The sequence below is a fragment of the Rana temporaria genome, chromosome 10, assembly GCF_905171775.1.
Source record: "Rana temporaria chromosome 10, aRanTem1.1, whole genome shotgun sequence".
Lineage (NCBI taxonomy): Eukaryota > Metazoa > Chordata > Amphibia > Anura > Ranidae > Rana > Rana temporaria.
In genome coordinates, this window is record NC_053498.1 from 20550174 (window position 1) to 20694352 (window position 144179).

General features: G+C 47.0%; 4 protein-coding genes across 4 annotated transcripts; 2 read left to right on the plus strand and 2 right to left on the minus strand.

Annotated features, from left to right (window-relative positions):
* Window positions 1–3321: 3321 nt before the first annotated feature.
* Window positions 3322–35944, minus strand: LOC120916395 (oocyte zinc finger protein XlCOF26-like). The gene is made up of 3 exons (XM_040327350.1): window positions 35801–35944; window positions 11812–11917; window positions 3322–5009 (listed from the first exon to the last, which is right to left on the minus strand). Exons 2-3 carry the CDS (start codon window positions 11885–11887, stop codon window positions 4024–4026), a joined length of 1062 nt encoding a protein of 353 aa, XP_040183284.1. The 5' UTR covers window positions 11888–11917; window positions 35801–35944; the 3' UTR covers window positions 3322–4023.
* Window positions 35945–52053: 16109 nt separating this feature from the next.
* On the minus strand, window positions 52054–70624 carry LOC120916397. Its single transcript, XM_040327352.1, has 3 exons — window positions 70434–70624; window positions 58522–59174; window positions 52054–53849 (listed from the first exon to the last, which is right to left on the minus strand). Exons 2-3 carry the CDS (start codon window positions 59160–59162, stop codon window positions 52802–52804), a joined length of 1689 nt encoding a protein of 562 aa, XP_040183286.1. The 5' UTR covers window positions 59163–59174; window positions 70434–70624; the 3' UTR covers window positions 52054–52801.
* Window positions 70566–89147, plus strand: IRGQ (immunity related GTPase Q). Its single transcript, XM_040327351.1, has 3 exons — window positions 70566–70685; window positions 85847–86502; window positions 87808–89147. Exons 2-3 carry the CDS (start codon window positions 85850–85852, stop codon window positions 88919–88921), a joined length of 1767 nt encoding a protein of 588 aa, XP_040183285.1. The 5' UTR covers window positions 70566–70685; window positions 85847–85849; the 3' UTR covers window positions 88922–89147.
* A 22804-nt stretch (window positions 89148–111951) lies between these two features.
* On the plus strand, window positions 111952–140413 carry LOC120916398 (urokinase plasminogen activator surface receptor-like). Its single transcript, XM_040327353.1, has 7 exons — window positions 111952–112078; window positions 119361–119480; window positions 122415–122561; window positions 124227–124370; window positions 132852–132998; window positions 135764–135874; window positions 140038–140413. Exons 1-7 carry the CDS (start codon window positions 112018–112020, stop codon window positions 140202–140204), a joined length of 897 nt encoding a protein of 298 aa, XP_040183287.1. The 5' UTR covers window positions 111952–112017; the 3' UTR covers window positions 140205–140413.
* The last annotated feature ends 3766 nt before the right edge of the window (window positions 140414–144179 follow it).

Genomic DNA, 144179 nt, shown 5'->3' on the forward strand with positions numbered 1-144179 from the left:
GGGAAGGAGAAACAGCAGGACACTGGTCTTTACAGTGAATGGCTCTGCGGGGAGGGGTGCGTCAGGACAAGTCTGATCATTGGAGGAGAGCAGGTAGCACAGCCAGAAAACTGACGACGCTGTACTCTCATGCTTAGTGTGGTCAGTTTTTTTAAAATAGGAAAGCAGAGGGACTGGCAGGGATTTCACACAAAGGAAGCAATACAAAGAGACTTTCTCATACAAGTACATGGTACAGCAGTCACATATTAGGAATATGAAACATTGGGTTATAGTATCCTTTGAACCAAGCTTTTCAATAATATCAGCTTATGACAAGGTGCAGGAAATTACTACATATAAGGATTACATATATAAAAATGAGTAACTCAAATAGCTGATTCTTGACTTTATTTCTTACACATTACATTTATTTTGTGTCAATTTTTCAATTGGCATAGAAATACAGTAAACCGTACAGACAACAGCAGTGCAAATCTCACCGGACACAGTGTGCTTCTATGCATCTTCTTTACAATGAGGGGGTGCAGGACGGGCAGGGGTGGTAGTGCCATTTTAGCTGGTCAGTCCACCCAAATGTGATATTTCAGTCTTTGGTCGATAACTGGAGCAACAAATCCCTTACAGCTTCTTATAATACTCTGCCATCATAAGAGGGTCCCCTCCCTGTTCTACTGCCTATTTACTTAACCACTTCAGCCCCGGAAGAATTTACCCCCTTCCTGACCAGAGCGTTTTTTTGCGATTCGGCACTGCGTCGCTTTAATTGACAAATGCGCGGTCGTGCGACGTGGCACCCAAACAAAATTAACGTCCTCTTTTCCCCACAAATAGAGCTTTCTTTTGGTGGTATTTGATCACCTCTGCAGTTTTTATTTTTTGCGCTATAAACAAAAAAAAGAGCGACAATTTTGAAAAAAAAAAATATATAAACAATTTTTTTCCTTAGTTGAGGCCAATATGTATTCCTCTACATATTTTTGGTAGAAAAAAACAAAAAAACGCAATAAGCGTATATTGATTGGTTTGCGCAAAAGTTATAGCGTCTACAAAATAGGGGGTCGTTTTATGGCTTTTTTTAACCACTTAAGACCCGGACCTTTAGGCAGCTAAAGGACCCGGACAGTTTTTGCGATTCGGCACTGCGTCGCTTTAACCGACAATTGCGCGGTCGTGCGACCTGGCTCCCAAACAAAATTGGCGTCCTTTTTTTCCCACAAATAGAGCTTTCTTTTGGTGGTATTTGATCACCTCTGCGGTTTTTATTTTTTGCGCTATAAATAAAAATAGAGTGACAATTTTGAAAAAATGCATTATTTTTTCCTTTTTGCTATAATAAATATCCCCCAAAAATATATATATATATATAAAAAAAAAAATTTCCCTCAGTTTAGGCCAATACGTATTCTTCTACCTATTTTTGGTAAAAAAAAAAAAAATCGCAATAAGCGTTTATCGATTGGTTTGCACAAAATGTATAGTGTTTACAAAATAGGGGATATTTTTATTAATAATTTTGTTTTTACTACTATTGGTGGCGATTAGCGATTTTTTTTTCGTGACTGCGACATTATGGCGGACATATCGGACAATTTTGACACATTTTTGGGACAATTGTCATTTTCACAGCAAAAAATGCTATAAAAATGCACTGTTTACTGTGAAAATGCCAATTGCAGTTTGGGAGTTAAACACTAGGGGACGCTGAAGGGGTTAAGTGTGACCTCATATGTGTTTCTAACTGTAGGGGGGCAGGGCTGGACGTGTGACATCATTGATCGTGTTTCCCTATATTAGGGAACACACGATCAATGACAGGGCCACAGTGAAGAATGGGGAAGCTGTGTTTACACACGGCTCTCCCCGTTCTTCAGCTCCGGGGACCGATCGCGGGACTCCAGCGGCGATCAGGTCCGCGGGTCCCACAGTCTAGAGCACAAATGTCAAACACAAGGCCCGCGGGCCGAATCCGGCCCTCCAGGCCATTTCATGTGGCCCTAGCACCTCTCCTGCAGCTGCTCCTCCTTCAGACCTTGTATTTTCTGCTTTCAAGCAATGCATCCATCTTTTTCCCCCAGCAACAGCATAAGGAAAGGGGGGTGCACTGTGATGTAAGGGAGGATGGGGGACTCAACATCTGATGGTGGGGTGGCTCTTGACATTTAATATAAGGGGAGGGGATGCGCTGGACATCTAATCTTACAGATACAACCGACCCTTTTGAGGGCAATCATAATGCTGATGCGGCCCACGATGAAATTGAGTTTGACACCCCTGGCCTAGAGTGATCATGTACGATCATGTGGCTTTGACCTCGTTTGCTACAACTCGCCTGTTCATACGGCCAGCCACCATGTTTGGAGGCTGCTCATAACCTTTGAGGCTTATTGGCATCTGTCTAATAGGTAGATTTTGAATAATCTACCTATTAAAAACTTTTTTCTGAATGGAATGAGTAATCATGAATATGGGTGGTTGGCAAGCAGCCAAACCCTCCATCATATAAGTGTTTGGAAACCACCCAAACCTTCCATTCTGAATATGGGTGGTTGGCAGCTATCCAAATCCCCTGCCATGAATATGGGTGTTTGGTTTTCCATGCTGAATGTGGTTGAGCGGTTGCCAACCAGATCTTCCTCATTGAATTTTTGTGGGTTGGCACCAACCTTCCACCCTGAATATAGGTAGTTGGCAACCACCCACACCCGTCACCCTGAACATAAGTTGTTGGCAACCACCCACACTTTCTATACTGAATATGGTTGGGTGGCTACTAGAGCTGCAGGATTCTGGTCAAAATGAGAATCACGATTCTTTTGCTTAGACTAAAGATCACGATTCTCTCACGACTCTCAAAAACTGAATGCCAGAACTGCCCCCCCCCCCCCAAATAAATATTTAAACCTGTGATTTATCTGAATATATAAAAAAGAGACCAGTGATAGGTCTATAATGTTAAACACCATATAACTCCTATGAAAAAAGCAGAATCAAACTTTGATTCTGCTTTTTTCATAGGAGTTATATGGTCTTTAACATTATAGACACATCACTGGTCTCTTTTTTTATACATCAGAAGCAGTACCGCCAGCAACCATGGGTGGCGCATGGCTACACACAGTTGTACAGAACTGTGAGAAAGATAAATACATCAGAAGCAGTACCGCCGGCAACCACTGGGTGGCGCATGGATACACACTACAGTTGTACAGATCTGCAAGAGAAGCCCAGGCATCCATCCAGCGGCGCAGGCTGCTGACATCGGTTCCGATATCGGCGTTATTTGCGTTCCACGCTGGTTACGTGGAACCGGCCGTGAAACAGAAGAATCGCGGGTCATCCCGCAGGCAGGGAGAATCGAGATTCTCTCCGCGATTAATCGTGCAGCTCTAGTGGCTACTACTCAGGCCGTCCACCCTGAATATGAGTGGTTGGCAACCACTCAGACCATCCATGCTGAATATTATGCTTGGCAACCATCCAGACCTTCCATCCTGAATACGAGTGCTTGGCAACTACATAGACCTTCCACCCTGAACAAGAGTGGCTGGCAACCACCCAGACTTTCCATCCTGAATATGGTTTGGTGATTGACACACAGATTTTAGTATGCAACCACCAAGACTTTCTATACTGAATATGGTTGGGTAGCCACCCTGAATATGAGTGGTTGGCAACCACCCAGACCTTCCATCCTGAATATAAGTGGCTGGCAACCACCCAAACCTTTGATCCTAAATATGGTTGGGTGGCCACTACTCAGACCTTCTACCCTGAATATGGGTGGTTGGCAAGCACCTGGACCTTCTTACCTGTCTTATAGTTAAAATCTGTTTTGGATCGGTTTGTTTGTGGCAGCTCTGACCATCTGTCTGAGGACTTCTACTGCTCTAGCACCTGTCTGTTAATTTGTCTCTTGTGACCCTGTAGGTCTTTTGAAGTCCATGGCACCAGACCTGAAATATCCTTCTGGGTGGTACAGAACATTAAATAGGGTGTACAGGAAGCGGGAAAGACAACGACTCAGTGCACTGGTCTCACCTCCCCTCTGGCATGTTGTATGTAGTGCTCATGCAGCCCACCTTCATGCTGGAAGTGAACCCCACACTCAATACATTTAAAGTCCCCCTTTTCCTCCCACCTATCCGGTTCCTTGCGGTGAGTTCTCAGATGCCGCCGGTAATTTGATGCCTGGCTGAAACTCTTTTCGCACAAGTCACATGGAAATGGCCTCTTGCCTACATGAATAGCCCAGTGCCGCTGATAATTAGACCGTTGGTTAAAGCGCTTTCCACACTGCTGGCACTGAAAGGGTTTTTCCCCTGTATGAACACGCAAGTGGCGCTTATAGCGAGAGGAGAAGAAAAAGGTTTTGCCGCACACGGGACAAGTGTGCGGTTTCCGTGAAATGTGTAACTTTCTGTGCTTCTCGAAAGTGCATTGAGCCCGAAACCTTCGCCCGCAGTCCTTGCACTGGTAGGGTTTGGGATCCTCGTGAGTCCACTGGTGGACACGGAGGGTCTCAAGCTGCGTAAACGCCTGAGGGCAGTCTGGACACTGATAGGGTCGTTCCCCTGTGTGAATACGCATATGCCTTGTTAGTTTTGCCGAGCAGTTGAAAGCTTTGCCACAGAAGATGCATGTCCTGTCTTTGCGGTGAGATTGCTGGTGTCTACGGAATGCTGGCTGGCTGGACAGCTGCTTGCCACACTGCGAACATTGGTAGCCTCGCTGTCCCGTATGTTGCTGTTCGTGATGGCTGTGTAGGGCTAGTAACCAGCAGAAACGGCGTCCACAATGAGAGCAGGCATAGGGCTTTTCGCTGCCTTCTGTAGCACCGGCCCGAGCTGTGTCGCAGACTTTGCAGGTGTAGGAGAGGTCGGCAGTGTGGTTGCGCCGATGAAGGTTGTGGGCCCGAAGGGTTTGGAACGTCCGACCGCAGTCAGGGCAAGGAGGAGTCGGGGAGTCTTCTGGTGCCAAATGGCCATCTGGATGGTCCATTAATCGTTCTGCAACAAAAGAAATGGACAGCCAAATGACAACTAAGGCCAAAACAAAAAAAATAAGGTGTAAAATAAAAATATGTATGGTGTAAGAGTCAAAAGTCAACTTTTCCTAGCAGAGGTTAAAGCTAAACTGGCCTTTATCACGTTCCCTCTTACTCAACCCTTCTCCTGCCTTTGTGGTCCCTGTTCACCATAGTTTTTATGCTATTTTTGTTTTTATACTTACCTTTATACTTACCTTTTCTGAAGTGTTCAGGCCTGTCAAGTGACACTGAAAGGTCCTCTTCATCTTTAAGGGGAACCCCATGCCTAAAAAAAACGGTGTGACCCCTATCCGAGCATGCAGCATAAAGCAAAGCACCTTGTTCACATGTTGATGGGGACAAGGAGGCCTTTCCCCACAACCCTGGCCAGTGGTTGTGAGGGTCTGCTGGCGGGTGGCTTATTGGATCCTTCCCCCCGCGTGAATGAGCATGGCCTACTCATTCGCCCAAAAAAAAAAAAAACTGTCAAAATAATTACAAAAAACACAGACAATTTCCGACAAGACATGTTCTCAGTGTAGATCCAGCATCAATCACGCTGAACGCTGCAGCCGAGACCAGAAAAAAAGCCTCTGTACCAATTACTTGCTCCTGCTGTCTGACAGTTCTTATATAACTAAGGGGCAGGGCCACAGAAACATCACCAGATGGCCCCACCCCTTGTGTGACGTCATTGACAGATGCATACTGGGTGGATGATGTCGCAAGGGTAAGTAATGTACCCCATTTTCATTCACATAAGAGGGCCGGGATCTGGAGATTTCAATAAGCTCCCCGCCTGCAGACCCCCACAGCCATCGACAAGGGTTGTCGGGAAGAGGCCCTTGTCCCCATCAACATGGGGACAAGGGCCCGGATTCTCAAAGACTTACGACGGCGTATCAGTAGATACGCCGTCGTAAGTCCGAATGCGGCGCCGTCGTATCTATAAGCGCATTCTCAATCTGAGATACGCTTATCTGTTGCTAAGATACAACCGGCGTAAGTCTCCTATGCCGTCGTATCTTAGCTGCATATTTATGCTGGCCGCTAGGGGCGTGTACGTTGATTTACGCCTAGAATATGCAAATGCCGTAGATACGTTGATTCACGAACGTACGTACGCCCATCGCAATTAGTTACGCCGTTTACGTAAGACATACGCCGGCGTAAAGATAAAGCTGCTCTCTAGGTGGCGCAGCCCATGCAAGGTATGGACGTCGGAACAAGCGTATCTTTTTACGTCGTTTATGTAAGTCGTACGTGAATGGGGCTGTGCGTAGGTTACATTCACGTCACAGGCATTGAGCCGGCGTATCTTAGGGCGTAAATTTCCTTTGGTTCCTTCGGCCATGCATCTACATGGGGTCACGCTTAATTTAAATACAACACGCCCACGACCTGCCTACTTTGAAATACGCGTGTTTACGCTGGCCCATTTACGCTACGCCGCCGTAACTTAAGACGCAAGTGCTTTGTGAATACTGCACTTGCCTCTCTAAGTTGCGGTGGCGTAGCGTAAATAAGATACGCTATGCCCACACAAAGTTACGCCGCCCTACGTGAATCTGGGCCAAGGTGTTTTTGGGGGAGGCAGTATGGTTCAGGAGAAGAGGAGGGGGTATTTGCTTGCCCCCCCTTTTCTGGCCTGCCAGGCTGCATGCTCAGATGAGGGTCTGGTATGGATTTTGGGGGGATCCCCCACGCAATTAAAAAAAAATATTTGGTATGGTGTTCCCCTTAAAATCCATACTAGGTCTAAATCAGATCCAAGTCCAAATCAGATACGGTTCAAAAGGCATCCAATTCGCATATACAGTGTGTGAACGGAGCCTAACTCAGTTACAGGCTGGGGGGGACGAACCAGTGGGACTCCATTTCTTGAATGAGGTTCCACTTTAGGTGCTTGCTGCACCTGAAGCACCTTTTCAAAAATTTAAGTTTAGCCTGGAACTGAGCTTCAATTTCCAAGAATCAGCCCGCTCATCCCTAGCCATGTGCATGGACACATACTTAGTAAGGGTGTCAGATCTGCTCATTAGCTGTCCCGGCATTGCAAGGGAAAGCAGACAAAACCATTCGTTTCTGCTATTTTAGCAATCCAGGCTCCCTCCATAATAAAACAATCTCCTGCTGCGTACTGCAATTAGAGCAGAGTTTCCTAACCTGAGCGCCGTGACTTCATATTTCAGGTGGCGATTAACAATGTGTCCCGTGACATCGCTACCCAGGATAAACTTTATAAACAAAGACATCAATTATTTAAAACGACTTCTTTGTTTAAATGTCACTCGGTGGAATTAACAAGGCCCTCCGTCGAGATCTGCAGTCAAGCAGAATTTAGCAGTGGATAATAAGAACAGATTGCAATTATGCTCATCAGAATGTGGAATGCTGCGAGAAACTGAATTCATTAATGCTAATTAGAAGTTTTCTTTACTGTAAATCAGACACAGGGAACCTGCAGGCTGCCTAGTACAGGAGGAACTACAATGATCAGCAAGCTTCCCTACAGAGTGCCTGTATAATAATGGAGCCTTTTTATATTCGTGATAATCTTAGCCCCACCCCCTTTTCCCTGTCTGGGTTTGCTTATCTCATATTTGGCCATATATACATTTTATATACCGGCAACACATTATGGCTGGAAGAGTGAGGGGCAGTACTAGGAGCCAATCAGGTATGCTGTATGCAAATGTGCCAATAAGAAACCTGCTTACAGGAGAGACCACAGGGCTGATCTCACTGTCCAATCACAGGCTGAGGGCAGGGAGGTGATCAAGTTGTGTTGCTTAACCACTTCAATACTGGAGCACTTTTACCCCCTTCCTGCCCAGACCAATTTACAGTTTTCAGCACTGTCACACTTTGAATGACAATTGCAGGTTCATGTAGGGATGCACCGATATATCGGTGCCGATACATATCGGCCAAAAATGGCTGTTTTGGCGTCATGGCCAAAAATGGCCAATAATGGGCATCGGGAACCCGTAAAAAAGATGTCCGCTGGGCTGTCACGGCTCCGTCCTCTGCAGGAGCCAATGAATGTCACTGCCAAAGTGTCCCTGAGTTCTCCTGACTCGATCTGCTATTCAAAAATGGCGCCATTACGTAACTGCGCATTCGCCGCCCGGCCGAGCGGATACAAGCTTTCCCGAGCCCGGCTTTGGGAAGAACTCAGGGACACTGTATATGCGAATTGGATGCGTTTTGAACCGTATCTGATTTGGACCTGGATCTGATTTGGAACTAGTATGGATTTTAAGGGGAACACCATACCAAATAATTTTTTTAATCAGTCAGGAGGACTCAGGAGTGACACTTTGGCAGTGACACTCGTTGGCTCGTGCAGTGCACTCGCCATAGGTAGAGGACGGAGCCGTGACAGCCCAGTCCTGTACAGCACAGCACAGCCCTGAGCCCAGCACAGACATGTCCAGCTTTAAGGTAATAAAGAAGCTGGTGGTGGCAGTAGGTGATGGCGGCAGGAGGTGGTGGGGGCATGAGGTGATGGTGGAAGGTTATGCTGGCACTGTGGCAGGAGGTGGGTGAGGTGATGGTGGCAGAAGGTAATGCTGGCAGGAGGTGGTGGGGGCATGAGGTGATGGTGGAAAAGGTAATGGTGGCACCATGGCAGGGGGTGGGTAAGGTGATGGTGGCAGGAGGTGGTGGGAGCGGGAGGTGATGGCGGCAAGAGTTGGCAGGAGGTGATGGTGGCAAGAGCTGGCAGGAGGTGATGGTGGCAAGAGGTGATGGCGGCAAGAGCTGGCAGGAGGTGATGGTGGCAGGGAATGGTGGGGGCAGGAGGTGATTGTGGGGGAGGTGTTTTAACATACAATTATAAAAAATAAAAAAAAATAAAAGTCATTTTCGGTCTTGGTTTCGGTCTGACATTTTTTTTTATTTCGGTTTCGTTTCGGTTCTGAAATTTCCATTTCGGTGCACCTCTAGGTTCATGCAACACTGTACTCATATGAAAGGTTTATCAATTTTGTGAGACAGATCTTTCTTTTTTCTTAGTTTCTGTTATAAAAGTTTGCAAATAAGTTCACTGATGAGGAGGCACTGATGGGCAATGATGAGGAGGCAATGATATGCTGCACTGATGAGAAGGCACTGATGAGGAGGCACTGATATGCTGCACTGATGGGCACTGATGAGAAGGCACTGATATGCTGCACTGAATAGGAGGCAATGATATGCTGCACTGATGAGGAGGCACGGATGAGGAGGCACTGATATGCTGCACTGATGAGGAGGCACTGATATGCTGCACTGATGAGGAGGCACTGATATGCTGCACTGATGAGGAGGCACTGATATGCTGCACTGATGAGGAGGCACTGATATGCTGCACTGATGAGGAGGCACTGATGAGTAGGAACTTATACCCGGCACTGATGGACACTGTTGGGGGTGCACTGATCATCAGGACACTGATGATCAATGCCCTGATTATCAGTGTAAATGTTTTGTCACGCTTGCCGGTTAGCGCGTGAGGAAAGAAATTACGATAAACGGAAAGCTTGTTTACATGTGATCAGCTGTGACTGGACACATGGGGGCAGTTTGGCATGTTCGCCCTGGGCTCTGGATCACCATGTCCCGGCACTAGTTCTGACACCTTCCTATCAGAACCAGCATTTTTCAGCAATCTGAGCTCTAGTAGCTCTTCCATTGGATAGGACTACAAGGGCCACCCTTCCCTCCCCATGAGCCTTGGCCGCCCATGACCCTGTCACCAGTTTTCCTTCTTTGAACCACTCTTGGTCGGTCCTGACCACTGCCGACTGGGAACATCCCACAAGAACTGCAGTATTGGAGTTGATCTGACCCATCATCTAGCCGTTACAATTTGGCCCTTATCAAAGTCACTCCAATCCTTATGCTTGCCTATTGTTTCTGCTTTCGGCATATCAACTTCAGAGACAACATGTTCATTAGCTGCTGAAAATATCCCACCCACTTTCCATGTGTCATTGGAACAAGAAATTCAATGTTATTCACTTTACCCGTCAGTGGTCATAATGTTATGGCTGATTGGTTTCATCGGTTCCCGACCGGCTCACGCAGATTTACTGCGGCAGAATGGCTCTCCTGGGCGAAATCCGGTACATATACGGCTTCGCCCAGGAGAGCCACCAGAGTGTGTGCGCGCCCGCTGCACAGCGGGGAACCCGATGCGGCCGGCGGGGGGCAATGGCCGCCAGCCACGAGCAATCACGTGCACGACCGGCAGCACAGGGGTTTGTGTGTGTGTAAAACACACAAATCCCCGTACTATCAGAGGAGAGAAGGCAGATCGTGTGTTTCTACAAAGTAGAAACACATGATCTGTCATCTCTCCTAGTCAGTCCACCTCCCCCCCACAGTTAGAACACACAATAGGGAACACAGTTAACCGCTTGATCGCCCCCTAGTGTTAACCCCTTCCCTGCCAGTGACATTTACATAGTAATCGGTGCATTTTTATAGTACTGATTGCTCTGTAAGTGTCAATGGTTACAAAAATTTGTCAAATGTGTCCGACCTGTCCGCCTAAAAAAAAATATATAATCGCAGATCGCCGCCATTACTAATAAAAAAAATAAAACGCCATTTAAATGCCATAAATCTTTCCCATAGTTTGTAGACACTATTAGGTAGATTCACGTAGATGCCTAAACTTGCGGCGGCGTAGCTTAGCGTGTTTAGGCTATGCCGCCGTAAGTTAGCGAGGTAAGTACATGATTCACAATGTACTTGCCTGCTATGTTACGGCGGCGTAGCCTAAAGCGGGCGGGAGTAAGGGGCGCCAAATTCAAATGTGTGTACGGGGGGTGTGTTTTATGTTAATAAGGCTTGACCTTAAGTTTTTGACGCTTTTCTTTTACTGCGCATGCGCCGGGCGCCTACATTTCCCAGTGTGCATTGCGGCTAAGTATGCCGCACGGGCCTATTGATTTTGACGTGGATGTAAACAACGTAAATCCCGATTCACGGACGACTTACGCAAGCGGCGTAAAAATTTCGACGCGGGAACAGCGGCCATACTTAACATTACTATTCCATGTAGGGCTAAGCTCTAACTTTAGGCGGCCTATCTCTAACGTAAACGGCGTAAAAGTACTGCGTCGGCCGGGCGTACGTTCGTGAATCGGCGTATCAACTTATTTACATATTCTACGCCGACCGCAATGGAAGCGCCACCTAGCAGCCATCCGAAATATTGCAATCTAAGATAGGACGGCGCAAGCTTAATTGAAGAAGCTGAAGTTACAAGCTAATCGGCTACCATGCACAGCTGCACCAGATTTTGCACTCTCCAGTTTTAGTAAATCAAATCCAATATTGTGCAGAGTGCCGACTAAGCCCTGTGGATGGGACGAAATGCGTTGAAGGGGCTTTTACCCATATGATACCTGGGCTCTAGTAGGTGTGTGGCATTTGGGCTTTTCTTTCCGTTCAATGTATCCAGTGTGGTTTAGCTGAAAGTCCCCTGTATGGCTCTATCTCACTCATTTATGAAGGACACCCCCTAGAGGCGGGGTCTCAAACTGGTGGCCCCCCCCCAGCTGTGGCAAAACTAAAAGTCTTATGTCTTTGGGAGTCATACTTGTAACTGTCAGCCTTGCAATGCCTGATGGGACTTGTAGTTTTGCAACAGCTGGAGGGCCGCCAGCTTGAGACCCCTGCTCTAGAGGAAGATATCCCCCCAAAACGAGGATACCCCCAATCATGCACCCTACAAGTATCAATTCCACTGACACCAAAGATCTATCTGTACCAGAGTGTCCGTTCACCTGGTGTGGTGTCTCTCTGTCCATCTGATTTCTCTTCCCAGCAAGATTCCGAAGCATCCTCCAATGACAAGGACATTCCTGTGGACTCCCAGCGCCGGGGACAGGCCTAATAATAAAAAAAAAAAAGGTTTAAGAGCGTAAATTAAAATTCCAGACAAGCCGCTAAATACATATGAAGAAGCTGGTGACTTGCCAAATGAGTTGTAGTTATGTCCATCCAGCCCCTGAGATTTACACAGCTCTGCCACACAGCAAAGCCCTATCTGGCAGGACAGAGGACATGCGGCTCTTGTCCCTCCCCCAGCCTGTGACTGGACAGTGAAAGAAGAAGCAGCAGACTGTCCTCATCTCTATATCACTCTGCTCTCTCCTCCTATCAACACAATCCTAACATTGCAGCAAAACTACATGGCTAGCTGTGCTGCTTCTCCCACCCAAGTCTGAGCTCTGCTGTACAGGGACTTTAAGAGGCTGATACTAAGTCAAAGCAAAGTACAGTGGTTACGCTGCCTGCATGAGAAAAAAACTACCTGAGGGCCACTGGACAGGTTATCATAGCCCATGAAGGGTCGCATGCAAACTTTCAAACTTCAAAAACAACATTAAACTATATACAGCGGTAGTTACTGCAGCCTCACCAGTGCCCATCAAATGCAGCCTTATCAGTGCCCACCAAATGAAACCTCACCAGTGCCTACCAAATGCAGCCTTATCAGTGCCCACCAAATGCAGCCTTATCAATGCCCATCAAATGCAGCCTTATCAGTGCCCACCAAATGCATCTTCACCAGTGCCCACCAAATGCATCCTCACCAGTGCCCACCAAATGCATCCTCATGAGTGCCCATCAAATGCAGCCTCACCAGTACCCACCAAATGCAGCCTTATCAGTGCCCACCAAATGCATATCTGGCAGGTTTACGGCTCTACATAGTTACATAGTAGGTGAGGTTGAAAAAAGACACAAGTCCAACCTATGTGTGTGATTCTATGTCAGTATTACATTGTATATCTCTGTATGTTGTGGTCGTTCAGGTGCTTATCTAATAGTTTCTTGAAACTATTGATGCTCCCCGCTAAGACCACCACCTATGGAAGGGAATTCCACATCCTTGCCGCTCTTACAGTCAAGAACCCTTTACGTAGTTTAAGGTTAAACCTCTTTTATTCTAATTTTAATGAGTGACCACGTGTCTTAAATACACTGACACAGAGCAGCTCTGCCCACCCCTTCCCTCTGCTGCCCATTCAGAGAAGCCTTTGTATTTTGTGAATGAGTTCACATAATACAAAGGCTTCTGTGATTGGGCAGGAGGAGGGAAGGTTGGCCATAGCAGCTGCACCAACTCGAATGTTGAAGATGCTTAGACCTGAAGCATCAGCATTGGGCTCCTGGAAATGCACAGATAGCCTTCTTTCAGGGAGTGCAATAAAACTGTCAGATCTAAATAATAGAGATAAGCCCAGGAGAGGCCATGCACCTTCTTAGACTTAACTCATCGGGCCAGATTCACAAAAGAGATACGACAGCGTATCTCCTGATACGCCGTCGTATCTCTGTGATCCGCCCGTCGTATCTATGCGCCTGATTCATAGAATCAGTTACGCATAGATAGCCCTAATATCCGACAGGTGTAATTGACTTACACCGTCGGATCTTAGGATGCAATTCTAGGCCGGCCGCTAGGTGGCGATTCCATTGCGGTCGGCGTAGAATATGCAAATGACTAGTTACGGCGATTCACGAACGTACGCTTTACCCGTCGCTCTAAATTTACATCGTTTCCGTCGAGATACGCCGCATAAAACTAAGGCTGCCCTCTAGGTGGCCTAGCCAATGTTAAGTATGGCCGTCGTTCCCGCGTCGAAATTTTAAAATTCACGTCGTTTGCGTAAGTCGTCCGTGAATGGCGCTGGACGCCATTTACGTTAACGTCGAAACCAATGACGTCCTTGCGACGTCATTTAGCGCAATGCACGTCGGGTAATTTGACGGACGGAGCATGCGCAGTACGTTCGGCGCGGGAACGCGCCTAATTTAAATGGTGCCCGCCCCATTTGAATTAGGCGGGCTTGCGCCGAGCGGATTTACGTTACACCGCCGCAAGTTTACAGGTAAGAGCTTTGTGAATCAGGCACTTACGCTGTAAACCTGCGGCGGTGTAACGTAAATGGGATACGTTACGCCGTCGCAGCGTAACGTATTTGTACCTGAATCTGGCCCATCGTGTGCCTTCATTTTCATTCCTGGAATACAGCTTTAACTTATCACAGCAGCTGGAGGAGGTTGTACACATGCCACGGCTGTAATACTTGCCCCCCCATCGAATTTGCCGTGCCACAACCACCCTGCAACCGTATGCAATGCACGCGGTTACAACATGGTAGTGCAGGCTTACCAAACAGGCAAACCGCGGCTCAACCACAAGATTTTACCGCCTTACAATTGCTGTGATTGAACGTGCCCTTAGAAGCCTTGTTGGTCGCAGGGATGGCACGTGCGTCATGCTGCGGGCTACGTGCCCAAAACTGGCTTTTCTACCATGGCTCCGGCTCTAACAGATAACAACCATACTTCTCACCTCTCACCGTTCCAGTAAGAAGAATCCTCCTACGGATCCCTCGCTCGTCTTTCCTGCCATAAAACCAGAGAAATTACTTTATTGAATTTCAATAAAAACGTAACGGAGAAATCAAAAAGAGGAGGGGCCGAAGAAAATAAAAGAACCGTTGAAGAATATTAGAATTGAACAAATGTCCACCATCAGGAAGAGAAAGGGGGAGGCTTGCCTGGCTTAGATTTACTTTCAGCGATTCAATAACCGGATTATAATTCACGTTGTGTACATTTTATACCAAGGACCCCAGAGACTCGTGAATCTGATTTTTTGAACAATCGCAAAGACAGAAACGTCGCTGTGAATTATTCAAGCCAAATGTGGACTTTTCCTTATTAGTTCAATTACCGTATTTATCGGCGTATACCGCGCACTATTTTGCCCTGAAAATCAGGGCAAAATCGTGGGTGCGCGGTATACGCCGATACCCGCTTTCCCGCGCCGAGTTTGAATACTGCGCCGGCATATACCGAGCGCAGTACACTTGTGTATCTTCGGGCAGTCTCGGCGCCTCTCGCGCTGACGTCCTGAGCGTACAGGACGTCAGCGCGAGAGTTGCCGAGCCTGCCCGACGATACACGAGTGTACTGCGCTCGGTATATGTCGGCGCAGTATTCAAACTCGGCGCGGGAAACGAGCGGGGAGGACGCCGCAGAAGGACGCCGGACCCAACGAAGAGGACACCCGAAGCCGCAGACGGACGCCGGACCCGACGAGGCCGCCGATGGACGCCGCGCAAGACACCAAAACTGTAAGTACAAAAAAACTTTTTTCCACAGGAATTCGGGCAACTTTAGGGGTGCGCGCTATACCCCGATAAATACGGTAAATTTTAACCGGTTCCCAACCTGCTCACGCAGATAGACTGTGGCCCGAATGGCTCCCCTGGGCGAAATCCCATACGGGTACAACCTTCCCTTTTTCGGCCACCAGAGGGCACCCGCTGCTCGGCAGGGGACCCGATGCGCGTGGCCGGCGGGCGCGATCGCGTGCACGAGCGCCAACGCGAGGATTTGTGTGTGTAAACTGTGCTGTCAGGGAAGAGGATCCATATTGCTTGTTTGTAGGAAAAGCGATATGTCTCCTCTCCTAGTCAAGCCTGTCCCCATACAGTTAGAACACACTGAGGGAACACACAATTAACCCCTTGATCGCCCCCTAGTGTTAAGCCCTTCCCTGCCAGTGACATTTACATAGAAATCAGTGCGTATTTATAGCAGTTAGAACACACAATAGGGAACACAGTTAACCCCTTGATCGCCCCCTAGTGTTAACCCCCTCCCTGCCAGTGACATTTACACAGTAATCAGTGCATTTTTATAGCAGTGATCACTTTATAAATGCCAATAGTCTAAAAAAAAAAAAGTGTCAAAAGTCTGTCTGTCGCAATACCGCAAAAAATCGCAGATCACCACCATTACTAGTAAAACAATTCAATGCTGCCAGGCTCTGCCTACCAGTCCACTGGAGGTCCAAGTCGCCCCCTTCCACCAAAGAATGGGTGTTGCGGGTTAACCAGATAGCAACAATGGAGGAGTTGATTTGTACCGCCCAAGACAGAATAGAGCATTTTTCGGTAACATGGGCACCTTGGCTAGAATACCGAAACTCACAGCGGTTTCAAGACCTTTTCCGAGACAATCCTTGAAAGGCGTACTAGGGGTCACTAAACCTCTCACATCACTGGGGGTTTACTGGGGTGGGCAGTTGGTCGCGATTCCACCCCCCTCCTCACATATTCCCCCTGTAGTGCCCTTTGAAAATGTAATTTCTGACAAAACTGGTCAGGAGAATGCTTGTAATCCAAAGCACTCGCATAGCAAAGCGAGTTTCCCCATAGAAGTCAAAGGAAACAAAAATAATTTGTTTCTGCATAGACTTCAATGGCATGCAATACCTCATGTGGCCAGAGGTGTGAGTGGGGGCACCGGAGAGCCTCAGAAATGCTTAGGGGCAGCTGGGCTGACCATGGACACCCTCAGAAAGGCTCAGAAACACCCAAGAATGTTTATTTCCGTGTACTTCCAAACGTCTCTGAATGCGGTACTGCACACCCCATTAGCTTGAATTCTGCTTGTGTTGCGAGACAACACACGCAAACCGAGTCAGAATAAAATAAAAAAGTTATAGCGTCTACAATATAGGGAATCATTTTATAGCATTTTTATTAATATTTTTTTTTTTTTTTTTTACTAGTAATGGTGGCGATCTGCGATTTTTATCGTGACTGCGACATTATGGCGGACACTTTTGACACATTTTTGTAACTATTGTAATTTTTACAGTGATCAGTGCTATAAAAATGCTCTGGTTACTGTGAAAATGACACTGGCAGTGAAGGGGATAACCACTAGGTGGCGCTGTAGGGGTTTAAGTGTTTCCTAAGGAGTGATTCTTACTGTAGGGGGGGCGTGGCTTGCTGTGACACGTCACTGACCATGTTCCCGATGACAGGGAACACGATCAGTGACAGTGTCAGTAGGCAGAACGGGGAGATGTTGTGTTTACACTTCTCTCCATGAGACGATCGCCGGTATGCCCGCGGCGATCGAGTCCGCAGGAGACGAGGGCGCGCTCATGGAGATCACGCTCACACCCGCAAAAACATCCGCTTTCTAACCACTTAAGACCCGGACCTTTAGGCATCTAAAGGACCTGGCCAGTTTTTGCGATTCGGCACTGCGTCGATTTAACTGACAATTGCGCGGTCGTGCGACGTGGCTACGAAACAAAATTGGCGTCCTTTTTTTCCCCACAAATAGAGCTTTCTTCTGGTGGTATTTGATCACCTCTGCGGTTTTTATTTTTTGCGCTTTTAACAAAAAAATAGAGCGACAATTTTGAAAAAAATTCTATATTTTTTCATTTTTGCTATAATAAATATCCCCCAAAAAATATAAAAAAAACGTTTTTTTTTCCTCAGTTTAGGCCGATACGTATTCTTCTACCTATTTTTGGTAAAAAAAAAAAAAAAAAAATCACAAAGTGTTTATCGATTGGTTTGCGCTAAATTTATAGCGTTTACAAAATAGGGGATAGTTTTATTGCATTTTTATTAATTATTTTTTTTTTTACTACTAATGGCGGTGATCAGCGATTTTTTTTCGTGACTGCGACATTCTGGCGGACACTTCGGACAATTTTGACACATTTTTGGGACCATTGTCATTTTCACAGCAAAAAATGCTATAAAAATGCATTGTTTACTGTAAAAATGACAGTTGCAGTTTGGGAGTTAACCACAGGGGGCGCTGTAGGAGTTAGGGTTCACCTAGTGTGTGTTTACAACAGTAGGGGGGTGTGGCTGTAGGTCTGACATCATCGATCGAGTCTCCCTAATAAAAGGGATCACTCGATCGATACGCCGCCACAGTGAAGAACGGGGAAGCCGTGTTTACATACGGCTCTCCCCGTTCTTCAGCTCAGGGGAGCGATCGCGACGGAGCTGCTATAAACGAATAGCCACGCCGTTGTCCCGGAACGCTCCCCGCGGGAATCCAACCGTCGCATGTAGCGGGCGGGGTCTCGATCGGACCCCCCACCCGCTAGAAGTCAAGGACGTACCTGTACGCCCATTTGCCTGTACGTGCCATTCTGTGGACGTACATATACATGCGGCGGTCGGGAAGTGGTTAACCACTTAAGCCAGGGCTCGACAAATCCCGGTCGCCAGGTCGCCATGGCGACTAGAAATAGGGTCCTGGCGACTTGGCCGCGACCCACGGCTGGGCACTTAAAGAGGATGTATATGTGCAGGAGGCGGTCCTTAAGTGGTTAAAGGGGACGTACAGGTACGCCCTTTTGCCTGCCCGTGCCATGCTGCAGACGTATATCTGAGGGTGGCAAGCAGTTAAAGAGTATGATGAATGCACCAAAAACAAGCCAACACGTGTAAATGGGGCGCATACTAGCCAGTCATTTTTTTTTAACTGTACAGCCAAATAAAAATAAAAAAAGAAAAAAGAAAGACCTGAATATTTTATAAAGCGATTAGTTACCAAACAGATCGGCTCCTACGAGGCATTCCGGCCAATTAGCCTTTTCTTCGTTATCATTAAAACCCATGATCACTTCTATATGAGGCGGCGCCGTTCAGCTGCGCTCGGCTTATAAGGGAATTTTGATGAGTGGTAGAGCCATTCATTTCCCAGCACAGTGCTGTCTCACCCTGGACCTAATGAAGACCACATTCACACACAAGGCTATTGATTTGCAGGTCTATAATGGAGTCATCACGCTGTGAGTGACAGCGCCCGGGCTCTAGTACAGTAGTCACTGGCCGGCGGTGTATAATCGCGGTGGGCTGACGCGCTATTGTGACACATGTATTTGTGATTTATGCAGATTTGGGTTCTGCCTGACAAGCAATGGAGAATGGGCTTTGAATGGTTGCCCAAAAACGGGATGGAAAGGAATTACTGTGCATTTTCTGTTAAAGCTGAACTCCGAGCGCAAATATTTTCATTTAATTATATTCTTCAATAGCCACAAAGGATATAAATCAGCTTTGTGTGTACCCAATGCAAAAAAAAACAGATATTACCGTTTAAAAGAGCTGTGACATCATCACTGTGTAGTACATAACCAGTGCAGTGAGCAGAGCTGTGGGAGGGGCCCAACTCCTAAAAAAGTTAGGAGCCAGAAAACGCGCCCCGTCCCGACAAGATTGCGCGCAGCAGCGAACGCATACGTGAGCCGCGCCCGCATATGTAAACGGTGTTCAAACCACACATGTGAGGAATCGCCGCGATTGGTAGAGCGAGAGCAATAATTCTAGCCCTAGACCTCCTCTGTAACTCAAAGCATGCAACCTGTAGATTTTTTTAAACGTCGCCTATGAAGATTTTAAAGGGTAAAAGTTTGTCGGCATTCCACGAGCGGACGCAATTTTGAAGCGTGACATGTTGGGTATGAATTTACTCGGCGTAACATTATCTTTCATAATATTAAAAAAAATGGGGATAACTTTACTGTTGTCTTATTTTTTAATTAAAAAAAGTGTAATTTTTTCCCAAAAAAAGTGTGCTTGTAAGACCGCTGCGCAAATACGGCATGACAGAAAGTATTGCAACGATCGCCATTTTATTCTCTAGGGTGTTAGGATAAAAAATATATATAATGTTTGGGGGTTCTAATTAGAGGGAAGAAGATGGCAGTGAAAATAGTGAAAAATTACATTAGAATTGTTGTTTAACTTGTAATGCTTAACTTGTAATACCAACGGCTCACCACCAGATGGCGCCCCTTCCAAGCCAAGTCGCCAGAACCCTTTTTCTAGTCGCCATGGCGACCTGGCGCCTGGGATTTGTCGAGCCCTGGACTACCTGTAGAAAACTACAGGAGGGGGCGGAGACCAGACTAGTCACCCTGCACAAGGAGAGAGCAGAGCTGTGGGAGGGGCCAGCAGGCTCCACCCACTACAGGCTGCCTGTAGAAAACGGCAGGAGGGAGTGGAGACAAGACCCAATAGGGGCCCAACAGGCTCTACCAACTACAGGCTGCCTGTAGAAAACGGCAGGAGGGGCGAAGACAAGACCAGTCACCCGGCACAATGAAAATAGAGCAGAGCTGTGGGGGGAGGGGGGTGCAGCAGGCTCTACCTTTTAAAAGAGCTGTGACATCATCACTGTGTAGTACATAACCAGTGCAGTGAGCAGAGCTGTGGGAGTGGCCCAGCAGGCCCCATCCACTACAGAAAACTACAGGAGGGGGCGGAGACAAGACCAGTCACTCTGCACAAGAAGAGAAAGCAGAGCTGTGGGAGGGGCCCAACAGGCTCTACCTACTACAGGCTGCCTGTAGAAAACGGCAGCAGGGGGCGGAGACAAGAACAGTCTCCCTGCACAATGAGAGACAGCAAAGCTGTGGGAGGGGCCCAGCAGGCCCCACCCACTACAGGCTGCCTGTAGAAAACTACATGAAGGGGGCGGAGACAAGACCAGTCACCCTGCACAAGAAGAGAGAGCAGCAGTGAGCGGTCTTTATTACAGGAAGCAAAACTCTCACTCTGGATGACTGCACAGATCTGCACAATGGCCTAACTTTAGGTCGGCCTAGCCTAGCCTTTTTAGGCTACACCGCCGTAAATTAGTTAGGCTAGTAGTGATTCTCAAACCACTTACCTGCTAATTTTCGGCGGCGTAGCCTAAAACGAGCGGGCGTAAGGGCGCCTAATTCAAATGACTTGGAGGGGGGGCGTGTTGTATGGAAATGAGGCTTGACCTCACGTTTTTTGACACTGCGCATGCGCCGGGCGACTACATTTCCCAGTGCGCATTGCGGCTAAGTAGGCCGTATGGGCCTATTGATTTCGACGTGTACGTAAACGACGTAAATCCCGATTCGCGGACGACTTGCGCAAACAACGTAAAAAATTCGAACCTTGCGGCGGGAACGGCGGCCATACTTAACATTGTTATTCCACCTCATAGGTGGAATAACTTTAGGCGGCCTATCCCTTACGGAAACGACGTAATGTGACGGTGTAGGCCTGGCGTACGTTCGTGAAACGGCGTATCCCCTCATTTACATAATCTACGCCGGCCACAATGGAAGCGCCATCTAGTGGACAACAGAAACATTGCAAGCTAAGATAGAACGGTGCAAGCCGGCCTATCTTAGCTTTGTTTAAGTGTATCTCTGTTTGAGAATACACTTAAACAAACGCCGGCGTAGATTCAGGCCGCATACACACGAGAGGATTTATCCGCAGATACGGTCCAGCGGACCGTATCCGCGGATAAATCCTCTCGAGGATTTCAGAAGATTTCTATGCGATGGCGTGTACACACCATCGCATTGAAATCCGCGCTGAAATCCTCTGCCGATGACGTGTCGCGCCGTCGCCGCTATTATGACGCGGCGACGGGCGCGACGCTGTCATATAAGGAATTCCACGCATGCGTCAAATCATTACGACGCGTGCGGGGAATCCCTTTGGAAGGATGGATCCGGTAAGTCTGTACAGACGAGCGGATCCATCCGTTGGAATGGATTCCAGCAGATGGATTTGTTGAGCATGTCAGCAAATATCCATCTGCTGGAAATCCATCCCAGGGGAGATTTATCCGCGGATAAATATCCGACGGAGTGTACACACCATAGGATCTATCCGCAGAAACCCATTTGATGGGATTTATCTGCGGATAGATTCTATGGTGTGTATGGGGCCTCAGAGTTAGGTCGGCTTATCTTCTGATAAGCCGGCCTAACTCTTTGTGAATCTACCTATCTCTTCCTGGAAGTCTTGGATGGGGAGTGATAATTGGACAGCGCACTGCATCCTGGGAAATGATGACACACATTTCCCAGGAGCATTAGAGGGAGATGATGTCAGAATCCTAGGTAGTTTCAAAGGCAGATTTCGTGGGACCGCATAGAAACAGGCATTTCCAAATGAGTAAAAAAAAAAATGTTCTTTTTTTTTTCTTTTTTAGTCGTAAGCTACAGTTTAAAGCAAAATAGTTTTTTTGATGGAACCTCCACTTTAAGCAACAGAAATGTTCCAAACGCGGCACACCAACATACCCGACAGTCACCTTAGTAAAGCAGCCCGAGCCCTGCTCAGTCCAGGTAACGCAATGCGTTTCACCCACCTACAGGGCTTACTCGTGACCTCCATGACTAATAGACCCCATACACACTATTAGATTTTCTGCACATTTTTGTCTTCAGATTTACCAAAACCATATAATATGAGGTCAAACCTTAAGAGTTTCAATTTGTATGCAATCAGGCAGGCCCTTGCACTACATGGTTTTGGTAAATCTGAAGACAAAAATCTTCAGAAAATCTAATAATGTGTATGGGGCTTAAGCCCTGTGGTCAGGACGAAACACGTTGGCAGAGTAGGTTGAACAGAGCTGGGCTGAGGCTGCTTTACTAAGGTGACTGTTGGGCATGTTGGTGTGTGGCATTTGGATAATTTCTCTTGCTAGATTTAGTACACAGAGCCGGTGTTTTGTCGAGATGGTTCGCCTATCGGATAGGGTCCAGCCTCGACTGCAAAGGTGTGGCGCATGCGCAGAGGGCACGGAAATCGCAGAGCCTTAACAGCTGTTTGTCAGCTGTAGATGGAGCATCCGCAATGAACACGGCGCTCGCTTCCGATGTTCGGGGCTGGTTTTACACGCCGCTCTTCACTCGCTCTATACAGCGAGGGGCGGATACTTTTCTCAAAGGGGCGGACATGGTTATAAATGCTCGGATCTCAATACAGCAAGGGGCGGATATGGTTATAAGATGCCGCATGATGGCCAGTGCTTTATGATGGGCAGTGCTTTTCTCAAAGGGGCGGATGTGATCTTCAGCAGCCCCTTTCAAAAAAACACTGCCTATCTTAAAGCACTGACCACCATGCCTCTTCTAACCATATCCGGCCCTTTCACAAAACCATCCGCCCCTTTCTGTATAGAGCAAGCGGAGCATCGGGAGCGAGCGCCGTGTACAGCTGACGAACAGCTGTTCAGCCTCGTAGATTTCCGTCGGCTCGTATTGCACCTGCGCACTCCAGCCAGTTATTGCGCCTGCGCACTCCAGCCAGTAAACAGCCAGTAAACAGGGGGCCAGTAAACTGGCCCCCTGTTTAGAAAGTTTGGAGACCCCTGCGATAGAGGAACCATATCGTTAAAACACCGGGATGGGCTCTCCCCAGCCAGCACCCACAGTGTAAGCCACCAGATAGGGATAAAGGAAACTGGAGCTGCACCTCCAGTTTTCTGAAGGCACATCCAGGTATTGATTATCACACAGAGATCAATACACCTGACTATACGTTCATCTCTATTTGTAGAGTGTCAGATATTTTTTTTTTTTTAAATCAGAATCAGAAATAGTGGCCCAGATTCAACAAGCAATAGTTACGCAGCGCAATTGCTTACTTGCGCCGGCGTCTCGAATGCTCCTGATTCAGGAACCTTGATACGCCGACTGCAGCCTAAGATATGACTAGCATAAGGCTCTTATGCCAGTCATATCGTAGGCTGCATTCTTACGATGGCCGCTAGGTGGCGTTCCCGTAGTGGTCAGCGTAGAGTATGCAAATTGCATACTAACGCCGATTCACAACCCTACGCGAGCCCTGCGTACGCAGTTTACGTCGTTTCCGTTCGTCGGGTTCCGCGTAAGGCTGCTCATGCTATTAGCAGGGGCAGCCAATGCTACGTATACCTGTCGTTCCCGCGTCGCGAACTAAAAATTTAACGTCGTTTGCGTAAGTGAATCGTGAATGGCGCTGGACACCATTTACGTTCACTTTGAAGCAAATGACGTCCTTGCGACGTCATTTGCCGCAATGCACGTCGGGAAAGTTTCCCGACGGAGCATGCGCACTACGTTCGGCGCGGGAACGCGCCTAATTTAAATGATCCACGCCCCCTATGGGATCATTTAAATTACGCGCGCTTACGCCGGGCATTTTTCAGGAGCGCCCACGCAAATTACGGAGCTCCGTGAATCAAGTGTAGCGCAGGAAATTTACGGAGGCGCAGTGTTAAAACGGTACACTGCGCCTCCGTAAGAAATGGGCAAGTCGTACCTGAATCTGGGCCAGTGAGTCTCACTTTCTGGGCAAAGCTCAGAAAAAGCGAACACCAACCGAACAATACAATAGACATTACGATGGTCATTACAACTACTGAACAATCGTCCTATCTCCGACTTTCCCTTTAATCCCCGCTCTGCAGCACTGCCGAAAAAGGTGCAGATCATTTTATTTTCAATAACATTTTTTTTTCCCCCATCACGTACATTCCAATTATAGAAGATGTTTGTGCGCGCAGGAAGCGAGCCGGTAATGATGCCGCCTCCCATTTAGTAAAATAACATTTGCTTAGTGGAGGCTGTGTGATCTGGATATTGACAAGCGGCAGACAGCTGTGAAAATTTCCCCGAGAATGTTAATGTAGCAGCAAAAATTCCTCACCGTCTCCCATTCGCTGTAATTAGACTTCACTCCGAGCGCTGGCGGCCCGGTGCCGCGGCTTCCGAGAACCTGTTTGATGTGAGGACATAAGGCGTGTAAGTATCCGCATAAATCTTTTATACAATCGCCAGCAGAACCGCTTGAAATCAGCATTCTGCTTATAGAAAGAGCCGCTATTGGGAATTGTATGGATATTTAAGAGCCGCTATAAACGCAAGCTTGTTGCATTTAGGGGGATATTTTTAATTTGATGTTTTACGGAAAAGCAAAAAAATGCACCAACTCATAACATTACAATAGTCTGGGCGCTCTGCCGAAAAAGCTATGTTGCAGTCTGTGTTGGGAGGACCATGTACTGCAGACCTGATTCTATAAAGGCCCCCTTCATACCAGCCCTGTCCGCTGCGGTGGGTTAAACGCATGCTCGTTGTGTTGGGGCAATCTGATAATTTAAATGGGCTACCCAACGCGCCAATATTTATGCAAACGGCATTTTGAACAGCACAGATTAGTGCGCACGTGCTGTATCGTATGTTCGTTGGCATGGTGCACCAAGGTGCCACTGTGACACATTCCATTTGTTGGCGCAGTGCCATTTAGTCACTACTGTTTTCTGTAATGGGTGGAGGTCAGAAGGAGATACTGATGAGAGCTACGAGGTGTTATAGTGCCCCATCCAAGGTGTGGAGTCTCATTACCTGTTGGTCGTCACCATAGCTCTTGATGGGGGAGGCTGGAAACCCTAGAGGACCCCGGTTTTCTTTGATGGAAAAGGGCAGCAGGTCGTGGCCCCCAGGATAACCCCACCAAGGGGTTTCTGGAACAGAAGGGCTACGGTGTAGAGACTTTTTATGAGGTGGTAGACAAGAGAGTAGTTGGGTTCAGGCAGAGATTGTGGCAGGCAGCAGGCAAGTCAGTAGTCAAGTCCACACAAAGGTCTTGGTAGGCAGCATGCAATTGAGCAGTCAGGTCCAAGGAGAGGTCACTATCAGGCAAGCGAGTCTGAGTAGTCAGGTCCAGGCAGATGTCTTGGCAAGAAGCAGACAAGAGAATAGTCAGGTCCAGGCAGAGGTCATGGCAGGCGGCAAACAAGAAAGTAATCAGGCAGCAAGCAAGAAAGTAGTCAAATCCAGTCAGAGGTCATGGCAGAAAGTGGTCAGGTCTAGGCAGAGACCATGGTAGGCAGCATATAAAAAGGTAGTCAGGTCCAGATAGAGGTCATGGCAGACAAAAGAATAGTCAGGTCCAGGCAGAGGTCATGGCAGGCACCTAGAGAGCAGTCAGGTCCAGGCAAGAGAGTAGTCAGGTCCAGGCAGTAGACAAGAGAGTAGTCAGGTCCAGGCACAGGCAGTGGCAGGCAAGAAAGTAATCAGGTCCAGTTAGAGGTCATGGCAGGCCTTACAGAAGAGAGAAGTCAGGAGGTAGACAAGAGAGTAATCGGGGTCCAGACAGAAATTGTGTCAGGCAGCAGGCAAGTCAGAAGTCAAGTCCAGACAGAGGTCGTGGTAGGCAGCATGCCATTAAGTAGTCAGGTCCAGGCAGAGGTCACCACCAGGAAGGTGAGTAGTCAGGGCCAGGCAGAAGTCTTGGCAGGCAGCAGGCAAAAGAGTAGTCAGGTCCAGGAGGAGGTAGTGGAAGATGTCAGACAAGAGAGTAGAAAAGTATTGAAGTATTATGGGATTTTTAAAAGGTGCATATACTAGTAGATAGATCCAAAGAGATACATTTGAAAGAGAAGCACTCTATTTAAAAAATGTTTAAAAACTGTTTTACAGCAAGTACATGGCACGTGGTACAGTCCATATGGATACAGCAAAGTTGATGTGGTTCCCAATGTGTTTCGCCCTTAACCTGGGCTTCTTCAGGGGATGCTGTCCACAAAAGCCTTCCCAGGATCTAAGATAAATATATCAAAATGCAATCAATGGAGATTTAGGAATTCTAAAAACACCACAGCAAACCCAGGACTGCAGGTGACCATAGGAGGCATTTAAGGACCAAAAAATATGGTTTCCAAAAACACGAAACATCCAGGAACTGGACAATCATATGGAACTGAAGTCAAGCGTTTCCCTGTGGTTCGAGGCTGGATTGTTTTAACCAATGTTAAAATAAAGTGTTATTCTTTAAATGTATCTCTTTGGATTTATCTACTAGTATATACACCTTAAAAATCCCATAATACTTTTCTATCTCGGGGATGTGGTGCTAAATTCTGTTTTGTCCAAGGTTAAGAAAATTTCAGACAAGAGAGTAGTTAAGTTCAGACAGAAGTTGCGGCAGGCATCAGAAAACAGTAGTCCGGTCCAGGCAAAGCTCACAGCAGGCAGCAAACAAAGTAGTCAGAACCATGCAGAGGTCATGGCAAAGGGTGGACAGGTCCAGGCAGCGGACAATAGTATTCAGGTCCAGACAGAGGTTGTGGCAGGCAAAGGAGTAGTCACGTTCAGGCAGAGGTTGTGGCAGACAGCAGAAAAGACCATAGTCTACTTCAGACAGAAGTCGTAATAGGCAAAAGGTAATAGAGCAGTCAGGTCCAGGCAGAGGTCACTATCATGCAAGTGAGTAGTAGTCAAGTCCAGGCAGAGGTTGTGGCAGGCATCAGACAAGAGATTAGTTAGTTACAGGCAGAGGTCATGGCAGGCAGCAAACAAGGTAGTCAGATCCAGAGATATCATGGCAAAGAGTGGTCATGGTAAAGGCAGAGGTCATTTAAGGCAGCAGAAAAGAGTAGCCAGGTCCAGACAGGAGTCGTGGCAAGCAAAAGAGTAGTCAGGTCCAGACAGAGGTTGTGGCAGATGGCAGACAAGAGCTTATTCAGGTTCAGGGAGAGGTTGTGTCAGGCAGCAGGCAAGAGTGAAGTCAGGTTCAGGCACAGGCAGCAGACAAGAGAGTAGTCAGGTCCAGTTAGAAGTCATGGCAGACCTCACAGAACACAGTAGTCAGGTACAGGCAAAGATTATGGCAGGTGGCAGACAAAAGAGTTATTTGGTTCAGGCAAAGATTGTGGCAGGCGACAGACAAGAGAGTAGTCAGGTCCAGACAAATGCTGTTGCAGGCAGCAGGCAGGAGAGTAGCCAAGTCAGAGCAGAGGTCTAGGGCAGCAGCGAGTGAGAGTAAACTAGTCAGGTCCCACAGCTGGCAAGCAAGGGTTGGCAACAAACAGGCAGGTAAGTATTAGAATGTTTTTGCTCGGAAGACCTGGCAGGAATCCAGTATTGTAACAGGTGGGCACTGGAGAGCGACACTCCTGGAAATGTTGGGACCTGATCTTTCTCTGCCATTTCATTTTTAATTACATGTCCCCTTCCAACCCTTTTACTGGACAATAAAGGGAGAAGCAACAAACCGATGGGCTCATCTCTCTGTTACTCTGCTCAATCCACCTATCAGCATGTTCCTTGTACAGCAATGCACCTTGTGCTGCTTCTTCTTCCCCCAGTGTGAGCTCTGTGGTACTGACTGTGCAGGTATAAAAGTTTTTTTTAACGGATACAGCGTCGCGCCAACTCATGTAACGCATCACGGGCCAAAAGTAATGCGTGTGGTATTTTCAACAGGGTACTGTCTGCAACACAAGGCATGTTAGAGCGCTGCTACATGTTGTGTTTGCGGCAAAGCACGTCCATTGGCAAGGTGCGTTGGGGTGCCTTTCAGAATGGATTTGTTTGAATTGGATGTGAGAGTGTGAATGGGCCCTTAATGCATGTTGCCGACTCTAACGGTCAGGGGTTAACACCGCTCACGATCTTCCATTCCTCCAACCCAAGACAGCTTCCGACACTCCAACCATCCAACAGACCCGATCCATTCCATAAGAATTCCCCCAGAATTACGAGACATACGCTCTGTGTTCTGAGTCAAGTGAATGAACTTTAATGGTTCCTTCTCAGCTTTGTATGCAGTTACAAGCATGTTACAGTAATCAAAGGAACAATGAAACTCTCCACCCCCAGCATCACACAATGGGGCTTCAATACACCTTCAGATGGGCTAATTACTAAACATTATCCAGACAGCATGGCTCCGCCAAGCTGTTCTCACCTACTTCATAATACACAGTCCTTAAGTCAGACGTCTGACCTTTAGACTGCTAACTCACAACACATATCTATCATTAATAGCATCTTTACACAATGAAAGGTCCTAGGAGCAGACGTACTTAGTTAGCTACTCAACAGCCTAGGTTAAGCATTGAAGTATTATTGACCGGTTGGGGGTCAGCATGAAATCAAACTGTAATATTCCAAGATCCTGCAATATGAATTATCAGTTATCAGTCACCCTATGCCCAAAAAGGGACTCCCGTTACACCGACCTATCAAGATAATCCAGTGGTGTCAATACTTTGAGTCAATGACCTATAACAATCATGCAACTAGTGAAGTCAGATCCCTGGATATATATCTGGTGCAGGTCAGTGACTAAGGAGCCAGTTTATAACGTAAAGCATATATCGCCATCAGCTTTTAGTTATACTCTGCAGTCCTATCCCTCAGACAAAGTCAACCAATGACGAAACGCGTCAGAGCGTGACTCCTATCGCACAACCAGAAGCATTGTGAGCGCTTCAGGGACCAGGAACAAGGAAGTCTGCAGACGTACTGGCAACAATGCAGCTTTATTGTCATGGTGACCGGAGCCAACACAGGCACAAGTAACACACATTATGCTTGAGTTCTTTTTTTCTTGTGGTACGCATATTTGTATAAAAGGGTTACCGGGTTTTTTTTTTTTAATAAACTTTTTAAACGGTACTACACTATATGAATTTTATTTCCTTATATAGGATTGCGGTTTGACTCAACAAGTGAAAGCAAGTGGTGGAGAGTGTAACATTCATGACAGTTGTAGATGATGATTCCATGCTGATTTTATTTCACATTTTGGTGAGTGCACCCCCAAAAGGGGAGAATATCCCCCCACGTGGTGACTACCCCCTGGTGAAAGGAGCACATATTAAGGAATAATATGATCAACTACATCTCGTTTACCTGCACTATTATTGTTTCCTATAGGCACTACCGTATATGCCGGTGCATAAGACGACCTTTTGAATGCAAAAAAATGCATCCAAAGTCGGGGGTCGTCTCGTCTTATACGCCATATCTGTCTCCGTCAGGCTGCGGACATCCATGTTTCAGGCTGCGGGCATACCTGATTCAAAAGCCGTGCCTCCTCCTCAGACTGTTCCGTGATAGGCGGAACACTCATTTTCCCAGCAGGGCCTCTGTTTAGTGTTCCGCCTATCACGGATGCCTTCTCATCCTCGGACGAGAGGACGTCCGTGATAGGCGGAACACTGAACAGAGGCCCCGCTGGGAAAATTAGTGTTCCGCCTATCACGGAACAGTCTGAGGAGCAGGCGCGGCTTTTGAATCATGTATGCCCGCAGCCTGAAACATGGATGTCCGCAGCAAAAAAATAAGGTAGGGAGATCGTCTTGGCCGGCACAGTGGAGGCATGTGATGGACAGTGGGGGCATGGAATGGCACAGTGGGGGCATGGAATGGCACGGCACAGTGGGGCATGGAATGGCACGGCACAGTGGGGCATGGAATGGCACAGCACAGTGGGGCATGTAATGAAATGTAATGGCACAGTGAGATTTGAAAAATGCCTGTTTCTGTCAGCGGTTGTTCTGGCTACCCCTCAGCTTCCAGACAGACTAGAAGGAAGGGGGTATATGGCGAGTATATCCCAAAACCAACATTTTTCCTGGAAAAATAGGGGGTCGTCTTATACGCCGGCAAATACGGTACATATAGAGGTCTTTCAAATGGTGGTTTGAGAGTAGCGCTGCTATAGTATTATACTGAACTCTGGGACTGTTAAGAGTTTTTTTATTACTGTTTGTGTGAAGTCCTATCCTGCAGCCTGCATTTTGCAGCCCATTTATAAAATGCAGGTGGCAGTAGTGAGCCTGTAGTACTTCACAGAGATCTCTCTACTTAACACAGGTCATGTGACTGGGCTCTCCCACTGTTCTTTATTAATGGGCGGACTCAGTAGGGATATGCCACTGTTTTTCCAAGAGCTCATTCAGACAGGCCTATGTATTTACCCTGGCAGCAAGATCCTGCGTAAAATATTCTCAGTATGCTGTATATATGTAATGCTTTTGCAATATTTACATGTCCATAGTATAACCAAACTCAAAGTACACAAAGACCTGCACTGGCAGCATGGTCCACTCACTTCCATAGCATCCATGGACATTAGGCCTGCATCCTAGCAACCAAGGACGCTAGGCAGCAGGGTCTGCATCCTTCCTTAGCAACCTGGAACATTCAGCCTGTATCCTTGCAACCAAGGATGCTAGGCAGCAGGGTTTGCCTCCTTCCTTAGAAACCTTGGGCATTAGGCCTGCATACTAGCAACCAAGGACGCTAGGCAACAGGGTCCACCTCCTTCCCTAACAACCGGGGAAATTTGGCCTGCATCCTAGCAACCAATGATGCTAGGCAGCAGGGTCTACCTCCTTCCCTCGAAACCTTGGACATTAGGCCTGCATCCTAGTAACCAAGGACTCTAGGTAAAAGGGTCTGCCTCCTTCCTTAGCAACCTGGGACTTTCAGCCTACATCCTAGCAACCAAGGACGCTAAGCAGCAGGGTCTACCTCCTTCCTTAGAAACTTGGGACATTAGGCCTGCATCCTAGTAACCAAGGACATTAGGCAGCAGGGTCTCCCTTTTTCCCTAGCAACCTGGGGCATTAGGCCTGCATCCTAGCAACCAAGGACATTAGGCAGCAGGGTCTCCCTTTTTCCCTAGCAACCTGGGGCATTAGGCCTGCATCCTAGCAACCAAAGATGCTAGGCAGCAGGGTCTGCTTCCTTCTTTAGCAACCTGGGACATTAGGCCTGCATGCCAGCAACCAGAGACAATAGACAGCAGGGTCTGCTTCCTTCTCTATAAAATTGGGACATTAGGCCTACACCCTGTCAACCAAAAACAGTAGGCAGCAGGGTTTGCCCCCTTCCTTAGCAACCTGAGACATATGGCCTGCATCCTAGTAACCAAGGATGCTAGATAGCAGAGCTGCATTTACATGTGATTTAATGTGTGGGCAACCAGTATTAAGGAGCCTTGGTCAATGGCCATTTTTAAAACACTTCCTGCAAGTGCAGGATGTCATAGACCCACAGGGAGGAGCACAAGCATAAAACTCTTTACTCACAGTACACAGAGAACTGCGCTGGCAGCATAGTCCGCTCCATTTCCTAGCAACCAGGGACATTGGGCCTGCATCCTAGCAACCAAGGACCCCAAGCAGCAGGGTCCACCTCCTTCTGTAGAAACCTGAGGCATTAGACCTGCATCCAAGTATTAAGGACGCTAAGCAGCAGGGTCCGCCACCTTCCCTAGCAACCTTGGACATTAGTCCTGCATCCTAGCAACCAAAGACGCTAGGCAGCAGGGTCCGCCTCCTTTCCCAGCAACCTGACACATTAGGCCTGCACGCTAGCAACCAAGGATAGGTAATAATTTCCCTTCAGGATTAATAAAGTAGCCTGAATCTGAATAACCAAGGACACTAGGCAGTATTTACGTGCTTTTTGATGTATTGGCAGGTATTAACAAGCCTTGGTGAATGGCCATTTTTATTTCTACTAGCTGTGAGTGCAGGGTGTCGTAACCCGCCCCCGGGGGAGGGGCATCAGCACAGAACCCTTCCCTCACAATACACAGAGAACTGCGCTGACATCATCACGCCATAAACATGCGTCGTTAAATGCCATATAATATACAAACTGCTGGTGATCAGTATGTAAGAGACTCTGCAAAGGCTTCATCTTCCTGTGTACCAGCAATAAACCACCAGAAGCAGCCCATCTGCTGGGGAACTACAGGTCCCAGCATGCACTGCAAGGCCACCAATGGTCACCTGACAGGGAAACAGTCCTGGGTACCTCCCTCTACAGGATCAAGCATCATATATACAGGGTAAGTGGGGTGATGATGTCATCATACAGTCTTGTAGACTTGTCACATAGTATTATATGATGTCATACCATATTTTATGATGTCATACAGTAGCATATAATGTCATGTAGTATTGTAGGATGTTATGGCATATTGTAAAATGTAATCCAGTATTGTATGGTGCCATAAAATATTATATGTCATGCAATATTCTATGATGTCATGGCGTATTGCAGAATGTTGTGTAATATATTCTATGATGTCATGGCGTATTGCGGAATGCCTTGCAATATTCTATGATGTCATGGCGTATTGCGGAATGCCTTGCAATATTCTATGATGTCATGGCGTATTGCAGAATGTCATGCAATATTCTATGATGTCATGGTGTATTGCGGAATTTCATGCAATATTCTATGATGTCACAGCGTATTGCGGAATGTCATGTAATATTCTATGCTGTCATGGCGTATCGCAGAATTTCATGCAATATTCTATGATGTCATGGCGTATTGCGGAATGTCATGCAATATTCTATGATGTCACAACGTATTGAAATATTCTATGATGTCATGGCGTATTGCGGAATATCATGCAATATTCTATGATGTCATGGCCTATTGCAGAATGTCATACAATATTCTATGATGTCATGGCGTATTGCAGAATGTCATACAATATTCTATGATGTCACGGCGTATTGCGGAATGTCATGGTGTATTGCAGAATGTCATGCAATATTCTATGATGTCATGGCGTATTGTCGAATGTCATGCAATATTCTATGATGTCATGGTGTATTGCAGAATGTCATGCAATATTCTATGATGTCACAGAGTATTGCGGAATGTCATGTAATATTCTATGATGTCATGGCGTATCGCAGAATTTCATGGCATATCGCAGAATGTCATGCAGTATTCTATGATGTCATGGTGTATTGCAGAACGTCATGCAATATTCTATGATGTCATGGCGTATTGCAGAATGTCATACAATATTCTATGATGTCACAACGTATTGCAGAATGTCATACAATATTCTATGATGTCATGGCGTATTGCAGAATGTCATGTAATATTCTATGATGTCATGGCGTATTGCGGAATGTCATGCAATATTCTATGATGTCATGGCGTATTGCGGAATGTCATGCAATATTCTATGATGTCATGGCGTATTGCAGAATGTCATGTAATATTCTATGATGTCATGGCGTATTGCGGAATGTCATGCAATATTCTATGATGTCATGGCGTATTGCAGAATGTCATACAATATTCTATGATGTCATGGCGTATTGCGGAATGTCATGGCGTATTGCAGAATGTCATGTAATATTCTATGATGTCATGGCGTATTGCGGAATGTCATGCAATATTCTATGATGTCACGGTGTATTGCAGAATGCCATGCAATATTCTATGATGTCATGGCGTATTGCAGAATGCCATGCAATATTCTATGATGTCATGGCGTATTGCAGAATGCCATGCAATATTCTATGATGTCATGGCGGATTGCGGAATGTCATGGCGTATTGCAGAATGTCATGGCGTATTGCAGAATGTCATGCAATATTCTATGATGTCACGGCCTATTGCAGAACTTCATGTAATATTCTATGATGTCATGGCGTATTGCCGAATGCCATGCAATATTCTATGATGTCACGGCGTATTGCAGAATGTCATGGCGTATTGCCATGCAATATTCTATGATGTCACGGCGTATTGCGGAATGTCATGCAATATTCTATGATGTCACAGCGTATTGCAGAATGTCATGTAATATTCTATGATGTCATGGCGTATTGCGGAATGCCATGCAATATTCTATGATGTCACGGCGTATTGCGGAATGTCATGCAATATTCTATGATGTCAAGCGTATTGCAGAATGTCATGTAATATTCTATGATGTCACAGCGTATTGCGGAATGTCATGTAATATTCTATGATGTCACAACGTATTTCGTAATGTCATGCAATATTCTATGATGTCAATGGCGTATTGCGGAATGTCATGCAATATTCTATGATGTCACAGCGTATTGCGGAATGTCATGTAATATTCTATGATGTCACAACGTATTTCGTAATGTCATGCAATATTCTATGATGTCAATGGCGTATTGCAGAATGTCATACAATATTCTATGATGTCATGGCGTATTGCGGAATGTCATGCAATATTCTATGATGTCATGGCGTATTGCGGAATGTCATGGCGTATTGCAGAATGTCATGTAATATTCTATGATGTCATGGCGTATTGCGGAATGTCATGCAATATTCTATGATGTCACGGTGTATTGCAGAATGCCATGCAATATTCTATGATGTCACGGCGTATTGCAGAATGTCATGGCGTATTGCCATGCAATATTCTATGATGTCATGGCGTATTGCGGAATGTCATGCAATATTCTATGATGTCACGGCGTATTGCAGAATGTCATGTAATATTCTATGATGTCATGGCGGATTGCGGAATGTCATGGCGTATTGCAGAATGTCATGGCGTATTGCAGAATGTCATGCAATATTCTATGATGTCACGGCCTATTGCAGAACGTCATGTAATATTCTATGATGTCATGGCGTATTGCCGAATGCCATGCAATATTCTATGATGTCACGGCGTATTGCAGAATGTCATGGCGTATTGCCATGCAATATTCTATGATGTCACGGCGTATTGCGGAATGTCATGCAATATTCTATGATGTCACGGCGTATTGCAGAATGTCATGTAATATTCTATGATGTCATGGCGTATTGCGGAATGCCATGCAATATTCTATGATGTCACGGCGTATTGCGGAATGTCATGCAATATTCTATGATGTCAAGCGTATTGCAGAATGTCATGCAATATTCTATGATGTCACAGCATATTGCGGAATGTCATGTAATATTCTATGATGTCACAACGTATTTCGGAATGTCATGTAATATCCTATGATGTCATGGCGTATCGCAGAATGCCATGGCATATCGCAGAATGTCATGCAATATTCTATGATGTCACAACGTATTGCAATATTCTATGATGTCACAGCGTATTGCGGAATGTCATGTAATATTCTATGATGTCATGGCGTATTGCGGAATGTCATGCAATATTCTATGATGTCACAACGTATTGCAATATTCTATGATGTCACAGCGTATTGCGGAATGTCATGTACTATTCTATGATGTCATGGCGTATTGCAGAACGTCATGGCATATCGCAGAATGTCATGCAATATTATATGATGTCACAACGTATTGCAATATTCCATGATGTCATGGCGTATTGCAAAACGTCATGCAATATTCTATGTCACAGCATATTGCAGAATGCTTTGCAGTATTATAAGCTGTCATGTCATACAGTAGAAAGTCATATAGTATTAAATGATGTCATGCAGTACTGTAGAATATCATACAGTATTCTATGATGTCACGCAGTATTGCAGACTATCACACAGTAAGCTGTCACCTGTCACATCCCACCATGCACCCAACACACTCACCTTTCCACTGATCACGTGACCGATCACAGGGCGGACCGCTGATGAGCACCTAGTACAGATAAGCGCTGCGACTCCGCCCCCTTTTTCCCCAATCGCCTCGCGCCCTCTGACATCCCACGGTTTGACAGCCCAGATCACGTGGCTCCGCCCTTCTCACCTCTCCAGCTCCGAGCCGATTTCTTCGGCGGTGGGCGGGACTATGTAGGCAGCGCCCGGGACGTCATGCCGCACGCCGTAAAGAGGATGCGGCGGCCATCTTGGTTGTGGGAAATCTTGTATTGTGCAGAGCATAGGCTCATTAGGTTGTAAAACACGATGGAGACAGGAGAGATGTGGTGTCTGGCAGCATTCTGTTTAGTGCATTTAATTTGTAATAAAGTAAAAAAAAAAAAAAAGCAATGTGTCATGCGTTGCAGCGAGCATCCACCACGCGCGGGCCCAATAGCCTCCACAAGGCCTTATTTAATGTGGGCACAGTCATGTGAAAAATCCAGGTGCCACATGTGCCTGTCAAAACCTGGCACAGTGCTGCTAGATATAGGCATACACACCACCGTCATTGCTTGGCGCAGCGTCAGAGTAAAAAAACATAAGGCATTATGCACTTAGCAGGTGATACACATAGAAGTGAATGAGGCCAGTCACGCCACCCGCAACTGCGCCTAATGGACATGTCTGAGGTGCAGTGAAGAAAAAAAAAAAACTGTGCTGCTTTAACTAAAGTTGAATAATTCTCTTGCTATAGGTGTAGGCCATTTACTTACCTCATGATGTCTGACTGGGATGGAGAAAGAGCACATGTGGGAGTCTGAAAATGCATTAAAAAAAAATACTTAAAGCGGAGGCCCGCTAATTTTTTTTTTTTTAAAAGTCAGCAGCTACAAATACTGCAGCTGCTGACTTTTAAATTATGGACACTTACCTGTCCAGGGCGCCCGCAATGTTGGCACCTGAAGCCGATCTGTCCCTCGGCTCTCAGGTGCTGCCGCCACCATCTTCAGTAAGGGAATCAGGAAGTGAAGCATTGTGGCTTCACTTCCTTGTTCCCTACTGCGCATGCATACCTCCCAACACACACGGATTCTGCAGGATACTTTGTGGCATTTGCGGAGTAATGGCTTTCTTCTGGCGACTCGACCATGCAGCCCATCTTTCTTCAAGTGTCTACTTATGGTGCATCTTGAAACAGCCACACCGCATGAGAGTCCCGTATTTCACCTGAAGTTATTTGTGGGTTTTTCCTCGCATCACTAAGGAGGTTCATCTCTGTAACCACAATCAGGAGGGCCTGTGGCAGAGGTTTCTCACTGAAACCATTCTAGAAGGGTCCGTGGCAGAGACTTCTGCCAAAAGGTTCAAGTTCATTCCAGGAGGGTCTGTGGCAGAGACTTCTCCCAAAAGGTTCCAGTTCATTCCAGAAGCCCAGGTTCACACTGGGTACGATTTGGTACGATTTGAGATGCGATTTGACATGTCAAATCGCATCTCAAATCGGCGGCAATTGTCGGCAATGGCACCGTCCTAATCGGTGCGACGCCGCATCTGCGGCGCTGCACCGATTTCAAAAAGTAGTTCCTGTACTACTTTTTGCGATTTCGGGCCGCGATTTACATTGAACCCTGCACAGATGTCTCTTAAATCGCAGCCGAAATCGCGGCAAAATCGCAGCCGCGAAATTTTGAATTCGCAGCAGTGTGAACCTAGCCGAACCTAGCCGAGGGTCTGTGGCAGAGACTTTTCCGCAAAGGTTCGAGCGATACTCTGGCTGCCAGGTCAGTTAGAGAGGCCTGTCCAGGTACGCTATTCCCACTCAAGCAGGAGTGGCGCAAGAAGTGTTACACGTGGGAGCAGGACTGTTTCCCTATTACTACGCCTGAATTTGCTATTCTTATTCTTTCAACTCCCTTCCTCACCACAAGTTTTATCGTTTTTACCCGGCTGGGTAATAAAGAGCACAGCAAAAGACACTTGTTGCGGACATTCCTTTATTTCTGCTATATGCACCATACACCCCTAGGAATTCGGAGAGCCACGAGGCAAATGTGCCACCCAAAACAAACCAGCAGCTCCTCCAGGGGTAGTGCTACATATTTTTATATATATATATATATATATATATATATATATATATATATATATATATAAATAACTGTCAATCTCCCTCGGTCTGGGGCTCCATGCAAGATCTCACCTTGTGGAGTTTCAACCATCTTGAGAGCGGTGGGGAATCCGCCCAGAACTACACAGGGGCAGGGGTCAAGTCCTGGGGAAAAAGTGTGGGAACTCCCACCCAAGATCCACTCCCCCACCAAAAGAAAAAAATGATACGCTCATATGCATAATTACTAAACCGCAAGTTCTTTCTAAATCCCGCGATAACTCGCGGCAGACCTCCGCAATGTCTTCTGGGAACAATGACAAAAGCTCCCAGGAGATATTGCGGCATCGGGGAAGTGACGGAATACCCGCACACTACCCGATGAATCCATATACAGGAAGCGGCCAGTAACAAAGGATTACTAAGGTTTGCGTGCCCCTGACAGCGACTCGACCTGGGCATCGCCGCTTGGTGAAGGATTGGCTCGGGCGGCTCGGCTGCTCTCAGCTGCTCTAGTCCTGCAAAGGGAACTGAGTTCCTGCTGTGAAAAAAGTACAGGAACTCCGTTCCCACGCGTTCCCGCAGGACTTGAGCCCTGCACAGGGGAGATTTTTGTCAATACTCTCAGGCAGCTGGGACCAGAGTCACCAAGAAAACAATTGGTAACACACTATGCCATGAAGGACTGAAAAGCGCCCGCAAGGTCCCCCTGCTCAAGAAAGCACATGTACAGGCAGGTCCGTCTGAAGTTTGCTAATGAGCATCTGTATGATTCAGAGAACTGGATAAAAGTGTTTTGGTCAGATGAGAACAAAATCGAGCTCTTTGGCATCAACTCGCCCTGTTTGGATGAGGAGGAATGCTGCCTATGACCCCAGGAACACCATCAAACTTGGAGGTGGAAACATTAAGCTTTGGGGGTGTTTTTCTGCTAAGAGGACAGACCAACTTCACTGCATCAAAGGGGCGATGGACGGGGCCCATGTACCATCAAATCTTGGGTGAGAACCTCCTTCCCTCAGCCAGGGCATTGGAAATGGGTCGTGGATGGGAATTCCAGCATGACAATGACCCAAAACACACGGCCAAGGCAACGAAAGAGTGGCTCAAGAAGAAGAACATTAAGGTCCTGGAGTGGCCTAGGCAGTCTCCAGACCCTTAATCCCATAGAAAATATATGGAGGCATCTGAAGGTTCGAGTTACCAAAAGTCAGCCTCGAAACCTTAATGACTCGGAGAGGGTCTGCAAAAAGGACAAAATCCCTCCTGAGATGTGTGCAAAACTGGCAGCCATCTACAAGAAACGTCTGACCTCTGTGATTGCCAACAAGCCTTTTTTTAACTGCTCCTGAACTCATTCAATGTTATCCTATGTGACCATGTACACAGTCTAGTTTATTGCTGTTTTTTAGGCAGTTGCGTTTAACAGCGTTTCTTTGAAAGCAAAATAATAGGTTCAGATGCAGAAAATTTCCACGTTTCAGATGCCAAACGCAACTAAACGCAGCTAAACGTGGTAACCCGCGTTTAGTTAATAGGTGTTTTTCGTTTTTGTCCATTAAAATTTACATTTTTTGGGGAAACGCTTCTAAACACAAATGCAGCATATAAACGCGGCAAAACAGACGTTTTAAACGTCGGTTACTATCTGTCAAGTTTAATCATTTAGGAGCAGTTGTAAAAACGTCCCGTGTACATGGAGCCGAGCAGCATTTCTTTAACCACTTCCCATCCGCAGATGAAGTTTTTACAGCCGCAAGGTGGCTCCAAAATGCCAGGAGGCCGTCAATATACGGCCTCCCACCGCTGGTCACTCAGGTGCCGATGCACGTGCCTGACGGCCGCGACTTCTGCCTGGCACCCACGATCGTCAGTCACAGAGCCAGGGACGTGGATCTCTGTGTGTAAACACAGAGATCCACGTCCTGTCAGGGAGAGAGAAGACCGATGGTGTGTCCCTTGTACATAGGGACAACCATCGGTTACCTCCCCCAGTCAGTCCCCTCCCCCCACAGTAAGAATCGTTCCTAGTTGATTGACGTTCCTCAGACGGGCGCATACTGCGCGTCACGACTTTCCGAAAGAAGCCGAACGTCGCTGCGCAGGCGCCGTATAGAGCCGACTCTATACGGCGCCTGCGCAATGACGTTCGGCTTCTGTCGAAAAGTCGTGACGCGCAGTATGCGCCCGTCTGAGGAACGTCAATCAACTAGGAACGCCCACCGCCAAGCGAGGAAACGGCGATATCGAGGTATGTACTAAAACAAAAAAACAAAAGCCAGCCTACCCGCAGTGTAAGCAGACATCCGAATGTATTGTTAGAATTTTGTTTTAGGGGGAACCAGAACCAGAAGATCGCCTCACCATCTACAAAGCAATAACAACACGATATCACAAAGAAATCTTCAAAGCCAAAAAACATCATTTTTCCATGATAATTAACAGCGCCATGAACCGCCCACGAGAACTCTTCAGGATGGTCACCCAGACCATGAATCCGGGATGTCTTGAAGTCCCCACTTCAGACACCCAAGAGTTCTGTAATGAACTATCGGATTTCTTCATCAACAAAATTGAAAGAGTTCGGGTAAGTATTCTGCAAAACAATACTCCGCTGAGCCCCCTCTTCAATCAACTACAAAACATCGACAGAAACCCTCTACAATCAACAAAGTTCACTCTGGAACCAATCTCCATCAATACCACCAAAAATATCATTGGTGCGTTGCGAAACAGCACAGCACCCAATGACATCATTCCCACCAAGCTGCTGAAGGAATGTGCCGACATCCTGGCGCCTCCCATCACACAGCTTATAAATCAGTCATTTAAGGAAGGCATAGTGCCATCCCTGCTGAAAGAGGGCACAATCCAGCCCATCTTGAAAAAAACTAATTTGGATCCCATGGACCCAACTCACCGCCGTCCCATAACAGGCCTAAATGTTCTCTCAAAGATAATGGAGAAAGTGGTGGTACAACAGCTGCAACAGCATCTGGATACCCACAACCTACTTGATCCATTTCAATCCGGTTTCCGTCCCGGACACGGGACGGAAGCGGCCTTACTGAAAATATGGGACGATGCGCTTGAGGCCGCAGACGAAGGAGAATCTTGTCTCCTGGTTCTGCTGGACCTAAGCGCAGCCTTCGACACAGTAGACCATCAATTGTTACTGAGGCGACTAGCAGAAGTAGCCAGAGTCGCAGAAGGTGCTTTACCATGGTTTTTCTCTTTTCTTGGAAACCGATCACAAACAGTGAAACTGGGATCTTTCACGTCGGAAAAACGCACGGTGCCATGTGGGGTCCCCCAAGGATCCCCCCTATCACCGGTGCTGTTCAACATCTATCTTCGTCCTCTTTTTGATATTATCAGTAGCCAAGAACTACTCTATCACTCTTATGCAGACGACACGCAACTGTATTTTCGCATCTGCAACAAAAAGGATCATTATCTCAGATTAGAGAAATGTCTCTCTTCAATAGAAAACTGGATGACTAAGAGTTATCTTAAACTCAAAGGCTCTAAAACAGAACTTTTTATGTTTCACGCCAGTCGGAAGAGTCAACTGGCAACAAACTGGATACCACCGCCCATTCTGGGACAAATCATCTCCCCTAGCTCCAAAGTCAAAAGTCTAGGAGTCACTTTTGACACCTTCATGACAATGGACGCACAAATAGGGTCAGTAGTCAGCGGATCGCACCATTTGTTGCGCCTACTACGCAGACTTATTCCATTTATCCCCAAAGAAGACGTAGCAGTCGTGGTGGGAACAATTGTGAATTCCAGACTGGACTATGCAAATGCCCTTTACCTCGGGCTCCCAAAGTACCAAATCGCTCGCCTGCAAGTCGTACAGAATACGGCCGCAAGACTTGTGACTGGGAAAAAAAAATGGGAATCAATCTCACCTTCACTGAGAACCCTTCACTGGTTGCCAGTGAAAGACAGAATTGCATTCAAAGCACTCTGCCTGACACATAAGTGCATCCATGGGAAGGCTCCGCAATATCTTTGCGACAAGATAGAACCTCACAATTCCAACCGCATTCTGCGATCCACCAATCAAAATCTGGTCAAGGTTCCAAAAACCAAATACAAGTCCAAAGGAGAAAGAAGGTTTGCTTTCCAGGGTCCCAGGCTATGGAATGCTTTACCAACCAGCATTCGGTTGGAGCAAAACCACCTGTCTTTCAGAAAGCAGATCAAAACCCTGCTTTTCTGAAGGCATGAGACACAAACAACCAGCGCCCAGAGGCGATTCAGTTCGCATGTGCCGCGCTATATAAGTTTTTCATTCATTCATTAACCCCTTCCCTGCCAGTCACATGTATACATTAATCAGTGCATTTTTATAGCACTGTTCGCTGTATAAATGTGAATGGTCCCAAAAATGTGTCAAAAGTGTCTGATGTGTCCGCCGCAATATCGCAGTCCTGACAAAAATCGCAGATCGCCGCCATTACTAGTAAAAAAAAAATATATATAAAAAAAAATGGTAATTCTATCACCTATTTTGTAGGCGCTATAACGTTTGCGCAAACCAATCACTATACGCTTATTGCGATTTTTTTTACCAAAAATATGTAGAAGAATACGTATCGGTCTAAACTAAGGAAAAAAACGTTTTTTTTTAATTGGATATTTATTATAGCAAAAAGTAAAAAATATTGTGTTTTTTTTCAAAATTGTCGCTCTATTTCTGTTTATAGCGCAAAAAATAAAAACCGCAGAGGTGATCAAATACCACCAAAAGAAAGCTCTATTTGTGGGGAAAAAAAAAGGACGTCAATTTTGTTTGGGAGCCACTTCGCACGACCGCGCAATTGTCATTCAAAGCGTGACAGTGCTGAAAGCTGAAATTTCGCCTGGGCAGGAAGGGGGTATATGTGCCCAGTAAGCAAGTGGTTAAAAGCAGAAAAATTTGTTCAGACGCAGAAGATTTCCACATTTCAATGCCAAACGTGACTAAAACGCTGCTCGTTTATAGGCGTTTTTCGTTTTTGACTATTTAACCACTTGTCCACCGGAGAACGTCCTATGAAGTCCTCGATTTTGTGCGGTGATATCTGAATGATGGGTGCAGCTACAGGCATCATTCAGATATCGCCGTCTTCAGCCGCCGATTCTGTGCACGATAAGAACGATCAAAGCGGCGGTTCCACCGCTTGATCGTTCTTATAGGCAGCGGGAGGGGACGTGCCCCCCCCCTTCTGCCGCCATCCGGTGCTTCTCCGGGCTCTCCCGTGCCATCGGGGGGCCCGGAGAGCGAATCGGTCGGCGCTGCCTGGAAAGCATAGAGATGACTGGTGACCAGATGGTCACCAGTCATCTCTATGACCGCCGGAGGCCCGGGCGCGACGTTATGACGTCACGCCCGGTACCCGGAAGTAAACAAAGCCGCAATTGCGGCTGTCGGCATGTGATCGGTGAATTGTTTTTCACCGATTTCATGCTTTTAAGCCTGGAGGAGAGATGTGGGGTCTTATTGACCCCACATCTCTCCATAAAGAGGACCTGTCACACTGATTCCTATTACAAGGGATGTTTACATTCCTTGTAATAGGAATAAAAGTGATCAAAAAAAATGTATAAAAAAAAAAAGTGTAAAAAAATTAAGTAAAATAAAAATAAAATTAGACATTTTGTTTTTCAAACCGCCCCTGTCCCCGTTATCTCGCGCGCAGAAGCGAACACGCATGCAAGTCCCGCCCACACATGTAAACACCGTTCAAACCCCACATGTGAGGTATCGTCGCGTGCGTTAGAGCGTGTGCAACAATTCTAGCACTAGACCTCCTCTAACTCGAAAATAGTAACCTGTAAAAAAAATGTTAAAACATCACCTATGGAGATTTTTAAGTACCGAAGTTTGGCGCCATTCCACGAGTGTGCGCAATTTTAAAGCGTGACATGTTAGATATCTATTTACTCGGCGGAACATCATCTTTCACATCATACAAAAAAATTGGGCTAACTTTACTGTTTTGTTATTTTTTTAATTCATCAAACCGTTTTTTTTCCCCAAAAAAAGGCGTTTGAAAAATTATTGCGCAAATACCGTGCGAGAAAAAAAGTTGCAATGACCGCTATTTTATTCCCTATGGTATCTGCTAAAATTATATATATATATATATATATATATATATATATATATATATATATATATATATATATATATATATATATATATATATATATATATATATATATATATATATAATGTTTGGGGGTTCTGATTAATTTTCTAGCAATAAAATTTAGATTTTTACATGAAGGAGAGAAGTGCCAAAATAGGCCCGGTGGACAAGTGGTTAAAAAAAAAATGGATTTTTTTTTTTAAACGCTTCTAAATGCAAACGCGGCAAAACGCCGCATGTAAATACGGCAAAACAGACGTTTTCATTGTGGGTTACTATCGGTCAAGCTAAATAGTTCCGGAGCACTTGTAAAAACGTCCCGTGTCCCAAACCGCTGTGCCGCGCTGAGAGCAGTCTAATGATATGCTTACACACCGGAATCACACACCTACACATGCTATACACACATACAGAATGTAAACACCGCAGTCATGTCATGTTTAACAGCAACTTCTTTATTAAGCAATTTAACATGACGAGAAACATGACGAAAAACCAGACAGCCATATCATCGGCGTGCTTACAACAGCGCACATCTGTTTGCTAGCGATATTCCCAGCCCCCCCGACAAGGACATGCTGTTGTAGAGAGAACATCTTTAATATAGAAAACACAGAGACGCGTATTGAAAGAACTGTAATCATAGGCGTGTCACATTTGTAGTGTGTAATAAAAATCTATAGGGCCCATTTACATTCTGTACTTATAAAATGTGTGTCTTTTTAATATATACCGTTTCTTGTGCCTTACTCTGTGCATTTTCACGTGCGATTCTTAGGAAGGAGGTGACCAAACTTTTTGCATGCAGCTGCAATTGTTAAGGCGCAGGTAAATGCAATTTTTACATGCAGTGTAATTCATACCAATGGAAGACATGTCTCCAGTGGCTCAATCCTTCCTGGTTAGAGTTGCAGCGACTGGATTTGTGCAAGGCAGCCAATTGGTGACGCTATAGTACAGGGTTTGACAAATTTGCTTGGAATCTAGGAGCCAGCTAAAAAAGTTAGGAGCCAGAAAACGCGCCCCGTCCCGACGAGCTTGTGCGCAAAAGCGAACACATACGTGAGCAGCGCCCGCATATGTAAACAGTGTTCAAATCACACATGTGAGGTATCACCGCGATTGGTAGAGCGAGAGCAATAATTCTAGCTCTAGACCTCCTCTGTAACTCAAAACATGCAACCTGTAGATTTTTTTAAACGTCGCCTATGAAGATTTTAAAGGGTAAAAGTTTGTCGGCATTCCACGAGCGGATGCAATTTTAAAGCGTGACATGTTGGGTATGAATTTACTCGGCGCAACATTATCTTTCATAATATAAAAAAAAATGGGGATAACTTTACTGTTGTCTTATTTTTTAATTAAAAAAAGTGTAATTTTTTCCCAAAAAAGTGCGCTTGTAAGACTGCTGTGCAAATACGGCATGACAGAAAGTATTACAACGATCGCCATTTTATTCTCTAGGGTGTTAGGATAAAAAATATATATAATGTTTGGGGGTTCTAATTAGAGGGAAGAAGATGGCAGTGAAAATAGTGAAAAATTACATTAGAATTGCTGTTTAACTTGTAATGCTTAACGTGTAATACCAACGGCCACCACCAGATGGCGCCAGCTCACATCTAGTGGTAATAACTTGTAATACCAACGGCTCACCACCAGATGGCGCCAGCCCCCCTTCCAAGCCAAGTCGCCAGGACCCAATTTCTAGTCGCCATGGCGACCTGGCGCCCGGGATTTGTCGAGCCCTGCGTATAGTAGCATGTAAATTCCACCACTTGCTGTGGCTGTGACCTGAAGGAAATGGATCAGGCAACTGGAAAGGTTAGGGTGTTGGTGCCGCTTATACCGCTGTGTTTAAATAACAGAGGAGGGGTCTAGAAGAGAGTTCTCTTTAGAGCTACTTTAAGGTACAGTGGAACCTCGGATTACGAGCATAATTCGTTCCAGGAGAATGCTCGTTATCCAAAGCACTCGCATATCGAAGCGAGTTTCCTCATAGAAGTCAATGGAAACGAAAATAATTTGTTCCGCATTGACTTCAATGGCATGCAAAACCGCAAAGATGCTCGTCTTTCAAAATGCTCGTTAACCGCGTTACTCGTAAACCAAAGTTCCACTGTATATCCAAAGCCAAAACTTTTTCTTTTTTTTGGATAGAGTAGAAAATTATTAAAAACCCTGTCAAGCTTTTTTTTTTGCTGTCTGTGTGTAGACACAACAGGAAGTCAGAAGGATGCAAACTCACATGACTAATGCCGCGTACACACGATCGGAAATTCCTGCTTTTGGTCAGGAATTCCTACCGTTTGTAGGCTCCATCTGTCGGAATTTCCACCAAGAAAAATTTAAGAGCTGGTTCTCAAATTTTCCGACAAGAAAAGTTCCTGGAGGAAATTCCGATTGTCTGTATGCAATTCCGACGCGCAGAAAAAACCACACTCATGCTCGGAATCAGTTTGAGGCATGCTCGGAATAGTTGAACTTTATTTTTCTCGGCTCGTTATAGTGTTGTACGTCACCGTGTTCTTGACGGTCACAATTTGGTGTGACCGTGTGTATGCAACACAAGTTTGAGCCAACATTCAGTCGGAAAAAAATCCATGGTTTTCTTGTCGGAATTTCCAATCGTTTGTACGCGGAATAAGACCTTCGTGACTTAGACAGTAGCGTATCACTAGACCCTCTGCTACTACTTCCACTTGCTTCTCTGCAAAAGGGGCAACGTTTTGACAAAGACCTTCATGACTAAGACCAAGACCTTCATGACTTAGACCTTCATAACCAAGACACATAGCTAGATGATCAAGATCTTCCAGACAGGGATGGTAACACATAGCTAGATCCTCTCCTACTACTTTCACTTGTTTCTCTAAAACGGGGTCATAGCTATGACTACAACCTTCTTGATTTAGACTGTAGCACATAGCTAGACCCTCTTTTACTACTTCCACTTGTTTCTCTCTAACGGGGGCATAGTTATGACGAAGATCTTTATGGCTAAGGCTGTAGCACATAGTTAGGCCCTCTCCTACTACTTCCTCTTGGTTCTCTGCAAATGGGGCGTAGATATAACTAAGACAAGACCTTCATGACCAAGACACAAAGCTAGATGACGAAGATCCCAATGACTGGGATGGTCGCATAGTTAGATCTTCTCCTACTACTTCCACTTGTTTCTCTGCAATATGACCATAGTTGTGACTACAACCTTCATGTCTAAGACTGTAGAACATAGCTAGACCCTCTCTGAATTGTTTCTCTCCAATAGGGGGCATAGTTATGACAAAGACCTTCATGGCTAAGGCATAGCTAGACCCTCTCATATTGCTTCCACATGCTTCTCTGCAATAGGGGGAAGAGTTATGACTAAAGCGTTCATGGCTAAGATGAAGATCTTCATGACTTAGAACTTCACCACTAAGACTGTAGCACATACCTAGACCCTTCCCTACTATTTCCACTTGTTTCTCTCCAATAGAAGCATAATTATGGCTATTAGCTAGATTCAGAAAGAGTTAAGCCGGCGTATCAGTAGATACGCCGTCGTAACTCTGAATCTGCGCCGTCGTATATTTAAGTGTATTCTCAAAATGAGATACACTTAAATCTAGCTAAGATACGACGGCCTGCGCCATCGTATCTTAGCTGTCTATTTCGGCCGGCTGCTAGGGGCGTGAACGCTGATTTACGCCTAGAATGCGTAAATCAGCGAGATACGCCTATTCACGAACGTACGCTTGCCCGTCGCAGTAAAGATACACCGTTTACGTAAGGCGTTTTCAGGCGTAAAGTTAGTCCAACAAAAAGCTGGCCTAGCCAATGTTAAGTATGGACATCAGTCCCGCGTTGAATTTTGAATTTTTTTACGTAAGTCGTCCATGAATGGGGCTGGGCGTAATTTACGTTCACATCAAAACCAATAAGTCTTTGCGGCGTAATTTGGAGCATGCGCACTGGGATATGTCCACGGACGGCGCATGCGCCGTTCGTAAAAAACGTCAATCACGTCGAGTCACAGTTCATTTGCATAAAACACGCCCACCTCTTTTTACAATTTGAATTTGGCACGCTTAGCCCAGCACATTTACGCTACGCCGCCGTAATTTATGATGCAAGTGCTTTGTGAATACAGCACTTGCCTCTCTAACTTACGGCGGCATAGCGTAAATACGATACGCTACGCCGGCTCAAACATACGCCGCCCTACGTGAATCCAGCTATAAGACTTTTATGGCTAAGATCTTTTTAACTTTTTAGACCTTCGTGACTAAGCCCTTATTGGAGAAAAACATGGAACCAGTAAGAGAGGGTCTGGCTGTGAGCAATGTATGGCTGTGTGAGTTTGTAGTTCTTGCAAATAAAGCTTGTTGTGTATCAAAAAAATAAAAAAAAATAGGGTATCTGGATATACAGGGAGGAAATCGATCTCAGTACTGTAGGTATGCACCCATATCCAGTGGTTGACCTGTAAGACTACCCAGAGCAGTAATATCTTTATGTATGTTTACAGGAAGTCAGAGGAAAGCTCTTCGAAGTGAGAGAATCTTCACTGTGAAAAATTTCTCCGAAGACTACGCTTCACCACCTGTTCTGGTGACCATTCAAAACTCTGGATTTTCCTTCACCTTCAGTCCCGCTGACAATGATCACCAGGTCAAATAGAAAGGGTGACTTCTAAGGCTGCATTCACACCTAGGCGTTTTTACGCCCGACACCCCACGCTATTGCAGCCTGCAATACGCTGGCGGGGTGATTTAACATTGTCGGCTATGGAGATGGTTCACATCTCCACGCCGAACGCCTGAAGCTCAAAACAAGTCCCAGACCCTTTTTTCCAGGCAGCTTCGGCGTTCGGCATAGCCGACAATGTGAAATCACCCCTCCGGCGTATTGTAGGCTAAAAAACGCAGCGTTTTGTCGCGGCAAATCGCGGTACAATACGCTGTGTTCAGGTGTGAATGCAGCCTTAGTGGGGGGTCATGGACCAAAAATAAATAAATAAAAAGATTACAAACTTTTCCCTACTGTATCCAAAGCAAATACTGAGTAAAGTGAAGAAATGTAAATGGGGGTCCTTGTAGAACCTAATTTTCAATTTTTAAAGCATTAAGGGGATATACTTTTAAATCTAACCCCCCCCCCTCCCCCCTTCGAATAGTTATCAAAATACATTATATAAAATAAAAAACTTTAAAAGAGCCATAAAAGTCACTCAGGCCCGGATTCAGAAAGAATCGCGTATCTTTCTGCGGGCGTAGTGCATCTCATATGCGCTACGCCGCCGTAACTAAGTCAGGCGAGTACCGTATTCAGAAACAATTTGCGTCCTTAGTTACGGCGGCATAGCGTATATGGGCCGGCATAAGCCCGCGTAATTCAAAGTAGGTTGGCAGTGGGCGTGTTTTATTAAAACGAACCGTGACCCCATGCAAATGAGGGGGCCGAACGAACGGCGCATGCGTGCGCATGCTCAGAGTCACGTCGCAAATACTCCCCAAGATACGTCGGCTCAATGCTTAGTCGGCGTGAATGTAACTTACGCCCAGCCCCATTCACGTACGAGTTACGCAAACAACGTGTGTACAGGGCTTAAGGGGCGTGTTTACAAGAAGCGGGTTAAGTTGGGAACATTCCACTACTTAAATCTGGTGGCTTTGCCCTCATCTTATAGAGCCGTCATAATGGGAGGCGGGTGCCGATGTATGCAAATGAGAATAAAAAAAAGAAAAGAGGCAAAATATCTGACAATTATTGGTCACTCATACCAGTGAATTATTAAGGGGTTCCTCGTTTGCCTATAAAAATATACTCCATATATGCACTTTCATAAGTAGTGCAGGAACTACTTTGGAAAATCGGTGCAGAGCCGTAAAATCTGTGATGCACTGATTGGAACAGTGTCATTGCCTCCAATAGGCTGCGAATTGTCAGGCGATTTGATCTCTCAAATGGCTCCAATGTGAACCTAGGCTTAAAGGGGCCCAGTAGAACCCGAGCTCCATAGAACCCCCCACTCAGCAGATCCCCAGCCTATTAGTACCCTCATTTTGCAGATCCTTAGCCTATTAGTACCCTAATTTTGCAGATACCCAGCTTAAAAAGTACCCTCATTTTGCAGATACCCAGCTTATTAGTACCTTTGTTCAGTAGATTCCCTGCCCAGTAGTACCCCCAGCTCTGCTGATCGACTGCTCAGTAGTAACCTCCAGCTCTGCTGATCCCCCCACTCAGTAGTAACCCCCAACTCTGCTGATCCCCCCACTCAGTAGTAAACCCCCAACCCTGCTGATCCCCCCACTCAGTAGTAAACCCCCAACCCTGCTGATCCCCCCACTAAGTAGTAAACCCCCAACTCTGCTGATCCCCAACTCAGTAGTGACCCCCAACTCTGTTAATCCTCTTTTCTCTCCAATCCTTGCTCACCTCCCGCTATATTGCTCTCACGCTGTTCATCAGGGCACGTTATATATCAAATGTGACATCTGCTAGTTTCTCCTGCTTTGGTCCCCCAGCTCTGCTGATCCTCTGCTGCTCACCTTCTGCTATAGCGTTTCCATGCTGCACACCACGGGGTAGATCCACGTACCTCCGCGCATCTTTCCGCCGGGCGCAGCGTATCTAAGATACACTACGCCGCCGTAACTTTTTTTTTCTTCGAATCCTCAAAGAACTTGCGCCGTAAGTTATGGCGGCGTAGTGTATCTTTGGCGGCGTAATGGCGCGGCTTTTAAATCTCTGTGATGGGGGCGTGTTTTATGTAAATACGTCGTGACCCGACGTAAACAACGTTTTTTTTTAACTGCGCATGCGCCGTGCGTGGGGGTATCCCAGTGCGCATGCTCAAAATGAAACCAGAACAAGCCAATGTTTAAGACGGTGATGTCATTCTACGCAAATCCCTATTCGCGAACGACTTACGCAAACAACGTAAAAAATTCAAAATGCGAGGCGGGAACGACGGCCAATATCAATAGATACGCCGGCGTAAATCTTTCGTGGATCTGGCCCCACGTGTGTAGTCTTCTACTTGCACCAATCTGGACCCAACTCACCTTCCTGCTGCTCCGTGCTACACACCAGACCAGACATGAACCGAAAATGTGACTGCTGATGACGTCTTTATGATTCGCTTGTTGGTTTCCCAATGCGTCCTGGGATATCTCATACCTGCAATACCTCCAAAACAAAGAAAAGCTCATGCTAAATAAAAGCCCCTTAAAAGTTTCAGGTGCTGCCAGCCAGATTTGTCATAGACTTCTATGGAGGCTTTGGAAGCACCAAGAACGCGATATGGGGGTGTAACGGAACTATGTATTCTGCCTGGACATCTATAATAATCCTACAGTGGGACATTACTGACAGTTCATTGCAGAAGATACTGGACACATTACAAGTGGTTTATTTTGTCCTGACTAGGTCAATAGGACAATGACCCTTCAATGCTTAGCTCAGGCTATTGAAATGATAAGTGGAGCCGGCTTGTGAAATACCTTGTTATTGTGTTCTGCAGGTTAATAGCTGTTGTCAGAGACGGGACGTCTCTAGGAGATAATTACCTCCACTAAATGACTTTTAGAATGTGATTGAAGTTCATTATATGTGTGGGGAATTGCAGACGAGACGCCTAGTCACCTCGTCAGGCTAAATGATAGATAATTGGCTCATGTTAATTATTCTGATGGCAAGGGGGTGGGATGTTCCAAATTCTGTATAAAAGTGTGCTGTGTACTTGAAAATAAAGAGTCTTACTTGACCCTTCAAAACGTAGCCCCGTCTCGTTCTTGAAAGGGCATTCTATTGGATTGTTATTCTGCTATTTTAAAGCTGAACCTGACTCTCTCTCTGGACCTCGTGGGTGGGGATATACCGGCGGTACTTGCATATCGCAACTTGCCAGGGAAAAGGACGTCTCCAACGGCTGATACCCTCTCACTACCTGGGTAGCCGTTACAGGGGGTATCAATTTCGAAGCAAAGCAAAAGAAACACAACGTGTGAACAGGACTGTAAGCTTACTATTTTATTCAGTGACAGGCGCTTTGATTGGCAGAGGGCTTTAAAAAAGCGTTTCCAATGCCACATTTTGAAGCATAAATAAGCCCTAATAGAAATTTGAAGCCCCAACTACTGTTAAATTGAATTTCAACATTTCCTTATTAGTAGTAATAATAATACTAATAATAATAATACTAATAATAATAATAATAATAATAATAATAATAATAATACTAATAATAATAATCATCATCATCTCCTTCATTAGGACCTACCTTGCCTACAAGATAATGACCTTGCTTACAGCAGAGCTCCTATATTCACAGGTACTTTACTACTTTTATAAAGAGGGCCTATATGAAGAGTTATCCTGTCTATAAAAGAAGCTTCTTGCCCACAGAGAGAGAGCTTCTTTACCAACAAGAGGAATCCCTCTTGCCAAAAGGGATATATCTCCTTGCCTATAGGAGGCACGCCCTAACTTACACAAAGAGCCACTTCATCTAATAGAAATTCTACGATAGACCATTTATTTTGATACATCAACATTTGTCACGATATACTTATAGGCTGAGAAAACAATCTGCACCCATAAACTGATGATTAAAGATATATTTTTTTTTTTAACTACCACATAGTTCGGGGTGAAGGACAGCGCCATGCTTCCCACCTAGACAAAAATGCACCAAAGCATATATGTATAATGGTGTGCAAGTGCATTGACCTAGCAAGGTGGAGGTCCAGGAGTGGTCATGGAAGATCACACACAGGGCCAGTGACAGAAAGCAGTCCGTTCTTTGGCCACCTTCTGGTTGGTGCATCCATGAAGCAGCACCCTCTCGGCATCCTCTGCCATCCCCCAGACCGCTTCCACCAGAAGGCGGTAGGTGCGTTCGTGAGACAATTTGGTGGGGGCCTCCTCTCCTCCTCCCCAGTGCGGGATGTAGCTCCAGACCAGCTCAGATAAAGAAAGGGGCTGAGATGCCATCTGCAGCAGTTGTTCTGCGCTTGGGTCTTGTGCCAGGGGGCATTGTATCTCGGTGCGCAAATCCTCAGTGCTGCATCCAGTCACTTGCGATATTAGGGTTAGCGAGTCGTCATCTAGCCCGTAGCGGGCACGGAATGATGTAAGACTGGACAAAAGTTTGCACAAAGCTTCAGGAAGCTCCCCTTGACATGACTGGGCACATATGTCCAGGCAGAGATCGTATATGCCCATCATTACTCTTCTTCGCTCTCTCCTTACTAGCTGAACAATGATGGATGGGATGGAATGCAGAAGCCTTTCTCTGACTAACTGAGGAGCTCCCTTCTCTAAAGCTACCCTTAAACCAGGAAAATCAGACCCATGGCGTTCTGACTTTTTTCCTCCTTCTATGTGCCCTTTGGCCTCCTGTCTATGTTTCCTCTCTTCGTCTCCACCAATCAGCATGCAGTGTTTGCCAGCAGCGACCAAGGCTTCAACCAGGGTGGCACGGGAGCTGTTGTCCATCCCCGAGCCTACAATCAAGTAGACATCACAAGCTTCTGTCTGTAAGTTTTGCAAGTACTGCTCCACGGACATCGGTGGGGTACCTGGACCTGGAAGGGATCTCACAACAAGTCCTGAAAGTGGGGGTTCACAAAGGGCACAGAGAATACCATCCTTATCAGTGCCAGTTACGCCAACCACAGCAGACACCGGAGGAGGGTTGTCTATAAAGATGCTGAGGAGAGAGCAGAATTCTGAAAGTCCCTCTTGATCACATTGTACTTCGAATACTGACGCTAGTTCTTGAGTTTTAGGATCTGCCGCGTGACTAACCGGCCTGTAATTAAAAGGAGACATCTGTGTTAGAAATTCAAATTTCCAATGCAAAAAAAAAATTTAAAAAAATAGTCCACATCACCAGGACATGGAATATTTATTAAACAAGTAGTACACAATCAAATATAAAAGTTATAAATATTTGCATTATGTAGTGACCCTCATTATGAGACTTGGAGGCAGGGCCGTCTTAAAGCGGAGGTTCACTGTCTCCATTGTAGGGGCCCCAGAGCATTACTTTGCCCAGGGGCCCGTGATGCTATTAAAGCGGAGGTTCATCCAAAAAACAAGTATATAACATTACATTCAGTATACCTCAAACATGTACAATATGCCGTTTTTTTTTTGGGGAGGGGGGGGGTGTATATACGGTATTATCTGTATTTTCCTCCCGGCTTCCCGGTACTCGCTCCCGTGGGAGTGGGCGTTCCTGTGCAGTGCCGCAATGTCATCTGGGACTTCGCCCATATGATTGACGTGCCTGAGAAAAACTCCCCCCGGCGGATAAGGCGCGTCATGACTTTCCGAAAGTAGCCGAACCGCGAGTCGGCTGTATACGGCGCCTGCGTACCGACTAGGAGCCGTGTAGAGCTGACTGCGCAGGTTCCGTATAGAGCCGACTCGCGGTTCGGCTACTTTCGGAAAGTCGTGTCGTGCCTTATCCGCTGGGCGTAGTATTTCTCAGGCACGTCAATCATATTGGCAAAGTCCCAGATGACATTACCGGCCGGTGCGGGCCGGCCGGTATTTGTGGGCGCAGCTTTGCAGCCTTCACAGAAGGAAGCTGAGGACTGCAGAAGGCCGCAAAGCCGCGGCCTCAATTACCGGCCGGCGCGGGCCGGTTGGTAATTGAGGCCGCGGCTTTGCGGCCTTCGCAGAAGGAATCTAGCAGTGGCCATCTTGTGGTGGCTGTTGGCATTAATAATAAAGGGCTCCCCTGGCCCCTGACCAGGGCCCTTCCCACTGAATACCATGGCCCTCTACTCCCATCATGGGACCCTTTATTATGGTCCTGCAACGGGCCACCTTCTTGCCATCTTGGGGTCCCTCCACGACGGTGGAGCCCAGTCGTAAGTGCAACCTTTGGAACACTGGGGTTTTTTATTTTTGTCGTTTTATTTCTTCTTGTTTTTTTTAACACTTTATTTTTTATTTTTTTTACATTTTTTATTTTTTTACATATTTTTAGAACCCCTGTTGGGGGGGCTTTGGTGAAATATCAGGGGCCTAAACAGACCCCTGATGTCTCACTTTTGAGACAGAGGACAGAGGACAGATTCATCATCTTCAGCTACACATAATGAATAAACAGGAATAGCTCTGTACAGAGCTTTCCATTCATTCATAAGCTGAAGCATAGTAAAACACAGTTACTATGCCTCAGCTATGAATAATAACAAATAACACAGTCAGTGATCAGTAGCGATCACTGATTCTATTAACCACTTAAGGCCTGCCGCACGACGATATACGTCGACAGAATGGCACGGCTAGGCACATGGACGTACAGGTACGTCCCCTTCAAGAGCCCAGCCGTGGGTCGCTCCGTGACCACGGGACACGCGGACCCGATCGCCGCCGGTGTCCCACAATCGGGTCACAGGATCTGAAGAACGGGGAGAGATGAGTGTAAACAAACCTTCCCCGTTCTTCTCTGTGGCTCGTCACTGATTGTCTGTTCCCTGTCAAAGGGAACGACGATCAGTGATGTCACATGTCCAGCCACGCCCCCTACAGTTAAAAAAATTACAATAGGACACACTTAACCCTTTAGCGCCCCCTAGTGGTTAACCCATTCACTGCTATTACCATTTTCACAGTAATCAGTGCATTTTTATAGCACTTTTCACTGTGAAAATGACAATGGTCCCAAAAATGTGTCAAAAGTGTCCGATGTGTCTGCCATAATGTCGCAGTCACAAAAAAAATAAAAAAGCTGATCGCCGCTATTACTAGTAAAAAAAAAAATTATTAATAAAAATGCCATAAAACGATCTCCTATTTTGTAAGCGCTATACATTTACATACCAATCTATAAACGCTTATTGCGATTTTTTTACCAAAAATATGTAGAAGAATACGTATCGGCCTAAACTGAGGAAAAAAAAAGTTTTTTTTCATATCTTTTATTTATATTTATTATAGCAAAAAGTAAAAAATATTGCATTTTTTTTCAAAATTGTCGCTCTATTTTTGTTTATAGCGCAAAAAATAAAAACCGCAGAGGTGATCAAATACCACCAAAAGAAAGCTCTATTTGTGGGAAAAAAAGGACGCCAATTTTGTTTGGGAGCCACGTAGCACGACCGCGCAATTGTCAGTGCCGAATCGCAAAAAGGGGCCAGGTCCTTAAAGCGGGGGTTCAACCAAAAATACATTTTTAACATTACATTCAGCCGAGTTGTCCTAATGACAAATCGGCTGTTTTTTTTGTTTTTTTCGTACATACCGTATTTCACCGCCGCTTCCGGGTATGTCTTCTCCCGGACTGGGCGTTCCAATCTCATTGACAGGCTTCCGACCGTCGCATACTACGCGTCACGAATTCCCGAAAGAAGCCGAACGTCGGTGCGGCTCTATACGGCGCCTGCGCACCGACGTTCGGCTTCTTTCGGCAACTCGTGACGCGCTGTATGCGACGGTCGGCATGTGCTAGCACTGAGGCCTGTTGTGTCTCCTCCGTCCTCCCCACATCACCCAGTTCGGCCATCCCGATACATATATAAAAACGTTTCTGCCAGCTCTAAACTAATCTCTTACCTTAAAATGTAAAAAAGTGTATATATAACGATGCGCAAACCAAATATTTAACGTGAATCAGGCTGCCAACATACCATATGGATATAAGGTGAAAAATATAAAAAAGAAAATGTAGCGCCCAAAATGTAAATAAACCCCTAAAAGGGTGAATATAGCGTGTACCCTAAAGGTAAAAGACTAATTATCAAAGTCTAATGCCTCTTCATACACTATAGTGAAATAGTGAAGTGAATAATGGGAGCTGTGATGTGAAAAAATGCTCCTATATCAAAACCTTACATACAAATCTGTGCTATAAAGAATCACCAGGTAAAAATACATATGTGAAATAACTGTGGTGTGATCACCATACTTATATATAGAAATATAATATGCAAAAATAAATGAATAAAGAAAGACAGTCCTCCAAGGCCAACGTTCCACTGTTGATCAAATGTGCCTTAATATAGAAGGCGTGAACTCAATCCTACAAATATCACAGAGTCTGCCAAGAAGGATGAAGTCTAAACTTGTGCATATAAACTTTCAGTGTTGGGTGGAGCAAAAAATCTTCAATACCAAGAAATCTTCAGCACTGGACACGAAAATAGATAAATGGGTGGGTACCCTTACCAGAAATGGTGGACCCTCTCAACCACCATACGGTGGGAGGGTCGTCAAGGCTTGTATAGACCGATTGTCTGGGTCCAGTGGTCCTCACTCCGCGTGTCCAATCCAGAAATGGTTAATGAAGCGCTTGTTCTTTCAAGGTAGATAACCAAAGTTGATTGATCGATAGTAGCTCAAAACACCCAAAGTGGTAAAAAAGGAAAAATATAGAGGTGCTCCTCATAGTGTAAAAACATTTAATAAAAAAGCATTGCAAATACACACATGCAGTAAAAATATGAAAAAACTTCAAAAAGCCACACAAGAAAAAATAGATCACTTAGCTAGTAATCAAAAGAAAAAATAGCACAAGTAAAAATTAAGTGAATTATAGCAGCAAACTCCCACCTTGGATAAAGGTATGGGGAGTACATCCAACAAAGTTGAGAGTGCAATGGGAATGCAGTGGAGTAATCACCCTTACTGATGGCTTTTTGAAGTTTTTTCATATTTTTACTGCATGTGTGTATTTGCAATGCTTTTTTATTAAATGTTTTTACACTATGAGGAGCACCTCTATATTTTTCCTTTTTTACCACTTTGGGTGTTTTGAGCTACTATCGATCAATCAACTTTGGTTATCTACCTTGAAAGAACAAGCGCTTCATTAACCATTTCTGGATTGGACACGCGGAGTGAGGACCACTGGACCCAGACAATCGGTCTATACAAGCCTTGACGACCCTCCCACCGTATGGTGGTTGAGAGGGTCCACCATTTCTGGTAAGGGTACCCACCCATTTATCTATTTTCGTGTCCAGTGCTGAAGATTTCTTGGTATTGAAGATTTTTTGCTCCACCCAACACTGAAAGTTTATATGCACAAGTTTAGACTTCATCCTTCTTGGCAGACTCTGTGATATTTGCAGGATTGAGTTCACGCCTTCTATATTAAGGCACATTTGATCAACAGTGGAACGTTGGCCTTGGAGGACTGTCTTTCTTTATTCATTTATTTTTGCATATTATATTTCTATATATAAGTATGGTGATCACACCACAGTTATTTCACATATGTATTTTTACCTGGTGATTCTTTATAGCACAGATTTGTATGTAAGGTTTTGATATAGGAGCATTTTTTCACATCACAGCTCCCATTATTCACTTCACTATTTCACTATAGTGTATGAAGAGGCATTAGACTTTGATAATTAGTCTTTTACCTTTAGGGTACACGCTATATTCACCCTTTTAGGGGTTTATTTACATTTTGGGCGCTACATTTTCTTTTTTTTTTTTTTTTTTTTTTTATAATCTCTTACCTTTTCCACTGGAGCAACTCCCTCTCAATAAAATCCACCATCTCCACAAAGTCATAGTTCTGGGCTTCCAGGGAGGCCACCAGGAAGACGTGGGCTCCTTGAGGCCCACTTCCACCCAGCCTCTCTTCCGTTTTCCCCCTTAGGCCCAAAAGTGTTTGGCCTCTCCAGTAATTCTTCCCCTGCTGCCTCTTCTCTGTATGCAATATAAGGTCTACATGGGTCTGCACCACACAGTAGGGTTTCCCCAAATGTTTTAGGGCTCCCAAAAGTTGCAAGTCAGCATCAGAGATGACCTCCCCGACGGTCATCACCAGGCAGTGGACATTTTCGGTTTTAATGCCTTCCAGGTACGCAGTGGGAGAATCGCCAGGGCTATACCCTGGGTAATCCAGAAGAGTTACATTGGGTAGAGAAGGGTAAGTATGGCATGTGACATCATGAGATCCTTCATTTCCTTTAAAATACGAGTCCAAGAACTTGGGACCGAAGTGCTCAGTTTGGTGGCAAAGGGATCGGACTAGTGTGGTTTTTCCCGATCCTCGTGGCCCGATAATGGCAATACCTAAACTGAGCGTTTCCGGCGCAGCCAGCGAGTCCAGAGCTTCGGATAATGCCTCTGTAGCTATCTCCACTTCAGCCATGTCTACTCCTTTCTGGAAGATAAAAAGATGCAAAGGTCCAGATAAAATAAGGGGTACGTGAACAAGGATTATACTCTACATATTCAGAATACTTTTTTAATCCCAAAGGAAAATTTTGTGCTTCCTGTCATTTTTAACCACTTCCATACCGGGCACTTATACACCCTCCCGCCCAGACCAATTTTTAGCTTTCAGTGCTGTTGCACTTTGAGTGACAATTGCGCGGTCACGCTACACTGTACCCAAACTAAATTTGTATAATTTTAGTTCCCACAAATAGCGCTTTATTTTGGTGGTACTTGATCACCTCCGGGATTTTTATTTTCTGCAAAAAAAAAAATGACCGAAAATTTTGAAAAAAACTACTTTTTTTTGTTTCTGTTATAAAACATTGGGGCAGATCCACAAAAGAATTACGCCGGCCTATCTATTGATACGCCGGCGTAATTTTAAAGTTCCCGCGCCGTATCTTTGTTTTGTATCTAAAAACAAGATACGGCTGCATCTGGGATCGATCCGACAGGCGTACGTCTTCGTACGCCATCGGATCGTAGATGCATTTTTTCGGCAGCCGCTAGGTGGCGTTTCCATCGAATTCCACGTCGAGTATGCAAATTAGCTAGTTACGGCGATCCACAAACGTATGTCCGGCCGGCGCATTTTTTTACGTCGTTTGCTTTCGGCTTTTTCCGGCGTATAGTTATCCCTGCTATTATGAGGCGTACTCAATGTTAAGTATGGCCGTCGTTCCCGCGTCGAATTTTGAATTTTTTACGTCGTTTGCGTAAGTCGTTCGCAAATAGGGATTTGCGTAGAATGACGTCACCGTCGTAAGCATTGTCTTGTTCCGGTTTAATTTCGAGCATGCGCACAGGGATACCCCCACGGACGGCGCATGCGCCGTTCAAAAAAAACGTTGTTTACGTCGGGTCACAACGTATTTACATAAAACACGCCCCCATCACATCCATTTGAATTGCGCGCCCTTACGCCGCCAAAGACTTACGGCGCAAATTCTTTGAGGATTCCAAAAAAAAAGTAAGTTACGGCGGCGTAGTGTATCTTAGATACGCTACGCCCGACACAAATATGCGCCGATGTACGTGGATCTGCCCCATTGTAAATAAGTATGTTTTCCCCTTCACTGATGGGCACTGATGGTACTGCACTGACGGGCACTGATAAGGCGGCACTGATGGGCACCCATGAGGTGGCACTGATGTGGTGGCATTGATGGGCATTGATGATGGGCACTAACAGGCGGCACGGATGGGCACTGATAGGCGGCATGGATGGGCACGGATAGGCGGCACGGATGGGCACGGATAGGCCTGCACGGATGGGCAGCATGGATGGGCACCGATAGGTGGCACTAACGTATGTGTTGTACTAATGGATGCCAATCAGTGCCAAACAATAATGCCTGCCAATCAGTGATGTCCATTGTGGGCACTGATTGGCATCCATTGCAGGCACTGATCCATTATTTCTGCCATTGTCATCCCAGGTGGTCTAGGGTGGCATACCTGTGTTTTGCATCTCTGGTGGTCTAGTGGCATCCCTGGTGGTCCAGTGTGGGAATCCTCGGGGGGGGGGGGGGGGGGGGCTGTGCTGATAATCGATCAGCACAAACCCCCCCCTGTCAGAGGAGCAGCCGATCAGCTCTCCTCTACTCGCGTCTGACAGACGCGAGTGAGGAAAAGCCGATTACCGGCTTTTCCTGTTTACATCGTGATCAGCCGTGATTGGACACGGCTGATCACGTGGTAAAGAGTCTCCGTCAGAGACTCTTTACCTAGATCGGTGTTGCGGGGTGTCAGACTGACACCCCTGCAACAACGATCGCCGCGATGCGCGCCCCTGGGGTGCGCAGCGGCTCAATATCCTGAGGACGTCATATGACGTCCACTCAGGATATTGAAACCACTTTGCCGACGTCTTTTTGCATAAGGCGGGCGGCAAGTGGTTAAGATCTTAAAATGTGTAGCTTTCATTAAACTTATTCCTGAAGATCCTAGCATAAGGGTCCCTTTTCAGGAACTTCCTGATATAGTGCTTGGCTCTCAATTGATCCTGTAGTCACTTCCAAGTAGTTAGACATGCAGTAGCTATCTAAAGTAAACTTGTATCGGAAGAAATAAGTAGGCCGCCATCAGGGGGGTACAGCCGATATAACATGTAAGGGGCCCCAGGGCCAGAGGGGCCCACCCGGGCCAGGAGAAGGCAGGAGTGGGTGAAGGGGAGCCATGTTGTGCAGTACCCAAACGATCTTGCAGCTTATGATGCTCTGTTATTGAGCTCTTTACTGCCACCTCTGGCTACTATGTGCATGTGCACCCCTCGTGTGAGCTGTCTGTACTCGTGTCAGCAACATGTTAGCTTTGTGAAAACGATCTGGGACTAGGTAGGAAGACCTTCTTTACAAGTAGAGACTGTGAAAGAAAAGGGAGAGGGTCTGTTTGTATACAGGGAGGGGCCAGAAGCTTGTGTGTTTACAGATTTGTGTATGTGGGGAGGGGGGCTGTCATATATACAGGTGTGTCATATATACCGGTGTGAGGGGGGCCTCGCATATATACAGGTCTGAGGAGGGTGTAATATATACAGGTGTGTGTGGAGGGGCTGGCATATATACAGGTGTAAGGGGAGGGCTGACATATATACAGGTGTGTGTGGGGAGGGCTGACATTTATACAGGTATGAGGGGGGTGCAATATATACAGGTGTGTGTGGGGGGGCTGGCATATATACGGGTGTAAGGGGAGGGCTGACATATATACAGGTGTGTGTGGGGAGGGCTGACATTTATACAGGTATGAGGGGGGTGCAATATATACAGGTGTGTGTGGGGGGGCTGGCATATATACGGGTGTAAGGGGAGGGCTGACATATATACAGGTGTGTGTGTGTGGGGGGGGGGGGGGGCTCACATATATACAGGTGTGTGTGTGGGGGGGGCCTCACATATATACAGGAGTGTGTGGGGAGGGCTGACATTTATACAGGTGTGTGTGGGGAGGGCTGACATTTATACAGGTATGGGGGGGGGGGTGCAATATATACATGTGTGTGTGTGGAGGCGCTGGCATATATACGGGTGTAAGGGGAGGGCTGACATATATACAGGTGTGTGTGTGTGGGGGGGGGGGGGGCTCACATATATACAAGAGTGAGGGGGGCTGACATATATACAGGTGGGAGGGGGGGCTGAGTGAGTACAGGTTGGCTGGCCCGTGTGCGGATTCGGTGGGATGGCCCATGGGCAAGCCCCAGGGAATGTTGGTGGTCAGGCTCGGCCCAGGCCTAAAGCTGTGTAAGGGGCCCACAAAACTCTGATGGCTGCCCTGGCTGACATTGCTGATCTCATTCTGAAAAATGCTGTTTGTCTGGCTGTCATGATTTTGTGAATTTTTGTGTCAATGACCCAGAATATGTATGCTGCTCAGGAGTTTTGACCTCTGTGGCTGCAGGCTTATACAAGGTCAATACTGAAGCTAGAGAGAGTCAGGCAGCTATATTTTCAGAAGGAGGTCAGCAATGGCTCATGCAATATTGGTGGAGACGCACTTGGGATCTCTGCTTATAAATTTATACCAGGGGTAGGCAACCTTTCAGAGGCGGAGATCTACCTGAACAGCAAGAAAGAGATCAAGGATCATCGACTTTCGGCGGCCTTTTTTTTTTATATTAAAGTGGAGTTCCACCCCAAAAATGAACTTTCTATTAACAGCTTGCCTTTAATGTAAAAAAAAAATATGTTTTTACTCACTTTTATCTGGCTGTAACTAGGCAGATTTTGTAATCTGCCTAGTTCCTGGTCCTAGGTGGTTCAACTTCCTGTCATAAGACCCCATTGCCTCCTGGGAAATGATGACACTCATTTCCCAGGAGTCTCTGGGCATTACTGTGCCTAAAAATCACCCAGCATGCACCTCTCCCTGAAAACCAGGAAAAAAAAGGAACTGGGCTTCACATGCCCACACATATGATGGAAACGGCCACAGCATGAGCTGGAGGATATAAGGAAAGTGTTTGCAATGATTTCTGGAATGATTGGGGAGCTAATTATATGTTTTAGGGACCATTTAATGTGATTAAGGTTAGCTTGCAAAAAAAAAAAAAACTAAAAATATGCACGGAACCCCACTTTAACAAGCAAGGCATATCTGAATATTAAAGCAGAGGCCGACACAAAAATGGAACCTCCGCTTTTTGGAACCCTCCGGTGTCACATTTGGCACCTTTCAGGGGGGAGGGGGGTGCAGATACCTGTATAATACAGGTATTTGCACCCGCTTCCGGGCATAGACCCCCCCACAAAATCTGCGGGGGTCTACGCCACTCCCCCCCCCTCCCACGTTGTCTTCTGGGAAACACACAGGTCCCAGTAGAGAGCAGGGACCAGCGGGGACGCGCAGCGCAGGAAATGAAGCCGCAACGCTTCACTTCCTGATTCCCTCACCGAGGATGGTGGCGGGGGCAGCTGAGAGCCAAGCGATTGATCGGCTTCGGCTGCCGACATCGCGGGCATCCTGGGCAGGTAAGTGTCCATTTATTAAAAGTCAGCAGCTGCAGTATTTGTAGATGTTGGTTTTTAATATTTTTCTTTTAGACGGACCTCCGATTTAAGGAAAAACGTAGAAAAATATAATAAAAAAAAAAAAAGTTAGCCTATCTTCAGGCTGCATTCACAATAACCGCGTTTTGAATAACGGACAGCGCCGAGGAAGGAATGACAAAAAGCGTGACTCGCATTCAAGATCCCATTGATTTGAATGACCCCTCAAATCGATGTACGGGTCTGTCGCGATTGTAGCACGATAAAACGTGCTGCAATCGCGGCAACCTGCATCGCGGGACACGTCGCCCAAAATAACTATTTTTGGGCGACATGCATCCCACGATGCGGGTTGCCACGATTGCAGCACGTTTTATTGCGCGACAATCGGGGAAAACCCACACCGCGATTTGAGGGGTCATTCAAATGAATGGGATCTTGAATGCGAGTTCCGCTTTTTGTCATTCACACCTCTGCGCTGTCAAATCGCGGGCAAATCCGCGGAAAATCTGCCCGCAATTCAAAACGCTGTAGTGTGAATGCAACATAAAAGTGGGCTGTGTCAGTCAGTAGGGCAGTGGATAGTGTGTGGATGGTGTCAGCAGAGGAGTGGATGATGTCGGCAGGAGGGCGGTCTGCAGGGGTGGGCCCATCCATTAAGGGGCACACGGGCACCGCCTCTCCCCTTTCCATCGCCGCCACCCCCATCCATTCGTCTGGCCTTTTTCAGGACACCGGCGCATGTATTCCAATGTTGAGGGGCCATTTTTTTGAAGCACCTATTAGAGCCAGAGACTCTAATAGGCTTCAACGTAGGGTGGGCTCAGGTCGCAGAGAGTGCTTTCCAATCTCACCCAGGTGTGTTACAACGGCAATGAATATTCGCTGTTGTAACACTGATCCTCCTCCAGGCCAATCATTTGCATTATATAGTGTGATCCCGCCCGGATATTAGCCCCTGACGAAGGGACGGTGTCCCAAAACGCGTTGGACTCTTCTAGATCCTCGTGGCAGTTCATGCACCATCGCCTTAATCATTTTAATGTTTTGTATAAAATTTGAATAAATGACTATTTTTATACTTTTGAGTTGTTGCCCTTAAAGTCCCACTGTGCCATCAATTGTCGCCACTGTGCCATGCCAAACGCAGCCACTGTGCCATCAATTGTCGCCACTGTGCCATCAATTGTCACCACTGTGCCATGCCAAACGCAGCCACTGTGCCATGCCATCAATTGTCGCCACTGTGCCCACATCAATTGTCGCCACTGTGCCCACATCAATTGTCGCCACTGTGCCCACATCAATTGTCACCACTGTGCCCACATCAATTGTCGCCACTGTGCCCACATCAATTGTCGCCACTGTGCCCACATCAATTGTCACCACTGTGCCCACATCAATTGTAGCCACTGTGCCCACATCAATTGTAGCCACTGTGCCCACATCAATTGTAGCCACTGTGCCCACATCAATTGGCCCCCACTGTGCCCACATCAAGTGGCCCCACATCAATTGTCCCCACATCAATTGTCGCTACTGTGACCACATCAATTGTCCCCACTGTGCCCTGTAAAATGCTGCCAGTCAGATTGCCCCCCCCCCCCCCGGCACTTACCTTTCTGGGGTTCGCCATTCTCCCTCCACGGTCCCTCGATGTCTTCTGCTGCCCTCGATGACACTTCAGCCAATCAGGTTACTGATAACCAGAATCAGTGAACCTGATTGGCTGAGACGGCCGTCAGTCTTATCCAAGGGACGTAGCCCCCTACGTTCCCTGGATAAGACATCCGGGAGCTGAAGGGCTGTACTCGGAAAGCCTATCAGAGCCGCTGGGTCTGATAGGCACTTCCGCACAGCCAACCAGCTGTCCTTATTCAGATAATCGGCGCCCAATGTCCGGTTATCTGAATAGGTTGGCCACAATAACATACACTCATACAATGCATGAGTGTATGTTATTTGTGCGGCGCTGCAGAACGAAATTTTAAAAGCCTTAAAAGGGCCCGTTTTTTTTTTTTTCTTTATGACTACAGGAGGGGCGGGGCGGCGCCCCCTATGGGGGGCATACGACTCGGATGCCATTAAAGTTCATGTGCGTGTACAGGTTGGCGTCCCAATACTTTTGGTAATATAGTGTACTTTAAATACCGTAACAACAAGGCCTCATTCACATGGGCCATGTTTACCCCAATGTGGATGCACGGGCTCTTCATGCATCCTCGTGCAGGCAGTCCTATTGATGTCAGATGTGACGCACGGACACAGCGGCTGCTAACATGACATCCGTGCGGATGCAGGTGCACGGCCTCGAATGCAAACAGGGTGCGTTTGCGGGTGGGCAGCCACACTAATGCCAAATTAGGAGTAGCGTCTGTGTCCATGAAACCACTACATCCCAATTGACATCAATGGGACTGCCTACACGGGGAGGGGCAAACGGAACACTTGTGCATCCTGGTTAGAGGTCGACTGATATATCGGCAGGCCGATATTTGGCCATTTTGGAGAAATCGGCATAGGCCGATTTTTATCCAAATTAGGCCGATATTTTACATGGCCGCTAGCGGTGCCACGGATCCGGAGCTAGGCTGAAGCCGCGGCCTTTCCTGATGCTGTGACCGCGGCAGCAATCTGCGGATCTGCGGATTGCCGTCGCGGTCACAGCACCAGGAAAGACCGCGGCTTCGGCCTAGCTCCGGAGCCGTGGCCATCTTGGTACACCCAGCGCGGCGGCCCTCCTCTCTGTTTACACCCACAGAGGAGGAGGGGCCCGCGCTCGTGGGACACACACCACTCTCTAGTGTCTGTAGCAGGGGGGGTATCTATACTGGAGGGAGAGGGGGTCTGTACTGAGGGGGGTGACACCATTTTTTTTTGCACCAGTGCCACTTGCCATCCAGTGCCATCTGCCAGTGGAAATACCAGTGCCACCATCCAGTGCCAATTAGTGCCACCTTCCATCCAGTGCCATCTGCCAATGCCACCTGCCAGAGCCAATACCAGTGCCACCATCCAGTGCCAATTAGTGCCACCTTCCATCCAGTGCCACCTGCCAGTGCGATCCAGTGCCACCTACCAGTGTCAACTAAAGCCATCAGTTCCACCTGCCAATGCCAACCAGTGCTAACTATTGCCACCCAGTGCCACCTGCCAGTACCAATTAGTGGCACCTTCCAGTCAGTGCCAACCAGTGCCACTTGCCAGTGTCACCTGTTAGTGCCACCTGCCAGTGTCACCTGGCAGTGTCAATTAGTGCCACCTGCCAGTGCCAATAAGTGCCATCTGCCCATCAGTGCCATCTGCTAGTACCATCTTTCAGTGCCATCCAGTGCAACCTGCCAGTGCCAATAAGTGCCTTCTGCTAGTGCCATCTTCCAGTGCCAATTAGTGCCATCCAGTGGCACGAGCCAGTGCCACCAAAAAAAAAAAAATCGGCCTAAAATATCGGCCTAAAATATCGGCCACAAAAATCGGCATCATATATCGGCCATCAGCTGCCCAGATTTCTAAATATCGGCATCGGTCGACCTCTAATCCTGGTGCAGGTAAACACAGCCACCCACGGGCATACGCTTTAGTACGCCCAGTGTGAACAAGGCCTAACTTGTTCGTAATTTAGGATTTAGTAATCAGATGGGTGACCTCGCCAACGCTATGAGACCATTAACCTTTTCCAACAGCGTCAGTTCCTCATTGGCTGGACCTGCGCCACATTGCTGTGTTGGCAAAATTGGATGCTATTTCGTGCCACCAAGGGAGCGATAGCCACTAGGCCTCATTCACACAGCTGTCTGTTATTTTTTTTCTTTTCACTGCTCTGAACAGCTGTGGATCACTTTTCAGAGCCAGCTGACAGGCAGCTCGGAGGATTAATTGGAGGGGGGGCGACGACTTCCACTGCACCGCATGCACATCTATGGCACGGTGAACCCTCATGTTTTTTCCCCAAATTTTTTTTATTTTTTTTTTATTTAATTTAAAGTCAGCGCCACCATCTTCGGTAAGGGAATCAGGAAGTGAAGCCTTGCAGCTTCACAGTCTGGTTCCCCACTGCGCATGCGCGAGTCACACTGTGCTTCCTCACTGGTCATCTGCTGTCTTCTGGGACCTGTGTCTCTCCCAGAAGACAGCGAGGGGGGAAGGGGGGGGGGGCCGACATGGCATAGATCGCCACTCAGCCTGTGACAATCTATGCCTGAAAGTGGGTGCAAATACCTGGATTAGACAGGTATCTGCTCCCCCAAATGTGACACTTTATTCCGAAAAACCCCCCAGTTTTACTTTACATTGGCTCCCACTGCTGTCAATCAAATCCAATGACGCAGGAGCCAGGGGGCGGCGGCGAATCCTGCATTCTGCGGCTACGGACGACGAATGCTGGACACGGGATTGAGCTTCCCAGAGGGGATTTTCTGATGCGGGGAGGAGCCGAGAGAGCCCCTGGGGCACCCCAGAAAAGGATGTTCAGGGCCACTCTGTGCAAAACGAACTGCACATGGTAAGTATGACAGGTTTGTTACTTTTTTGTTATTCTTATTGTAAATCGAACCTTTAGTATCACTTTAAAGCGGAGGTTCACCCAAAAAACAAGTATATAACATTACATTCAGTATACCCCAAACATGTACAGTATGCGGTTTTTTAATTTTTGGGGGGGTGTACATACTGTATTATCTGTATTTTCGTTACGACTTCCGGGTACTCGCTCCCGCGGGACTGGGCGTTCCTGTGCAGTGCCGCAATGTCATCTGGGACTTCGCCCATATGGTTGACGTGCCTGAGAAAAACTCCCACCGGCGGATAAGGCGCGTCACGACTTTCCCGAAAGTAGCCGAACCGCGCGTCGGCTCTATACGGCGCCTGCGCAGTGAGCTTTACGCGGCTCCTAGTTGGTGCGCAGGCGCCGTATAGAGCCGACTCGCGGTTCGGCTACTTTCGGAAAGTCGTGACGCGCCTTATCCGCCGGTGGGAGTTTTTCTCAGGCACGTCAATCATATGGGCGAAGTCCCAGATGTCATTGCGGCACTGCACAGGAACGCCCAGTCCCGCGGGAGCGAGTACCCGGAACGAAAATACTGATAATACCGTATGTACACCCCCAAAAAAAAAAAACGGCACACTGTACATGTTTGGGGTATACTGAATGTAATGTTATATACTTGTTTTTTGGGTGAACCTCCGCTTTAAGGTAAAAAAACTTCTGACACCGCCCCCCCCCCCCGTTTTACTCACCTGAGCCTGTTCGCTCCTCTGCTCTACCTCTCTGCCTGGGGTTCTCGGCTCTTGATTGGATGGTTTGACAGCAGTGCAGCCATTGGCTCCCGCTACTGTCAATCAAATCCAATGATACGGATGCTCGGGGGGTCCCAGCATTCTGTGTCTATACACGCTTCTTAGATTACCAATGTGAGGGGGAGCCGTGATCGCCGCCGGGGGACCCCAGAAGTAAGGATGAACTCCAGCGCGTTCGCATAGTATACGTGCAGAGCCCGCCAGGAAGTCTGCACGGCGCTGTGCTAATCACAGCCAGGGAGACATTTCCCGATGCTCGGCTGCAGAGGTTGGGAAATGTCTCCCTGGCTGTGATTAAGGATGAGCTCCGGCGTGTTCGCATAGAACACGTGCAGAGCCCGCCAGGAAGTCGGCACCCGCGCTGCGCTAATCACAGCCGATGCTCGGCTGCAGAGATCGGGAAATGTCTCCCTGGCTGTGATTAGCGCAGCGCCGTGCAGACTTCCTGGCGGGCTCTGCACGTGTTCTATGCGAACACGCCGGAGCTCATCCTTAGCTGTGATTAGCGCAGCGCCGTGCAGACTTCCTGGCGGGCTCTGCACGTATACTATGCGAACACGCCGGAGCTCATCCTTAGCTGTGATTAGCCCAGCGCCGTGCAGACTTCCTGGCGGGCTCTGCACGTATACTATGCGAACACGCCGGAGCTCATCCTTAGCTGTGATTAGCGCAGCGCCGTGCAGACTTCCTGGCGGGCTCTGCACGTATACTATGTGAACACGCCAGAGCACATCCTTACCCAGAAAACGAGGTTCGGGGCCACACTGTGCAAAACGAACTGCACAGTGGAGGTAAGTATGATAAAAATAAAAAAAATCACGAAGGTTACAATCACTTTAAATTGATGGGATGGTAAAAAAATTAAATAAAAGACGCAAATGAACTGCCCATTTTCACCGGCCGTGTGAATGAAGCTTTAGTGGTAGTGGTGACCCTACCTGCAAGTAGCCATAATAACCGACTCGCCTTAGAGTGGTCTAAAAAGGCGCATCCCTGGGTTGCTAAGGGTACCAAGGAGCGTCTTCACAGGGAGATGACCCTACAACATAACGGTTACCAATATTGACATTAGATGGCAATAGATACATACAAAAAGGTATAAACATAAACATGACAATATTCACATGAAACCTTCTGATGATCCAGAGGAAGACAAGACAAAACAAATCCGTTATGGTGACATCTGAATTCTATGAGCTCCCCCAATGATGGGAGGGTGAAACAGCAAAATGCAAAACAACAACAGAGGCCTCCATAAGGCAGAACAAGGGACCCATCTGCACCTGTCATGGGCCTCTAAAAACCTGCAAGCAATGCTATAGCAGCACCAGGGACAAGGAAGAGGGTGAGGCAGCAGGGTGAGGGTGATGCTATATACCATATATCCCCCATGGCATGCATGCTTGTCATATACTTGCCTGCTGAGCAGAGCTGGAATGGGGAGACTGTAGAGAGAAGCAGACAGGCCTGGTGTGATCTGGGAGGGGGAATACAATGACACTGCATAGAGGAGGGAGCAAAACAGGAACATGTGAGAGGCTGGAGGAGGAGGAAAGAAGCACAGACACAGCAGACCTGTATATGAGCTGCCTGCAGAGGAAATCCGGGCCCTAACAATCCAGGGGGCCCCTCCATCCATCAGGAGGACCAGCAGCTGCACCCTATGACCAGTGAGGAAGGGAAGGGGGGGGCTCTGATATAGATATAACCTGCACCCCACCCTGCCCTGTGATGGCCTCTGTCTATCCCATCCCTTATATTCCTCTGCAACCGCCTGCAATAATCCCCTGTACTCTCATCACAGTGTTGTATGTGTCCCTGTCCTCTCCCCATCCCATAATATGTTATATTTCATGTAATCGTAATATATACCCAGCATGTAATAATCCCCCTACTCTGATCACAGTGTTATATGTGTCCCTGTCCTCTCCCCATCCCATAATATGTTATATTTCATGTAATCGTAATATATACCCAGCATGTAATAATCCCCCCCGTCCTCCCACATCCCATAATATGTTATATTTCATGTAATCGTAATATATACCCAGCATGTAATAATCCCCCCCGTCCTCCCACATCCCATAATATGTTATATTTCATGTAATCATAATATATACCCAGCATGTAATAATCCCCCCCGTCCTCCCATAATATGTTATATTTCATGTAATCCTATACCCAGCATCTAATAATGGCCTGTACTCTGATCACAGTGTTCTTTGTGTCCCAGTCCTCCCCCCATCCCATAATATGTTATATTTCATGTAATCGTAATATATACCCAGCATGTAATAATCCCCCCCCCCCTACTCTGATCACAGTGTTATGTGTGTCCCCGTCCTCCCCCCATCCCATAATATGTTATATTTAATGTAATCCTATACCCAGCATCCAATAATGGCCTGCACTTTGTTTACGGGGTTATATGTGTCCCTGTCCTCCCCGGCATCCCATAATATGTTGTATTTCATGTAATCGTAATATATACCCAGCATCATCTAATAATCCCCTCTACTCTCACAGTATTCTATGTGTCTCCCCATCCCATAATATGTTATATTTCATGTACGGTAATCCTATACCCAGTGTCTAATAATGGCCTGCACTTTGTTTACAGGGTTATATGTGTCCCCGTCCACCCCCGGCATCCCATAATATGTTATATTTCATGTAATCTTAATAAATACCCAGCATGTAATAATCCCCCCTATTCTTCTCACAGTGTTATGTGTGTCCCCGTCCTCCCCCCATCCCATAATATGTTATATTTCATGTAATCCTATACCCAGCATCTAATAATGGCCTGTACTTTGTTTACGGGGTTATATGTGTCCCTGTCCACCCCCGGCATCCCATAATATTTTGTATTTCATGTAATCGTAATATATACCCAGCATCATCTAATAATCCCCTCTACTCTCACAATGTTCTATGTGTCTCCCCATCCCATAATATGTTATATTTCATGTAATCGTAATATATACCCAGCATGTAATAATCCCCCCTACTCTGATCACAGTGTTGTGTGTCCCTCCCCCCCCCCCCCCCCATCCCATCCCATAATATGTTATATTTCATGTAATCCTATACCCAGCATCTAATAATGGCCTGTACTTTGGTTATATGTGTCCCTGTCCTCCCCGGCATCCCATAATATGTTATATTTCATGTAATCCTATACCCAGCATCTAATAATGGCCTGTACTTTGGTTATATGTGTCCCTGTCCTCCCCGGCATCCCATAATATGTTGTATTTCATGAAATTGTGAAATCCCCTGTACTCTGATATGTGCCCCTTGCCTCCTCCGCATCCCATAATATATTATATTTCTTATAACCCCTCATCTAGCAAATTTCCCGTAACCTGCTCACAGTGTTATATGTGTCCTTCCCTCGCCATCCCATAATCTGATATGTTTCATGTAACTGTGCACCCGCCTGTAATAATCCCATGTACTCTGATATATGTGCCTTGCCTTCTCCATATCCCATAATATATTTCTTATAACCCTGCATCTAATAATCCCCTGTACTCCGATATGTGTCCCTTTCCTCCTCCGCATCCCATAATATATTATATTTCTTATAACCCCTCATCTAGCATCTAATAATCCCCTTTAATTTGTTCACGGTGTTCTGTGTCCCTATCCTCCCCGGCATCCCATAATATGTTATATTTCATGTCATTGTAGACCTAGCATGTAATAATTTCCTGTAACATGCTCACAGTGTTATACCCTGATTCCCCAAAAATAAGCCCTACCCCGAAAATAAGACCTAGCGTTATTTTCCAGGAGAGCTGCAATATAAGACCTACCCTGAAAATAAGTCCTAGTTAAAAATGCTTGTAAAATCCACTCTATCACAGTAGTATATAAAGTACAATGTGTGTGTTTCTGTAATATAATTGTGGGGAAGAGAGCTCCGGCGGGTCACAGAAGCGCAGAATGGCGCTATAACAAAGGTATTTGGCACAATTATATTACAGAAACACACACATTGTACATTATATAATACTGTAATAAAGTGGATTGTAGGATTTTACAAGCATTTTAACTCAGTTCACACTGGGGATTGCTGACAGGCAGGGAGGGAGGGAGAGGGGGAGAGAAGACATTACATGGTAAGACCTCCCCCCGAAAATAAGCCCTACTGTGTCTTTTGTTGGCATAATTAATATAAGACCCAGGCTTATTTTCGGGGAAACACGGTATGTGTCCCTTTCCTTCCCCCACCATCCCATAATCTGATATGTTTCATGTAACTGTGCACCCGCCTGTAATAATCCCCTGTACTCTGATATGTGTCCCTTTCCTCCTTTACATCCCATAATATATTATATTTCTTATAATCCAGCATCTAATAATCCCCTGTACTCTAAAATATGTCCCTTGCCTCCTCCACATCCCATAATATATTTCTTATAACCTCGCACCCAGCATCTAATAATAATCCCCTGTACTCTGATATATGTCCCTTTGCTCCTCCGCATCCCATAATATTTTTCTTATAACCTCACACCTAATAATCCCCTTTACAGAGGCGGCTCTTTAATTAGGCGGTCGCCTAAGGCCTCGCACTCACAGGGGCCTCGCGGCAGCCTAATTTCCCCAATGCATTACCCCAGTTTTGAGGGACAGGGGACCTAAACGCTGCTGTGCTCAGGCTGCATTAAGAGCCCTGACTCTGGAGCGGGAGCACCAGCGTCCCCAACAACCAGTGAATATTGGTGACACCACCCCTTGTGACGTCAATGACCCAGCATGCCCTCAGTCAATGACGTCACAAGGGGGCAGGTTCACCAGGTGACATCACTGGGTGGACCCCGCCCCTTAGTTATTAAAGAGCAGGATCTGGGGGCCACCTTGTTAAAGGGGGGCTTCCAGATTCCCGCAGACCCCCACAACCACCGGCCAGGGTTGTGGGGAAGAGGCTCTTGTCCTTGAATTATTTTTCCCCATCATGGGCGTGAGCGGGGCCCCATGTCAAATTTGCTTAAGGCCCCTCAAAGCCTAGAGCCGCCTCTGCCCCTGTACTCTGCCCCTGCCTCCTCCGCATCCCATAATATATTATATTTCTTATAACCTCACACCCAGCATCTAATAATCTCCTGTACTCTAAATACAATATTATATATGTCCTTTTCATAGGCGTGTGCACAGGGTGTGCCAGGTGTGCCCAGGCACACCCTAATCACAGATTCCCCCTACTGCCCTCCCCTCTCACGCTCCCGACTTCCCTCCTCTCCGCTCCCGTCGGCTGTTGCTGCGGGGATGTTTTAGGCCCCTTTCACACAACCACGACTTCAAAGTCGCGTGATTTTGCCGTGATTTCGCGGCCACGATTTCAGGGAGACTTGAGGTCTATGAACCTGAACTCGCATCAAAGTCGGACCAAAGTAGTGCAGGGACCACTTGGAAGTCGGCACCACTTGAAGTCGTACTAATATGAATGGTTTTCATTGGAAATCATGGCGAACGACTTGTCATGCTGCTTTGCAGCCCCAAATCGCGGGACAAGTCGTACAAGCGGGGAAGGGGCATTAGGGTGAGTGGGGGAAGGGGCCGGAAAATATGTAATTTACCAGCCCCTTCCCTTTCTGAATGTACATTGTGAGTTATTGGTAATGTGTGTTTTGAGGTTTGGGGTCCACACACCCTAATGGATGATTAGCAGGGCCGATCCTAGGCGGGTGTGCAGGGTGCAGTGCACCCTGGCGCCACAGAGGTGAGGGCGCTGAAGTGCCAGAGTGGGCGTCAGGGTAACAAAGACTTCTTAGGGGAGCATCTCTGTTTGAGTCGTTGCCAGAGAAACATTTGTAAAGGGGAGGGGTTGGTAAGACGACCACGCCCCATGTGGGGGCGCCAGAAATATTTTTGCACCCAGGCGTCTGTGACCCTAGGATCGGCCCTGATATTATACTGTATATGTAGTGTTTGTCCTCTGCTTTACTCTTCTATCTATACTCAATAATCTGATGTAATTCTGTACCCGACCTGTAATAATCTCCTTGTATTCTGGTTACAGATCCTAATTTTTTCCGGTGACCCTATAATCTCATATACACTATATAACCAAAAGTATTGGGACACCTGCGTTTACACACACATGAACTTTAATGGCATCCCAGTCTTAGTCTGTAGGGTTCAATATTGAGTTGGCCCCGCCCTTTGCAGTTATAACAGCTTCAGCTCTTCTGGGAAGGCTGTCCACAAGGTTTAGGAGTGTGTCACAGACACACTCCTAAACCCAATTAGCCATTTTCCCTCCCCGGTGTCATGTGACTCGTTAGTGTTACAAGGTCTCAGGTGTGAATGGGGAGCAGGCATGTTAAATTTGGTGTTATCGCTCTCACAATGTGTACAAACATAGTTACAAAGTTACAATGGCCGATTCACAAAGCACTTACGCCGACGTATAACAAGTTACGCCGACGTAACTGCAAATGTGCGCCGTCGTATCTGTGCACCAGACCCACAAACAGATATGCGCCTAAAAACAGGCTACACCCCGCCGACGTAGCTTGCTTACGCCGGCGTAGGGTGGGCGCACATTTAGGCTGGGTGCATGGTGCTGCTCCCATTGATTATCCATTCAAACATGCAAATGAGGGAAATACGGCGATGCACGAACCTGCGTGCGCCCGACGCAGGCTACGCGAGGTCCGCGTAAGTTGTACGTCCGGCGTAAAGTTATTCCTCATAAAGGAGGTGCAACCCAGCAGCAGACATGCAAAGGTCTGCACCAGGGAACACAAGCCGGCGTATTTTACGTTGGACGTGTGTCGGGCTGGGCGTAGGTTACGTTCCCGCCGTACGCAGGGGAATGCATCCACGTCACGGCGCATGCGCAGTTTGTGATATGTATCTGTCTGGCGCTCGGACAATCATTTGCATGGGGTCACGCCTCATTTGCATGGGTCACGCCCACTTCCACCTATGCCGGCTTACGCCTTCGAATACCACGCCACGCCCAGTGCTCCCAACGCTGCACGCGTTGGGAGCACTGGCTTGCTGAATTCATTGCTTGCCTCTGCGCTGCGCTGCGTTGGCGTAGCGTACATTGGTTACTCTACGGCAGCGTAATGTGCGCCCACTCTGTGAATCTGGGTCAATGTGTACAGACATAGGTACGACGGCTGTCCGATTTGCACTCCGGAAAGATCAATGACTAGCGCCGCTGTTGTTCGCACGTTTCCAGCCACTTTTATTTGGGCTTTGGATCGAGTGGGGAAGAAAATATTTTCCCGTTTTTATTTGCGTTCGGGGAGGTAGTCACTGGGACAAGAAGGCACAGACAACATTTAAAATATTATCAGAATTCCTAACACATCCTCGCTCTACTAAAAATGTAAATTTGTGGGGTTTTTTTGTCTGATTCTCTGCAATAGAGACACAAACAGTGAAATGTCACCGGCACACCATGTAGAATACAAATCGGGACATTTTGCGACATTTCGGGGCCACGGAGGACCCTTTCCTCCGGCAGTAGTGACAGCGAGTGGTCCTCGGTGGCCCCGAAACATCACCGTTTGGTTTGAGACAATAAATAAAGAAAAAAGGTTGTTATGTATTCTGCGTGGCGTTATGGTGACATTTCATTGTTTGTTTGTTGGACTCCTTTGACAGCGCCATCCATCAGTGGCTCACCATAGCACCCGTCATTGTAGAGGTTTATGGTTTTAAGGAGTTTTTTTTTTTTGGCCCCTGTAACGGTCAGGGGTTAATGCCGTTACGATATTCCATTCCACCAACCCAAGACTGCTTCCGACACGCCACAATCCAGCAGACACGACCCATTGGATTTCTCCCAGAATAACAAGACACACAGCTCTGTTCTCTGGTTCCAGACAGAATGGATCCTTTAATGGTAAACTCCGCTCTTATACAGTTAGCAACCAAATATGGACAATGACTCAACTCCACCCACAACATGACACAAGGAACTTCAATACACATTCCTTTAGATAATGACATTACAGGGTTAGTTAGCATAGCACCATGAAATATCTTAGGAGCCAGGCTTAATTAACACAATAGACAATAAAATGCAATCACAGCAAGCTTTCATCACTACTGCCAGGTAGCTGGAGGTGATTAACATCAATTAACATCTTAACAGTATGTGTCCCCACATTGAATGACTCACACTATTATTGACCTGTTGGGTTAGTTCTTCTAGACATTCTTGAGTATATTGTGGATTACTGTCCAATGCTAAAACAATCCAACATATGTCCCTTATTTCCTGGCTCAATCTGTGCCCAAAAGTGACTCCCGTTACAGCCCCTATTTGAGAATTCCCACCAATTGGACCCCAGTAAAGGCACACAGGCAGTTTGGCTCGTCCCCACCAAATCCCATGTTTTGGAAGCCTGATCCACCATAGGTGCAACGTCCTACCCCATGCGAATAGAGATGTACATCGTATGTCTTGAAAGCAGAACTCCAGTGTTTGGGGTATACGTCCTTGAACGTAAATGGCCCTGAATGCGCATACCACCAGGGCCGGTGCAAGGATTTTTTCTAACTCGGGTGAAGGTGCATTTTGACGCCCCCCCCCCCCACAGCACGCACGCACGCACAGCGCCGCAAAAACGACAGTAAAGTGCCGCTAAAATAGCGGCGCTTTACTGCCGACGGTGCAACGCCCCAGTGTGAAAGTAGCCTAAGTCATGTGCCAGGCACATGACCAAACAGATGCCTCCTTTTACATTATACAGCACCCTGCAACTCTGGACCCTTTTTCCATTACACGGCACTGTACCTCTGGGCCCCTTTACATTACACAGATCCGCACCTCTGGACCCCTTTTACATTACACAGCACCTTGCACCTCTGGACCCCTTTTACATTACACAGCACCGCACCTCTGGGCCCCTTTTACATTACACAGCACCTCACCTCTGGACCACTTTTACATTACACAGCAACACTCTGCACCCCTAGACCCCTTTAGATTTACACAGACACCCCTCCCCAGCTCTGTCCTTTCCTACATTAATAATGCAGATGCAGAGACAGTGAGCAGCGCTGAACAGAGGGCAATCACCTTCTGGTTTACTTACATTAGCTTCAGCAGCTCTCTACTCAGCACTGCTCACTGTGTCTCTCTTCCCTGCGGTACAGGAAAGTTTTGCTTACCTTGCTGGATTCTCCAGATCGAGAAAAACAAACTTGGTGCCGCCGCCGCGCTGTAAACACGTCATGGGCATCATATCCCATACAGCCAATCAGCGCACCACAGAGAGAGGCACAGCGCCTCCCACTCCGCCGCCCTCCAATCACACAAACAAGCCTAGGAAAAAAATGTCCCACTTCACCTGGGCTCCTGCGCCGTTATCTGTTTTTTTCAGCCCTTCCGCCTGGTTGGCTGGTGTTCCCCGCCACCCCCACATCGAGGGAGACAGACAGTTCCACCAGCCAACCAGGCGGAAGGGCTAAAAAAAACAGATAACAGCGCAGAAGCCCAAGTGAAGTGCCGTGCCGCCGCCGGGGCTATAGTGCGGGAGGCGGCCCGGCGGACCGCAGCCGTAGGAGGACAGCCCGGGTTGGAATTCTTTACGGCCCCCCCCCAGGGCTGGCGCCGCAAGGCACATGCCCATGTTGCCTTGCGCTAGCGCCGGCCCTGCATACCACGTGGTGCCCCATCTAGCTCCCACATAGTCCGTCATATATTTGAGCTGGATGCTGCACCTGTGCCTCCCGGGCACCCAAAAACACCCAAAAACACCAAGATTTTGCACTAATAGGCCTAACCTGCCCCGGTGTATTAGACCTAAGAATGACCAATGGAAGTATACACCTATCAGATATAATATTATGACGTCGCACCTAATATCGAGTAGGTCCTCGTGAGGGATAGTAATGAACAAGCTCAGCCTCGGCTCCTCTACAGCCACGCCCCCTGACACTAGGCAAAACGCATCAATGGGGATGTGGCTGGGGAGGAGCTCCGTTTGCCACAAAAATAGCCCTGGCCCATTGAAGCATGAACTCCACTAGTCCTCTGAAGGTATGCTATGGTCTCTGGCACCAAGCCGTCAGTAGCAAGTCCTGTAAGTTGCGAGGTGGGTCCTCTATGGATCAGACTTTTTTTTTCCAGCACATCTCACAGATGCTCGATTAAATTGAGATCTTGAGAATTTATGTACAACACCTTAAACCTGTTGATGTATTCCTCGAAAAAAATGTTGAGTTCATCAGACCAGGCCACCTTCCTCCATTGCTCCGTGGTCCAGTTCTGATGCTCACGGGCCCATTGTAGACACTTTTGCCTGTGGACACGGGTCAGCATGGGCTCCCTGACCAGTCAGCCGCTATGCAGCTCCATACTCAACAAACTGTGGCCTCCATGGCCCTCACTTGTTTTTCCAGCACGTCTCACAGAGGCTTGATTGGATTGAGATCGGGAGAATGTGGAAGCCAAGTCAACACCCCAAACTCATTGTTGTGTTATTCAAACCATTCTAGCAGTATTGGCAGGGCACATTATCCTGCTGACACAGGCCACTGCCATCATGGAATACCGTTTTCATAAAGGGACGTACTTGGTCACCAACAATATTTAGGTAGGGGGTACATGTCAACTAACATCCTCTCTGGCTTGTCTTCTTCCCATTCTTCATCCTGGTGACATCTCTTTCCTAGGTAAGTGACGCACCCGGCTATCTACATGAAGTAAAAAAAAAAAATGTGATTGAACAGACCGCCTTCTTCCATTGCTCTGTGGGCCAGTTCAGATGCTCACATACAGGGCCAGATTCCAGACAAGGCAGCGGAGGCCAGGCCTCGGGGGGGCAGCGGGTGCAGGGGCGGCGCCGCGGCAACAGGGGGCAGGGATGGACTGGCCACCGGGAGTTTCCCGGTGGGCCGATGGGCTCAGTGGGCCAGTTACAGCGGCTGCCTAATCTGCATCGGAGGTCCACGGCGATCTACCTGTCAATCGCCGACAGCTGGTGCCTGACGGGTAGATCAAGATTTAGTCAGCATGCAGAGTAGCGCAAGAAGCGTGTGTAATAAGTTCTCTCACATGTCACTCTGCTCTTCTCGTCCATCCCCATTTGCTTATGACATCATCTGGGATGGACGAGAAGAGAGGAGAGGCCGCCAGGGAGCAGAGTAACATGTGAGAGAACTTATTACACACGCTTCCTGCGCTATTCTGCATGCTTGCTGGTAAACGATGTGCCCCATGTCCTGATGTGCCCCTTGCCCTTATGTGCTATGTTCCCTGATGTGCCCCGTGTCCTGATGTGCTATGTGCTCCATGCCCTGATGTGCCCTGTGCCCCGATGTGCTGTGCCTCAATGTGGTGTGCCCTAATGTGCTGTGATGGGCCCTGATGTGCTGTGCCCTGTACCCTAATGTGATGTGCCTTGTACGTGTTGTGCCCTGATGTACCCCGTACCCTGATGTGCTGAGCTCTGTACTGTGCCCTGATGTGCACTGTACCCTGATGTGTTGTGCCCTGGGCCGGTCGGGATGAAGGCCCCCCTATATGATGGTGGGTGTGTGTTGGGGGGGGGGGGGGGTGGCAGCATTAAAGGACCTGGGGCGGCAAAGGGAGTAAATCCAGGCCTGCTTACATACCTATTGTAGGCATTTTTGGCTGTGTACACGAGTCAGCATGGGCACCCTAACCGGTCTGTGGCTACGCAGCCCCCAACTTCAGGGACAACATGTTACTTGCTTCCTAATATATACTATATGCCCATATGCCATTGTAACTACAGTAGATAACCAATGTTACTCAATAATGTTATAGCTGAGCGGTATACGTCTGGCTAGAGCTCCAACCTTTTTCCTGCTCTGTCGAAAAAATGAAAAAAATGTAACTGCTCCCCTGGACAGAAATTCCCCCAGAGGTTGAAAAATGATTGTAGAATACAGGAACCATTCAGTGCAGATGATTACCCAGCAGGCGGTTGTAATGAGCCAGGGCCTTAGATAACAATAGGAAAGGTTCAGAAGAGTGAGGAGGTTATGGCATTCATTTTTGATGAGCATTGCTTACCAGGCTCCTGGGATTTGTCCAACTCTGGATGGAATAATATATAATATACGAGGCTCTTCCCGTTTTATAGACCGAGTGGACTATGAGTCAAACCCTCGGAGGATTCGGTGCCTGTTGAGCTACACCAGTCATGAAATAGCCGGTGTAAGACGGGGATGGACAAATCCCACGAGAAGGCGAGAAGAGAAGTTTTGCAGTTGAGGATTGCTACTAATTAAATTCCATGGTATGGCTTTCACCCAACAGTCACGAATATGTAGGTTGACTCGTTTCATTCCAGCCGTCGCTGGAAGCAGATGTTACCTGGTTCCTGGAAAATAAAAATGATTGCCTTGCCTTGCCTTGCCAACAAATCCAAGGAGCCAATTTGTCTACCAAAATATAGCAGGCACTTAAACTAAAGGCAATTTTTTTTCCCGTAGTATTGAATAGAGTGGCGAAGGATTAGAACACTTGGTAGGTTTATGTTGCTGTCTGAGTCCCTGAGCTGAGCCACAGTTTTACCACCTCAACGACCACCCATCATTACAGCCTGACAGAACCAGGGCCGCTGATAGGCCAGTACAACTTGGGGGGGGGGTTGGCTTCATGATCCACTACCACAGTTTTTTTGTAGCATGGCACCTCTAGTAACACTGCATTACTCTGCTATTTGCATTGTTTCTGGTAGGGTTGTCCCGATACCACTTTTTTAGGACCGAGTACAAGTACCGATACTTTTTTTCAAGTAGTCGCCGATACCGAATACCGATACTTTTTTTAAATGTGTCCCCAAATGCAGCCATGTCCCCCCCATATGCAGCCATGTCCCCCCCATATGCAGCCATGTCCCTCTAGCCATGTCCCTCACATATGCAGCCATGTCCCTCTAGCCATGTCCCTCACATATGCAGCAATGTCCCTCTAGCCATGTCCCTCACATATGCAGCAATGTCCCTCTAGCCATGTCCCTCACATATGCAGCCATGTCCCTCTAGCCATGTCCCTCACATATGCAGCCATGTCCCTCACATATGCAGCAATGTCCCTCTAGCCATGTCCCTCACATATGCAGCAATGTCCCTCTAGCCATGTCCCTTGATGCGGCGGCGCGATGCGGCGGCAGCGGCGGGGGGGGGAAAGGGGGGGGAAAGTATTCTATTTAGGTATCGGGGGTATTTGCGCGAGTACGAGTACTCCCGCAAATACTCTGTATCGGTCCCGATACCGATACTGGTATCGGTATCTGGACAACCCTAGTTTCTGGTAATGGCACCTATACATTGTGGCATGGGTGGCTTTGTCTGCCCATAACACGTTCTGCCTGCAGAGACGGTGCCACCCATGCCGCCAAATCGCTTATGCCGTAATGTGCTGCAGACAGTGGCACCCATAACGATAATGCCATAACGCATGTGCTGCCTGCAGAGAATGGCGGCATGGGTGGCAGTGTCTGAAGCACAATATGGCACTGTCAGCAGGTAGCACATGCATTATGGCATTAGCGTCATGGGTGGCACTGTCTGCAGCACATTGCGGCATGGGAGACAGTGCCACCCGTGCTGCCAGTAGAATTATGCCATTGGCAGCATGGGTGGCAGTGTCTGCAGCACAATATGGCATTGGCCGCATGGGTGGCACTGTCTGCAGGTAGCACATGCGTTATGGGCCATAACGCATGTGCTGCATGCAGAGACAGTGCCACCCATGCGGCCAATGCTGTAATGTGCTGCAGACAGTGCCATCCATGACGCTAATGCCATAATGCATGTGTGCATGTGCACATGTGTTATGGCATTAGCGTCATGGGTGGCATTGTCTGCAGCACATTACAGCATTGGCAGGCGGCATGGAATGTGTGGCACTGTCTGCAGCACAATATGGCATCTGGGGAGGGGCCAGGGGCGGAGCCAGGGTGGGGCAGAAGGAGGGACAAGGGGTGGAGCTGAAGGGGGCCCCGCCAGGTAGGCTGTACGGGGCCCCATGATTTCTATCAGCGGGCCTGGACAGAACTATACACATCCACAGCATTTTTACATTCGACCATTGGGATCAATACCAGAACTGTGAGCCCAACACTCAAGGGGTTCAACATTTCAAGTCTTGGGCTACTAGCCAGGCCTTAAGAGTTACTCGCCACCAGTTGTCCCACCCAACCCCTACACTGCCCCACCCCTAATCCGACCCCTAAATACGATCTCATAAATTATTTAATGAAATTGCATTGTTAAAGCGGAGGTCCACCCAAATTTATTTATTTTTTTAAAAAGCCAGCAGCTACAAATACTGCAGCTGCTGACTTAAAAAATGGACACTTACCTGTCCAGGGCGCCCGTGATGTCGGCAGCCGAGGCCAGGCAATCGCTCGTCCCTCGGCTGCCTCCCGCCACCATCCGCGGTGAGGGAATCAGGAAGTGAAGCGTTGCGGCTTCACTGCCCGATTCCCTACTGCGCGAGTGGTGCGGCCCATCCTTCCCAGGAGACAGCGAGGGGGACGGGAAGTGGCGTGACTCCCACTGGAGTCTATGCCTGTAAGTGGGTGCAGATACCTGTCTTAGACAGGTATCTGCACCCCCTCCCCCCTGAAAGGTGCCAAATGTGACACCGGAGGGGGGGGGAGGGTTCCGAAAAGCGGAAGTTCAATTTTTGGGTGGAATACCGCTTTAAATGTTTTATGCAGAATTAAAGGGGTTGTAAAGCTTCGTGTTTTTCACCTTATTGCATCCTATGCATTAAACACCTTGCCGTCACCGCCCCCCGAGCCCCCGTTTTACTTACCTGAGCCCCGAATTTCCGTGGGCGCGATCACGCTTTGGTTTCCGCTGTGTGAATGGGCTCCAAGTATCCCTTTAAGTTACAAAAATAAATATTAACAACAACTTTAACAATATGAACATAAAGGATATTTCATTGATCAATAAAATATGATTGGCTACTATAGGCACTGTACACGTCAATACTGCCTTGTTAAGTAAATATTTGAATGCTATATTAATTATAGCATTAAACCAATGAATGACACTTTTACTGATTTAGGCTGCAGAGAGAATTGCAGAGGAGCACAGCACTGGACATTGGAGCGGGAGCTGCCAAAATTAACATTTCCAACTAACAAGCTGTTGATTGGTTGCAAGGCGGTCCAAGCAACCAGTCACCAGCTAGGGAAAGTAAATTTTGTCAACTCTCACCCAACCCCCCTCCCCGCCCCCACCTCCTCTAGTTCTTTGCCGACGCCCACTGTATGCCAGGCCCTGCTAAGAGAATGACGTGGCGGAGACTAGGAGCAGAATTGGCTCCCGTTAAACCCTGTCTACCAGCGGCTGCCGCCACCTGCGGCTTCAGGCTTTACACTCGCCCTCAACTTATTTCCACTCGCCTATTGCGAGCAGGTGAGTGGAAATTTTGAGGGCTGGTATTATCACAGATCACTTTATTAGTGTCACTGGCGATATCATTTCCCCTCCAGTGTCAGTTTGTGTCAGATTTCCCACCACACTATCGCGTTCCCATTATAAGTCACCGATCACCGCCATTACTCTTATAAATAAAAATTCTAGTGTATATATACACACCTACGTAATATATATATATATATATATATATATATATATATTTTTAATTAAATACATGTAGCTGAATACATTTTGGCAAAAATCTATGAATACATTTGATTTTGTTTATTTTTTAATTGTATATGTTTTGTATCAAAAAGTAAAACATATATATATATATATATATATATATATATATATATATATATATATATATATATATTTTTTTTTTTTTTCTTTTTTTTTTCTTTGTCTTTTTCCATTTATATATATATAAAAAAAAAAAGAAAAACAGAAAGCTCTATTTATTTGAAAAAAACTATATATAAATTTAGTTTAGGTACAGTGTTGCTTGACCACAACACAATTACCAGTTAAATTAGAGCATGCTGAATAGGAAAAAAGGGCCAGATTCACAGCGGAGATACGACGGAGTATCTGAGATACTCCGTCGTATCTCTCAGAGTATCTATGCGACTGATTCATAGAATCAGTTACGCATAGTTAGCCCTAAGATCCGACAGGTGTAATTGTTTTACACTGTCGGATCTTAGGATGCAGTACCGCGGCCGCCGCTGGGGGGAGTTTGCGTCGTAAACCAGCGTCGGGTATGCAAATTAGGAGTTGCGGTTTTTCGCGTTCGCTACGTCGCTGCTAGTCTAGTTTCCCGTCGCAAAGTTAGTCGTCGTTTTGGGTGCCCTAACTTTACACAGCACACGTATGTGCTGTATAAAGTATGGCCGTCGTTCCCGCGTCGAAATGTGAAAATTCACGTCGTTTGCGTAAGACGTCCGGGAATACGGAAGTACGCTACGCACGCCGCTGTTTGAAAAAATGACGTCACTTCGCGCAAAGCACGGTGGGAATTTCGAAACGGCGCATGCGCAGTAGGTCCGGCGCGGGAGCGCGCCTAATTTAAATGGCACACGCCCATTTAAATTACGCGGGCTTACGCCGGAGGCCGCCAGCGTAGGTTTTCATTGCAAGTGCTTTGTGAATCAGGCACTTGCGATGAAAACTTGCGGCGGTGTAACGTATCTACGATACGTTACGCCGCCGCACTTCTACGTGAATCTGGCCCAAAGTGCCTGGTCATGAAGAGGGGTAAAATCTTCTGGAGCTCAAGTCATTAAACCTTTTCTAATATTGTTGGTTGAACACATCTTCTTGTTCCTAAAAATGTACTTGTCCACATTTGCTGCAGTAACATGGCTAAGAAAAAAAAATTATATGTTTTATTCCAAAATAGTATTTTTTTTAAAAAAAAAACTTTTTCTTGCAGGTTATGGAAACTTTCAGCGAGCTTAGTCTTACAGAACGTGAAGTTGAGATCGTTGTGGCTACCAAAGAAGAGTCTGATGATCCTGATGGCTCTCCTCCTGAAGATTGCTGGGACTTTTCAGTGGCGGTTGCAGGTGGTCCTGGTGTGGGGAAAACTGTCCTGATACAGGCCCTTCTGGGCTTCACTGAGAACAGTCAGCATTCGAGAGCAGCTTTCCTACATCCTACTAGGCCTGATGGACCATTGCTGTACCTTCATCCTTCCCACCCGGGTTTGACTCTCTGGGAACTTCCTCTAGAAGATGGCTGTCCTGAAAAGTGGATCTCTGAAGCGGACCTTCTTCTTCTGGTTACCGACGGTCAGTTCTCACAAGCTCATGTTGACTTGGCTAGCAGTGCCTTCAACCAGGGCAAACGGCTCTGTCTTGTACGCACTAAAGTGGACTGCGACCTTCATACCCTGAAGAGGAGGATGAAGGAGGAGTACAACCGGGTGGAAGTGCTCTCCGCGTTGCGTATGGTCACCATACAACCTTTCAGCAAGATGGCCAAGGAAGAGGCTCCACCACTGTTCTTGGTGTCTGGCTTTGAGCCAAATAAGCTAGACACCCCAAAGCTGAAGGCGGAGGTAGAGAGCACATCAAGAGAATGTGGAAGGTAAGAAGGCCGTGGAGGTCTTAGAAATGGCAGTAGTAGTGATGTTTCAACCACTTGGGGAACAAGCCTATGTTTTACACTTGGTGTTTACACGTTAAAATCATTTTTTATTTTTTTGTTGCTAGAAAATTACTTAGAATCCCCAAACATTATATATATATATATATATATATATATATATATATATATATATATATATATATATATATATATATATATAATCGTATTTATCTTCCTATAGCGCGCACCGGCGTATAGCGCGCACCCATACTCTAGGAGGGAAATTCATGGAAAAAAAATGAATTACTTACAGTTTGTCGGTGTCTTGCCCGGCGTCCATCGGCGGCCTTGTCCGGTCCGGCGTCCGTCTGTGGCCTCGGTGGTGTCCTCCCCGCTTCTCCCGCACTGTCTCTGAGCTCTCCCGCGCTGTCTCTGAGCTCTCCCGAACTGTCTCTGAGCGCCGCCGCCGACATATACCGAGTGCAGTACACTCGGCCATGCTCGGCTCCTCTCGCATAAAGGCTAGGAGGCGGCACAGGGCGTGACCGCGAGCGTGGCCGAGCACAGCCGAGTGTACTGCGCTCGGTATATGTCGGCGGCGGTGCTCAGAGACAGCGGATCGGCGTATAATGCGCACCCACGATTTTCCCCTGATTTTAAGAAACACTCTGTTCCCGAACCTTTCCGAGGTTTGCCAAGGTCAGCCGAACTGTCCTTTGGGTCTTTCTGGCTGTTTCCGAGGCTCTCCGATGCCCCCCCACCTCTGGCCGCATGTGGTATTGCATGCCATTGAAGTCAACACGGAAAAAAAATATTTTCATTTCCATTGACTTCAATGGGGAAACTCACTTTGGTATGCGAGTACTTTGGATTACGAGCATTCTCCTGGAACGGATTATGCTCATAATCTGAGGTTCCACTGTATTGGATTGTCAGAAATCACTATTGTTTGTATTACTATAATAATGCTACAACAAAATGGCGCCTCTGTGATTAAGCTCCAAATTCGGTGAAACTTTTTGGATGGAAACAAAGCTGAAGCCATTTTTCAACATAGTTGTGATTGCTAGTGGGCTTGGCCGGGAGCCATTTTGTTGTAGTCCTGATTGGGTCTGACAAGCCTGTGTTCAGCCCAACCAGCACCTGGAAGCAGCATTCTGGGGCGTTTGAGCAGTACTGTTTTAGCTTTTCTTTTGGGCAACTATTGTAATGCTTTGACCATAGATCAAGTATTTTTTTTAAATTGTCTTTTTGTGCTTTTGATAACCTACCATGTTAACCTACATCAATATAATTTTCCCTCAGACCTCTTTGTCTTGCCCAACAAGGGTACGAAGTGATTGGCTATGAAGAAATTGCAGAGTTGCAGTCTGCATTGGAGAGAGGTGGGATTTCGGAGATGGTCAGATTCATCCAGAGCAGCCTGGATTCTCTGCTGGACACTAGATTTGACCTTGCGATGATGGGTGGTAACCCTGAGTTCCGCCACTCCATTCTAAACTCCCTTCGGGGACTGATCGATGAAGAGGATGGAGCAGCTCATGGTGGAAACCCAGAAAACCCCATAGAATATCCCTGTCTAAAGTACACCAAGGCCAGCCTTTGGGACCTCCCTGGAATGGAGAGTCTGGAGTCCCAGCCGAAGAAATACCTAGAAAGTGTGCACATCAACCACTATGACTTCACACTGCTGTTTCTTACACCGTGGCAAGAGGCCTCCTCTAGTTACAAATCCTTAGTTCTTGAATTGAAGAAAGAAGGAAGGAAAAGTGCTTTTGTCCAGGACTGTGGTGAAGATGATAGCCAGCAAGGAGCACAAGATAGTGACGTCTTTGTCCTGTCTCCTAGTAAAATTCCAAGTCCCGAGTTCCATAGTTTTTTGAGTTTTCTGGAGAAGAAGCTCTCCAGCCAGAAGCTGCGAGCCTTCATGCTTTCACTCCCAAACCTCTCTGCACAAGTCATACAGAAAAAAATGGAGGCGCTTTCCCAAGAAGTATGGAAGGTAGCCTTGCTCTCCAGCCTGGTGGCTACTGTACCCATCCCTGGGGTAGCGGTTGCATGTGACCTGTCCTTACTGACTGCCCGTCTGGACACTTATCGCCAAGAACTTGGCCTAGATGCCAACTCATTAGCTAATCTGTCTCATAAGTCAGGGGTTCCAGTGTCCACACTTATGTTAGAGATTCAGAGCCCCGCGGGAAAAGGAGTAACACGGGAGCTTGTTGGGAAAATGCTCGGCTCTTCCACAGGTATTGGGTTGGAAGTTGCAGGAGTCTTTTTACATAGATTCCCATTGTTGGGTCCTTTGGCTACCGGAGGAATCGCTTTCCATGCCAGTTATTTAGTACTTACCCGCTGCCTGCAGGCCATGTCGGAGGATGCCCAGCGGGTACTTGCCAGAGCACAGTTGTGTGCTTAGGTTATTTAAGGTTAAGTCCACTCAAAATGGATATTTTAGGCGCAGGTGAAGCCTGGTGGGCTTTGTAGGCCTCTGGTTACTATATGTTTTGGAAACTCTAAATGCAAGATCTCCCTGCCATCATTTCTGAATCTGTTTCTGTCCACTTGGGAGCTTTAAAGTGGATGTAAACCCACTCTCATCCTTTCTAAACTACTGCCATAGTGCTGATCTATAAGGATCAGGGGCGGACTGACAACTCATGGGGCCCCCGGGCAATAGAAGATTATGGGGCCCCCGGGCTTACAGATGGCCACCACGCCAGGAGGCATTACAGAGGCAGGGCAGCTAAAATCTCAGGATTTTCACATCAAAAGCATGTCGTTTTTGGACAGATGTAAAAAAAAAAACACAGATTTTTACATACTGTCCCTGGTTTTAATGAGCCTGGCAACCCTGATGGGGCCCCCTAGTGGCATGGGCCCGAGTGCCTCAATGGTCAGTCCGCCCCTGATAAGGATATAGATGCCTCCTGCATGTATCCTCACCTGTCAAATGTCTCCCCTCTGTCTGTTATAAGAACTGAAAAACTGCAAATTCTGTGGGTGGATCTGTTGTCTGGAGCTCTGTGGGTGGAGTTGTGATGTCAGTAGACTCCCCGCCCACCTCTACACTCCCCTTACACTAAATTTTGCTATGATCACTAACATCCAATCAAAATCCAGAAAAGTTACCACATGACTTGAAAAGGAGTGGGGGTGGGAATTAAAAAATAATGCCTGTCTACAAGCTAGTGCATGAGATATGTAAATAACCTGTCACTCACAGCAAGGGGGCGGAACGGACTAAAGTCTTTTAGCTGGATTCACGTAGGGCGGCGTATTTTTGAGCCGGCGTAGCGTATCGTATTTACGCTACGCCGCCGTAAGTCAGAGAGGCAAGTGCTGTATTCACAAAGCACTTGCCTCCTAAATTACGGCGGCGTAGCGTAAATGGGCCAGCGTAAGCGCGCCTAATTCAAATTGTGAAGAGGTGGGCGTGTTTTATGTAAATAAACCATGACCCGACGTGATTGACGTTTTTAACGAACAGCGCATTCGCCGTCCGTGGACATATCCCAGTGTGCATTGCTCCAAAGTACGCCGCAAAGACTTATTGGTTTCGACGTGAACGTAAATTACGTCCAGCCCCATTCACGGACGACTTACGCAAACGACGTAACATTTTCAAAATTCGATGCGGGAACGATGTCCATACTTAACATTGGCTAGGCCAGCTTTTTGTTGGACTAACTTTACGCCTGAAAACGCCTTACGTAAACGGCGTATCTTTACTGCGATGGGCAAGCGTACGTTCGTGAATAGGCGTATCTCGCTGATTTACGCATTCTAGGCGTAAATCAGCGTTCACGCCCCTAGCGGCCGGCGGAACTAGACAGCTAAGATACGACGGCGCAGGCAGTCGTATCTTAGCTACATTTAAGTGTATCTCAATTTGAGAATACACTTAAATGTACGACGGCGCAGATTCAGAGTTAAGACGGCGTATCTACTGATACGCCGGCTTAACTCTTTCTGAATCTAGCTATTTCTCTGTAAGTCCGTTTTATTTCACTGAACAATAAAAGAGGATTGCTCAGAGCCGGCTTAACTCTTTCTGAATCTAGCTATTTCTCTGTAAGTCTGTTTTATTTCACTGAACAATAAAAGAGGATTGCTCAGAGCTGGATTAACTCTGTGTGGCAAGACTGGGCACAGATGATAGGAAATATTATACTGTACATTGTGACAGCAAAGAATAATTTATTTTTTCGGGTTTACATCCACTTTAAGGGTTCTTGCCCACCTTTTTTTTGTGTTCCAGCTCCTCCTGTTGCTTCCCTTAAAATAAAATAAAAAAAAATACAAAATTCAACAGAGAGAGAATGGAACCCCCAATAATGACCACTGCAGATGTGAAGAGATCCAATCGTTGGAGTATCTGAGATATATATATAAAAAAAAATGGTTTAACCCATAAGCTTCTACCAAAAACTGAAATATCAGTTCTGGGTGGACCGACCTTTTGAAGAACAACTTCGCCCGAAATATATGTCTCTGGTTTAGGTGGAGTGGGGAAAGGTTTGATCTCCCCAAAGGCATCACTGCTGTCTAATGCCCCCGTACACACGGTCAGAATTTCCGACAAGAAAAGTCCGATGTGAGCTTTTGGTCGGAAATTCCGACCGTGTGTAGGCTCCATCTGACTTTTCCTGTCGGAATTTCAAGAAAAATTTGAGAGCTGGTTCTCAAATTTTCAGACGGAAAAAATTTCGATCATCTATAGCAATTCCGACGCGCAAAATTCCGACGCATGCTCAGAAACAATTCAACGCATGCTCGGAGACTTTGGGCCAGATTCACAGAAGAAATACGCCGGAGTATCTACTGATACTCCGGCGTATTTTCAAATTTGCTGCGTCGTATCTTAATTTGTGATTCACAAACAAGATACAACGGCATTTGGCTAAGATCGGACAGGCTTACGGCTTCGTACGCCTTCGGATCTTAGGCTGCAATACTTCGGCCGCCGCTGGGTGGAGTTCGCGTCGTTTTCCAGCGTCGGGTATGCAAATTAGCTTTTACGGCGATCCACGAAGCCTCTTGCGTGCGTTACGTCGTTTTTTCCCGTCGCAAAGTTAAGCTATCTTTTTCATGGCTTAACTTTACACCAGCCATGTTAAAGTATGGCCGTCGTTCCCGCGTTGAATTAAAAAAAAAAAAATGTTGGCGTTAGTACGTTACGCGCGTCGCCATTCACAATCACGTCGGGGCGCCGTAATTTCGCACAAAGCACGTCGGGAAATTTCCTAACGGAGCATGCGCAGAACGTTCGGCGCGGGAGCGCGCCTAATTTAAATGGTACACACCCCATTTGAATTAGGCGGGCTTGCGCCGGACGTCTTTAGGTTACTCCGCCACAAGTTTATACTCAAGTGCTTTGTGAATCAAGCACTTACGAGGAAAACTTGCGGCGGTGTAACGTAAAGACGATACTTTACGCCGCCAAATTTGTACCCGAATCTGGCCCATTGAACTTCATTTTCTAGGCTCGTCGTAGTGTTGTACGTCACCGCGTTGTTGGCGGTCGAAAGTTCAGAGGACTTTTGTGTGACCGTGTGTATGCAAGCCAAGCCATCGTAAAAAACGGTCACACAAAAGTTCTCTGTCGAGAACGCGGTGACGTACAAACACTACGATGAGCCGAGAAAATTACCCTTCCATGCTTCTGAGCATGCATCGAATTGTTTCCGAGCATATGTCGGAAAATCCGATCGTGTGTACGCGGCATTAGAGACCGAATGGACATTTTTTCCCCACCTCACACAACACCTAACATTTAACTTTTTTTCAGAGCTACTCATGTCACTGTGTCACTCTATATTTATATGGAGGACACTAGATACCGTATTTCTGGGTTTTCCATAGTAACATAAGAAGAACGCAGCCTTGCCTCACAGCCATACCACTTATGAGTAGAGGTTGAATCCCTGTCCCACTCCACCTAAAACAGACTAATCACTATTTCTTTGCAATTGTATTTTTACATTGCTTACAATGCTTACAATGACAATTACCATTACCGTGCTTTTTAATTGCCCATGCATACAGTATATATTGATGCTAGTAATATCTGTTTAAATTCTGAGTCCTAAAGGGTGTACGTAAATCCACCTTCAGGCTACTTCTGAATCGAAGCAGTGAAATATTCATTACTGCACACATAATACATTTATTAATCTCTTATGTGTATATGGACGCCAAAATTTAAAGGACAATCCCCCCATCCGATTTGCAGCCTGCCTGATATAATAACATGTTAGGGCTCTTTCACACGGGATGGATCCGTGATAATCCGCCCTGTGAACTTACGTTTGCTCAGCGGGGATCGCTCCACTGATCCCCCGCTGAGCCGGCGGATGACAGGGCGGTCCCCGCATACTGTGCAGGGACGGCCCTGTCAGATCTCCGCTCTCCCCTATGGGGGGATCGGATGAACACGGACCGTCTGTCCGTGTTCACCCGATCCGATTTGCAGACGGACAGAAAAATAGGGTTTTATCCGCCGACGCCCGCAATCTCATAGGGATCAATGTATGTCCCTTTTTCATCCGTAAATGGATGGATGAAAAAGCAGACATACGGTCCGCATGTGTGAAAGAGCCCTTATACTTACCTCCACTGTGCAGTCCGTTTGGCACAAGGTGGCTCCGATCCTGCTGTTCTGGGGTCCCACAGCGGCTGTCTCGTCTCCTCCCCGCTGAAGCTAACCCCCTCTGGGAAGCTCTTTCCTGAGGGGGTTAGCTTGCGGGCCTGCTCCCGTGTTTTACCGTTGGCATCCATAGACGCCAAGCGTATGACTCGGTCCCGCCCCCCGGCGGCCGCGTCATTGGATGTAATTGACAGCAGCGAGAGCCAATGGCTGCGCTGCTATCAATCAGACGCGCACAACTGGTGAACGGACTCAGGTAGGTAAAACAGGGGGCTGGGGGACCCAAGAGTGCAAGGTGTTTTTTCACCTTAATGCATAGGATACATTAAGGTGAAAAAACACAAACCTTTACAACCCCTTTAATTGAGGGGAAAAAGTAAAATCAATTGGAAAGCTATTCATTTTGCTTAAAATTATTTTAATATATACTCTGTGTGATCCACATTAGCCAGAATCTACAGAGCTTCCCACAGGGTCGCTGGGAGTTTATTTCCTGAAGCCTTTAACTTCTTTCTGCTTCCTGTATCATCGATCACTTTCAAACTCCCAAAGAGGATTTGATTCTGATTGGTTACTGAAAAAGCTCTTAATGCTGTTCTTTTTTACATGAAGCTTTAATTTTGGGCACAGACAACTGGAAGCCTGTAGGGCAGGGGTGCCCAACCTTTTGAAGTGCGAGGGCCACTTAAGCGGCTTGGTAACCGGTCGCGGGCCACAATGAGTGGAGCAGATGGATGGCAGCTCACTCTACTCTATAGAGCCCACTCTACGGATTGGAAGTAGGCATTTGTAAACGGACACATTAGTTTACATCTGCTACTCCTTAGAGGTGAATGGAGGGTCCAATTGGGTCCAAAGGGGCCTATGGCTCGTGCATGGAACCCTCAGGTGCACTGCTCTGCACCTGCGGATCAGTTTTTCAAAGCAGCCCAATAACCACTGCAGAACAGATATGCCCATATATACCCTGTGATTTTAGTAGTAAACTTAACTTTTATAACAGTATTCTATTCCATCCCAGAGCAGGAGGTCGCGGGCCACATCAAAGGGCTCCGTGGGCCACATGGTTGGGCACCCCTGATGTAGGGAGTGTGTTTGGGAATTAATTTCCTGCAGCGGAATTGTTCTCAGATCAATAGATTGCTGGCCAAAGAGAATGGGAGGAACTGGGGTGGATATGGACACTACAGCAATGCCTGTATGAAACTACCGATCAGGTAGGGTGCACTCTTTGTATGCATCACAAGGATTTGGGGTTTTGACTGTAGTTTTTTCTTTTAAAAGTCAACACCTCCCAAATACCAATGTCAGTTTGAATGGCTGCTGGTTGGCGACTCCACCTGCAAGATTTTGCACCGAAGTTTGTGTCACTTCCAACAACGCTATAGCAAACATGTCTCTCAGGCTGGGGGATTCACCAGTTGCCTATTCTTCATTGAGCTCCAAGATTTAAGTTGTTTTCGATGTTAGAAATTTGTCAGATAATTGGATAATCTTGTGTTATTGATTCACAAATAAATCTGTCCAATCCGTTAGAATCTGGTTACACAATCTCTGTATAATCTCCTTTTAGGCCCCATACACACGACCAAACATGTATGCTGAAACTGGTCCGCGGACCAGTTTCAGCAGACATGTTCTGTCGTGTGTAGGCGCGAGCGGGCAGAATTCCAGCAAACATTTGCCCGCCGGGCCTTTTCCCAGCGGGCAAATATTCCTGGACTTGTTTTAAAACCGTCCGCTGGAATCCTGCCCGCTCGGACATGTATGGTCGTCTGTACAGACCTACCGTACATGTCCGAGCGCCCGCCGTCCCTCGCATGCGTCGAATGACTTCGACGCATGCGTGGAAGCATTTAAAAGGCAGGGTCGCCGCGTCATCGGCGCGGACACGCCCCGCGTATTGTTTACGCGCGGACTTCTGTACGATGGTTAGTACAGAAGTCCCCGGGCAGACATATACGGTCCGACGGACCGGTTTCATCGTACGTGTTTGCCCGTGTGTACCCGGCCTTAGAGTTCTAATGTAAAGGCCGATATAACCAATTGATTATGCAAACAGGCAAGTCCTTACACACAAACCTGGGAACTTGCCGGATATCACCCGGACACGCCGGCTTTTCGCGTGCTTTACTGGCTCGTCTTTAACATCATTTTATAGGTCAGACGGGGATCGTGGGGATTATGATGGAATTGGGAGAGTGGTGGAGGCAAGGCAAGGGAACACAAACCAATCCCCTTCTTCATTCACCAACTTTCATCTCCACCCCCCTCACTCTTCCTCATCCACCCACCTGAATCCGTTACATCCAACTCCCCACCCTCCCGAAATCTCTGGCTTAGGCAATTCAAACATTTTAATATACCAGAAGCTTATAAGTCAGAAGGGGGCAGTGTGGGTTATGATGGAATTTTGGGATGTGGTGAAGGCAAGGCTGAGCACTCCTTTCTTAGGACAGTCACCCAGAGATATGCCACAGAATTCCCCATGACAGCCGAGTAGTGGAGAGAGGGACCACAAGCACTCCTTTCTTAGGACGGTCGCCCATATCAGCTGAGTAGTGGAGAGAGGGACCACAAGCATTCCTTTCTTAGGACGGCCGCCCATATCAGCTGAGTAATGGAGAGAGGGTACACAAACACATCTCCTTCTTCATTCACCCACCTTCATCGCCACCCCCCCTCCCTCTTCCTCATCCACCCACCTGCATCAGTTATTGCCACCAACTAACTCCCCACCCTCCCGAAATCTCTGGCTTGGGCAATTCAAAAAGTTTAATATACCAGAAGCTTATAGGTCAGAAGGGGGCAGTGTTGGTTATGATGGAATTTCGGGAAGCGGTGAAGGCAAGGCAGGGCATTCCCTTCTTAGGACTGTCACCCAGAGATATACCCCGGAGATTCCCCATGCCACCTAAGTGGTGGAAAGAGGGAACAAACGCATTTCTTTCAGTACTCCTTTCTTAGGACGGTTGCCCAGAGATATACCCCAGAATTTCCCATATCAGCCGAGTAGTGGAGAGAGGGACTACAAAGGCATCCCCTTCTTCATTCACCTACCTTCATCACCACCCCCTCACCCTTCCTCATCCACCCACCTACATCAGTTATTGCCACCAACCAACTCCCCACCCTCCCGAAATCTCTGGCTTGGGCAAATTAAAAAGGTTTATCATATCAGAAGCTTATAGGTCAGAAGAGGGCAGTGTGGGTTATTATGGAATTTAGGGATGTGGTGAAGGCGAGGCCGAGCACTCCTTTCTTAGGATGGCCACCCAGAGATATACCCCAGAACTCCCCATGCCAGCCGAGTAGTGGAGAGAGGAAACACAAACGCATCTCCCTCTTCTTCATTCACCCACCTTCATCGCCACCCCCCTCACTCTTCCTTATCCATCCACCTGTATCAGTTATTGCCAAGAACTAACTCTCCACCCTCCCAAAATCTCTGGCTTGGGCAATTCAAAAAGTTTAAAATATCAGAAGCTTATAGGTCAGAAGGGGGCAGTGTTGGTTATGATGGAATTTCGGGATGTGGTGAAGGCAAGGCAGGGCATTCCCTTCTTAGATCTGTCACCCAGAGATATACCCCGGAGATTCCCCATGCCACCTGAGTGTTGGAAAAAGGAAACAAATGCATTTCCTTCAGTACTCCTTTCTTAGGACGGTCGCCCAGAGATAAACCCCAGAATTTCCCATATCAGCCGAGTAGTGGAAAGAGGGACCACAAAGGCATCCCCTTCTTCATCCACCTACCTTCATCGCCACCCCCTCACTCTATAAGCTTATAGGTCAGAAGGACAGTGTGGGTTGTGATGGAATTTTGGGATGTGGTGAAGGCGAGGCCAAGCACTTCTTTCTTAGGACTGTCACCCAAAGATATACCCCAGAATTCCCAATGCCAGCCGAGTAGTGGAGAGAGGGACCACAAACACATCCCCTTCTTCATTCACCTACCTTCATCACCACTCCCCTCACTCTTACTCATCCACCCACCTGCATCAGCTTTTGCCGCCAACCAACTCCCCACCCTCCTGAAATCTCTGGCCTGAGCAATTCAAAAAGTTTAATATACCAGAAGCGTATAGGTCAGAAGGGGGCAGTGTGGGTTATAATGGAATCTGGGGCGAGGTGAAGGCAAGGTAGGGCATTCCCTTCTTAGGACTGTCACCCAGAGATATACCCTGGAGATTCCCCATGCCATCTGAGTGGTGGAAAGAGGGAACACAAACTCATCTCCTTCACTGCCACCCCCTCACTCTTCACCATCCACCCACCTGCATCAGCTACAGCTGCCAACCATCCCCACTCTCCAGAAAGCTTGGGCACTTCAATAATTTCCCAGGTATGCACACGCCATAATTATTGGTATCTTTAAATAAGATAGTACAATAAGATTGTAATGTCTACTACGGTCAACCTGAGCCTTTGCCATGAAGGTTCCCTTAACTGCCAAACTCCCTCTAGCAGCACAAACTTACCTTTCCTTCCTAATAACACAACGTTGTCATTATCAGTCTAACTAGTCTATGTTACAGAATCCATTGTGTTAATTTATTTATATATGCAATGTCTATAGTGAATTTAACTTGCAAGCCGTGTAACTGTTAAAGCTATTAAAATTGAAAATTCCACAAGAAACCATTTCGTATTTTTTTTTTCATTAAGCCAGAGGGAAAAACACAGTCATACAGAGTCTCTGTGTGGATTGCAGTTTTTAAAGCGAGCAAGTCATTACCGGGCTGGAAAAAGTGATTCCTAAATCCCATGACCCCCAACCAGGCTGACCCTAATGCTAAACCCTAAAATGCAACCGTGACATGAATTGGAAAGTCCTTTGTCTAAGTTTTGTCAGCCAGGCTGTAGCCAGCCTAAGCTTTATATACATCAGGGGTCTCCAAATTTTCGAAACAAAGACCTGTTTACTGTCCTTCAGACTTTAGTGAAGGCCAGACTAGGGCCAGGGAGAGTAGAAAATGTCCTGGCATCCAGTGGGAATAACAATGCCCTAAATTTGGCGTCATTGGGAGGACTAGTGCCTAATCGTTGATGTCAGTTGGAGGAATAGTGCCCCATCGTTGATGTCAATGGAAATAATTTTGCCCCATTGCTGGTATAAGTGGGAGGAATCCTGTCCTTTTGTTGGTGTCAGTGGGAGGCATAATGACCCATTGTTGGTGTCAGTGGGAGGAATTAGTGGCCCATCATTGGTATCAATGGAAGGAATTGTGCTCCATCATTCATGTAAACGGAGGGAATTGTGCCCTTTTAATGGTGTCAGTGGGAGGAATAGTGCTCCATTGTTGGTGTCAGTGGGAGGAATAGTGCTCCATTGTTGGTGTCAGTGGGAGGAATAGTGGCCCATCTTTGGTATCAATGGAAGGAATTATGCTCCATTATTCATGTCAATGGAAGGAATTGTGCCACATCATTGGTGTCAATGGAAAACAATTGTGCCCCATCCTTGGTGTCAATGGAAGGAATTGTGCCCTTTTAATGGTGTCAGTGGGAGGACTAATGCTCCATTGTTGGTGTGGTGTTGGCAACAAGAATTATGCCCCATTGTAGGTGTCAGTGGGTAGAATAGTGCTCCAAGGGCCAGATAAAGGCAAGCAAAGAGCCGCAGTTTGGAGACCACTGTTCTACATGATCTAGTTTTGTTAAATTTTCCATAAAACCCAAGGGCATCGGTTGCTTCTGCCTTCTCTTGGGGTTCCAGTAGACAGTTCTGCTCCTGTTCTCAAATAGACAGAGTGAAAATATACAAAGTATTGGATTGTGAATATTTATTCTGCTCTGGTCAATCACTAAGGGGTTAATGCCAGTGATGTGGGGCTGAGTAGAGTATAAATCTTTGAAGGGACATTAACTGGTTCCCGACTGGCTCACGCAGATATACTGCGGCAGAATGGCTCTCCTGGGTGAATTCCCATATATTTACGGCTTCGCCCAGGAGAACCACCAGAAGACACGCACGTGCCCCCTACAAGTCGGGAAACCCTATGCGCGATCGCCGCCGGCCATGCGCGATCGTGTGCACGAGTGGGAGGAGGTGTGTGTGTGTGTAAACACACAAATCCCCATGCTGTCTGAGGAGAGAAGGACAGATTGTGTCTTTCTACAAAGTAGAAAACACGATCTGTCATCTCCTATAGTAAGTCCTCTTTTTCCCCACAGTTAGAACACACAATAGGGAACACAGTTAACCCCTTTGATCGCCCCTTAGTGTTAACCCCTTCCCCGCCAGTGACATTTACATAGCACTGATTGCTCTGTAAATGTCAATGGTCCCAAAAATGTGTCAAAAGTGTCCGACCTGTCCACCGCAAGAAAACGCAGATCAACGCCATTACTAGTAAAAAAAGAACGTGACTCAGAAGAAGGGGGATCGCGCATCGGCGCGATCCTGATGCGCTTGTGTCACCCGAACACGGCGCATCACCGATTTGCAGGAGGGCTTTGTGATTGGCCCTCCTGATCACATGACGCCTGTGTCCAATCACAGCCGTCATGTGATGAAAATAGAGAGTCGGTTGCTAGGCGATTGGGTCTCCTCTCCTCACACAGACATTGTTGGAGAGGAGAGCAGATCGCTGCAGCCGGCTGGTGATCACCAGTGTAAAACACAAATGTAAAACATGTACACAATGTAAACCGCATATCCCTAAAACACATGTCCCCACATAGTAAAAACACCTGTCCCCCACATATGTGTAGCCCTTACCCCCGAAGGAGCTGCTGGTTTGTTTTGGGTGGCACGTTGCCTCATGTTTCTCCGCCGTCTAGGGTAAGGTGACCAGATTTTTAAAATGAAATCCGGGGACATATTTTTTCTTTACTAGTAATGGCAACAATCAGCAACTCTCTGCCCGTCGCCGCCCGCCTCACAGCCTCTCAAGTCTTACTCTTCGGGCCCCGGCTACTACTGGATGGGGGAGCGGAGGAAGATCATTCCGCCAGGGAAGGCAAGGAGATAGGCAGGTGGCTGGCCAGGATTTGAGCCAAGGCAGATCAACATGCGAGCGAAGCTGAAGAAATATTCCCCCTCGCTCTGACCAACACATGATCATTAGAAAGGGGCACAGATAATGGGAAAAATACAACCCCCCTATGCTAGTAGGCACGGCGGAGCGGGGGGGTGTAATTCTAATTTTTTTATTTTAATTCTGCACTGACTTTCATTGAAATTGCCCCTGCCCCCTATTAAATCCAATCTGGGGACAAAACCAGGGACAGACTTGGTCCGGGGACAGTGTCCCCAATCAGGGGACTGTCCCCTGAAACTGGGGATGTCTGGTCACCCTAGTCTAGGGTACTTGATGAGAGTGTAGTAAATGGAATGTCCACACAACAGGTGTCTTTTCTGTGCTTTTATTACCCAGCTGGGTAAAAAACAGAAGAACTTGGTGAAGAGTAGAGAAATAGTAGAAATGGAGAGTAACAGATTGAGGTGTATGTAAATGGGGAAACAGTCCTGCTTCCAACGTCAACTTCTATTTCACCACTCCAGCCGGAGTGGGTACAGTGCACCTGGACAGACCTCTCTCACCAGCCTGGCAGCCAGATTGTCACTCGAACTTGGGGTTAAGTCTCTGCCACAGATCCTCCCAATGGTTAAAAACAATGGAGATAATAGTGGTCCGGAATCCTCAACAGATTTGACACCTGGATCTCCTTCAGGTAGTTTTGGTTCGGTCACCGACTGATAGGCGACCAACGTCCAGCCTCTCAGCACCCGGTTGGATGGTCAGGCCCCTCTTGGAACACCAGCCTCTCTTGGCACTCCTCAGGCAGGCACTCCTCAGGCAGACTCTCCACTGAACAGCTTCCTCTAACAGGACTGACAGCCCAGGACCTCCTCAGATTGGGGACCCAGTCACATCAATGGGCCCCAGCTGCAGCTCAAATGTTCAGGGCCAACGTGGTCCTGGAACCAGGAACACTGCGTAGCACGCACACCCCCGGCCCGGGAGGCCATTTTGCCGGGGGGTGCCAAAAGGAAAGCTCTATTTGTGGGGGAAAAAAGAATGCCAATTTTGCTTGGGAGCCACGTCGAGCGACCGCGCAATTGTCAGTTAAAGCGACGCAGTGCCGAATCGCAAAAAGGAACCAGGTCCTTTACCTGCATATTGGTCCGGGTCTTAAGCGGTTAATAGTCTAAACATCAGCCTGGTGCAGGTAGGTGACCAAGGTGTATTTCTTTAACGCTAAGCAAAAAAGTGTAGTCACTGCCCCGACTGTGCTGTTTTCGCAGGAGGGCCTGGATCATAAAAATGGTTGAATTGAATTCCAAAAGCCAGATTCAGAGAGGTTTACGCCGGCGTATCAGTAGATACGCCGTCGTAACTCTGAATCTGCGCCGTCGTACATTTAAGTGTATTCTCAAATTGAGATACACTTAAATGTAGCCAAGATACGACGGCCGCTAGGGGCGTGAACGCTGATTTAAGCCTAGAATGCGTAAATCAGCAAAATACGCCTATTCACGAACTTACGCTTGCCCGTCACAGTAAAGATACGCCGTTTACGTAAGGCGTTTTCAGGCGTAAAGTTATTCCACCAAAAAGCTGGCCTAGCCAATGTTAAGTATGGACGTCGTTCCCGCATCGAATTTTGAAAATTTTACGTCGTTTGCGTAAGTCGTCCATGAATGGGGCTGGACGTAATTTACATTCACGTCGAAAACCAATAAGTCCTTGCGGCGTACTTTGGAGCAATGCACACTGGGATATGTCCACGGACGGCGCATGCACCGTTCGTTAAAAACGTCAATCACGTCGGGTCACGATTCATTAACATAAAACACGCCCCCCTGTATCCCATTTGAATTCGGCACGCTTAGCCTGGCACATTTACGCTACGCCGCCGTAACTTAGGATGCAAATGCTTTGTGAATACAGCACTTGCCTCTCTAACTTACGGCGGCGTAGTGTATATGCGATACGCTACGCCTGCCTAACGTTAGGCTCTCCGACGTGAATCTAGCTACAAACCTTTTGTCAGGTAAGACATTTTTATAGCTATTGTAACTGTGTATTTAGCTTCTAGCTCAGAGTTCAGCTTTAATTTGAACTCTACTTGTATGTGCAGCGCATCGTTTTTAATCTAATTGTAGAAAAACAAGAGCCAGGTTTATATCTTTAGCTCCTCATTATCCAGACTTGTTCCATTCTCCGGAATTACTGATTCACTTTCTATCAGGGAAGATATGACAGCATGTAAGTGCTGCTAGGATCAAGCTAAATAAATAACAATAAGCCTACCAGACTAGAACAAATCCACAACGAAATAAAAACAAAATCAAGCAAATAAAAGGCTGCAGGAGCGGAATTCTCAATGTGATTTGTATTTATTGACTTTGCAGAAAGGTTACGAAGATATCCAAGATAGGGGTGATGTAGAACCGGCAACCTCCGTGTACGCCGCAATCCTTCATAAACAATGACTACACAAGGACCGTCAATCCGTCATGGCCATTATGTCCTCCGTATACTTTACTTTAGTCTTTACCAACACTTTATCCATCATACTGACAAATTATGTTTTTTTCTTTCAATAAAATAAAAGCGTAGATTACTGATGGAAATAAATGGGTTTTCTCTTCCCATGAAACATTGATGTTATTCACTGAGGATTTTTTCTTATAAAGGCGAATTTAAAGGATTTAAAGGGAATGTATAGTGTTTTTATTTTATTTATCTCCTGAGAAGAGCATATAAAGATGCCATTGCTGAGCTCTTCTGAAAATGGGATGCCAATTTCGAAATGGTCCAAGGCGTTGGCGGACAACTTTTATGAAATAGGAGGCCTTGAGTGTGGTCCCTGACATCACCAGGGGGCTGCATATTATATTTAGTAGTAGACGTATGTAGCGCTACCCCCGCAGGAGCCGCTGGTTGTTTTGGGATCGGCGTATTGTTACCTCTTACCGTTGTCTAGGGGTGAAGTTGTTGAGTAGATGAGTAAGCGAATGTCCAGTCATCAAATAAAGGTTTTCTGAATGCTTTATTCTCGGCCCAACATGACCAACATCAACATGAGGTAGAGAGAAAAGGTTGATGAAGCAAGAGAGAACTTTGCAGTATCAGGCCTGGATATGAGAAAGAGCAATCCTGCTCCCAGTAGTAGTAGTAGATACAGTTCGTCGCCACTCTAGCCAGAGTGGGTGAAGTGCCCCCGGACAGACTCCTGCCACGAGCCTGGCAGTCGAAGTGTCACTTTAGGTTGCTGGGAGGAACAGGCCTCTGCCACAGGCCTAGTACTTGGATGAGCTAAATGGAATGAGCGAATCCTCCCAGTAGATTAAGTTGGGGTCACCGGGTGACAGTTGAAGTGTACCTGTCAATGTCCCGGTCACCAGATCCCTGATGGTTCGTTCAAGCCCTTTTGGACAACCTGCCTCCGGGTTCTCCTCAAGCCGACCCCCCACCGAACGGCATACAGCCTGGGATCTCTTCAGTAGAAGGGGGACCCAGTAAGTCACTGGGGCCCCTTGACAGCATCAGTCACTCCAGGCCAGGAGGGCCCAGAGTCTGGAACTCCGCGTAGCACGTGACCCCAGGCCAGGTAGGCCATAGTGGTGGGGCCTGCGATGTGCGCACACCCTAAAGGTGGGTGCCGCACCTGGAACCAGGAACCCGCGAAGAACCAAGAAAAATGGCGTCTGCCACAGATATACTCTCCCCCAGCATGCTCCGCGAGGGAAAACTCCTCTAATTGGCTGCTGGGGAAAAGTGGCTCCGCCAGAATCCCTCTAGCGCCAACTGTCGCCCAGGGATGGGATTGCATCCCTGGAACGCAGACTGACCTACAGGACAGTTCAGGAATGACAGCAGACCTATATTTAACAAATTATGAATGGGAGCAAAATAACTCTCCCATTCCCCACTAATTTTAGCGTAGTGCCCATACTGAAAGTAAGGGGGCGTTACACGTAATACTACAAAAAACTATCAGAAACTGCAGACATGCAACAGGAGATGGTCAGAAACTGCAGATATTGTATAGAACAGTGGTTCTCAAGCTGGGGGGTCAAATTTCGATTTGCCAGGGGTCACTGAACCCTGGGCTGTTCCTGAAGCCTGCACCGCTCTCCCAGGCGTTTCGCAGACACCCAGCTGGGCTGTTCGCAGCCACTGGGGGGCAGAGACTAGAGGTCAGCTGGTGAGGAATGTGAAGTGGGAGGGGCTGAAGGAGACCCTATCTCCTGATTTTGGCATAGGTGTCACTGCTACGAGACACCACATCATTTTACTGTTAGGGGTCCCCACAACTTGGGAAATTTTATCAAGGGGTCACGGCACTAGAAAGGTCGAGAACCACTGATATAGAAGATGTCAGAGACAGTGGACATCGTAGAGGAGAAGGTCTTTTGGTAGTCTTGATTCATCGTCCGCTCCCACTGAGCTGGCCAAGGGCACCTTCCCTCTTCTTCAGGGTGCACACAAATCTGTAAAGGGAGAAACTCTACCATATTGTTACTCACATTCTTCTGATTGGAGGCCCACCTTTATCGCAGTACTCACATTCTTCTGGCCTGAGGCCCACCTCCATCGCAGTACCCGCACACTTCTGGCCTGAGACCCACCTTCAATACAGTGCTCACATTCTTCTGACTTGAGGCCCACCTCCATTGCAGTATTCGTTTTCTTCTGGCCTTAGGCCCACCTCCATTGCAGTACTCTCATTCTTCTGGCCTTGGGCCCACCTTTATTGCAGTATTTGTTTTCTTCTGGCCTTAGGCCTACCTCCATTGCAGTACTCGCATTCCTCTAGCCTAGGGAGCACCTTCATTGCAGTACTCTCATTCTTCTGGCCTTGGGCCCACCTCCATTGTAGTACTCACATTCTTCTGGCCTTAGGTCCACCTCGATTGTAGTGCTCACATTCTACTGACCTTAGGCCTACCTCCCTTGCAGTACTCGCATTCTTCTGGCCTGAGGCCCACCATCATTACAGTGCTCACATTCTTCTGGCATGATGCCCACCTCCATTGCAGTATTTGCATACTTCTGGCCTTAGGCCCACCTCCATTGCATTACTTGCATTCCTCTGGCCTAAGGCTCACCTTCATTACAGTACTCATATTCTTCTGGCCTTGGGCCCACCTCCATTGCAGTACTCACACTCTACTAACCTTAGGCTTACCTCCATTGCAGTACTCACATTTTTCTGGCCTTAGGCCCACTTTCATTGCAGTACTCACATTCTCCTGCCCTGAGGCCAACCTTCATAAATGAAGGAATGTTGACATGAATAGACTTAACATTTTACTGAATAAATAACATTTCCACCACTCTGTACAGGAACACCTTCCTCTTCATACTTTCAGTTGCAGTAGAACAGGACACAATAGAGTAATACTGAACCCAAACTGTACAGCCATCTCTCCCACACTTCACTGTAAGTTCTGCATTGGGTCCTTATCCCAAGTCACTCTGCAGCCTAGCTTTTAAAGGGCCCTCTCCTTCCAGGTTACAGATCTACATAAATTATATCACGGTATCCTATTCCCATGTTTCTTATGCCTAAGACTCCTCTCACCAAATTTATAAAGGGGCACAGGGCTCCACCAACTAGCTACACCCAGAGGCAGTACCTCAGTAAAAAGGCTTCTAACCCCTACCTAAAGGTCAGAGACTGCAGACATAGTATAGGAGAGGTTCAGAGACTGGGGACATGGTAGAAGAGATGGTCAGAGACTGGGGACATGGTGGAAGAGATAGTCAGAGACAGCAGACATGGTATAGGAGATGGTTAGATACTGTGGACAGGCTACAAGAGATGGTCAGAGACTGTGGACATGCTACAGGAGATAGTCAAAAACTGCAAACATGGTACGGGATGGTCAGTGACTGTGGACATGCTACAGGAGATGGTCAAAGACTGTGAACATGCTACAGGAGATGGTCAGCGACTGTGGACATGATACAGGAGATGGTCAGAGACTGTGGACATGCTACAGGAGATGGTCAGAGACTGTGGACATTCTATAGGTCATGGTCAGAGAATCAGAACTTGTTATTGGAGTTGTTGAAGACTGTGGACATACTACAGGAAACAGACACATTACATGAGATTGCTGGAGGTCATAAATATTTAAAAATAAATGCCTATACATCAGGGCTCCCAGGGCTGGGCCTGTAGCAGAAGAGTCACCCGCCATGGGAGCCATGCTGTAATAAGAGCCCAAGGTGGGTGTTGCCTCTGCATTTCGGGGCCATCTCCTGCACTGTGCAGGACTGAGCTGTCATACCGATAGCTCAGTCCTGCAGATTATAATGGGAGATCGCAGCTGATGGAGCATGTCACTCTCTGCCCACCCTGACATGATGCACTCCCAAGCGGTCGGGTTGGGTCACCAATCACTAGGCCCTATACTATCGCCTGGGACCAGAGGAAGAGTGCTTAGCCTTGTGTGAGCTGTAACCTGACCTGAACTTACACAGGGCAAATGGGGTGGCAGGATAGCAGGAAAGGGTCACAGCCAATTGATCCGCCAAGTGATCTTGTTGCTTTGGATAAAACTCATTGGCAATGGAGGTATGCCTACTAGGACTCATTGAAAGTATTATACCGACCATGGCTAAAACGCACAACGATTGGCTTGTTGCTATTTTACACCCGGACAAACATTGCAATGCAGTGGAAAAAACCCACTTCCCCTTCGTTGGTTCAGTGGAAATGGTTGGTAAACGACATCCTTCCTTTGTACAAAGATACTTACGTAAACAGAGGCTGCACACTAAAGTATGATAAAGTCTGGTGTACATGGTTGGCTGAACCTGAAACGGCCTTAATGATAGGGATTGTGTACCGATCACTTGATGGAGTATCGGCCAACACCTCATGAGGGGTGGTGGGGTTTTTTTTTGGGCATCGTTATTGTTAGATGTTGGTTTTTTCTTTTGTTTTTGCTGAAGCCCACTCTGACACTTTCCAAGAGCATGTTCTAGGTATGAGGTTGCGTACCATATGTAGCGTTACCCCCGCAGGAGCCGCTGGTTGTTTTGGGATCGGCATATTAAGTTACCTCTCACCGTTGTCTAGGGGTGAAGTTGATGAGTAGATGAGTAAGCGAATGTCCAGTCATCAAATAAAGGTTTTCTGAATGCTTTATTCTCGGCCCAACACGACCAACATCAACATCAAATAGGGAGAAAAGGTTGATGCAGCAAGAGAGAACTTTGCAGTATCAGGCCTGGATATGAGAAAGAGCAATCCTGCTCTCAGTAGTACAGTAGTAGTAGTAGATACAGTTCATCGCCACTCCAGCCAGAGTGGGTGAAGTGCCCCCGGACAGGCCCCTGCCACGAGTCTGGAAGCCGAAGTGTCACTTTAGATTGCTGGGAAGAACAGGCCTCTGCCACAGGCGTAGTACTTTTGGATGAGCTAAATTGGATTGAGCGAATCCTCCCAGTAGATTAAGTTAGGGTCACCGGGTGACAGTCGAAGTGCACCTGTCAGTATCCCGGTCACCAGATCCGATGGTTTGCTGAAGCCCTCTTGGATAACCTGCCTCCGGGTTCTCCTCAAGCCTATCCCCCACCGAACGGCATACAGCCTGGGATCTTCTCAGTAAGCGGGGACCCAGTAAATCACTGGGGCCCCTTTAACCGCAGTGTGGAGCTCCGCGTAGCGTGTGACCCTGGCTTGGTAGGCCATAGTGCCGGGGTCCGTTGGATGCGCACACCCTAAAGGTGGGTGCCTCACCTGGAATCCGCGAAGGACCAAAAAAGATGGCGTCTGCCACAGATATACTCTCCCCCAGCATGCCCCGCGAGGGAAAACTCCTCTAATTGGCTGCTGGGGAAAAGCGGCTCTGCCAGAACCCCTATAGCGGCAACTGTCGCCCAGGGATGGGATTGCATCCCTGGAGCACAGACTGACCCACGGGACAGTTCAGGAATGACAGCAGCCCATAATTTAACAAATTATGAATGGGAGCAAAATAACTCTCCCATTCCCCACTAACTTTAGCGTAGTGCCCATACTGAAAATAAGGGGGCGCTACACATACAATTGATGTATCTCCAGATACCGAAGGCCAGATACAAGTCCAAAGGAGATCGAAGATTTGCAGTCCAGGGACCTCGCCTGTGGAATGCACTACCAACCACCATCCGACTGGAGTCGGACCACTTGGCCTTCAGGAGAAAGATTAAAACCCATCTCTTCTGAGGTCAAGGGGTTCCTTACCCATGAAATGGATACAGCGCCCAGAGGCGATTCAGTTTGCATGTGTTGCGCTTTACAAGAGTCTCTCTCTCTCTCTCTCTCTCTCTCTCTCTCTCTCTCTCTCTCTCTCTCTCTCTCTCTCTCTCTCTCTCTCTCTCTCTCTCTCTCTCTCTCTCTCTCTCTCTCTCCTCTCTCTCTCTCTCTCTCTCTCTCTCTCTCTCTCTCTCTCTCTCTCTCTCATCTCTCTCTCTCTCTCTCTCTCTCTCTCTCTCTCTCTCTCTCTCTCTCTCTCTCTCTCTCTCTCTCTCTCTCTCTCGCACTATGTGTCTTGTTTGTCTATAAAACTTGCAATAAAACTAATTTTCAAAATTTGTGTCACTCTATATTAAATAGTTATTTGTAAAAACGAACAATTTTATACATAATATCAACTAAAAAATGTATAAACTAAAAAAACATTATGGTTTCACAAAGATCTGAAACTTCCCCAAAAAAATATTACTGTAGTTATTGTGCAGCCTAGTGCCCCATGTAATCAGCAGTGGAGAAGAAGCCGACGCGTTTTCAGTATAAGTACTAGACAGGAAGTCGAATGTGTTCAAAAAATATCTCCCCTGCGTATTGGAACGTTATCTCAAATTCATACCGCGATAAACGTCAGGAACTTATTTGTAATAATCCCGAATAAAACGTGTTTACTGCTGTTGAAGAATGGAAATGTCCCTGTGCAGAGGTATGGAGTATCTGAAACCTTCACATAAAAAAATTGCAGGAATGGATCCGGGCAAACAAGTATTCCCCCGCGAAAACCTCCAGTGAGGTGATAATATATTCCCTTTTACCAGAAGAGGCTCATTAGAAAGGAAATAATGTGTGATGATGATGCTTTAAAATATTTATCCTTAGCTACACGTAGAGGAACCAGAAAACTTCTAGTGCTCTGCTAAAAAGTATTTTTATGTATACATAAGATAAGCACAGTAAAATAAAAAATATATTTTTGGGGATCTCTATTTTTATGGAAATGGGGGTTATTTACGAAAAGGCAAATCCACTTTGCACTACAAGTGCAAACTACAAGTGCAAAGTACACTTGAAATCGCACTGAAAGTGCACTTGGAAGTGCAGTCGATATAAATCTGAGGGGGGACATATAAGGAAAAAAAAAAACAAAAAAAACAGCCCGGACTGGCCATACCGGACATATGCCCGGTGGGCCGTGATGGCCCACGACAGGTCACGTCTCCCCCCAGTGTAACATGCAGGGGGTCCAGAACTGTCAGGGGGGTGTCTGTGTAACAAACTGTGGGGGGCTGTGTAATGTAAAGGGGCCCAGAGGTGCAGGGTGCTGTGTAATGTAAAGGGTCCAGGGTGCTGTGTAATGTTAAGGGGTCCAGTGGGGGAGACGTGGATATTACAGTGGGGGAGATGTCTGTGGATATTACAGTGGGGGGAGATGTCTGTGGATATTACAGTGGGGGGAGATGTCTGTGGATATTACAGTGGGGGAGATGTCTGTGGATATTACAGTGGGGGAGATGTCTGTGGATATTACAGTGGGGGAGAGGTCTGTGGATATTACAGTGGGGGAGATGTCTGTGGATATTACAGTGGGGGGAGATGTCTGTGGATATTACAGTGGGGGGAGATGTCTGTGGATATTACAGTGGGGAGATGTCTGTGGATATTACAGTGGGGAGATGTCTGTGGATATTACAGTGGGGGGAGATGTCTGTGGATATTACAGTGGGGGAGATGTCTGTGGATATTACAGTGGGGAGATGTCTGTGGATATTACAGTGGGGAGATGTCTGTGGATATTACAGTGGGGAGATGTCTGTGGATATTACAGTGGTGGGAGATGTCTGTGGATATTACAGTGGTGGGAGATGTCTGTGGATATTACAGTGGGGGAGATGTCTGTGGATATTACAGTGGGGGGAGATGTCTGTGGATATTACAGTGGGGGGAGATGTCTGTGGATATTACAGTGGGGGGAGATGTCTGTGGATATTACAGTGGGGGGAGATGTCTGTGGATATTACAGTGGGGGGAGATGTCTGTGGATATTACAGTAGGGGAGATGACATGGGCATTACAGTGGGGGGAGATGTGGACATTACAGTGGGGGGGAGATGTCTGTGGATATTACAGTGGTGGGAGATGTCTGTGGATATTACAGTGGGGGAGATGTCTGTGGATATTACAGTGGGGAGATGTCTGTGGATATTACAGTGGGGAGATGTCTGTGGATATTACAGTGGGGAGATGTCTGTGGATATTACAGTGGTGGGAGATGTCTGTGGATATTACAGTGGGGGAGATGTCTGTGGATATTACAGTGGGGGGAGATGTCTGTGGATATTACAGTGGGGGGAGATGTCTGTGGATATTACAGTGGGGGGAGATGTCTGTGGATATTACAGTGGGGGGAGATGTCTGTGGATATTACAGTAGGGGAGATGACATGGGCATTACAGTGGGGGGAGATGTGGACATTACAGTGGGGGGGAGATGTCTGTGGATATTACAGTGGTGGGAGATGTCTGTGGATATTACAGTGGGGGAGATGTCTGTGGATATTACAGTGGGGGAGATGTTTGTGGATATTACAGTGGGGGAGATGTCTGTGGATATTACAGTGGGGGAGATGTCTGTGGATATTACAGTGGGGGGAGATGTCTGTGGATATTACAGTGGGGGGAGATGACGTGAATATTACAGTGGGGGAGATGACGTGGACATTACAGTGGGGAGATGTGGACATTACAGTGGGGACTATATATGGTGGTGATTCGAAAAATGATCCGATCCGTGACTCTGATCCGAGGAACGACCCGAACCGTGAGTTTTTTGATCTGTTGCACCCCAAATGCTGACTAGTATCATGCTGATCCAATACTTTAGTTCTTTAATGGAAATTGGTTCTTGGTCAGTATCAAATCAAGAATATGACAGCCAAGCGATTCTCAAGGAGAGCTCAGCAATGGCAACCTCCATGTTTCTTTTCTTGCAAATGTTTGAGTATAAAGCTGTCTGGCAGGTTTGATTGGATAGGGAGCCCTTTTGATATAAAACGAAGGAAGTTTCGGTGTGACATTAGAGGCTCTCCTCCATCATCTGAGCCCTCTGGAATAAGATTAGGGCGGCGGTGATGACTCAGGCAGTGTCACGTATCAGTAGCTGGCAGGTAGAAGTATGGGCACAGCACGGGTGCACAGAGAACGCAACAGCGGGTGCTACAAGCTGCGAGCATTCGACCCTTTAAATAGCTGACCGGAGTTCAGCTTTAACCAGCCTGCCTTTACTTACTATAGGTTTTGGGTGGGCTATTCCGGTGGTCATCCATATTCAAACAGCATATATGGGAAAATGTATTAATTTTTTATCATATTTAATATTGACAAAGGTTATATAGTATATATAATGCATACAATACCATATACACAACATATAAAACAATAAAGATACAATGACCCATTAAATGATAGGGTTAATCAATAGAGTGCCAATTAGGAAGTAGTCTGGCAAGGACGTAGATATCAAGCCCAGACTCGCAGGTATCAGTAGAAGAACCATCGCCCTCGCTGTCACCCCTCCCAAGTCCTCCCATAAAAGGAGCAGAAGGACCTGTTTATATTCAGCATCAGGCAGCCAGCTGACACACACCTCTTCATCAGTCACCCAGGATGCACAGCAGTATGAGACCCCTTCTCCACTTCGTGCTCTTCATCGCCCTTGTGGGTCCAAGTAAGTCTCTATTTACTGTATTGATGGTGGCCAATAATGGCTATAGACATTAGGAGGCGCCATTTCACTGCCCTCAGGCATTCTGATTGGCTAAGCCAGTCTAAGTTCTCAACCTTCTGTACCATGGAGGAACCCTTAAAATTATCTTTAGGTCTAAAAAATCATTCTATCTACAGCTCAAAATACATTAGCATAGTCAATACATTGTAGGTACTGTATATTAACAAAAGAATAAGAAATGTACCCAGGGCTGGGACAAGGGGTGGGCAGGAGAGATAGCTGCCCGGGGCAGCACTTGGGGCACAGTGACAGCATTTGGGGCACAGTGGCAACACTTGCGGCACAGTGGCAACACTTGCGGCACAGTGGCAACACAGAGGCTGTACTTGGGGCACAGTGGCAACATTAGGGGCACAGTGGCAGTACTTGGGGCACAGTGGCAACATTTGGGGCACAGTGGCAACACTTGGGGCACAGTGGCAACACTTGGGGCACAGTGGCAACATTTAATAAGAACAGTGGCAGCATTTGGGGCACAGTGGCAGCATTTGGGGCACATTGGAAGCATTTGGTGCACAGGGTCAACGTTTGAACTCAGAGAACCCCTGCTAAAAATGATTCCATCTACAGCTCAAAATACATTAGCATAGTCAATACATTGTAGGTACTGTATATTAACAAAATAATAAGAAATTTACCCAGGGCTGGGACAAGGGGTGGGCAGAAGGGCTGGCCGCCCAGGGCAGCACTTGGGGCACAGTGGCAGCACTTGGGGCACAGTGGCAGCACTTGGGGGCACAGTGGCAGCACTTGGGGGCACAGTGGCAGCATTTAATAAGCACAGTGGTAGCATTTGGGGCACATTGGAAGCATTTGGTGCAGTGTCAACGGTTGAACTCAGGGAACCCCTGCTAAAAATGATTCTATCTACAGCTCAATAAAAGCAACAATCAGCGCACAAATACAGTTAAACTAAAAATATTGCAAGCTGAACACAAAAAAAAAAAAAGGTAATCACGACCTCAAATATAGCAAATGAAAAAAATATGTAAGTGCAGCGCAATGAAAGTCCATATAAAAGTAACTGAAGATGACACCCAGTGATACAGCAAAAACTCTTCAAACGAAAGTGATGTAACCTCCACCAACAAGACAAATGCTTCCTTACCAGATGGGATGGACCATTTGCGTTAACAACTGGTCAAAACAGCTTGGTCTCACCATAGGAGAGAAGACGCGGATGGATCCAGCCGAGTGGTAAGTAATCCGATTGGGTCACCACTGCTGACGAAGTCCAATCGGACGTAATGTGCGTACGGGGGGGGGGGAGCTTTGTGACGTCACCCGCGTCCTTTCCATTGCTGTTTGCGGCTGTACACCACGCTACATGCCATGCTTTTTTATGGTTTTAATCTTATTCGCTATACCAGACGGTAGTCCTCCAGTGGATTTCCCTGTGCCTATTGTCCAGTCCAGGACTTTTGCTGTATAGTGAACTTTTTTACCCTTGGAATAAAATACAAACAGTCTACACTGAGATCGTGTTTTCTGTTGTTTTTTCATATCTGATCGGATTACTTACCACTCGGCTGGATCCATCCGCGTCTTCTCTCCTATGGTGAGACCAAGCTGTTTTGACCAGTTGTTAACGCAAATGGTCCATCCCATCTGGTAAGGAAGCATTTCTCTTGTTGGTGGAGGTTACATCACTTTCGTTTGAAGAGTTTTCGCTGTATCACTGGGTGTCATCTTCAGTTACTTTTATATGGACTTTCATTGCGCTGCACTTACATATTTTTTTCCTTATCTACAGCTCAAAATACGTTAGCATAGTCAATACATTGTAGGTACTATATATTAATAAAAGAATAAGAAATGTACCCAGGGCTGGGACAAGGAGTGGGCAGGAGGGGTAGCCACCCAGGGCAGCACTTAAGGCACAGTAGCAACATTTGGGGCACAGTGACAACACTTGGGGCACAGTGGCAGAACTTGGGGCACAGTGGCAGAACTTGGGGCACAGTGGCAGAACTTGGGGCACAGTGGCAACATTTAATGGGCACAGTGGCAACATTTAATGGGCACAGTGGCAACATTTAATGGGCACTGTGGCAACATTTAATGGGCACAGTGGCAACATTTAATGGGCACAGTGGCAACGTTTGATGGGCACAGTGGCTGCGTTTGATGGGCACAGTGGCTGCGTTTGATGGGCACAGTGGCTGCGTTTGATGGGGTTTTTTTTTCAGAATTTTTCAGTTTGTTTGCGCCCCCCCAAAATATCACTAGTTGAGCCAGCCAAATGTCACTAACACCGCTCATGATCAAGATTTGACAACTTTCGGGACCATCCAGGGCAGGGCCGTCTTTAATGTTGCCTGTTTCCTACTGCGCATGCGCGACTCGCACAGCGCTTTGTGAATGGGGGGCTGCCTCCTGGGATACACACAGTTCCCAGAAGGCAGCGTGCCCCATTCAACAGAAGCCATCGCGACGGAGGACGAAGAAGAAGAAGACTGCGGTGGAGGAAGAGGCAAAAGAGCTAGTTCTGCTTAGCAACAGCCCTTTCTGGTGAGTATACGTTTTTTTTTTTTTTGGTAAAAAAAAAAAAAAGGTGGAACTCCACTACAGCCCCGATCCAGGGAGCGAGTCCATGAAAATAAGTGGAAGACTTTCCTGTGTGCCATCGGCATATTAGGTACAATGGTCGGTGACTCAAGTATTGAATCCATTGGATCAGCATTGGAGCCAGGCAGAGAAGCCAGCCACAGTAATGTTCCTGTGTCTCCCAGTACAGGTCCTCTTTATTCACTCTGCATTGCTACAATGAAGATCTATAAAGTAAATTGAGGTTTATAAAAGCTTGCATTGCTTTCTGTTGCCAGTAAGGCAATTATCCTTTAATGTTTGGATACAATGATGTCATGACTGTACACTATTATCTCCTGTATACAGTATATACATCTGTGTACAAGGCTCATCGCTCAGAGTGTAAAACTTTGACATTCACTCAGGAAAAGCTTACATCGAGTCACTTTCTAGTAAAAAAAAAAAATTCCATTGTTGCTCATTAAGAAAAAAAAATAATAATAAACCACGCCCCTTTTTATTTGGGTAGTAGTGATAGCCCTTGCTGTGCTTCTTCTATAAAATGTACAGCAAATGGCCTCCTCCCATATAAATCTGACCTCCAGGTGGCAGCGTGACATCCAAAGTGAAGAACAAAAATGCCTTTAGTTCTAATTCACATCGTTTTTTGGGGTACATTTTGTTATTACATCTTAAAATATTGTATGTATTATACAAAGTGTAGCAATACTGCAATATGATGTATACTCTGTATTATAATGAACAATAAAGTAGTCAATATTTGTCCAAATATTTTATATTATAAAAAAAATCTTATAAAAAAAACTTAAAAAAAGGAAATAGAGGAATTGAATAAGAGGGTAATAGGATGGTGGTAATTAGGGATGTCCCGATACCGATACTAGTATCGGTATCGATACCGAGCATTTCCCGAGTACTTGTACTCGGGGAAATGCTCCGATGCTTCACCCGATACCTGGACAGTCAGGTATCGGGTGGTGGGGGGGAGTTACAAGTCTTCTCCGTGCTGTCTTCTCCCTCTCCGTACCGCTCTCCCCCCCATGCTGTCTTCTCCCTCTCCGTGCCGCTCTCCCCCCATGCTGTCTTCTCACTCTCCGTGCCGCTCTCCCCCCATGCTGTCTTCTCCCTCTCCGTACCGCTCTCCCTCCGTGCCGTCTTCTCCCTCTCCGTACCGCTCTCCCCCCCCATGCTGTCTTCTCCCTCTCCGTGCCGCTCTCCCCCCATGCTGTCTTCTCCCTCTCCGTACCGCTCTCCCTCCGTGCTGTCTTCTCCCTCTCCGTACCGCTCTCCCCCCCATGCTGTCTTCTCCCTCTCCGTGCCGCTCTCCCCCCCATGCTGTCTTCTCACTCTCCGTGCCGCTCTCCCCCCATGCTGTCTTCTCCCTCTCCGTACCGCTCTCCCTCCGTGCCGTCTTCTCCCTCTCCGTACCGCTCTCCCCCCGTGCTGTCTTCTCCCTCTCCGTGCCGCTCTTCCCCCTCCCCGTGCTGTCTTCTCCCTCCGTGCCGCTCTTCCCCCGTGCTGTCTTCTCCCTCTCCGTGCCGCTCTCCCCCCATGCTGTCTTCTCCCTCTCCGTGCCGCTCTCCCCCCATGCTGTTTTCTCCCTCTCCGTACCGCTCTCCCTCCGTGCCGTCTTCTCCCTCTCCGTACCGCTCTCCCCCCGTGCTGTCTTCTCCCTCTCTGTGCCGCTCTTCCCCCGTGCTGTCTTCTCCCTCTCCGTGCCGCTCTCCCCCATGCTGTCTTCTCCCTCTCCGTGCCGCTCTTCTCCCCATGCTGTCTTCTCCCACTCTGTGCTGCTCTTCCCCCCGTGCTGTCTTGTCCCCCTCCGTGCCGCTCTCCCCCCCGTGCTGTCTTCTCCCCCCGTGCTGCTCTCCCCCCGGTGCTGTCTTCTTCCTCTCCGTGCCGCTCTCCCCCGTGCTGTCTTCTCGCTCTCTGTGCCGCTCTCCCCCGGTGCTGTCTTCTCCCCCCATGCTGTCTTTTCCCTCTCCTTGCTGCTCTGCCCCCGTGCTGTCTTCTCTCTCTCCGTGCCGCTCTCCCCCGTGCTGTCTTCTCCCTCTCTGTGCCGCTCTTCCCCCGGTGCTGTCTTCTCCCTCTCCGTGCCGCTCTCCCCCCATGCTGTCTTTTCCCTCTCCTTGCTGCTCTGCCCCCGTGCTGTCTTCTCCCTCTCCGTGCCGCTCTTCCCCTGTGCTTTCTTCTCCCTCTCCGTGCCGCTCTTCCCCCGTGCTGTCTTGTCCCCCTCCGTGCGGCTCTCCCCCGTGCTGTCTTCTCCCCCCGTGCTGTCTTATCCCTCTCCGTGCCGCTCTCCCCCTGTGCTGTCTTATCCCTCTCCGTGCCGCTCTCCCCCTGTGCTGTCTTATCCCTCTCCGTGCCGCTCTCCCCCGTGCTGTCTTATCCCTCTCCGTGCCGCTCTTCCCCCGTGCCGTCTTCTCCCCCTCCGTGCCACTCAATCCCCGTGCTGTCTTCTCCCCCTCCGTGCCGCTCTTCCCCCGTGCTGTCTTCTCCCCCTCCGTGCCGCTCTCCCCCCATGCTGTCTTTTCCCCCTCCCTGTCGCTCTACCCCCGTGCCGTCTTCTCTCCCCCCGGTGCCATCTTCTCCCCCCCCCGTGCCGTCTCCCCCCCCCACCGTGCCGTCTTCTTCCCCCTTCGTGCTGTCTTCTCCCCCCTCCGTGCCGCTCTCCCCCCCTCAATTTGTCAGGATGGAGAGCAGAGGTAGGAGCCGCTAAATCCTACCTTTTCCGAATGAACAGAGTCAGTGATCACTGACTCTGTCCATTCACATAACTGAGCATCGTAACCTGTGTTTACAATGCTTCAGTTTATGAATGGAGAGGAGCTTCTCTCCATTCATTTTAGCTGACGCTGCAGAGAAAGGGGCTGGGGAATCTGTGTCCTTAGTCCCTTTCTCTGTCTTAAAGGGGAGATGTCAGAGGTCTGTTAAGACCCCTGATATCTCTCCAAAGACCCTCAACAGGGCTGATTAAAAAAAAAAAAAAAAAAAAAAAAAAATTGCAATAAATAATTTAAAAAAATCTTAAAATGTAAATAATAATAATAATAATAATAATAATAATAATAATAATAATAATAAAAAATACACACACTAACAATCCACTACCCCCCCCTTTAAAAAAAAAAAAAAAAAATCACTGTAAAAAAAAAATACCGCCACTGTCACATGACATTAAAAAAAAAGTATCGGTGTTCGGTATCGGCGAGTACTTGAAAAAAGTATCGGTACTTGTACTCTGTCTCAAAAAAAAGGTATCGGGACAACCCTAGTGGTAATCTCCTGTGGGAATACCAGTTTATAATACTTAACCACTTCAGCCCCGGACCATTTGGGTGGTCAAAGACCGGGCCACTTTATGCGATTTGGCACTGCGTCGCTTTAACTGACAATTGCGTGGTCGTGCCACATGGCTCCCAAACAAAATTGATGTCCTTTTTTCCCCCACAAATAGAGCTTTCTTTTGGTAGTATTTCATCACCTCTGCGGTTTTTTATTTTTTGCGCTATAAACAAAAATAGAGCGACAATTTTAAAAAAAATATATAAAAAAACATTTTTTCCTTCTACATATTTTCGGTAAAAAAAAAAAAAAAAAATCGCAATACGCATTTATTGATTGGTTTGCGCAAAAGTTATAGCGTTTACAAAATAGGGGATAGTTTTATTGCATTTTTATTATTATTTTTTTACTAGTAATGGCAGCAATCAGTTATTTTTTTCATGACTGTGACATTATGGCGGACGCATCGGACACTTTTGATACATTTTTGGGACCATTGTCATTTTTACAGCGATCAGTGCTATAAAAAATGCACTGGTTACTGTGAAAATGACACTGGCAGTGAAGGGGTTAACCACTAGGTGGCGCTGTAGGGGTTAAGTGTTCCCTGCCTTGTGTTTCTAACTGTAGGGGGGATGGGCTCTGTGTCACATGACACTGATCTCCGCTCAGTACACTGAGCCAAGATCAGTGTCATTCTCACTAGGCAGAGCAAGGAGATGCTTGTTCACACAATCCCTGCGGCGATCGAGTCCGCGGGACCCGCGTTCCAACTCACGGGGGAAGGCGGCAGGGTCGCAAGCTTTATCACGGGAGCGTGCCCGCAAAAGCTTTCCACCATGCTCGCTCGCATGAAGGTGGAAAGCTCTTGCGAGGAGGAGCTGAGACAGCCGCAGAGGGACCCCAGAAGACCAGATTTGGGGACACTCTGTGCAAAACGAGCTGCACAGTGGAGGTAAGTATAACATGTTTGTTATTTTACAAAAATTTTTAGTATTTCTGAGTGTTTCCAAACGGCTCCGAACCGTTCCGCGTATCACGGCGCCCCCGAACCTCTGGCCAAATGCGGTATTTCACACCCAATTAGCATGAATTCTGCTCGTTTCGTGAGATAACACTCGCAAACCGAGTCAGGATTTAAAAAAAAAAGTTGCTTGTTATTCAAAACGCTCGTTAACCGCGTTACTCGTAAACCAAGGTTCCACTGTACAGTAAGACAACAAAAGTGAGGAGGTAAAAATTGTATATTTCAGAGAAGAAATTATAAAAAAAATGTTATTACCACGTTGAAGCCACATTTGGTGAAATAGATTATTTATAATTTTTTTGGATATACTGTAGCTTCGTTTTTTTATAATAAAGTATACATTGCTTTTTGTTTCACTAGCTTCCAGCCTCCAGTGTTTCCATTTTAATGGCCTGCCAGACCACGCCCATGAGGAACAGGTGATGAAAACTTGTGAGAGCACTCACCAACACTGCTCCTCCTCACTTTTTACATATAGAGGTGAGTATCAGACCCCCTCAAGTCAAACATGTAATGAGACAAGTCTTGTACCTGACTGCTGCTGTCACACGTGAAGAAGGAGGAGCTTATGCTAATACGTTCTTATCAAAGTTACATCATGACTGTTGGAGATACGAATAAAAGGGGATTGTGTGCTCCTCAGGGGGGGTCAACAAACGTGAGGTGCTCCTGCCTATCTGCTAGCAAAGATTCAGTGGTGAGGTGCACCTGGCTCTCTGTTAGGCAGGAGCATCTCACCACTGAATCTTTGCCAACAGAGAGGCAGGAGCTCCTTCCCACTGAATCTCTGCTAACAGACAGGCAGGATCTCTTCACCACTGAATCTCTGCTAACATGCATTAGCCCCTCACCACTGAATCTCTGCTAGCAGATAGCAGAGATTTAGTGGTGAGATGCTCCTGCCTATCTGCTAGCAGAGATTCAGTGGTGAGGTGCTCCAGCCTCTCTGTTAGCAGAGATTCAGTGGTGAGGGGCTAATGCACGTTAGCAGAGATTCAGTGGTGAAGAGATCCTGCCTGTCTGTTAGCAGAGATTCAGTGGGAAGAAGCTCCTGCCTGTCTGTTAGCAGAGATTCAGTGGGAGGGAGCTCCTTCTTGTCTGTTAGCAGAGATTCAGTAGGAACAAGCTCCTGTCCGTTAGCAGAGATTCAGTGGGAAGAAGCTCCTGCCTGTCTGTTAGCAGAGATTCCGTGGAAATGAGCTCCTTCTTGTCTGTTAGCAGAGATTCAGTGGGAAGGAGCTCCTGCCTGTTAGCAGAGATTCAGTGGGAGGGAGCTCCTTCTTGTCTGTTAGCAGAGATTCAGTGGGAAAGAGCTCCTGTCTGTCTGTTAGCAGAGATTCAGTGGGAAAGAGCTCCTGTCTGTCTGTTAGCAGAGATTCAGTGGGAAGGAGCTACTTCTTGTCTGCTAGCAGAGATTCAGTGGGAAGGAGCTCCTGTCTGTTAGCAGAGATTCAGTGGTAGGGAGCTCCTTCTTGTCTGTTAGCAGAGATTCAGTGGGAGGGAGCTCCTTCTTGTCTGTTAGCAGAGATTCAGTGGGAGGGAGCTCCTTCTTGTCTGTTAGCAGAGATTCAGTGGGAGGGAGCTCCTTCTTGTCTGTTAGCAGAGATTCAGTGGGAGGGAGCTCCTTCTTGTCTGTTAGCAGAGATTCAGTGGGAAGGAGCTTCTGCCTGTCTGTTAGCAGAGATTCAGTAGGGAGGAGCCCCTGTCTGTCTGTTATCAGAGATTCAGTGGGAAGGAGCTCCTTCTTGTCTGTTAACAGAGATTCAGTGGGAATATGCTCCTTGTCTGTTAGCAGAGATTCAATGGAAATTAGCTCCTTCTTGTCTGTTATCAGAGATTCAGTGGGAAGGAGCTCCTTCTTGTCTGTTAACAGATATTCAGTGGGAGGAAGCTCCTTCGTGTCTGTTAGCAGAGATTCAGTGGGAAGGAGCGTCTGCCTGTCTGTTATCAGAGATTCAGTGGGAAGGAGCCCCTTCTTGTCTGTTAGCAGAGATTCAGTGGGAAGAAACTCCTGCCTGTCCATTAGCAGAGATTCAATGGAAATGAGCTCCTGTCTGTCTGTTAGCAGAGATTCAGTAGGGAGGAGCCCCTGTCTGTCTGTTAGCAGAGATTCAGTAGGGAGGAGCCCCTGTCTTATCAGAGATTCAGTAGGGAGGAGCCCCTGTCTGTCTGTTAGCAGAGATTCAGTAGGGAGGAGCCACTGTGTCTGTTAGCAGAGATTTAGTAGGGAGGAGCCCCTGTGTCTGTTAGCAGGCAGTAAATAAATGCACCTTGTCATTGAAAGAATTAAGCAACAAAACAAGAAGCTTTACTTGCAAGATATAAGATTGAAGGGCCAGAGAGCTGCTGCTTTCCTGGGTTTACATTACAAGCACCTCTGTAGGGATATTGCCATTACTTATCAAGAGGTGTATTGTCTATGGGTATAGAGCAGGGGTGGGCAACTGCCACCCTCCCGCTGTTGCGGAACTACAAGTCCCATCATCCCTCTGGAAGTAACTGCCAGCCTTCCCATCCAGCTTTGGGAGTTATCCTTGTATCCGTCAGTCTTGCCATGCCTCATGGGACATGTAGTTCCACAACAGCTGGAGGACGGCGTTTGCCTATCCTTGGTATAGAGCAGTGGTTCTCAACCTGGGGGTCGGGACCCCCTTGGGGGTCAAATGGCAATTTGCCAGGGGTCACCAAATCCTGGGCTGTTCCTGAAGCCTGCAGCACTCTCAGCCTTTTCACAGCCAGGAGCCTGTGGCCGCCCAGTTGGGCTGCTCCTGGAGCCCTTGCCTGCCCATTCAGTTCACAGCATGGCTGTGGGGCAGAGACTAGAGGTCAGCCGACTGGTGAGAAATGTGAAGTGGGAAGGGCTGGAGGAGACCCTATCTCCTGATTTTGGCATAGGTGTCAGAACTCCCCGCCAGCACCCCCCCCCCCCTGACCAAGAGCATCTAAGCTGGCTGATCAGAACTCCTTGCCAGCACCCCCCCCCCCAAGGGGTAAGAGAAGGAATAAAAGTAGAGAATACATGGAAGGGAGAGGAAAAGAGGGAGAGGAACAAAGAAAAAAGGGAGAGAAAGAATAAGAGAAAGAACAAGAAAGATGACTAGAGAGAGGGGTGGGGGGACAAGAAATTAAGATAGAGAGATAAAAGTGAAAGAAAGGAAAACAGAGTGTGGTACATCCTAAACTGTACCAGAAGGGGGTTTTAATACTGTACGAGTGTAGGGGACTTAGGGATCCCTAAATGTCCGTGGGCTAGGGGCGTAAATTACTTGTCTGGCCTTAGGTGCTGAAAACCCACGCTACAAAAATTCTACTGTTAGGGGTCCCCACAACTTGGGAAATTTTATCAAGGGGTCACAGCACTAGAAAGGTTGAGAACCACTGGTATAGAGTAACTGGTATTATTTTCACCTCTAGATCTATTGAACGGAGAGGTGTTGGTGAAGGGTTGTTCTACCGGGAATACCTGCAACCAAACGCAGAGCGGCCCTGTGAAATTCATCCACACCAAGGAAACCGTCCTGTGCTGCGACACCGAATTGTGCAATGAACACTTGATGCCAGGTGGGTACCGATTCTCAACAAACAGGTAAGATTGGCTACATAAAGGGGGGTTCACAACTCAGGAACCAACAAGGATACAAATATGGGAGCCGACATCTCTGACTTCCCTGAGGTTGTCATCGCCATCATAAGGGGTAGCAGGGGTCACAATCGCAACCCCACCACTAGCTCCAGCCTCCCTGTCATATTATCATATCCGCCACAAAGTTCAGCTCCGATCTGCCCAAGGGTCCCACAGCCACGCTCCAGTACTGAGCTTCCACTTTGCCTTCCACAGTCCACACTACTCTGTTCTCATTGGCTGGGGACAAGCTGTGAGCCTTTTCCTGAATGGAGAGGAGCTCAGGGTGAGCAACTTTTGCATCGGAGCCCACAAGCTTCAAGTAGGGTGACCACATTTCCAAACTACCATTCAGGGACACCCTCCTTCCCAAAAATCAGCTTGTGCTGTAACGAATCACAGCACAGTGATTGGACACAAGAGGCGGGATTTATGATTTCTCCAATCACAAGCAGGGGGCGGGGATTGTGCTCCTCCAGGCATTCCCGGGCCAGGACAAGGACAGTCGGTGAGTAAAGTGGCGATTTCAGATTGGCCCGGGGGGGGGGGGGGGGGCTGTCTATGTCAGTTTCATTCCGGGACACTGTATTGTCCTGGAATAAGGGTGCCCGGGAGTCGGGACAGACCTGCAAAATGCGGGACTGTCCCGGGCAATCCGGGACACGTGGTCACCCAAGCTTCAAGCTATGCCTCTGATCCTCCCAACCAGTGTGTAGGAAAAGCAGAGCACCCTGGTAAAGCCTGCACACGCATGGAAAGCACACCAGCTCCATACTGATATGAAAATTAGGGGAAACAAATGCGCAAACCAACAAGGGGGTGGGGTGGGAGGAAAAGACTAAACAAATGTGTAGCAGCCATCTAGTAAGGCCCAGATTCACAGAGGGAAAGGCGCACATTACGCCGCCGTAGAGCACACACCGTACGGCACGCCAACGTATCGCGCAGAGGCAAGCATTGCATTCAGCAAGCCAGTGCTCCCAACGCTGCGCCAGCGTGGCGTGTGTTTCGTAGGCGCACGCCGGCGTAGGTGGAAGTGGGCGTGACCCCATGCAAACGATGGGCCGAGCGCCAGACAGGTACGTATCACGAACTGCGCATGCGCCGTGACGTGGACGCATGTACAGCACCCCCCTGCGCCTGCTCACAACCACGCCGGCACAACTGCCTAAGCTACGCCGGATCACCGCGTAGGCCGTGAACATAACGTACGCCCAGCCAGACACACGTCCAACGCACAATACGCCGGCTTGTGTTCCCTGGTGCAGACCTGTGCATGTCTGTTGCCGGGTTGCACCTCATTTATGGGGAATAACTTTACGCCGGACGTACAGCTTACGCGCATCTCGTGTAGCATGCGCGTAAGTTGTGAATCAGCGTATTTCCCTCATTTGCATGTTTGAATGGCTAATCAATGGGAGCAGCACCATGCGCCCAGCCCATATGTGCGCCCAACCTACGCCGGCGTGTGCAAGCTACGTCAGCGGGGTGTAGCCTGTTTTTAGGCGCATGTTGGTTCGTGGGTCTGCCGCACACATATGCCGGCGTGAGTCCACAGCTTCAAGACGAGAGTACTAACCACCAAATTACTGTTAACATTGCAGATCTAGGAGAGGATCCACGGATAGAGTGTCTGGCATGTCAAGGAAATCCCTCATCTTGTGATGGCAGCGGTCATCCAAGCCTAAGATGTGGCCCATCCCAGAAAACCTGCATTGAGGTCTCCATCACCACTGCACTCAGTCAAGGTGTGTACCATCATTTACTACAGTTTTAATGAAAAAAATAAAAATAATAACGATAATATATATATATATATATATATATATATATATATATATATATATATATATATATATATATATATATTCAGAAATATTGCATACATTTATCTTCAGCCAGTAGGTGGAGCTCTAGGCTCTTTTTTATGTGCTTTATGTGCTATCCTTGCCTGCTTTGCTTATAAAAATCATGTTGTTTACAGAGATCAGTAGCTCAACATGAAATATAAATGTGTATGAGTCAGAGCAGTAAATCACCCCCTTCCACTCATGCACACATACACACGCTCTAGTATTGTAAGCAACTACCTTTGCTGTATCTTAGGGCCAGATTCAGGTAGAAGTGCGGCGGCGTAACGTATCGTAGATACGTTACACCGCCGCAAGTTTTCATCGCAAGTGCCTGATTCACAAAGCACTTGCGATTAAAACTACGCCGGCGGCCTCCGGCGTAAGCCCGCGTAATTTAAATGGGCGTGTACCATTTAAATTAGGCGCGCTCCCGCGCCGGACCTACTGCGCATGCTCCGTTTCGTAACTCCCGCCGTGCTTTGCGCGAAGTGACGCCATTCTTTCGAACGGCGACGCGCAAATCCGTATTCCCGGACGGCTTACGCAAACGACGTGAATTTTTAAATTTCGACGCGGGAACGACGGCCATACTTTATACAGCAATACGATTGCTGTGTAAAGTTAAGGCACCAAAAACGACGACTAACTTTGCGACGGGAAACTAGACGTAGCGAACGCAAAAATCCGTCGTGGATCGCCGTAACTCCTAATTTGCATACCCGACGCTGGTTTACGACGCAAACTCCCCCCAGCGGCGGCCGCGGTACTGCATCCTAAGATCCGACAGTTTAAAACAATTACACCTGTCGGATCTTAGGGATATCTATGCGTAACTGATTCTATGAATCAGTCGCATAGATACTCTGAGAGATACGACGGAGTATCTCCGCTGTGAATCTGGCCCAAGATGTTTATGGTACCGAAAACCAACTTACTCTAAATAGGGAACCAGTAAGTGATCCAGTCCATCACTTTCCACCGAAAGACAACACATAGCTTTTTTTTGGGTGGAGTTGGCCTTTAAAAAAAAAAAAAAAAACACCAGCCTGCTGACGATTCAGAATTCAGTCCCATGAAACCCAGAAAATGGTTTCTCTTTTATTGCCTGCAAGCTGTTTATATAGCAGAGAAACTGTTAGAACTTTTATTGCTTGGTTTTATGTTCGTGGGACCCGCCTCTCGCGTCACGCTACCTGATGGAGCTTTCTAATAGAACTTGTTTATCGGAGGCTGATTCATTTATAGGACTGAGCCTGTAGCCATGTATACAGGAGAAGATGAAAGAAGCTGAAATGGCATTTTTGTTTCTGATATCGCCCTTTTTTGTTTTTTCTGAAATGACGCATTGCTTTTGTACGGTGACACCCGGCGACATTTTATTGAAGCAGTACCGGGACAAGCCCTTCTGGTGCCCAAGGCGAGGATGCCAAAGTGACCCGCCCACCCACCAAGTTCTTTCATTCAGAAGCTACAAAATTTAACACAAAAAAAAGGTTAACTAAATTAAAAATGCAAATGTTATGGTTAAAGCAAAATAATTACCGTATTTATCGGCGTATAACGCGCACTTTTTTCCCCTTAAAATCAGGGAAAAATCGTGGGTGTGCGTTATACACCGATCCTGTCTTTGTCGGCTACCTCAGAGCGCCGCCGACAAAGACCGAGCCGACCGAATCCATTTTTCCTTCTACTCGTGAAATGTTCCCTGTGTCACTGGCTGCAATACAACCCCAAAGCATGATTGATCCACCCCCATGCTTCACAGTTGGACAGAGGTTCTTTTCATTAAATTCTGTGCCCTTTCTTCTCCAAACGTACCTTTGCTCATGCCGGCCAAAAAGTTCTATTTTAACCTCATCGGTCCACAGAACTTGTTTCCAAAATCCATCAGGCTTGTCTATATGTTCATTTGCAAAGTTCAAACGCTGATTTTTGTGGTGAGGACGCAGAAGAGGTTTTCTTCTGATGACTCTTCCATGAAGACCATATTTGTACAAGTATCTCTTTATAGTGGAATAGTGTACCACAACTCCAGTGTCTGCCAGATCTTTCTGGAGGGATCGTGCAGTCAAACGTGGGTTTGGAATTGCTTTTCTCACAATCCTGCGAGCTGTTCTGTCTGATATTTTTCTTGGTCTTCCAGATCTTGCTTTAACTTCCACTGTTTCTGATGACTGCCATTTCTTAATTACATTCCGAACAGAGGATATTGACATCTGAAAACGCTTTGCTATCTTCTTATCTTCTTATAGCCTTCTCCAGCTTTGTGAGCGTCAACTATTTTTCAGTTTTCTAGACAACTGCTTAGAAGAACCCATCAGTGGCGGTTGGTCCATAGAGGGCGCTGGAGCGCCGCCCCCTCTGGCTCTCACCGTCACTGAGTCTAATAACACAGATTCATGCATTGCATGAATCTATGTTATTTTCGCCGCTGCTGCTGTTATTCAAATGGTCGGCGCTCATGTCCGGCCATCTGAATAACGCGAGCTGGTTGGCTGTACGGAAATGTCTATCAAAGCCAACAGCTCTGATAGGCTTTCCCAATACAGCCCTCGGGTCCCGGAAGCTTATTCTCGGAGCGCACAGACTGTACGCCACTTGGATAAGAAGACAGGCGTCTCAGCCAATCAGGTTGGCCGGTTCTGGCTACCGGTAACCTGATTGGCTGAGACGCCTGTCAGTCATCGAGGGTGGGAGAAGACATCGTGGGACGTGGATGCATGACTCCAGTAAAGGTAAGTGCCGGGCGGGGGGGGGGGGGAGAAAGCAATTTACAGGGCACAGTGGGGACAATTGGCACAGCGGCGGCCATTGGCACAGCGGCGACCATTAAACGGCACAGTGGTGACAATTGATGGCACAGTGGCTGCGTTTAATGGCATGGCACAGTGGTGACAATGGATGGCACAGTGGCTGCATTTAATGGCATGGCACAGTGGTGACAATGGATGGCACAGTGGCTGCGTTTAATGGCATGGCACAGTGGTGCGAATTGATGGCACAGTGACTGCATTTAATGGCATGGCACAGTGGTGACAATGGATGGCACAGTGGTGACAATGGATGGCACAGTGGTGACAATGGATGGCACAGTGGCTGCGTTTGATGGCATGGAACAGTGGCTGCGTTTGGGCACAGTGAGACTGCAATTTTTTTTTTCTTTGCGCCCCCCCAAAAATATTTTGAGCACCAGCCGCCACTGGAACCCATAGTGCTGATTGTTGGGGCAAGGTCAGATGAATCTGGGCATTTAAAACCTTTGAGATTGACATCACCTGGTCTTCCCAGACGATGATTGAGAACAATCCATGACACTGGCAGGTCTCAGCTTTGCAAAGGGGGCAGTGCATTCTATAAATTCTGTAGGGTGCCCAAACTTTTGCAGACGCCATTTTTTTGTTTTCTGTCATTTTGAAAGTGTAAACGATGGAAATAAAATCGAACTTTTGACATATTATAAGAATGTCTAATCTGTAATTTGATGCCTTTTGGAGATTTTTCCATCTTTCCTTGGCTTCGTTATGCACATTAATACAATTTTTTTACCTGGGGTTCCCAAACTTTCGATCCCCACTGTAAGTGTCCTTATTTTAAAAGTCAGCAGCTGCAGTATTTGTAGCTGCTGACTTTAAAAAAATGGCGAAACTCCGCTTTAAGAAAATGCATAAAATGTGGTAAATACACATATAATCTTCTGGGAAGATTAGCATTGAAAATAATGGTTTGTAGACACAGTCGTCTCTTTAAAGAAAAACTGTCAGCGCAGCTTACATTTGCATACTTGTGTAGCAAATATTTTAAATTATATTGTAAAAAATGTTTTAAAGTACCTGGCGAGATATTCCCAGATCCATAATATATGCAAATGCGATTCCCTGACAGCCCCAACAACCACAGTAATTAGATGTAGGTGCTTAATTCTTACAGCATGTGAATTATTGCTACCAAGACTCTGTTATAAGGTCTTCTTCTACCTCTTCTGAGACCATAGACTTACTGTATGTACAGCGCCATCTAGTGGATGAGAAGGGAAGGAACAGCCAAGGTTTTCTAGGACTCACACATGCCAGCAATGACCTTCGTAGAAGGAATAGTAGATTAATAAAAGTAGCGCTACACCCGCAGGAGCCACTGGTGAATGACGGTATCTTCCACAGCACTCTGGAGTCAAGAAACAGTCCTTGCAGCTTTGTTTTTGTATTTTATTAGGGGTATTGAATTTGGAAAGGGTATTATGGGGTGCCTACTTGATCAAGGGTCACAACTATATACAGTCCGTATACACACACACTTCTCCCCCACCTCCAGCACAGTCTTGCTTGTAGAACTACATCTCCCAGGACCAGTTGGCACTATATGGATGGTCTGACAAGAGGGCAATCAGACAAATAGCAAATGCCCTTTACAGGCAGGGACCGCAGGCCCCCTTTGTTAGTGTAAAAAGTCCTAGTGCCCAGCTGTCCTCCTCCTGTGGCTACTGATCCCAGTGCCACCTCTTTAGACACTAACAGCCCACCTGGCTGCAGCTGAACCTTTCACTAGCCCTCCTGGCTAGGACTCCACTGTCCTCCCAGTCTGACTCTGCATCCATCCCAGACTGCTCTCTCCCAGTCCTCTCAGGCGTGCCTCTCAGTCCCCTTGACTGTAACACTCACCAGCCCTCCTGGCTGTCTTCCTCCCTGGAGATCTGCCCAGCAGTGTCTCCTCGCAGTGGCGGCCCGTCCATAGGGGGCGCATGGGCGCCGCCCCCCCTCCCCCAAAGCCAGTAACAAAAAAAAAGGGCCTTTTAGAAAAAAAAAAAAAAAGGCCCTTTAACAGCACTACTATGCTCAGGGTGGGCGCCGGTCACAGTGCACTGCTATAGCGTCATGCCAATGCAAGCAGGCAAGACGCTTCATTTGCAGTTTTTTTTAAGCTCTGTGGCTATGTGCTGTGCGCCACGAGCCCATCACTCTCCAGTGTCTCCACAGTCTCCACTCTAATTGGGTCCTGCTGCATCCTCTCTGCCAATGGAAATGGGCGGTGCTTTCCCCAGGGCAGTGTTACTTTTGGTTTTGGTTCCAGGAGGAATCCAAGGTCTCCTGCTGTCCTCCACTTGCCTCTGGTCAAGACAATTCTATGTGTAGGGTGAAGAAGGTCCCTTTTGCACCCGAGTGTGCTGTCACTAGCGGCTCCCACGCGCTTGCGCGGGAGTAATGTCGTCACTGCTCCGGCCAGTCACAGCGCCAGAGCAGCGATACCCGGAAGTCACTCCAGGGGAGATGGCGGAGACCGAGGAGGTGATCGAGTACCGCTGCGGGGGCTTCGATCTCGGGTAAGTAATCCATAATGAGTTGGTATGCTATGCATACTAGCTTATTATGCCTTTGTCTTGCAGGTTTTTTTTTTTTTCATTTTTGTTTTTGGGTTTACTTCCTCTTTAAACAACTAAAGCGACGGGAACGACGGCCATACTTAACATAGGATACGCCGCACATACCCCTCATATAGCAGGGGTAACTTTACGCCGGAAAAAGCCGAACACAAACGACGTAAAAAAAAAGCGCCGGGCGGTCGTTTGTTTCTGAATCGGCGTAAATACTAATTTGCATATTCCTCACGTAAACATACGGAAGCGCCACCTAGCGGCCAGCCAGAAAATGCAGCCTAAGATACGACGGTGTAAGACACTTACACCTGTCGGATCTTAGGCATATCTATGCGTAACCTGATTCTATGAATCAGGCGCATAGATACGTCCGAGCGCACTCAGAGATACGACGGCGTATCAGGAGATACACCGTTGTATCTTGTCTCTAAATCTGGCCCGTTGTGTTTACACTGACATCTCCCCCGTTCTATCTCACCGTGAGACGATCGCGGGTATGCCCGCGGCGATCGAGTCTTCGGGACCTGCGTGCATATCATTCATGGTATTTTTACTATAATTGCATTATTAGGGGTGTGTTTTGTTATATATACTTTTGTTATTATTGAGAAGATCTGTTTGTTTTTGTTATTTTTATCATATAATATATAAAAAAGGAAACAATTTCTATAAACAGTGACGATTCAACAAGGTCAGAATATTATTTGGAGGTCAAGTTTCTCTCCGCAGCTTTCGGATTCGGGTTCCTTTTCTAGGCTTTCCTCTCCTGAGGCCTAAATTGCTCTTAATAACATGCTATGGAAGCAGTGCATTAGTCCTGACAGATTAGGAGGGTCTTACCCACCTTAATAACCCTTCGCCATTAGGGCGAAAAAATTAAATAAAAAATAGCTTAATGTTAGAAAAATACCAGGGAAATGGTCAGCTGTGCTCTGATTTGACAGGTGCATCAAGGCATACATAAAAAGAATAGTCTTTATGCACTTAGGTTGTGTGCATTCCACATCTGACAGCACTTAACAACCTTTTATATGCGGCACTAAAGTTTCACTGTGAGGCAGCGACATCTAGTGGGGGAATTAGGGTAGTGCATGTCACAGAACCAAAGCTCTTGTTCTGTAGGTCACATTTGCTCATTTTAAAGGAAGGAAAAAGTAAAATAAGGAAAAAAAAGCTCAAAAAACATATTTATTAATGTTGCTAAAGCTCTGTTCAAACTGAACTAGAAGTACCTGTAATCCTTCTTTTATACTAAAGTGCGGAAAAAAAGAATACACTTTGTAGTGATATCTAAATCAGTGATCTCCAAACTGTGGCCATCCTCATGCTTTGATTCGGCTCTTGGGGCACCATTTTATCCAGTGATACCAACAATGGGGCATGATCTCACCCTCCACTGTCCGATGGGGCACTATTCCTCCTACTGACACCAATGATGGGGCATTATTCCTCCCACTGACACCAATGATGGGGCACTATTCCTCCCACTGACACCAATGATGGAGCACTATTCCTCCCACTGACACCAGCGATGGGGCACTATTCTTCCCACTGACACCAATGATGGAGCACTATTCCTCCCACTGATACCAGCGATGGAGCACTACTCCCCCCACTGATACCAACGATGGGGCGCTATTCTTCCCACTGACACCAATGATGGAGCACTACTCCCCCCACTGATACCAACGATGGGGCACTATTCTTCCCACTGACACCAATGATGGAGCACTATTCCTCCCACTGATACCAACGATGGGGCACTATTCTTCCCACCGACACCGATGATGGGGCACTATTCCTCCCACTGACACCAATGATGGAGCACTACTCCCCCCACTGATACCAATGATGGGGCACTATTCTTCCCACTGACACCAATGATGGGGCACTATTCTTCCCACTGACACCAACGATGGGACACTATTCTTCCCACTGACACCGATGATGGGGCACTATTCCTCCCACTGACACAATGATGGGGCACAATTCCTCCCACTGAAACCAACAACGGGGCACTATTCTTCCCACTGACACCAATCGTAGGGCACTATTCCTCCCACTGTTGCCAACGATTGGGCACCATGTCTTCCACTGGCGCAATTCTTCCCAATGACACCCATGGTAGGGCACTATTCCCCCTACTGACACCAATGATGGGGCACAATTCTTCCCAATGACAACAACAACGGGCACTATTCCTCTCACTGACAACAACCATGGGGCACTATTTCTCCCACTGACACCAAAGATGGGACATTATTTATTCCCACAGACATCAGGACCTTTTCCCTGCTGATGGCCACAGTGCGCCCCCCTCTCCCCCCCCAAAGTCTGAAGGACACTGAACTGTCCCCTTGTTTAGAAAGTCTGGAGACCCCTGATCTGAATGATAATAACAGGGAGAGGCCATGTAATAAATGGAGATGCAAACGACAATTAAACAAGTAGGGAGGAATTAGAGAATGTAAGATTTTTATTACTGTCTGAGACCCATTTGGGAGATTACATCCTTGTCCTGGAGACAACCTGTGTGCCATGGTGTCACCAGGAAAGGAAGTGAAGGTAAATCTCACCAGTGGGAACACAGATCTAACAACTTGACCAAAATTGTAAGCCTATCCTACTCTATCCAAAACGTAAAGAATGAAGGTGCCCGGGACACAAAAAAAAAATTGCGGGACAATCCCGGGCAATCCGAAGCTCACAGTGTGCAGTGAAATCAGAGTAAGCCGTTTTAGTAGAGGAGAGGATTCCGGTTCAACTGTACAAGACTGAAGGGAAGGCTGGAGCCGAGTTTTAGGAATAAAGTCATATAAAATGCGGGACACTTTCAAGGCCGATGACTGGCTGTTTATACAGTAAGAGCGCTCTCCTTTTACGCCCGAAGTGTCTTTTTAATACCACATTACTTTGTTTATTATCAGCGGATCGCCGTTTTCTTTTGATGCATCGGCCCCAGCTGTGCCAGTATAGCGTCTCTATTGTTTTGTCTCTTTTTATTGCAGACATCCATCACACCATGATGAAGAGCTGTAGCAATAGTTCATCATGTCCGGGACTCGCTGCTTTCAGTAACGGGCAAAATCCGGTTTCGTATTCTTGCAACCATCGCTGCTGCAACGGCAGCCTGTGCAATAAGGGAAACTTTAAAGGTAATTCCGTCCGCATGGAGTATGTTTATTTTAAAGTATCACTAAACCCACATCATAAAAAAAAACGATCAATAAATGGTGTATTACATGCCGCTCATACTCATCCAGTCACTACGAGATTTGTTTTCTGTATTCTGCAAAAAAACTGGTTGATTCTACTGCTCTCTATCTCCCCCTTCTGTCCATGTCCCCGCTGCAGTTGGGGATTTTGCAGTGCAGTGTTGGCAGCTCTGCACATGCTCAGTTTCTACGCTGAGCATTTCCTCCCTATTTGTCAGGAGGGACATTCCAGCAGACAGAATGGCAGCAGACAGAATGGCTCTTCTAGACACATAGGCCCCGGACTAGTTCGTATTTCTTTTCATGCTCATAGAAATTGTGCAAGTGCTCACTCAGGAGGGCATGCGCATTTTCATGCCAAGCAGGCTATTTAAGCTGAGCCTGTGCTATGCTTCAGTGCTGTCTTGTCTACACCTTTGCCATGCATACCTGCAACCTGTTGCTCTGCATCTGACTACTGTTACTGACCCAGCATGTCTTGACTTCTCCTGAATTCTGCCTTTGCCTACGCTTCTGCCTTCGCATCTGCACCTGATCCGTCTGCCTGTGCATGGTATGACCCGGTTAGTTTCAATCTGCTTCTGTCTCTACTGCTGCTGGACTGCTTGCTGCGAGCCCCTGCCTATGATCCACTGGTTTCCATCCGGCATTCCTGCTCCTCAGTCTGCTCCTGTCTCCTGCTCACTGGTGTCCATCCGGCACTCCTGCTCCTCAGTCTGCTCCTGTCTCCTGCTCACTGGTGTCCATCCGGCACTCCTGCTCCTCCAGTCTGCTCCTGTCTCCTGCTCACTGGTGTCCATCCGGCACTCCTGCTCCTCAGTCTGCTCCTGTCTCCTGTTCACTGGTGTCCAACCGGCACTCCTGCTCCTCAGTCTGCTCCTGTCTCCTGTCCACTGGTGTCCATCTGACATTCCTGCTCCTTAGTCTGCTCCTGTCTCCTGCTCACTGGTGTCCATCCGGCACTCCTGCTCCTCCAGTCTGCTCCTGTCTCCTGCTCACTGGTGTCCATCCGGCACTCCTGCTCCTCAGTCTTCTCCTGTCTCCTGCTCACTGGTGTCCATCCGGCACTCCTGCTCCTCAGTCTTCTCCTGTCTCCTGCTCACTGGTGTCCATCCGGCACTCCTGCTCCTCAGTCTTCTCCTGTCTCCTGCTCACTGGTGTCCATCCGGCACTCCTGCTCCTCAGTCTTCTCCTGTCTCCTGCTCACTGGTGTCCATCCGGAACTCCTGCTCCTCCAGTCTGCTCCTGTCTCCTGTTCACTGGTGTCCAACCGGCACTCCTGCTCCTCAGTCTGCTCCTGTCTCCTGTCCACTGGTGTCCATCTGACATTCCTGCTCCTTAGTCTGCTCCTGTCTCCTGCTCACTGGTGTCCATCCGGCACTCCTGCTCCTCCAGTCTGCTCCTGTCTCCTGCTCACTGGTGTCCATCCGGCACTCCTGCTCCTCCAGTCTGCTCCTGTCTCCTGCTCACTGGTGTCCATCCGGCACTCCTGCTCCTCAGTCTTCTCCTGTCTCCTGCTCACTGGTGTCCATCCGGCACTCCTGCTCCTCAGTCTTCTCCTGTCTCCTGCTCACTGGTGTCCAACCGGCACTCCTGCTCCTCTCTGATACGAGCAGACTGATTAGATCAGAGAGGAGCAGGAGTGCCGTATGGACACCAGTGAGCAGATAACAGGAGAAGACTGAATAGAGAGGAGCAGGAGTGTCGGACATTCAGTCTGCTCCTGTCTCCTGCTCACTACTGTCCATCCGGCATTCCTGCTCCTCTCTGATCTACTCAATCTGCTTCTGTCTCCTGCCCACTGCTGTCCATCCAGCACTCCTGCTCCCCTCTGATCTACTCAATCTGCTCCTGTCTCCTGCTCACTGGTGTCCATCCGGCAACTCCTGCTCCGCTGTGAACCACTGACGGTCTTCCCCTGATTGATCCTGAGCGTCTGTCCAGCTCTGCTGCCAACAAGACCAATAGGCACCCGTGCCACTCGGCACTACAACACCACCTGTCTGCTCTATCAAGGGCCCTGAGTCAGAGGTCTAAGGCAGGTCTTCCTCATTGTATCAGGCTCTTCCACCAGGTACACAACTATCACATCTGAGCAGCCCATCAAACTATAGAGCAGGGATAAGCAATTAGCGGACCTCCAGATGTTTCCAAACTACAAGTCCCATGAGGCATAGCGAGACTCTGACAGCATCAAGCATGACACCCAGAGGCAGAGGCATGATGGGACTTGTAGTTTGGCAACAGCTGGAGGTCCGCTAATTGCTTATCCCTGCTATAGAGCAATGAGACTCAACCCGATAGAACACCTATGGGATGAATTAGAGCAGAGACTGCTAACCAGACCTTCTCCAACATCAGTGCCTGACCTCACAAATGCGCTTCTGGAAGAATGGTCAAACATCCCCATAGACACACTCCTAAACCTTGTGGACGGCCTTCCCAGAAGAGTTGAAGCTGTTATAGCTGCAAAGGGCGGGGACAACTCAATATTGAACCCTACAGACTAAGACTGGGACGCCAATAAATTTCATGTGTGTGTAAAGGCAGGTGTCCCAATACTTTTGGTAATATAGCGTAGTTGCCATTTCTGGATGTCTTCTGTAAGACTGGAAATCCTTACTTTTGGAGTTCAAGTTCACCTTAAAGCTCACCTACTTATACAAAAATTAATAGAACAAGCGTGTCTTTCTGTTCCCTCTCAGTTGAAGATCCTGGAAAGGAAAATGGATTGGAGTGCTACAGCCGATCGTCTCCAGAAAAAGCCGGAACTATGCGGTGTAGGGGGCCGATGACGCAATGTGTGGACTTGATGGGTAAGAGGTGACAAAACCTGGTGAGATGCGGGTTTATTAGTCTGAGGTTGTTGGTTTTCCCACCTACCTTTGTGAGTTCCTGCTCATCCTGTTGATGCTGAATATTGTTACTGAATTAAAACAAACCTTTGTAGATCATTGGGAGAATTGGCAGAGCTTAGCCATAAATTCAATGAAAGTGTACACCAGTGATGGGGAACCTTGGCACCACAGATGTTTTGAAACTACATTTCCCATGATGCTCATCTCCACTGCAGAGTGCATGAGCATCATGGGAAATGTAGTTCCAGAACATCTTGGGTGCCAAGGTTCGCCATCACTGGTCTAGACTAAGTAAGACAGTGAAAATAAATCAGAGAGGGACACAGAAGAGGCTTTTCTGGCCATATAGCTCTGCCAGCTGGTCACATGATGGGCAAGCCGCCATTTTTCTTAGATCTGCTCCCCGTGGGGGGTCCTTGGTGATGTAAATATAACAGTGCAGTAGACCGCATCACTGTACATATGCATAGGGCAACATAATGACCCCCCCTCCGAAGGTTCATGACACTTCACACTCACATAATGTCCTCAATCTTCTGCATTAACCACTTGCCGACCTGCCGCCGTCATTTTACGGCGGCAGGTTGGCTCCCCTGCGCAAGAGCACGTAATATAACGTCGGCTCTCGCGCAGGCCACTAGATCGCCGCCGGGCACACGCGATTGCTCGTTACAGAGCGGGGACCTGGGAGCTCCCGGTCCTGTCAGGGAGGGAAATGCTGATCTTCTGTTCATACAATGTATGAACAGCGATCAGTCATTTCCCCTAGTGAGGCCACACCCCCCCTACAGTTAGAACACACCCAGGGAACGTACTTAACCCCTTCCCCGCCCCCTAGTGTTAACCCCGTCACTGCCAGTGGCATTTTTATAGTAATCAATGCATTTTTATAGCACTGATCGCTATAAAAAAGCCAATGGTCCCAAAAATGTGTCAAAAGTGTCCGAAGTGTCCGCCATAATGTCGCAGTACCGAAAAAAATAAAAATGTGATCGCCGCCATTACTAGTAAAAAAAAAATATATTAATAAAAATGCCATAAAAATACCCCCTATTTTGTAAACGCTATAACTTTCGCGCAATCAATAAACGCTAGTTGCGAAAAAAAATTACGAAAAATATGTAGAAGAATACGTATCGGCCTAAACTGGGGGGAAAAAAATGTTTTTTTATATATTTTTGGGGGATATATAATTTTTTTTCAAAATTGTCGCTCTATTTTTGTTTATAGCGCAAAAACTAAAAACCGCAGAGGTGATCAAATACCACCAAAAGAAAGCTCTATTTGTGGGGAAAAAAGGACGCCAATTTTGTTTGGGAGCCACGTCGCACGACCGCACAATTGTCAGTTAAAGCGACGCAATGCCGAATCGCAAAAAGTGCTCTGGTCTTTGACCAGCAATATGGTCCGGGGGTTAAAGCGGTGGTTCACCCTAAAAACGACTTTCCCCTATTACACTGCCCCCCCGCACTACAATACGAATATGCCTTTAATTTTTTTTTTTTATGCTGTACATACCTTGGTACAGCTATTCACCGTGTCCTCCGGGTTGCGAGTCCCGCGGGAGTGGGCGTTCCTAACATGGCGGTGATTGACGTTTTGACTAAAAAACGAGCTCCCCCCGTCGTGTAAGCAGCGTCACGATTGGCGGAAGGAGCCGAACGGCGAGTCGGCGCTATACTGCGCCTGCGCATCGCCGTTCGGCTCCTTTCGCCAGTCGTGACGCGGCTTACGCGACGGGGGGGGGGAGCTCATTTTTTAGTCAAAACGTCAATCACCGCCATGTTAGGAACGCCCACTCCCGCGGGACTCGCAACCCGGAGGACACGGGTGAATAGCTGTACCCAGGTATGTACAGCAGCAAAAAAAAAAATTAAAGGCATAATCGAATTGTAATGCGGGGGGGCAGTGTAATAGGGGAAAGTCGTTTTTAGGGTGAACCACCGCTTTAAGTGGTTAAATGACCCTAAGGCATCTGGCAAAGGAGTCCTCCTTTCTGCTGCCAACTGCTGACACAAGGTGGGATAGAGACAAGGGGGGTGCCACAGCTGCAGCAGAGGTGCAAAGGCCACATGAAATGGCCTGGGGGACCAGATTTGGACCTGTGTTTGGCGCATGTGCTGTAAAGTGTCAAACATCCACACAATCAGAACAAGAATTGCCGTACTTCCTCTACTATGTGTGCTTTCTATGACATCAGTGCCATCTAGTGGCCTCAATTTCTGATTGAGTTATTTCTGGAGAAAAACGCATTATGGCGATTAGGTGGTGCTAACGATATGGGATTTACACATATGGAACCTTGGATTACGAGTATAATCCGTTCCAGGAGAATGCTCGTAATCCAAAGGACTCGCATATCAAAGCAAGTTTTTACATAGAAGTCAATGGAAACAAAAATAATTTGTTCCGCATTGACTTCTATGGCATGCAATACCGCATGTGGCCAGAAGTGGGGGGGGGCGCTGGAAGCCTTGGATATACTCAGGGACAGCTCGGCTGAACTCTCGTAAAGGCTCGGGAACAGAGTATTTACGAGCAGCTCCGATCGGCTCCGGCGCCCCTGCACCTCTGGCCAAATGCGGTACTGCACACCACAGAGGCTTGAATCCTGCTTTTTTTTAACGAGACAACACTCGCAAACTAAGCCAGGATATAAAAAAAAAAATGGTTGTATTGCAAAACGCTCGTTAACCGCGTTACCTGCAATCTGAGGTTTCACTGTATCAGGGAATTGTCTTGATTTGTGCAGATTTTTTATGCATAGACCCCTAAGTGCCATTCAGCCTAGATGACGGAGGACATCTAGTGGATGAAATGGATTACTGTGGAGGGCAGCATTGGAGAGGAGGTGTGTGTTGCAGCAAGAGCTGCTTTTTTTTTTAAATCTGTTTTAAACCCCTGTATATACTCGAGTATAAGCCGAGGCACCTAATTTTACCACAAAAAAATGGGGAAACTTATTGATTTGAGTATAAGCCTAGGGGGTCCATCTGCATGCCTCACTGTGTCCATGTGCATGCCTCACTGTGCCCATGCCTCACTCTGCCCATGCCTCGACTGACGTTTAATATGGGAGTCTATGGAATGGGGCTACATGTGTGCCAAGTTCCGGGTCCAGGGGACCTACGACCGGCTGGTACCGGGTCCCCAAAGTCACTGGAGAAATTACCGTTTAACATGGGAGTCTATAGAAGGGGTGCCCGACACTGAAAAATGTGGTGCCCCCCGGCCGTAGGGTGACCACATTTCCAAACTGCCATTCAGGGACACACCCCCTCTCTCACCTTCCCCAAAAAAAGATGAGGGGGGATAATGTAGTCTCGGGGTGGATTGGGTATTTGGCGGCGGGTTATTTGTCAGGTGAATGTACCACTTGCCATCAGATGCAGTGCCAGTTGCCACCCATAGCCTGCCACCAGATGCAGTGCTGCTGTCACTCCTTGGTGCATGAGCCACGTGTGTAGAAGGAAAGGATTGGCCTCACTATCTGGAGAGTGAAGATCACACCAGTCCCTGCTGCTTGCCACTTGGTGCCGGAGAAGGAGGAGATGCCGAGCTGGGTGGGGACAGCAGTGCTGCACTAGGCGCAGGCCTCGCTCCCGGTCTCACTGTCTGAGAGTAAATTGTCACTGGTTGCAAGATGCCAGTCAGCAACCAGTTCTGGAAATGTAGTTACTAGTTAGTAGGCGGTGGCTGTGTCCTCTATTTTCATTCCGGGACACTGTTTTGTCCCGGAATGAAGGTGCCCGGGACACGGGACAGACATGTCAATTGCGGGACAGTCCCGGGCAATCCGCGACACATGGGCACCCTACCCGGCCGTAGGTCCCCCAGACAACAAACTTTGCACACTCGTAGAGGAAGAGTGGAGCTATGTGTGCCAAGTTTCCAGGGGACCTACGACCGGCCAGTACCGGGTCCCCAAAGTCCGGGAGATCAGGTGCAAAAAGGTGACTTGAGAATAAGCCGAGTGGGGCATTTTCAGCACAAAAAAATGTGCTGAAAAACTCGGCTTATACTCGAGTATATACGGTAGGTTAATTTATACCCGGTGTAAGGCTCTTTTTTTTTTAATACCCTGCTGACAGTCAGTTAATGATATATTATTTTTTCATCAGGCACAACGAATTCCGGTATACCAGTTATGAGTGGATGTGCCACCGAGGTCTTCTGTCAAGGGCTCTACCCAACGTTTCCCATACCCGGATGGACAAGAACTGTGTGCTGCACTGGGTCACACTGTAATCATGGCAAGAGCACCACTACCCAGGATGGAAAACATTAAAAGCACAATATACTCTGCTCATTGAGAATCAATGAAGATCCCAAACAGGGCTGATTTAAATTACAAGTGGGCACCGGGCCAGTGACCCCACCTGCGAGCCCCCAATGCCTTTTACAAGCAAGCATCGATTGCTTGCACATTATAATAAGCTTGTATTAAGCTTCCTCAAAAAACAGAAAGAATAAAGAAATCATTTTATATTCACAGAACCAAGCTGAAGTGTGATAATTATTGCATTAGCATACAATTCTGCGAAAGCTCAAAAATCTTCAGAGCCGGTAAATCCTGCGTTTCCCATGCACATTAATAAGCGGCTAACGTAACCAGGTGATAAATGTTTCAGTAATAGGATTTCCAAATATGTAGTGTTGTTAATGGAAAGCTTCCCCGGTGAAGTGTGGTCACAAAGATGACTTCCACCATAGAGTTGTAACGGTAACTCACTAGACCCGCCATTCTCAACCAGGGTTTTGTGGAACCATCAGGTAGCTAAGGTAGGTTCCTCCAAAGGTAGCCTTCAGAGTCTGAAGGCTACCAGGCACCATCAGATGGGAGGTCAGTCTGAAGTTCAGACTGACCTCCCATCTGATGGTGCCTGAATAGTTTTGGGTCTAAGCAGGGCCGCCATCAGGGGGGTATAGGCAGTGCACCTGTAGGGGGCCTGGGTGGCATATATATATATATTTATTATTGTTAATATTAAAGGCTCCAGAGGTCCCCGGATGGCAACCCCCCCCCCCCTTTTTTTTATATATTATATTTTAAAAAAAAAATGTGAGAAAGAGAAAGAGAAAGAGAGAAAAAAAAGAGAAAGAGAGAAAGAAAAGAGAAAGAAAAGAGAAAGAGAGAAAGAAAAGAGAAAGAGAAAGAAAACAAATTATATATATATATATATATATATATATATATATATATATATATATATATATATATATATATATATATATATATATATATATATATATATATATATATATATATATATATATATATATATATATATACACACACACACATAATTTTGTTTTATTATTTTTTAATTATTATTATTAAAGGGCCCAGAGGTCCCCAGGGTCCTGGAAGGCAACCCCCCTGTTTTTGTAATTTCTTTTTATAAAAAAATAAATAAAAATGTATTGTTGTCAGTGGGAGGAATTGTGCCCCATCGTTGGTATCAGTGGGATGAATTGTGCCCCATAGTGGTGTCATTGAGCCCAATTGTTGATGTTATTGGGAATAAAAAGAAAAACAACTGCGCTAAACAAACAACAAAATGAGTGAACCGTAAGCAGCTAGCACACAAACAAAGTAAAAGGCAAACTGTATAACAAAGTGCAGCGCTGAAATTAAGGGGTCAATGACATAAATCTTTACTAATAGTATGTAATGATAACACAATAAAGTCCAAATAGTGAAACTCCAAAAAACTTGATGGATTACTCCAGCTGGTAGGTATTGCACAGTTCAAATCAATAAAGTGAATGGATAATTATCTCATGTGATTGTCTGAAGTCATCATCCAAATCATCAGAAATAAGGTAAATGGGTACTCTTACCGACTGGTGTGGACTTACATGTTCATACAAACAAGTCTAGAAGGCGTGGTGGTCTCAGGAGACCCTGGGACTCAGACGGTCACTCCGGGCGCTCAGGGCCGTCTTTACCACAGGGCAAATGGGGCAGCTGCCCAGGGTCCTGTCACTGTTGGGGGCCCAAAGCAACCCCCTTTTAAAAAAAAAAGAAAAAAAAAAAACTTTTTTTTTTTTTTTTTTTTTTTAGGGGTCCGGAGGTCCCCAGGGGCCCGGAGGCCCCAGGGCCCCAGATGGAAACCCATTTTTTTAATTTATTTTTAAATAAAAAAATATATATTTTTTTAATATATTTTTATTTTATTTTTTATTAAAGGGCCAATTTTTTTTTTAGAGGTCTGTAGTTCCCCAGGGCCCCCGGATGACAACCCCCCTTTTTTTTATAAAAAAAAAACTTTTTTTATATATTTATTTTATTTTTTATATATATATATATATATATATATATATATATATATATATATATATATATATATATATATATATATATATATATAAATATATATAATATATTATTATTATTATTATTATTATTATTATTTTTATTATTAAAGGACCCAGAGGTCCCCAGGGCCCCGGATGGCAGCCCCCCTATTTTTTATAATTTTTTTTTCATATTATTTTATTTCTTTTTTTTCTTTTTATTTCTTTATATATATATATATATATATATATATATATATATATATATATATATATATATATTAAAGGGCTCAGAGGTTCCCAGGGCCCCATGTGGCAAACACACTTTTTTTTTTTTTTTTTATAAATGTTTATTTTTTTATTTTTGTTTATTTATTTATTTATTTATTTTTATTAAAGGGCCCAGAGGTCCCCAGGGCCCTGGATGGCAACCCCCCCCTTTTTTTATAAATGTTTCTTTTTTATATATATATTTTTTATTTTTGTATTAAAGGGCCCAGAGGTCCCGGATGGCAACCCCCTTTTTTTGTAATTTATTTTTATAAAAAAAAAATTATCAAAGGACCCAGAGGTCCCCAGGGCCCCAGATGGCAACCCCCTTTTTTAAAAAAAAACATATATATATATATTTTATTTCTTTTTTTCTTTTTATTAAAGGGCCCAGAGGTCCCCAGGGCCCCGGATGGCTACACCCCTTTTTTTATATATATTTTTCTTTATTTATTTTTTTGTAAAGGGACCCCGGCTTCTAAATTCCCCCCCGGTTCTCTGCTCCATTGGGCCCATGCCTGAAGCTGTGTAAGTGGCCCCATAATTCCTGATCCCTGCCGCCTGTTAAGCCCCTGTGCTGCTCACAAATCAGGCTGAAAATCATCAGCGGCACGCAGCCAGTGACAGTACTGCTTCCCTTCCCAGTGTTTTAAAATTTACAGCACCCCTGGCTTCCCTTTAGACGTGCACTTCTCCCTTCCTGCCACTGGGTGCTGCTTGCATATAAAAGTGAATTAGAATGTGATTTTGCTCTTCCCGAGGCTGACTTCTTCATGTCCTGCTCCTCAAGGTATGTCACTGTTTGCTAATCTATATTGTATATAGAAGTTTTCTGTAGAGTGTGCCCAAAGTCTTTATAATATTTGATGATTCACTGCAGGTCTGGTCAGTGTTTTAAAAAGTTCCTCTATTTTACACATGGCATGGCATGGGGGTCACAGCACTGTCTGTCCATTCTGCTTTAGCACCATGGGACCCCATGCCATGCCATGTGTAAAATAGAGGAACTCTTTAAATCACAGACCAGACCTGCAGTCCAGGCTGAGTAAGGCCTCAGAGCACATGGCATTACTGTCTGTATTTAACTGCTTGATGGGCTTATTTTGGGCCTGGCTGGTTCACATGTATGTGTTTTGGTGGCCCACATTTGCGCAGGCACAGCAGCCCATTCATTTGAATGGGCCGCCATGCCTGCATTTCCTGCAAAGAAAAGCGCATGCCTCATGTAATAGGCTGCGCACACGGCATGCCTATGCCCATCAAGCAATGAAATACAGAACTGTCTGTCTATTCTGCTGTCTGTTGTGACTTATCTGCAGTTCCCGCACTGTCAAACTTGCTGCATTTTTAGACGTTTAGGTCACGGTTTTAAAAACACAGTGCATTTGTGTGTGCAAGAACTGCAGGTAAGTAGCATGGTGCAAAAGCAGAATGGATTTCAAGGCAACTGTATTTTTTAAATGCTGAATGCACCTTTTTTCTGCAGGAAACAAAGGCATGGCAGCCCATTCAAATCAATGGGCTGCTGTTCCTGCACAAATGAGGACTGCCCAAAACATATACATGTGAACCAGCCAAGCCCAAAATAAGCTGGAGGGGGGCCCAAAAAAAAATGTTTGCCCAGGGCCCAAACCATATTAAAGACGGCCCTGCGGGCGCTGGTGGCTGTATCAGTCCTATTCGAAGGAATACC

What these genes read in the sequence shown, in the direction of transcription:
- IRGQ (XM_040327351.1), top strand. Translation starts at nt 85,850, where the DNA reads ATGGAAACTTTCAGCGAGCTTAGTCTTACAGAACGTGAAGTTGAGATC. An exon ending in ACATCAAGAGAATGTGGAAG is followed by an intron (nt 86,503 to 87,807) that starts GTAAGAAGGCCG and finishes ATTTTCCCTCAG; the next exon opens with ACCTCTTTGTCTTGCCCAAC.
- LOC120916398 (XM_040327353.1), top strand. Translation starts at nt 112,018, where the DNA reads ATGCACAGCAGTATGAGACCCCTTCTCCACTTCGTGCTCTTCATCGCC. An exon ending in CACCACTGCACTCAGTCAAG is followed by an intron (nt 124,371 to 132,851) that starts GTGTGTACCATC and finishes TTTTTATTGCAG; the next exon opens with ACATCCATCACACCATGATG. An exon ending in GCAATGTGTGGACTTGATGG is followed by an intron (nt 135,875 to 140,037) that starts GTAAGAGGTGAC and finishes TTTTTTCATCAG; the next exon opens with GCACAACGAATTCCGGTATA.
- LOC120916395 (XM_040327350.1), bottom strand. Translation starts at nt 11,887, where the DNA reads ATGTCCTTGTCATTGGAGGATGCTTCGGAATCTTGCTGGGAAGAGAAA. An exon ending in ACAGAGAGACACCACACCAG is followed by an intron (nt 5,010 to 11,811) that starts GTGAACGGACAC and finishes CTTTTGTTGCAG; the next exon opens with AACGATTAATGGACCATCCA.
- LOC120916397 (XM_040327352.1), bottom strand. Translation starts at nt 59,162, where the DNA reads ATGGCTGAAGTGGAGATAGCTACAGAGGCATTATCCGAAGCTCTGGAC. An exon ending in GAGTTGCTCCAGTGGAAAAG is followed by an intron (nt 53,850 to 58,521) that starts GTAAGAGATTAT and finishes TTTTAATTACAG; the next exon opens with GCCGGTTAGTCACGCGGCAG.